This window comes from Cryptomeria japonica, chromosome 6 (genome assembly GCF_030272615.1).
Source record: "Cryptomeria japonica chromosome 6, Sugi_1.0, whole genome shotgun sequence".
Lineage (NCBI taxonomy): Eukaryota > Viridiplantae > Streptophyta > Pinopsida > Cupressales > Cupressaceae > Cryptomeria > Cryptomeria japonica.
The window spans coordinates 427427680-427571858 of NC_081410.1; the positions used below are offsets into that span (position 1 = coordinate 427427680).

Genomic DNA, 144179 nt, shown 5'->3' on the forward strand with positions numbered 1-144179 from the left:
TTATCCAATTCTAGCTTTATTTCTCATTTAAATAAATGCATTTATTTATTTAAATTATCCTTTTCCTAAATTAAATAAATATCTTATTTATTTAATTGATCCCACTTCTTTTATTAATTAAATAAATCTTTATTTATTTAATTAATTCATTAGCCTTTTCTACCTATGACACATGTCATTCATCTCTTAATTCCTACACTACCTACCCCTTTCATTATTTTATTATTTTCTTTACCTGCCCTCTAATCATAGCCAACCTCTTTTACACCTCTCAATCTTATCCTTCCATTTCTTATAGTGTCTTCTATATAAGGAGATGCTTCCTTCATTATCAAACCCCCGATGATTACTCGACTACACTGCGCTTTCAAACTTGCATATGCAATCAAGCCTACTTGCAACCACATTTCCATTCTTTGTTGAGTTCTTGTGCACATATAAAATCTGAGAGCAAATATATCAAGCAAGATCAATGGAGATAGGAAGAATGGAGATCAAAACCCTATTGGACATGTGATGGTATAATCTTTGTGATTTCATTTGATTGGCATTGTCTTAGGTAATCTTCATATGTTATGGTGGATCTTTGTTGTTGTTAGGCTAGGGTTTTTGTGGTTGAATTCATTTGGTCTTTCAATATTGTTGTTATCCATTTTCACCATATACAATCCTAACTCGTTTGCAAGATATAAGTTCATTCTTACCGCAACGGATTACTGCACCCGATGGACGGAAGCTATTGCATGTTGAAATGCTACTGCAGAGGTAGTCTTGAAATTCATTGAAGAACACATCGTCACCAAGTTTGGTATGTCGTTCGCTCTGGTATGTGACAATGGCCCTGCTTTTACTTCCGCACAATTGATGCAATGGTCATACGAATATAAGGTGATACTAAAATTCCCATCCAACTACTATCCGCAAGGTAACGAAGTAGCCGAATCTACGAATAAGAACATCCTAGATGTTATTAAAAAGCTACTCGAGAAGAATCCCAGGGACTGGCATAATCAATTAAGATACGCTTTATGAGCTGATCGAACCAGAGTAAAAGTCGCCTTGGGAACTTCTTTGTATTACCTTGTTTATGGCCAAACTCCTATCTTCCTGATCAATTTACAAATACATGTCCTCCAGTTAATGAAAGAACTTGAAATTGAGGAGCAGGTAGAGGTTCACCTCCTAAATTTGTTAAAAGTTGATGAAAAAAGGATTAATACCCTACAACACTTTGCCAAGCACCAAGCCGTTGTTAAGCGATGGTTTGACAAAAGAGCGAAGGTGAAAGCCTTTCGGATCTCTGACCTAGTTCTGTTATGGGATAAGACCAAGGAGAAGAAAGGTAATCACCACAAGTTTGAAAGGTTGTGGTTAGGTCCTTACCAAATTGCCGAAATTTTAGGAGAAAACACCTTTAGGTTAAGTTCTTTGACTGGAGAACTTGTACCATTGCATGTCAATGGTCAGTTCCTCAAGCACTACTTCGATTAATCCCCAGTGAAGCTTGACCTGTTGTATATAGTAGATTAGTGTTTTTTATAGTTTAGTTGTTTTTGTTTTGTTTGCTTTATTTCTTGTTTGGGTTTTGCATGTTTGTTATGTTTTCACTTTGTCGCATGCCTGTTTCCCTTTCATTTTTTTGGTTTTGTTGCGTTTCGTTCATTTTTGTTTTGTTGTGTCGGGATATATATTTATTCTCAAAGATTCTAAAAGGAAGGTGTCTTTTGCATAACAAGTTGCCAAATTTCGAGAGACTTCGACTCTTTTCTATTTACAAATTTATTGTCATTTGGTTAATTTTGAAATCTTTGTCTACACTCGTTCAAGATGGTATATAACGGTTTAAATATGATTTAAGTTTTTGACCCTCAATTGGAAAAGACTAGCTTGATAACTCAGCACTACCATCACATTAAGATACATCAGAACATTTTGTGAGATATCAGATGAACTTGTTTCCAAGTGAAAAATCATAAGTCACGATGTTTCACATTATCCACCATGGTTCCCAACCCCGTAATCAAACTTCAATGTTTGAAAGTTGCTTAAAAGGTTACTAGAGAAATAGTCCTTCTATATCCCATGATGTTTTCAAAAAAGAAAAAGGAAAAGAAAAGAAATGATCCTCTTAAAGAAACTAAACTTGGGTGTTTCAAATAACCTCCATCGAGGCTATGGACGCTTGACTGGCAACGGAGCACTGCTTGATGGGAACTAGAGGTACCTCTATCGGGGCTATGAATGTCTGGCTGGCAACAGAACTATGCCCAGGATGACCTTGCACAAAACACATTGGTTGACTTCACCTACGTAGCTTGGGCCCAGTTTCCTCTATTTATCTTCATTATTAAAAATGATGGAGTAATAAATCATGCACACACACTTAAGAGTTAATCCTATTCAGTTATAGACTTGGTTGTTTGTTCATTGATTCACTCATCTTTTGCTCTTATACATCATTTTGAATGATAGTAGCCTTAGGCATAGGGTTAAGCAGAGATTCTAAAGTTCTAAATTGCCTAGAGTCATTTTTTCCAGATAGTCGCCATTTGTTATGCCCTGCATACCTAACCCCCATTAGTTTCCTTGTATTGAAAATATGGGTCCCTCTTTTGCTTTATGTTGCTTTGTTTTTAGTTTTGCTTGGCGACCTCGAAACCCCAGATTCCCGAGGTCTCCTTTGCTTGTTTTTGCTTTGACCTACCCCGAAACCTTAGAGGCCCGGACTCCCGAGGTTGGTCTCCTTTGTTTGTTTGTTGGTGCACAACCCCGGAACCCTGGATCCCCGAAGTTCCAAAGTTGTGTCTTGTCTTTTCCTTTTTTGTTGAAGCCTCGGAACTTTGGAGTCCCGAAGTCCCGAGTTCTTCGCGTGGTGTTTTGTCTTCTCGGAACTTCGGAGTCCCAAGGTTGTCTTAGTTAAAGACCCTAGAACCCCGGAACTCCGGAGCCCCGAGGTCCCTATTGTCTTCTACCTCGGAACCCCGAAGTCCCGATGTCTCTTTCTCTTTTTGTTGTTTTTTGCCTGTTTTTGTGATTCACCCTGGAACCCCGAAGTTCCAAGGTGGGTTTTTCGGTCATTGTTTTGCTTTGACCCTGGAACTCTGGAACCCGGAGTCTCGAGGTCCTGTTTAAGGTGTTCGTACGAACGAGGTTCAGGGGGTTATAAATAGAGAATGATTTTTTCAAAGCTCATTTGTGCATTCAACTTTCCAAAGCTCGTGCCTTCGACCTCCCGACTTCGTGCCTTCATCCTACCATGTTTTCTTCCATGTTCTTGGGCGTTTTTCCTCACCAAGTTGGTGATTTTCTTGCTTTTCTTGCTGATTTCTAGTTTAGATCTTCTTGTTTTGTGAATTTTCTTTTTTTTTCTTTTTTCATTTTTGTCTTGTTTTTGGTTCTCCACGTGCCCTAGTTTTTCACCCCGGATCCCCAGAGTTCCGGGGTAGGTTGTTCTTCCCATCAACCTCGGAACCTCAGAACTCCGGAGTCCCGAGGTCGATCTTGTTCCTTATGCATGTTGAACTCGGAACCCTGGAAACCCGGAGTTCCGGATTGGCTTTCTAAAGAGCAATACCCCAGAACCCCGGAATTCTGAGGTCCGTCTTTTTGAGTTCACTTTGTTTACAACCCGGAACATCGGATCCCCAGAGTTCCGGAGTATCTTTTGGGTGTCCTAGTGATCTATCCCAAGACCCCGGAACCCTGGAGTCCCAAAGTTAGCCTCATATCTAAAACCCAGAACCCCGGAGTTCCAGACCCTTTTGCACTATATCAAGCCCAGAACCTCGGAACCCCGGAGTTCCGGACTTCATCCAGTTTACCCATCCTAGAACCTCGAAACCCCAAAGTTTCAGACTTTATGTTTTAAAGCCTAGCTACCCTGGAACCCCGAAGTTTCCAGGTCATTTGTCTAAAAGGAGTTATTTACCCCAGAACCCCAAAGTCCCAAGGTGGATGAATTTTTTAATATTATTATACAGTGGATTAATTCTTGGTTCTTTCTTGCAGATTGAAGTGATTAGATGGACCCAACTTCCAGCAAGAGAGGCAAAGAGATAGACAAACTTCCTATAACAATGAAGTACCAGTACTAGGGGCAAGTCTATGTATCAAAACTAGATGATTAGATCAATGTGTCACGGACACTGAGGTAGGCCACATTGAAATTGAGGATATCAAAGCGCAATTAGAGAAGCCAAGACTAGAGGCCCCATTGAGAAGAATTAAAAGATCAGGCCTAGTGGAGGCTACTATATTCCCACAGTTAGTATAGGCCCCTAAATTTATCATGACAATTGCTTAGTTTTATGACCCTGATATGAGGAAATGCATAGATGCACAGGGTAAGATAGTAATCGATTTGTCTCTGGACATGTTAGGATTTGTGTTTGGGATCCCCACAAGAGATGAAATATTCCTTTCTACCGAAGAAGAAGCCCTGGGAGAATGGAACAGTAATGTGGCCTCAAACAAGAGGCACATGAATGAAAATTGGCTAGAAGAAGAGAGGAAAATAGGCTTAAAGGCCATAGATATATTGAGGGCAGATTTCAAAGAGCCATAGAGGGATTTAATCATCATGTTGAGCAAGGTCTTTGGCAAGCCTAACTGTAAGCACTTTCATACCTGGATGTTCCAGTTTATGACTACCATACTCATAGGCAAGCAATATTTTGATTGGGCACAAATCCTCTCAGATAATATATGAAAACAAATGAAGGAGGGCCACCAAACAAAGAAGTTCTTTTTCACCTCCTATGTCATTTGGGTGGTTGCCCGAGCAGGTAAGTTTCTAGGCTTACAAGTGGAGGGTCAACTTGGGGATGAAGAAGGCCAGAAGAAAGTTTGGGAATATTATTCCAACTCCCTCTAAATAACGCAAAGGCACACTTTAAAAGAATCAATGATGCCTTCCTCTTCCCTGTAATTATTAAACTAACAGGTGATACATGGTACAGAATAAGCCCCGAAGCCATGGCAATCATTCAAGAATGGGCATGTTGGTTCATTCAAAACCAGTGCTCCACATACATAAGGGTCAGTGGGTTCACAGGGAACCTAATGCTATTGTCAAGGTATTGTAATGATCACGTCATTTTGTTGGAGTATGTCAGACAGTTGCTTGGATTTCAATCCCTCATGTCATCAAAACATAAGGCAGGAATAGATTTTTCAGTTTCTATTAGGTATTTTTCTTGTTCAAAAATCCAGGTGGCGAAGACGGCGGAGCAGGAACTCCAAGATTTGAACTTAAAGGAATTTGATTATGCTAGGGAGTATTATGATCCCTATGGAAAACTCAAGATGACCATGTCGAAGGCATACAAGGGGCACAAGCCTGGATTGGAGGATTTTTGGGCGAACCTCCAAGACAGTTTTGAGGTAAGGGAAAAAATTTATAAGAGACTGTTTGTACCCCAAATTAGGGAATTTGAAATAGAGACTAATCTCCCTAAAGACTTGAGGGACGATGGAGATTTACTGGACCCTGGATACAAAGAGCAGGAAATTAATAAAAGGGCCCTCTCCCCTATAAGATGGTTCGTGCATGAAGATCTGAATATAGACAAAGTCTCCCAAGTAGTCACCAATAGGACCAAACAGTGGCTCAGTTTAAGGGTTAGGCCGAGTGCTTCAAAGGGGAAGCAAAAAGAGTCCACCTCAAGGGTACCCCAGTCAAGGGGTTATAAGGAATATGCTCGTAAGACGAGATCGAGTTCCAAGAAGAATACATCCACCTATCCAGATGAAGCACCATACCCTGAAGAAAGTACTAAGGAGTTAATGAAAAATCTTCATAAGTAGATGAGAAGGTCAGAATTGTTAAAAAAAAGTTGTTGTTGTGGGGTAATAGATGGACTAGGAGTTGTGTCACTCGCTGAAGTTCTTCCACCAAGGACAGCTATAGGACATACTGCGGGGGAAGGTGCTCAAGAGGAAGAAGAAGAAACAGAAATAGGTGAAGATGTGCCCACGCAACCTCCTCCAATAGTTGCAGCACAAGTCCTAGTTACCAATGCCCCTATGCCACCACCAATTGATACAACCACAATGTCACCTAGGACATAGGCATTTAGGCCTACCACCGAGAATGTAATTATCAGAAATATTTAATCGGACTCTGACCAGGAAGAGGAACAGCCTAGGGAACAACAATCACTTAAGGGACCAAGAAGAACTCCTTAAGGATATAGTTGTCAGGCAAGGTATGACAAAAACAGATAAGGAGGGGAGGACATTCGGAGAAGAGGTCAGTGATAAGTTGGGAGAGTTGCACAAGCAATAGCAGCTGAATGTTAACATTTCTCTCCAAACTAATTTGGCCCGCCAAGTTGCTTCTCCTCAAGATCCTAAACATACAGAAGCAGAAGAGAAGGATGAAGCGGAAGAACAGGTAGATGTCCATATTGTAACTGCTGACATAGTGTCACATGAAGGTGACAAGGATAAAGATGTACCACAATGGCTCAAATTCACTTTCAAGAAGAAGAGAAAAGTAGTGTTGCCTAAGGTTACACTGTAACAGAAAATCACGGAGGAACCAAGGAAGGTCAAGAAGCCTAAGACTGTGCATCATTTGTCGAGAATAGGTTCCGATGAAATGGTTGTGGATGTGGCAGTTTCACTTCACACAGAGGGTCAAACCTCCCTAAAAAACCAAGTATCTCAAGTAAAATTGGGCAAGCAAACAAAGTGGGGAGAGTTGGATACTTTGGAACTAGTCACCACTGTCGTTAGGGGACGAATAGAGAAAGAACATACCTCTCATGTTGAGTTAAAGGCACAACTAGAGCAATACAAACAACTACTGATAGAGATGGGCAAGCCATTAGATACTTGTAGGAATGATAATCTACCATCAACCTCATCACTCCCAGAGGGAGAGGTAAAAGCATTAATGGAGGTAAGATAGGTAGTTGCTACAGAAAAGTCGTGGGCCCAAATAAATGCCTCGAAAATTAGATTGTTTTTGCAAAATACTATGAAGGAGTATAAGGAGGCAGTACAGGTGGGAGGAGCATTAGCTTCTTCTTCTCAGCAATGGGAGCGAAAGCTCAAAATGTTTAGTAAACAGTTCCGGATATTAAGTAAAGTTTTGCACCTAGGAGAGGAGGTAATAATAGAGGAAGACCTCTTGGGTGGTGATAGTTGTAAGAACTTGCAATCCTACGCATACATTTTGGAACTGAAGATCGAGATGCTTCAGCAGTATGTGAAGGATGTGGTAGACATCCAAGTTCCTCTCCTCAAGGTAGTTTTGAAATATGAGGATTTTGTAAAGCATCTACTCGGAGTTTTTGGATTAGGGATAACTGATACAGGGGTTATGGAGGAAGAGAAAGTACTAAGTCAGTGGGATGCATATGAGGCCTAGCATTTGGGACCTCAAGATTAGTTTGATGTCACATTGATTGATAGATATACTTACTTAATTACACAATGTCAAGAGGCAGTAGAAACAATAGGGGAATTGGAGAAGAAAAGAGAGAAGGCAGAGGAAATTTTGAAAAAGTATAAATTTAGAATCAAGTATGTTGTTGATCCTCCCACTGAAGAAGTTGCTTGCATCATTAATAATTATAAATCTTATAAAAAGAAGTAGAAGGTGAACCTATAGACTAAAGATAGGACTTGTGAAAAGAGATTTTGCATGACTTCTTCACTGCTACTCCGACTGCAGCTCCAACTCATGTTCCAGTTTTGAACAAAATTTTGCATGACTACAAAAGCCTGGCTCATACAGCATGCTCTTTGTAGTGCTCACCGAACCTCTATTTCGTAGTAGTTAACTGGAGTATAGAGGCAGAAACTTGCAGGTTAACTGCGACTCCTAGTTTTGAGTTCTTAATTTAGATTAGGTTTATTTCCTAGAAAGTAGGGTAGAAAACTCTATAAATTGAGAAGTTTGATTCATTTGTAAGGGCCCACAAATTGATGATTTGAGGCCCACTTAGAAATGTTTAGATTATTTTGCAGACTGTTATGAACTTGAGTTATTTTTGTTACACATTCTTAGAAATTAATACAAGAAGCAGCTTATAGATTGTCTGATCTATGCATTTGTTCTACGAGTTTGTTCTTTATAATCCATTAATGTTTATTATCTGAAATTAGCAACGTGTTCTAATCTTCTGTTTATTGCTTTATGACTCGTGTTGTGCACGTAAGTGGTGTATGAAAATTACCGTGATAGATAATTATTGTGGTGATATTATTTCCATAGGTTTGTGAGGTTACTGACTTTGCAGGTTTACTGGAGGCCCGTTGTTGGATGTTGATTTGGATAATATTTGATGATCTTTTGGGTTGCAGGGTACTAATTGAGTAGTTCATTATGTTGTCATTGAATTAGTTTCATTGTTATTTTCTTGTTTCCTTATCTCTTTCAGTGTATTTCTAGAAGAATCTTAAAACCATAAAATACAAAAAAATAAGGGAAGTGAAGTCATTAACGATTAGTGGGATTTAGTTTTAACCAGTAGGCCTCTTAACAGGTACAAATACATCAACCATTGAGTTGCCCATCACCATCGAGACCCAACTATAGAGACCTTGGAGTGATTAGTTCCCTAGAACTTATTACTTTTCAAGAGAGGTGGTGAGTGTTCACATTGGCTACCTGACTGTTGGCGAGTGTGTCAAAATAGTCTTCAACACTACCAAGCACAAGGACAACTTCCTAATGACCAGTCACTGAAGATGTCACCTACCTCTAATAAGCCGAGTTACTGTTTCCCACATCAAGATATGCCAAAACTAGATTAGATAACATTTGGACCAGTCTCTTACTCACCTATTCGTCATTAGAACTATAGTTTTCATGTAGCCCATCAAATAGCTAAACATAAATAAAGTATAATCAAGACAAAGTACATAGAGAAGTGATGTAAATTTATTTAAGAGGGAAGGTAATAACAAACTCTATAAAGGATGAAAAATTGCATACATAAAAAAAGCACCTCCATAGAAAATGCTTCCCCATCCATAGGATAGAAAGACATGAGAGCATCAAGGATGAGAGGATCAAATGCAACAAAGCATAGGAACACATCAAAATCAACAAGGCATATATGGATAGAGGCTAAAGGGAAAGATCTATGGTAATCCATGGTAAATAGTGTATCAATAAGGGCAAAGGGTGAGTGAGTAGGGATCTAGCAAGCAATAAAAATCCAAAATATAATCAAAACAATGCTATTAAATACAGCTGAGACTAAATTCAAACCCTAATTAGATATGAAATAAGAGGAAAGCAATCATAAATATAAAATTTAAAACTTTAATGTTGAACTTCGACGCATAAGATGAAAAATGATATAATATGAATTAGGGCACACTCACTATTCATGAAATTAAGTTTATAGCTACAAATGTTTTTTATTCATGAAAACAACATTTACTTGCATAAATGATTGTGTTGCATGAATTTAGTCTGGTTGTCTCAAAACTTCATAAATAAGAGGAAAGCAATCATAAATATAAAATATAAAACTTTAATATTGAACTTGGATGCATAAGATGCAAAATGATATAATATGAATTAGGGCACTCTCACAGTTCATGAAATTAAGTTTACAATTACAAATATTTTGTATTCATGAAAACAACATTTGATTGCATAAATGATCTTGTTGCATGAATTTAATCTAGTTGTCTCTTCGCAATTGAACCAACAATATAATTTGACAATGTTGATGGACAGCTTTGAGAGCCCATTATGCAAGGATCTTCTCCTTAGTCAAGTCACTAGATCTTATTCAATGGTGTTGTAAAAAAATTGGAAGACGTGTTAAGCAATCGAGCTATGTGTCTTAATTGTTGTAGATATTGATGTTATGCTAATGTAATGTTTCTCTAATGATGTTTCAATGTTTAATGAAGCTCTCTTGATGAGTCTTAAATTATTCAACTACATTAGGTTTTATCCTTTAATACAACACCATAAGGCACAATTTGAATACTTATGTGCTGAAGTTGGCAAATGATGGGTATTAGAAAATGAGTTGGCTTAGACCCACAATTAAAATTAAATTCAAACTTTACGGGTCAACTCTGCAATAAAAAATTGAACTAAATTCATTTTTTGCACCTCCAAAATCAATCTCAATTAATAGATGGCCAAATTGTAAATCAAGTTCAAACCCTTTAAATGATTAAAATGTATCAAGGCTTGGGTTATTTGTCAACTTTTACATGAAAATAAGCCACTTGTACATTAGTTATTGTACTTAAATGTGGCAAAGTGAATTGAAAACAAAGGGGAAAAGTGATTTTCGCCCTTATGCATTGGTTCAATGGATAACACAAAGCCACAATCCCATTAACCTTTCTATCAAATGAAAAGGAGAGCATTTGAATGATTTCTTGCATTCAATCAAATGATTCAAACAAAGCAATGTTATACTTTTGATAAATGAGTTATCATGAGTCATTCCCATTTCCTCAATCCTTTACATGAGAAAAGCATGTCCTACTAGTGACAAGAATTTGTATTCAATTTCCAAAATTAAAGATCATGTTCCAAATTTTCAATTGAACCTCGCCATGTCAATGTATAATGAATAATGTCAATTGAGGTGCATATCGAATAATGTCAATTGAGGTGCATATGTTTTTGGAAAAATGTATTTAGTTCAAATTCATGTAGTATTAAGTATTGCTTTTCCTAAATTTAGGTGCCTTGCAAATTCTCTTATATACTAAGATAAAAAAATAGTGGTTGTGTACTCTTGAGTCCCTTGTTTATATACATGGGAATAAGATCATTGAAATACTATTCATACAAAATAACACTATAGCAATGATATGAATACAAAATACACCATTGAAAAAAATAAACAAAACCTACTATTGGAACGCTAAAAGCAAATTCAATGTAGACCTTACAAGTGGAAAACTAAGGTGCCTTTGATGATATGCAAAAGGCAAATTGGAGAAGTAGAAAAAGTTCATTACAACATAATTGAGTACACCAATATAGCTATATGGAATGGTGCAACTTTCAAGATCAACTTCTAAGCAATATTAGAAGCATCAACTAGATTATCAATAGATCAACTTCTAAGCAATATTAGAAGCATCAACTAGATTATCAATCTAGGGAATCAGATACTTGAGTCGTGCCCTCCCCCTCATAGTATTTCCCTTTTCTTGCCACGAGTACAAATGATGAAATATCTTGGCCTTGTCATAGTGAAGATAATTGCCACTCTATAAATCGTCCAAAAACAGGGTATTTGATGATAGTATAGTAGGGTAAGCAATATGTGTCCGTGTCGTCCTAGTAATATCTCAACCATGTATAGAATGTTCTCCATGTTTCATAACAAACTGCAACGAAGAGTGAGTGGGGCAAAGTAATCATGAAAAATTGAACTATAATTTTAAGGGCACATCCAAGAGTATTAATCTCCCAAAGCATAGGATGCCAAAACATTTGTTATCAATTCAACAAAATGCTCCAGTCTCCACAACATGACATAACATGCAAATCCTATCTTAATATGGGGTATGACGCTGAATCTAAGTTCAAAATGGGTGGTATCATGACTCATTTGGCTTAGCCTACTTCCCCATACAAGTCAGGCATATTAGCATACAAACATTTCCTTTTGACCATGTAGACAAACGAAAGATTTAATCACATGACTAATGTTTCATACAATCTTCGATGACACTTTGTTTCCATCGAAGCACACTGATCATGTCCATGGCTTATAGATACTAAAATTACAGGTCATTTTGTGAAGGTGTTTGGCATGACTACAAACCAATTCTATGCATTTTAAGTGGTGCACCATAACATGACACAATTACTAAGCAATTGTTCAACACTGAATCACAATTCTTTCACTGACTTCATCTGTTCAATTCAAGAATGGTGCATTTCGAGTACAATGGCTTAGCCCTCACCAAAATGATAATGGTGGCCTTGGCCGTACCCTGCACCAAAAGATTAATAATTCAAATAGCAGGACATTCTTTGCTCAAAGTAATTACATTTCAACCAAAAATAAATTAAATTACTGGTGAACATATCGAAATCAGCTCAATTTTTTGAGGTGGGGCTATGCCTTATTTAGAGCTATGCCAATAATTCATCCTAAAACAGTTGCTGTAAACCTCCATGTATTACATGTTGAAATTCCATTTTTTTAAATATATGTGCCTCTAAAATTGCTAAAACCATAAAAATCAGAGTCCGTTAAGTTTAAAGTTTCTTCTTTTATTTAGTAGAAAAACATGTGTGTAATAATTACACAATCAATCTTTACTTTTTATATGCGTTTATAAGTGCATAGCACAGCCACATACAAACATCTAGAATGTAAGGAATCCAAGAATTTCCAAACAAGCAATTCTTTTATGGTGAAACAAAAATCTTACAACAGTTAAAGTTGCTATTTAATACAGTTAAAATTCCTGCATTACTGTTATGTATGTATGAACATTCCCGGTATGTCAAAAGATTAGGCCATTAGGGCTTTCAACCTATTGGTTCTAAATCAATGGTCAGTATGTATTTATGCCTCAAAAGGTTTCTAAGTTCCAAAACAATGCATGACTATGGTGCACTGAATTCCATCAGCACCCTACAGTTGAGCACCGTCAAGCAGAGGTAGTACTGGGATAGGTGACCTCTTGGAAGGCATCATGTTGTAACTTTTCTGATTACAAGTTACAGCCTTGCTTTGCAGCATCCTTTTTATTGTTTGACATTAACCATTTCTCATCTTCCAGAGTAAATCTGGGCCTCTTTCTTGTAGAATGGACAGACTTCTACATCTTTTAAAAACAATTTATAATTTTTTTGGGCCAAATAACATATGATATACTTATAGGACTACATAGTATATTGCTCGATTTAGTGAAGATTGTACCAAACCACGATAACAGGGATGGCTATAATTTGGATGAAGGGAACTTATAATGCGAAGATTATAAAAAAATATGTTAATAGACACTCTTTGCATTGAATATAAAATATAAATGTTTTGAATTTTATATCCACGAACATTTCAATCATCATAAAAGAAGTGTGGAAAGGCTTGGAATCTGCAGCGGCCACAATCATGTTGCAGGCTGATTTATAATTATTGATATGAAAGATGACATATAAGGTATTTTACATTTAAAAATTTAATTGCAACTTGGCATATTTTTACAGACCTTTTGGCCATCTCCACAGTGACAAGACCCAAGTTCTCAATAGAGAGGTCTGCAGATAATTTTTAAAAGTTGCATCAATCCCTATAGTCATCAATCCTTCCCTCAGAGTTACCTGGATGTAAGGTGGTAAGCAATTGCTTATAATTCAATGGATCAATCATGTTCAATCTCAAGCAACAGAGAACTTGTTCTGGCAATTCTTCAGGTTTGTTCCCCTGTTTCACAATTTTAAGGATTAGCATGATAATTTTAACTAATAAATTATGCAAAGTTGATAATAAGCACATTCATATGAAATCTCAGCTGCAAATCACCTCTTTGGAAACCTAAGTTTCCAAAGAGGTTAAAATGGAAGTAAAATTAAAAACCCTAATGGTCACAAGGTTATTGTTTCCCCGTGCTTAGAACAGCATAATCATGTGCACAGCACCCTTTTTTTTTCCATGGCATGCAGAAAGGGAAAAACAGTGTACCTCCAAAATGTAAAAATTATGAATAATTCTCAGTGAAATAAAGTAAAATAAATCTCTCCCTTTTCTCTCCTCAAATACCTGAATTGTCAGACCAATATCCAAGATGCCAAATTTCATTTGATTCTGAAATGCTTCAATCCCCTTTCTTGCAATATAACTAAATCGATGTACATCCAAATCAATCTCAAAATAATTCGGACCCTGACACATGGATGTTGAGAGTATTAGTATTAGTAAGTTCCCATCTGTGAAAGGAACAAGGAAAATTCAAATTTGTATGTATTTGTCAACATATAATGCTAGAAACTAGTTGCTAAAGTTTCCATACAGTATAAAGGCTAGAAAAATGTGATAAAGGCAATAGAATGTTTGAAATAAAAAAAATGATTTTTTTTTCTCAAGGCCATGTAATTGTCCAATCTGCAACACCTCAAATCATAGAAATGTAACATATTCTATACAAGTGAACATAGACTTTAAATTCGTGTACCCACCAAAATACAGTGTGTTAAGTCCCCAAACACACCTTCACTTAACCATGTCGTCACACACAATATCTTCAAAGTGATGGAATACAATATGAGAGCACAGACCACACAGAACATTCAACTCAATAGACAAGAAACAAATGAAATTATCATTTGCTCTTATTTTAAGAATAAGTAACAGGTAGGAATCAAAATCAAAGATAAGTCAATTTGGGCCAAACCCTAGAGTCATCCACTATATCTTCAAAGTGATGAATGCCACTATCACAGTGCAGACCGAGGAGAACATTCTACTGGGGAGATAGAAAAAGACAATGGCATCATCTTTTGTACCTATTTTAACCATAATTGTACAAAGACACCATTTAAGTGAAAGATGAGCCAAACCTTGGTTCATTTGTCTTTTAGATGGCCTACAATATATAGTCATAAACTATGACTTGCCAACCAGAATTACATCATCTTATTCAACTTGCATTAATCATTGGTTAACTGAAAAGCAGCCCTCATAGAGAATACTCATTCTTGAAATGTTGAAACTACCCAGCTATGGCATGATTTTTAGTAAAATATTTTATTTTTAATGGAATCTGTATCATATAAGATTTATTTGATAGCAAATTTGTTAACTCCTCTAAATGTGTAGTAAATGTGTTACATAGGCATGCAAATGCCATGTCAATTTCTACCAACTTTTTGCATGTTATGGAAGTGCTTGATGCACTGTTTTATCCGGGTCCCAAATGAAATCTCTATGGGGAATTCTCCGGAGTAATATCATCCACACTAGAGATGGGTGGAGAGTAACTCCCTAACTGAGCAGAATTTTATGTTGATCACTTAGCATTAGTATGACAGTGAGTTATGACTGTCACATTAATGTTATCCAGGTCCCAAATGAAACCTATGTAGGGAATTTCTCCGGAGTAATACCAGCCACACTAGAGATGGGTGGAGAGTAACTCCCTAACTGAGCAGAATTTTATGTTGATCACTTAGCATTAATATGACAGTGAGTTATGACTGTCACATTAATGTTATCCAGGTCCCAAATGAAACCTCTGTAGGAAATTTCTCTGGAGTAATATCAGCCACACTAGAGATGGGTGGAGAGTAACTCCCTAACTGAGCATAATTTTATGAAAGTCACATTAATGATGCACTGTTATCCAGGTCCCAAATGAAATCTCTATGGGGAATTTCTCCGGAGTAAATCAGCCACACTAGATATGGGTGGAGAGTAACTCCCTAACTGAGCAGAATTTTATGTTGGTCGCTTAGCATTAATGTGACAGTGAATTAATTGTATAAGAATTATTTGATAATAAATTTGTTAACTCCTCTAAAACTGCAGTAAATGTGTTACCTTACAGTGCAAATGCTATGTCAAGCTAACAAAGTTCCAATGATGCTTGAGAATTTTCACCAACTCCTTGCACATTCTGGGCAGCGCATGATGCACTGTTATCCAGGTCCCAAATGAAATCTCTGTGGTGAATTTCTCCAGAGTAATATCTGCCACACTAGAGATGGGTGGAGAGTAACTCCTTAACTGAGCAGATTTTTAAGTTGATCAGTTAGCATTAATGTGACAGTGATTTATGACTGCTAATACTTGGCTATTGCTAACAGCCTAACACCTACCCTTAGCACTAAAAAATTCCTTCTATATTTTCCTTCTCATACAAAAGTACAAGCTTAAAGATATTTACAAAGAGACAATGTTTAAAAGGAGAAAACAAGAACATCATATCAGTACATCACGTCCATCACAAAACCTAAATAACTAGCCACATAACTCACTTGTTATCATTGAAGACAAAATTGCATGGCTGCTCTTCTTCAATATAAAAATTTGTATTTGTTGCTTTCCTTCTATCATAAAAGAGGAACCTCATAGGTGGTCCATCAAGCTGGCATCATCTCAGTAGAGCTGGAATGCTCCATCAAGTTCCCATTATTCTAATAAAGGTCACGTTTTGTGGAGTCCTTAAATTCTCTAGCAGGATAGTAAAGCTAAGCAACATCCTACATTCTCAAATTTCTTAAGGACATAACTTACATGTTATATTTTCAGACAATTTCAACTAGGCAGCATAATCATACATGTCACATTAATTTGTACTCTTGAGAATTTTCCAAATGGAAAGACAAAGCAGAGCAGAGCCAGCCATAGCCCTCCAATATTGCACTTTCAACCTTTAATATTTGAGTATTTTCATTTTTTTTTCTCTTTTTTTCTGATTCACACTTGACTTGGTTGAGTCTCAATGATAGGACTATGGCTTGTGCAAAGTGGAATCCATTGCTTAAAATGCTTAAAATGCTTGCATCTGGCTTGTGCAAAGTGGAATCCATAACACAAACTTATCTCAGATGATGAGAACACAAAAGTGGAATTAGTCCAACCATTTAGAGATCTACTTTCTATGCCCAAAATAAACAGATATAAAGCATCAAAGAAATGCTCATGAGCAATACTCTAAACTATTACCTAAGATCAAAATTTAGAACATAGCTCTACATCCACCAATCAATATGAATAATGCTCTAATCTATTGCTGAAGGCTGTAGAGGAATCTAGAAAGCTGAAGAAGCACAGGGAGCCTTTAGATTCATTTTTAATGCCTAATGCCTAATGCCTACTTTACAAGAAAAGATGGCAAATATGTAAGCTGCTTTAAACTAATGTTCCTATACAACTTCGGATGTAATTTTATTTCCACATTTATTTTGAAGACTCAAAAGATCAAACTTTCACTCATAATTGACCAAAAAGGATTATTTGTGTGGGAAAGACAATAATTAACAATTTGGCTAACACGTTATATCCATTTCATAAATGTACCCAAATAGAACATATGTTCAGAAAAATAGAAATGCAAGTGCATTTGATACACTAGAGTTTCCTTAAAGCATGTTGTAGTGAAATTTTCACTACCTTGAAATTAATGCTTAATTTCTCCAGTTTCAAATTTTTTCTGCCTTCAGCTTTTCCCTCAGAGGAAAATTTTTTATTTTTGCATTGAGGCATGTTGAATTGAAAGCTGAATATTTTTCCTTTGTGCTATTGTAATGTTTATTTTATGCTCACTTATGTAAGCATTGAGAGATAGCACCTCTAATTAAAAAGGAAGCGCAGAAAAAAATGTAAAAAGCTAAGCAGCATAAGCTAGGAAGAGGATTATTTCAGAAGCAAAAAGTAAAAGCTAAGAGATTATTCCTAATGAAGAAATGCATGAGAATATTCTGTTGTGGATAAACCGGTTAAAGCCAATGACTGAAAATACATAGTGAAGCTCTGGCTTTAGTATTTTGGCTCCTGTAGGCCTTTTGTTCTAGAAAAGGGTATTTCTGGTGAGCATATGTTAATAAGGAGGATTATTAGATGAGATTTTGACAGCCCTTTCAACAACCCAGATTGTGTGTGATTTATCTAAATAGGCAAAGCATCTCAGTTTTGCACAGGTTTATTGACTTTATTCCATTGTGAATCTTCCTCGCCTAGCTAACTGTTTTTATTTTTATTCAGCAATCTTTCTAACCTTTAAAGAGCTGCACTACTGTGTATTTTTAGAAGCGTTTAATAAAAAACTGTACTTTTGTCATTTTGCCCTCAGTCTTGAATTTTATGTGGATGGTTTGGCCTCATTAGAGTGTTAAATTTGATACCGATAACATTAGTTATTTGAGTTTGCTTTACTATTAAATGCACATGTTTTCAACTATTTGTGCACATCTCATTACTTTGAGAAAGAAGGAAAGCAATTATTTTAGTGTAAATAGGTGACCAAAAGTAGGTCAATAGAACTCTGGAGTACATCAAGGAAGAGAAAATCCTAGAGAGGCTCCAAAAAGGAGCAAAAACAAAAATAAGATACAGATGTGGACCACTAACACATGATCAAGAAACCAATAGTAATTCATATCTTTCGCTTCTGGATTTAACTGTGTAGAACTTTTTTTTGCATCAATGTTTCAAATCACACTCCATGACTCATCATCAAGATGAGAGCTGTAGGAGAAAAAATGGTTAAAATTGTAGACCTAGACAGTTTAAAAAGGATGTGAGGGAAGAAGGGGTGGCACAATGTCCCAAGGAAAAGACAGAAACAAAGAGAGGAAGAAAAAAAAAAAAAAACTAAAAATAAGAAAAAGAAAGAAAAACAACCTATAGATCAAATGAACAGATTAATTAGACATTACAATATAAATGAAAACAAAGAGAGAAAGAAATAGATAAACTAAAAAGTACAAATAAAAAGAAGAAACACAAGATATTTTATATAAAAACACCCTATCCTATATAACACAGGAGATGAGTGAAAAAAGCCAAGGAAAATATATAAAGAAACAACAAAAAACAAAACAGAAAAGGAACAAGATATATAAAGAAAAGAAATAACAAAAACCAATTTAATAAACATGAAATCTATACAATCAAAAACTAAAAGAATGAAACACAGAAACTAATCGGCATAAAAAATAATAAAAACAAAAGAATTAAAGGAATAAAAAAAAATTCAAAATAAACAGGATTAAAGAAAGACTAAACAAAAAAAGAAATCTAAACAAAGAGGTAAAATAAATAAATGAAAGCTATATAGGGAACAAGAAAGAATGAAAAAGCCAAAATAAAATAACCAAGAGAAAAAGGAGAAATAAATCAAAGGGGAGACAAGGAAACAAATATTAAAAGAAACAAAAATGGGATCATAAAGAACCAAAAAGGAAGAAACTAGAACTTGAAAGACCCATCAATATAAATATATGTACATATGAATGTGTTACATATATATAAACAAACTAAAATACGAAAAAATAATTTGAACAGAACAAAAAGGAAACAAAAAAAGAAAGAACCAAAGAAAGCAAAAAAAAGAAAAACATAAAAACTAATAAAAAGGGGGGAAATTATAATTATAAAAATAAAAAAGGAAAAAAACGAAAGAAATAGAATCATAATCATATCTTCACGGAAAGGAATCAAGTAAAAAACTAATCAACATGAAAAGAACCCATAAAATAAAAAGAAAAAGAAAATAAAGATAAAAAGAAAAGAAAAAATGAAAATGAAAATGAATATAAGAATATGAAAGCAAGGGAAAGGACGACCTAAACCAAGCTAGAGACAACAAGACAAGACGACAAAGGAAAGAGGGAACCAAAAAGAAAAAGAAACTAGAAAGAAGAGGAGAGGGTATAGAGAGAAAGATGGCAAGGCAAAGGAGGGGAAGCAAAAGAAGAGGAAACCAAGGGCTGCAAGGGAGGAGAAGGGCTACGGTGGGGGAAGCCGGGGGTTTCTGAGGTTGGATAAAAGAGGATGCGAAGAGGAGCTCAAAGTCCACCCTTCACCACGATTAAGGTTGGAGGGATGGTTATACATTTCTATGGCTTCCTTCAACTTCCTTTTGAAAAAGTTATCTTCTTTGGAAAGGAATTGAGTCCTTTCTAGGCAGATACGGTGTTTGGTGAGGAGGAATGATCAGCTAGGGCTGACTTGAGAACGCATTCATGTTTGATGTCTGCACCATGTTCTTTGATTCTGGTTTTAAAGGAATGGCCAGTTTCACCTATGTAAGGGATGCCGCACAAACAAACATCTTTGTAGACACCAAAATCGGTAAAACAGTCCCTACGTTTTTGAAGAGACTAGATACAGTTTCCCAAGGTTGAAATAGGAAACAAGATCCTAAAAGAGCATAACCGAACAAGTATTTGAGAGATAGGAGACATGTCTCATCAAATTTATTTGCCTATTCTTAATAAAGAGCAGTCATCGGTGCCTTTCTCAATCAATGTGAAAGGACTAAAAGAAGATTTGATAGTGCGTCAAAGGCCACAACGACCAAGCTAGAGGATTTTAAGAGTAAGCAAGGCACTCCCTCTAGAATCAAAAGCTAACATCCAAGTTTGATGTAACTCTGGTAATAACGAGGAAGCTCATTATATGCATCTACCCCCATGGTTGGGAGCTACCCAAAGAGAAGCTGATCTATGTCATCAAGGAGTAGTCAAGTTGAATTGCCTAAATAAAGCAAGACCGCATCGAGGGGCAACATGCTAGAGCATTTGAGTAGAAGTGATAAGTTGTGAGAAATGCCACCTCATAGGTCTATCCCCGTTTATGTGTAAGTAGTGGTATCCAAAGGCCATTTAGAGTTGTCAATCTCCTAGATGGGCTAGGAGATGATCAAGTTGGGGGCTCTAGGATCCCTAGAGAACCCCAACAAAGATCTACACTAAAGGGTGACACCTTCTCATAGATAAAGGGGCAAGCATCACTAGTTCGAATATCTAAAGAAAGTAGAGAGAGTTTTGCCTAAGTCCTTATAGGGGAAATAGTATTTGAAGATGAAGTACTCCCCAATCTTCACCTCCGAGAGAGAGAAAAGATGATATAGATCTGGTCTTAGCAAAGAAAATGATGACCCATCTCAACTCATTGCTGGTGAAAACACGCCCTCAACTAGCCAAGGATAAAACCTTAAACCGTGTGACCATTGACATTAGATATAAGGATGACATAAGATACCATCTTCCACCTATAAGAAATGCCCTACTTAAAAAGAAAGCTTCAAGTTAAGTGGTAAAGGACGGGACATCTAAATGACCTAGATGTATTGTCTATAAATGTCCTCTCTAGCAACTCTTGTGGGGTCTCCTTCGAAGGAGTCGAGTAGGAGCATCTAAGGAAACATGAGAGGAGATAGCATATCGATAGAAATCCAGATAGACAGGAGCAAGCTAGTCTTCGAGTAACAGAAATGTTGGCATCTATTGTAGCCCAATGAAGCAATCAACTTAGAGAGATGAACTGCTAAGTATTAATACCTCCACGACCAAAAGTTGAATCCTCCATGAATCTCAGTCTATGGATGTCAAAAGTAAGCCAAGAGATAGTCTTGCGAAATAGCAGTTGGGCACTAAACCCGGCCTAGACAATGCTCTAAGGAACAACAATGGATCATGTACTACAACATGAGAGGATGGACCCACTCAATACAGACCAAATTAACAAATCCCAAACTACCCCCAAACCTCAAACCCACTTCAAATTGTAAACTTGATGATTGTATCAAAGAGATGTATCATTGAAGGAATATCTTGTAAGTGGGTATAGAAACACCAATGCTCCAAGATAGAGGCATAAACCTTGCAAGGATCTGATTGAGAGGCAAGCTTCATGCTAAAAGATGGACTAGAAAATCAGACTCCCAAGTATGCACGAGTCAATATGATCTCCAAAGCTGCACATTCAAGAACTAGAATCTAGAAAGAGAACATTTGGAGATATTAAAAATCATGACCATGTTTCCTAAGATTGACCACAAGCTAGCAAGTTAACAAAAATGACCAAGGACATCAAGTTCCCATTGCAAAACCTTTTCACAAAATAAGAGAAAGCATCATCAGCAAAAATATTATGGCTATAAACATCTCATGTAAAATACAACCATCATCCATATGAGTATGCTATAGAAGTTCCTCCAACTAAATGCTCAAGAGGGTTGGTGAGAGGACACCGTTGTTTGATCCCAATGGTGCTCTTCACAAAGTGAGAAAGACCATGAAAAGTACAAAACTATCCAAAAACTATCTCATAGACCATCTAAGCTGCCATAATGAGAAAATCAAGAATACCAACACCATGCATCCTCTAGAAAAAAAAGTGTCTCAAAACTAAGTCAAAGGACTTTTGAAGTTTTTACAACAAAAAAGGACTATAGAAGACCAATGATGAACCTTCTCAATATACCCCACAATGTAAACGCCTGGTTAACAGTCTGTTAATCTCTCCTGAACTCAATCTACTCCCGAACTTTTAAGATTATATCTCTCCAACTGTTTAAAAAATGCATGTCTGACATCGTGGCATAACTTTGGGAAATTTATGCCTAATCATGATGGTGCTACAATTGCCAAGGTTGAAGAGATATTCAAATTTATGAATAGGATGAATTATGTATTGGGATGAAGGCTTTCTAAGAGAATCCTTAACAAATTACCTCATTAAAAAGCTTTGCCAAAGGGAAGGCAATACCATATTTGATGAATTTTGGAGGCCTTCACAGTCTACTACTTTGCTGGTACACAAATTTAAAATAGCCCTCCCAACAGTTTACGCAAAGAAAACAGTAGAAAATGGTAGTGGAGTGAGGACCATGACAATAGGTTGGTCAGGCACACATCATAAAGGGAGCTAGCATAGAAAACCCACCCTTAGTGCTAATGTCAAAAGCTATCATTTTTCTTGGGAAAAGAGTGTGCCAAAAGGTTATGAAGGATTGGTGAAGATCTGCAAGGAGGACAAGTCATTGAGAAGCAGGAAACTACTAATTCTTTCATCAATGAAGACAATACTCCCTACAGATGGAGGTACAGAGGGAGGGTCATGGGTTAGAGAGTAAATGCAAGATTCTGGCACATCACCCTTATTTTATTTATGCATTTTCTATATTTTCTTCTCATTTTCCTTTCCCTCCATCCATGCCTCCTCACCACCACCTCCCCTCAAAAGCATCAACTATTAATATTTGGGATTTAATAGTGTATCCGTTTACAAGAGTTGCTACTTGTTTTGACGGATTGCCCTAGAGTCATGATTTTTTTATTTTCCCACTATCTAAAGACTGTAGAGGAATAAGGAAGAGGTGTCTTGTGTCCCGACTTACACATTCTCCTTGCAAGAACATTGAGCAAAAGACTTTAACAGAAAAATGAGGGAAGAAATATCGTAGAATAATATCTGGACAAAATACCACTGAAATTAACCATGCAGAAATTGACAGCAATTCACTCATGATGATCAAGGACAATAAGGGCAATCTGTGAATCAATAAACAATTTACTGTTGTCCTCAGAAAATGAAATCAGTCCTTAAAAAGCTTAAATATTCTAAAATTAAACTGGAAAGCAATATGTTTCAAGACAAGCTCTAAGTCAGTTTTTACAATTAAAAATAGCTACTTATTGCAATAACTTAATGAAGTGGTCTTGTTTGCATAGTCAAGAAAAATCAAAAAAGTCAACACATGGATAGAAATTGGTTGTGCCATGTGAGCACCACTCATGGAAGCAACCTTCTGTGCCATCCATATTTACTGTGATATTCCATGACCATCCTAAAGGTAAATTTAGATTAATTGAATAAATCTCTACATTATCTACAAAAGAGGTAAAAACAAGAAGAAAATTGGATTAATTGAATGGGACCACCATGCATGCAAGCCTAGATTTAAGGGAAACCATGAGTATGAAATCTACATATAGCGTACACATAATATGCAAAATCTCTAAGCATTAAACTAGCCACATGATTAGATACCTATTTCAAGAGCTCTTGCAAAGCCTTGGCTTAAAAAAATAGCATCCAGGGTTGTTCCTTGAAAAGTTTTTGTTAAAAAAGGTTTTCCAAATCAAACTCACAGAACATTTAGAATTTGATTAAAGCATGGGAACAAACCATCTGAAACCTTGATAATGGGCATATGCATTCACACATGCCTCTTTGCAGATTTCTTCAACATAAGCAATAATCAACTTGTTAGATGTTGCTACACAAATTTCTTGAACTACTCAATAAAAACATGAAGCACCCTGGCTATTATATTTATACATGTTGCTTTATATGAGTACCAAGAATTGGCAAAGAAATATAGCAGAGATGATCAAATCTTTCATTCTGAATGTACAAAACCAATTTCTGAGTACATTTTTCTTGGTGTCTGATAAAACAACTGCAATCTACAAGCCTTTGCTAATAAATAAATCAAGAGAAAGACGAGATCATCCTGAAAATAATCAATTAGAAGAAGAAAAGCTTGCAAAGAAAAATTACCTTGTAAAAACTGTGTTGAGGACGTGAAAGAACAGGTTTTTCATTATACGCATGAATAAGCTTCTTTTCGGCAGCACTTACATGAAGATCATCTAGATTTGCCACCCGTCCTAAGATTTTCAATCTTTCTCTAAAAGGGACAAAAGAATCTAAAGCAAAACCTTTTACTTTTTCAATTTCGTCATCCATCAATTTCTGTGCCACAACAATAGAAAGGTCATCTGCATCAGATATTTAAATAGATGCTGTATAATATAATAACACAGATAGTATAATAAATGAAATACTTTAACATCTATTAAATGAAATTAGGCATGCACTCAAGCAAATGCACCATTTATGGGCAATATCATTTCCTGTATATATTAGTTCCATATGAAATAATCCATACTTCAAATGCACTTGTCCTGTTCCAATGCTCTAATAATCTTAGGAATTTACTATCAGTGCCAGTCCGTAAGTACTTAGGCCCATTTTGTAGTTACCGATTGGTAAGCACTAAATGAAATAAGAAACAGATCAATAGGATATGCATATTTGTGTATAACAAGGATTCAGAACCAACACAAACTTTTTAGTTAAAGCCATCTCCTTAGCAGTCAAAATGCAATGAATAAACAGCAAGTTTATCCACAAAAACCAAAAGAAACAATACAAATTTCTAAAATAGCATATGACAAAGTAAAGAACCTCAAACCTAGACAATAAATTGAACGTTTCAAGAATTAAGGACCATGCAGCCAGGTTCTGCTGTCCATAGTCCAATGTCCAGACCAGGTCCACACCAACGCCAAGCTTGGGCCAGTTTGTGTACTGTTGACGTGTATTTTGTACACAGCCAAACACATAATAAAATACCTAAAGGTACCTTATCCTCTCTTGAATAAAGTCTCTGAATGCTGGAGATATCGCAAAAAGGATCAATCAGGATGACTTCAAGGTTCTTCGTTGTAGGATCTCTACGTGTGGATAAGCTCTTTGTGGTATGATGTGATTTGCTGGAATCACAAGGGGACTTACACTTGATGACTTGAACGTCTGATTTGCTGGAATCACAGGATTTTACTAGCTTTGATTTGAAAAAAGGAAAAAGATGAGGGTGAGGAAAGGATCTAATTCTGATACTAAGAATGTAGGAGTAATGAATGATCTTTGTTGAAATTCTAACTAAGTCTTGTTTTGACATCACAGGACCATCTCCACAAGGTTAGTGCGATCTTCGAAGGAAAGCTTTATGATGTTCAAATCATCACTACAGGCATAGACACCATCAGGCTGATGCATATCAATGAAGAAGCGACAATTGAAGTTAAGCTTAAGCTGAATGATTCCACTTGACTACACAAGGCAAGTTTGCAATCAACAAATTGCTAGTAGTATGGATATACGAATTTCACCATCAATCAAGCACATTTCTTCCACTCATCTAATAACATGAAATCAAATATGAGAAGTATAGAGACCATGCAAATTGTCGAATCGACCCATAAATTTCACCATTTCTTCAATGAAGTTTTACAAGTCTTTTACAACAACATCTTGGCAACAATCTTTGCCTTCTCTCTCTACTCTACTCTAATTGCTATTCTATCAACTGATTATTCACCTTCTAACTACTCCCCTCTAACTGCTTTCTAACTGCCTTTACAAAATGAAGAGTCGGGGCTTATATAGTGCCCACAATACAATTCGATGGCTCAGATCAATTTTAGATCAATGGCCAAGATTCAATAATGAAAACCCTAATTAGGGTTTGTTACAACCATTACATAACATTTAATGCTTGACCAATGATAAAATTACATCTTTAGGACACATGTCTTCTCTGGAAAAATCGACCAATAGATAGCTGGGGTAGGTACATAGAAGTTTGTACCACCTCCCATGAGTTAGGTACATTGAATCTGGACACGTTGAGGTGGACCAATCCGACTGGAGAAGTGATGACTAGGATGCCACCTCGTCCGACACTTGGTTGATGCCAATTTGATGTTGCTGAGAAGCTAGCTTTAATTAACTCTTCTGAAACTATCTGCTTCTTCAACGAACCCTTGCTTTAACTTCTTTTGTCTTTGATGTGCAGGATGATTGATGTACCTTGCCTTGGAATGCTGGATTGGAAGAAGTCATTCCTGATGATACTTGACCGAAGAAGGCCGTCTTGTCGATGCTAGACTGGAGGAGGTCGCCCTTATCCTTGCTTGATCTTCTTTGATGAGAACCTGCCGACTTGTAGATCCTCCGGGCTTTGGAGTCGCCATCTTGATACCTACACAACATTTCACAATTAGTAATATATCTTGAAGTCTAGAAATTAAACTTAAAAGGAAGATTTAAGATTTTAATTAGGAAACTTCATGATAAATCTTGAGTTATCATTTCCTAATTAACCATGCAATACTTAGATTTTCCAAAACAAATGTCCAAAAATCAAACCTTGAACAAGAGTGTCAAGATGATTTTGCCATACCTCCTCTTGAGTATTAAACTCTAAGAAATGATGCAAAAAATGGATTTTGCTAGGCAAAATGTAGATCAAAGTTCTCCCTTGGATAAAATACGCCTCCTTTAGCCTTCAAAAGAATCAACTCCACTCTCTTTGATCTCCAACACTTAGTAGAAATAAATTCGCTCCAAGCAAACCAGATTTCGCACCTTAATTAGCCTTCCAAATTCGCACTTGAAGCAATGATTGAATGATTTGAATTGTGAAAAAACACCTCCAATATATAGAGCGCTCACCCCTTTGCTCCCTCTAGGCCGACTTGGCAAAAAGAGGTTAAAAAATAAAAAAAATTCCCAAAAAGGGGGGCCAACTTGGCAAAATAAATGAAAATAAGGCTTTAAGCGCTTTATATTTAATTTTAATTTAATAAAAATTAATTTTAAATGCCTCCAAGATATAAGTTCGATTTTTTAAGGCTTAAAATTAATTTATTAAATGCCAAAATGTCTTTTATTTAATGCCAATTTAATTTTAATTTTTTCAAATGCCTCAAAATTAGCAATTTTGGCGATCTAATGCAATTTGGAGAATATTAATTTTTAAAACAAGGCTTAATGAAACTTCCTGAGGATTTCGCCTTGGACCCTCTCTGAGGGTCAGGAGCGATTTTTCATTTCTTGCTCAAATTTAGCACTTTTCTACCTCCAAAATTTCTTCAAGACATTTCAACTAGGTCCTTTCACTGAATTGCAAACTTAGCTCAATCCAATTTTGGAGAAAAGGCGTGATTTTGAAGTTTCTCGCTGTGGGCCCTCTCTGAGGGTCCGTAGCGATTTTTGCAATTTAGGCTTGATTCTTCATCATTTTTCATTAAAACTTCATTCATCATTTGGCAATGCCTTCCCTTAATCCACTCCAACCAAATTCACTTTGTTGTTGTAAGGTAAAATGAGGATTTTCAACAATATCGCTATGGGCCCTCTCTGAGGGTCCGGAGCGATTTTTCGCTGTGGGCCTTCACTGAGGGTCAGGAGCGATTTTTCATTTTTTGACCAAAATCCTCAAGTTTCGAAGGCAAAATAATATTCATCCTGCTCTTAGAGGTCTTTTCTCCTTGTCCAAACCTTGCCTTAGCACCATTTTGAAGAAAACATACATTTTTTGAAAATCTCGTTGTGGGCCTTCTCTGAGGGTCCGTAGCGATTTTTTGGTTCTAGGCAAATTCCTTCATCTTTTAATCTTCAAATCACCTCCAAGGCATAACACATCACGTTCTCCTCCTGTCCAAGCAAGATTTTATCTCAATTCTTCAAACCCAGGAGAGAAAACTGGAAAATCGCTATGGGCCCTCTCTGAGGGTCCGTAGCGATTTTTGTAATTGCCTTCAAAATATTGATTCTCAACGATTTCTTTTCACTTCAAGGCTTTTCAAACATCGTTTCAAACCCATGCCTAACCTTAGCTTTCCTCAAACTTGGATGAAAAATTCCCATTTTAGGTTTCTCGCTGTGGGCCCTCTCTGAGGGTCAGGAGCGATTTTTCTGTTTTCAACAAGGTCCTTCATCATTTCAAGTCAAAACTTCTTCAGGCGGGTGGAGAAAGTTATTCATTTCCCCTTCATGATCAAAACTTGGTCTCTTTTCATTGCAAAATGAAGTAAATCAAAATCTCACCCTGGGCCCTCTCTGAGGGTCAGGAGCGATTTTTCGTTGTGGACCTTCTTTGAGGGTCAGGAGCAATTTTTTTACCTTTTGAACTCTCTGTCAGGATAATTTTATGGAATATAACATTTAAGTATAAGATACTTTAAGTTATATTCCATATATACTTTTAGGATGTTTGAGAGTGGTTTCAGACCTCCAGGAGTTATATTGCAAAATCTAGTTTTTGGAGGTTTTTCAGTTTCCAGACTTAGTCAAATTTCAGGATCAGGACTTTCAGACTTAGCCAAATTTCAGGATCAGGACCTCACTCAAGCAGAACCTGCTATCCAGGTGATCCCCTTGGCGACACTCAAAATGCAAAGGTTAACAGACAAAACCCTAAAAGACCTAAAAAGACAAACCCTAAAAAGCAAAAAGTAGGGGTCCCCATTTGCAATGGGGCAATGTGTGAAATGGTCACAACATGTACCTAGATGACCCAAGTCCACTTTGAATAAGGGGTGATGCCCAGGTCCATCCAAGATTTGCCTTAGATGCACCCAGTCAGGGAACCCCTGTGCCCTGGCCCTACCTGGGGCAAATGCAAAGCCCATGGCCAGCTTTTATTTGCTTTTAAATCATAATGAAAGCACACCAAAATTTAAAAATGCAATAATTTGTCATAACCTTAAAGTAACTACACTAACAAAATATAATCAGTTGTGTGTTTTGCCGATAATTTTGTAGGTCTTTGTACAAATTATTGCTTTTTTTTTATATTTTGAATATTTTATGTGTATGGATACTCAAGCCATATTGAAGCCAGATTAACAAGGCAATGAACCACCATACTAAGCCTGGATTAAAAATCGGCAAACCCCAAACCTTTGCGTGAACCAGCAACTTATAAAGTAAAATGTAATAACAACAATAACAAAACTAGTGAAAAATACTTCAGAAGCAACAACATTGATTCTAGAAATGAACTACCAAGAATAACCAAAGTGCTTTTCAAAGAACAAAGTTCAATGGAATTGCACCACAGTTTTTTAGCAAGAAACATGTTCGTTCCCCATACCTACAAAAACAAAATGGAAGCAAGTATAAGAATAACAAGTTTATTATTGGACGGATGATAGAAAAGGTTCCTGTCAAACCCATGGCCATACTCAAGCTGTACCAAAGCAAGGTTAGCAAATCAATGAACCACCACACCAAACCTGGATAAAAAAAAATCAGCAAACTTCAAACCTAAACCTGAACCGGCAACTTATAAAGTAAATATAACAAAACTAGAGAAAGATACTTGAGAAGCAACAACACAAGTTCTAGAAATGAACTACCAAAAATAACTGAAGTGCTTTGCAAAGAACAAGTTCAATAGGCTTGCACCACAGCTTTTTACCAAGAAACAAATTACAGGTCGGATTCCCCACACCTACTAAAACAAAGTGCAAGCAAGTATAAGAATAACAAGTTATTACTCAATGGATGATAGAAAAGGTTCCTGCCAAGACCCATGAGGATTTAGTATGGAGTGTGACCAACACCAAACCCATCCATAGGTAAGTCTCCTTTGACTTTCTTTGGGACCCATGATAATTGGTATGGAACTCTAATTGCTTTCTCACCTCTGAATACCCTTCTTCATAGAAACATGATGAACAGAACAATACTGCAATACCTAGATCCATGCATGTATGACCTTGATCTAAGTCAAAACTTAATTGCTTAGATAGCACCACAAATACATTTACTGATATTATAATAATAATAAAAACTTCCGAAGAAACAACATTGCAAGCACTACTCTTCATGAAATATATGATGGGAATTGTACCCTATGGAAACAGAAACTCAGGGCAATTCCCAAGCAAAGAAAGGGAAAATGAAAAGATCAGAAAAGTGTGCAAGAGTTTATGGTTGAATCCTTTCATCCATGAACAAAATGGTCCAAGGTCAATATGTAAAATTTAACTGGGAAACAAGGATTCCTTGTTATTTATTAGCCCTTAAATGCTACAGTGATGTTCAAACCAAGTCGGAGGCTGGAAAGAAACCTATAGACACATTGGAAAACATTCAGATCTTTATGGACAAAATTTGTTCTCAAAGTGACATTTTACAAGCATTTAGACAATGGCTAGTGCTTAGGCAAACTTAGATGCAAATACTACCGTGAAACAAGAGCAAACTTAATTGCAATACTGCCCAACTCCTAAGATGGGCCAAGGCACAAAAAACTGAGATCTATAAGTAAAACCATAAATCCAAATCTCTGTAATAACAAACCCAGAAAACATGGTCGAGCCATATTCTTAACCCTAAACATTGAAGAGTTCGAACAGAACTTCAAACCTTCATATATGAATAAAAGAATAACAAAAATTACAAAGACACCAAATCTTAATAAATCATCCAGTGAGGAGAACACTTAAAACATCATTAATCATCTAGAGGGCATTATCATCTAGAGTGCCTGGCTAGAAGGCAAAGGCAGAATTATGTTACTAAGAAGAAAATGGTTCAAGCCCCAAAAAAGCTATCTTCCTGCATACAAGCAGACCCAAAGTTAATTGGGATCAAAAATTTGGAGGACAAGATACCAAACCAAAAATCTGCACACACCAACGATATGCAAAATCTAACAATATAAGAATCACCAAAATTCTGATACAAGGAATATGAATAGCTAACATTTTTTAACAGACAAAATATATTGAATTATATTTTGTAATAGATTTATGTACAGTAGAAATCTGGATAGCTGGGTTGTTGATCAGATTTTCAAGAAATGAAAGCATGACATCTAGTTTATTTAGACAACCTATATATATTATAGATATTAGACTTTTGGTAATTTTTCTCAACATAGGAAGAATAAAATCAAGAAGACAAAATTAAAATTATTAAGTTCCTGTTTACCAAACACCTAATTGTAATGTTCAGTTCTTCAGGGCTTAGCTAGTCATGATCCACTCTTCAATGCTTTGCGTCTGAACTTTGCATTGAATCGTTGCTCTGAACTTTGATTTGAATTGTTGCTCAGCTCTATTACAGCCTAAGCTCACTATTGAATCCCAGCTGACTAGGCTGTCTAGAGATGGTAATTCTTATGAGTATAAATGCTCCAAATTGTGACAGCACGCATCTACATAATACATCAAATATTCCAGAACCTATGAGGAGCCCCCATTTCATTAAGCAATCATAATCTCCCTTTAGGACTCAGCAGACACTCATGAAACAAGCAAATGGTCCGAGTCTCAAGATAAATTTTTCATTTTTGGTATTTTACTCAATTGGGAGACAATGTGAGGCCATGACAAGTTCACAGAAAAATTATAACTCTTCTTCCCTCTCATGCTTAGCTGATACTTGTTGATACCAAACTGGAGTCTACCAAGGATAACACTATGAGACCCAGCTAAACTTTATAGCATAGAGATAAAATTGAATTATTTACAACTTGGAGATCGATTTATTCCATCTCAGACTTCAGTTTTTAAAACACAGAAATCCAGATATATGTAGAAAAGATACATTTAAGCCTTCACCATAATAATTATCGACCTAAAAAGGCCACACGATGTTAAAAAGTAAATTCCAATTGACTTAGTACAAGATTCTTTTTCCTTCTACAGATAAAGATCAAGATTGGCAATCAAAGCATCTTCTTGAAAAATACAAAAAAAATGCAGAAGGCATGGTCAGGAATATCCCACCTGGATACTTTCTTGAAAATGAGCAGTGGTCTCTTTTGCATAGCTATCAGAGAGCTTAAAATAGAACACAATACTTATCCCTTCGCCATCACTTTCTCCCAGGAAAATTGCAGCCGGATAAGATGGAATCTACAGAAATCCAAAAGGAAAATTATTAATCATTACAACAAGTTTGGTTGAATTGATGGGCAGCAAAAAAAATATCCATTGGATGATCATTTTGAACGTTGCAACTAAGATCAGAACAGTTATCAGAATTTCAAACAGAAATTGAATATGTTGCATTAAATGTGAACAAAACCTACTTTCACCAGTTCCTTGCATCACATTAAATGCACATTCAAGTTTGCATATTTTTAACAGTTCAAATTGATTTGCTCAGTGAAAATACCTGGATATTTACAATTAATATGGGTGGCATTTTGCCACTTGAATCAAAATCAGGAAGTTCCACATGTCGTGCAATATGATCAATTTTTCTGTGACATTGAAATACATCTACACCAAATGGGTAGTATGCGGCATAATTTGGTGCAATCTCTTTTTTCTTGTCCCTGCAATGTTATCTAAATATTTTAGCATACAAATTGACATGAAAGGAAAGAAAGATGCATGCTATTACATTGGTTTGAAATATTATCTCAAATTCAGCATTTACATATTGTGAAGTTGCTGCTAATATTTCATTTCATACTGCAGAGTTATTCCCACAAGCAGGAAAGAAATTAAAAACTCTTAAAATTGAAAATGAAGTCTCCTGACTAATGCTTCACTAATGCTTCAATTGAAACAAAACGTAAATTTATTTATATACTTTAAATAATTTTCACCACGAAGCTTGAACGAAGAAGGTTCAATTTGTGACCAGGATCCTGGCATTGCTTTTTCTGCTGAACAAAATGGAACCTGTGATCCTGCTTTAGGCCTCTCTAGAAATTTTATTGAAGAAACTGCATAAAGTCAAATATTAGTCCCACTTACAAATTTAAACAAGCCCAAAAGGGATATGTAATAGAGCTTCATAATCATATCATCTACACATCTATGTTAATAATAGAAACTTTATTCTTTCATGAAAACTGCCCGCAATCACAAATAAGCATTTAAACAGTGAATCTAGATACCTTACTGTTTATCCATATGTGCTCCCATATCTTGTTACAAAATTATTGAAGAAAAGTTAAATTGTAAAAAGCAATGTTCTAGCATGTCTGTAACCATCAAAATTGAAGAAACATTTGTAAAAGTTAAAGGCAGTTAAAACAAGATTTCATTAAAAGTGAGAGTTTCTCTGTGTATAAGAATTTATAAATGATGAAAACATACATTGAGAGCTCAAACCAAAGTTTTAAAACTCGAACTCGCCACGGACTCAGCAAACCAAAAAATTGGACTCGGACTCGGACTCGTGAAAGACTAGGCAAGGACTCGGCAAAAAAAAAAACCATCGTTTTACAAAAAAAAACACAAAGAAATTAATGCATTTACAGAACATAAGAGCTATAATTGAAACATTACACATGTCATATGATGTCCAAACACTCAATATTTGAAATTTCATCATTCGTACTCATAGTTTCAAACTTTAAAATGTATAATAGCAGCATAAGTTTATAAATGTTTACAAAATTACATATAATGATAGGTCTAGATCTTGGGGGAGAGAGGAGAGACTGAGATAGAGAGTGGTAGAGAGAGGGGATAAAGGAAGAGTGATAGGGAGATAGACAGGTCCAAAATTCGGGGCAGATAAAGTGAGTGAGATAGAGAGAGCGAGAGAATGCTAATAGGAGCCTACTGATTACTGAAATTTGACTATCTGAAAATTTAAAAGATCTTCTAAAACCTAGAATTTGCATTTTAACTCCTAGAGATCTGAAACCACTCTCAAACATCCTGCCAATATATACATGAAATATAACTTAAAGTGTCCTTTCTTATACTTAAATGTTATATTTCATGTATATATTCTGATGAAGATAATGAGACTGACTTGAAACCCTACAAACCTATTTTCACCAAGAAACAATGCCAAATGAATGAAAAAAGTAAATAAAAACACTTTAATAGCTTACTAGGCATGTTTTCTGGGTTGCGCGAGTCCAGGCGAAAGACTCACGAGTCCAAGTGAAAGACTCGCACGAGTCCAGGTGAAAGACCAAGGACTCGCCAGGACTTGTCTCGCGAGTCCTTGGCGAGTCGACTGGGCCCGCCAATGGACTTGCGAGTGCGTGGCGAGTCCACGAGTTTTAAAACTATGGCTCAAACAGAGGTAATATAATAGAAAAATTTTAAAATAGAAAAGAGAATAGAAAACTCAACATGCAACCAATGGCATGAGAAAGAGAAAAACATCATTTCTATATTTGCTACAAGGATAAATTACTAACAAAACAAACTGCCCAAGATGAGATCACAACCTAATTGTCAGGTGATTTGTTGCCAAGATATCACCTAACAAAGGAAGTGGAGTCAGTGTAAGCTTAGGCCATACTACATTTTCCTGGAATGTACTTGAAGTAAAATAGACAGCAGCTAACCACAAACATGAGAATGATTCAAAACTACAATGGGAAACAAGCAGAAAATGCATTGGTCTTACAAATTGGTTATTTTTGAGAAACTGTAAGCAAAAGAATATCAACTTGTCCTCAAAATTATTAGCAGAACATAAACAGGTAAAAGACACGAATAAACAAAGAACCAAACTGTACGTAAAAACAGTTGAAATATTTGATAAGAATACATTAAAAGATCCAACTTGGCTACAACCTACATCACTCTACCGAAGACAAAGGATATTGCAAGCCTACAAATGGAGAACCAACTCAATAAGACATGGAAGTATTCCAAGAAAACAATATATCAACACTATGGTGAGCCCAATCTCAACCATTGGAAAAAAAAAAAATTTAAAAATCAAAGTTTTATTGACGACGTAATCAAGTCCCCATATATTACTGTAATACCCAAAAAGTCATATGGGCAACAAGTGCTCACATGGATGAAAATACTGGACTGACTCTTTTCCAACAAATTTGAGAACTGTCACCATAATCTAGCACATGAAATTTAAAAATCACCATTTTCAAAGTTGGAATGACTTATTGAAAACTTGCGTTAAAATATTTTAAATTACATGGAGATTAGAGTTCTAAACTTCCCTAGTTTGTAATTTTTATGACCAGTTATTTTCTGGAAAAACTGCTTAAATTTTTTTGACAAACATCATTACATGTTTACTGGTACTAGAAAGAAAGTGTGTCACAAGGAGATATCGATACATAGCATTTTTCACAAGGCATCCAAGAAATCAAGCTGAAGCAAAGATGCTATTTGATAATTGAACTGCAAGCATGGTGAAGTTTTTGCATGAGCAGATCATCACCCAAGTTTGTATCCCTTGACAATCATAACGTGTGACAAAAGTGCCTATTTTATTTATGAAATAATTCATTAGCTAACTAGTGAGTAAGAATTTTTCGTTCATAACGCACTATTGCCCACAGGCTGATTGGAAGATTGAGGTCATGAATAAATTCCTAAGCTGTTACCTAAATTAATGTGGCATGGAGAAGAATGATTTGAGGGAGATAATGGAATCTGTTCTCAGCCAATGTGACAACATAAACACCCCCATTGGCCATACCCCCTTCCAGCTTAACTAAGGGAAAGAGGCAATCCTACCCATGGAACTTGTATAGAAGCTAAGGTTTACAATTGAGGAAAATCTTGATGACCCCAAGAGTTTGCAAGAGTGCCCTATAGAACTCACCAAGATGATTGAGAAGAGATCGCTTCATTAGTTTATACTCTTAACACTCTTAATGATATTTGCCAATGGCTCTCATGTTCCTTGTGATGTTAACTGAAGTGACCATTCTAAAAAAGTTGAAAATCGGCCAGAAAATCAATAATGAACAAATTTTCCTAAAATAGTCCAATATCACCTACTAGAAAATGAAGCCACCACAAATCCCACCACACAAGATGAAAATTTCATAGAAGATTTAAGAGACAAAATTGCATGGCATGATTTTTTTTTAAAGCCTCCAAAAGAAAAACCTTGGTGATCATAATATTCTCAATTTTTAAATCACAACAAGAAGAGTTAGTAATATCCTTAGTTAATATGGCTTTCAGTCTTGCTCACTAAAAGAGAGAGCATGAACAATGCATTAATAAGGAGGTATTTTCCACACTGTGTCAAATTATAATATTTATATCAGGGCTCAACTTTGTAATTTTTCAGTGAAACTCATTAACCATTTTCATGAATAATTGTTCCCATGAACCCATCTCTTATCAAATAGAATGGTCCACTTAGTATTCGTCGCATCTAGGTAATGCTAAAGAGGCTCTATAATGTTTCATGACACACAATACTTGCTGAAGGTTTTGCAAAAGGGGTAGCAAGCTAAGTGGGCTTCATCTTAGGAAAAATTACATAGTTAAGTGTACTTGAGTCAAAGTACTACTAAGATGGGTGACCTCCTAAGAAGTCCTAATGCTTCATCCCTATGAGCATCACCTAAATGAAATGAGTGTTAAGTGGACCATTCATTCCCATGTGAGGTGGACTCATGTGAACCACTACTCATATTTAAAAAAAGGGTCAATGAGTTTCCTTCAAAAAATATGTAGTTGAATACTTATATAATATCATAAGACTAATGCATCCATATAAAAGACCTTGATGTTCATCGTTGAAATGGCAATAAAGTGTTACATACCTTCTTATTCAAACCACTTCCAAACCAAAGTATACAAGGTGTCAAAAAAAGTATCATAGGAAACTCGAAGAAACAATATCCCCATTATGAGGTGAATTTACTTTGAGATGGAGATTCAAGTTTTTTTCATAGCCTCGTGAACTAAGCAAGAAAGATAATTTATTCTCATTGTGGTGTTTACATCTACATTATTATTTGGCGAACTTGAATGCTCTTTGTTTTCACCCACCTTAACCAGCTAGTACTTATATCACTCAAATCACATTGTAGTTAGATTTGAGCCACTCAACATGCTTGCTAGTTCTCCTTACCATCAAAAGTTATACATCTTTTTGATATTAAGTTTGATTGGTTGTAAGCTTCAACCACTGGAATTTGAAAACCCCAACACAACACCCCATGCCATCCCAATATGGTGTCTACTTGCTTGTTAGGAAAAGATATATGTGCACCCAATTTGTAATCACAAACAACAAGACCATGTAGCAAATGTAAGTTGAGCTTCTAATCAATCATGTTCAAAAGAACCAACAAGACCATGTAGCAAAAGATATCTTTGCACCCTATTTGTAATCACAAGAAACAAGACCATGTAGCAAATGTGAGTTGATCTTTTAATTAATAATATTCAACTTTTAAAATCATGTTCAAAAGAACCAACATTATAAGTTTTATTTAAACCAACCAATATGCAATATTATGGGACCTATATAGCTAAAAGGGAATACAATCCACCTATTTTATTGTGTTTTTCTTTTGAACATGTCAGGAAAGGAAAATGGACTATTGTAGAAAAATGGCAATGGATGCCATCAACATAGGATTCATGTTGTGCCAATTTTAGAAGCCACTTGGGTAAATTCTAGTTCATTGTTAGTCATTTGAATACCATCGCGTCTAAAAGGCTAAACCAATAACCAAGTATTAAAGACTCAAACACAGTGGCATATCACCTTTCTCAATACAAGAAAATTTGGGCATAAATTATAGAAGCTAAAAAAGTTTGCACACAGCCCGCACGGGTAGGTGAGTTGGCTTGGGCGGTGGGTTTGCTCCCCATCGATCTCGAGTTCGACTCCCTCCCGGATTTAAGAGGGAGGACTAGTTGCGGGCTTCAGATTCTCCCCCTAGGGGACTAGTCTCACCTTAGTTCGCCCCTTCCTAACCCCAACTTGGCAATAAAGTAAGCCCAAGGTAAGGCAGGTTGGGCTGCTGGACTGGGTCGCAGGGATACCCCTAGCATAATGTTGGTGTATGTTTTATCATCTACCAAACATTAGAATAAAGTACCCAAAGATAATTTATCCTCTCTTAAAAAATCACCGCGTATGCTAAGATTGCTAGAAGATCATATGGTGATTCCAAGGTTTCTTTAGTCAAGTCTTGATGTGTGGATAAGCTCAATGGGCATTGTGATATGCTGGTAATACACAAAGGGACTTATGCTTGGATTGTTCAATTCACAATGAAGGTTTAAACAATGAAGCTCTACCATTTGGGACTTGGATCATGAAAAAACTGAAAAGGAGACAAGGGTTTAGAAATCCTAATCTATTCCTAGGAATTCAAGAGACAGTATTGATTCGGTGAACTCAATAAACCACACTTTTGTTCCACCTCACTTAAGACAACTTACACAAAGTGGATGCAATCTTCAAGGGATGTGCTTATGATCGGAAGTTAAGCATACACAAAGAAAAGCTCAAACTAACTTTGCACAATGAATGAAAATCATCCATTCACCAAAAGTATGAGCGGAGAAACACCATAAGCCAATACTTATCAGATCTTTCATTCATTTAACATACATGAAATAAAATCTAAACTATTTGGTGGAAGAAATTGAAAACCTTGCTTAATCACTCAAACAATAAGGATTACAAAGCCTTAAGAGAAAGCACACAAGTAATGTATTATCTGGAAATGACCTTCTTGCACCAATATTTCAAAAAAAACCTAACACTCTCCAAATGAGAGGAGGCAACCTTATATAGTAGTCAATAAATTATGAAAGGCCGAGATCGAACAATGATCAAGGGCTCAGATTAAAAGTTCAAAACCCTAATTAGGGTTTCCCAAAACTAACTACCCCTCGACCAATGAGAAAATTACATTTGGGGACACTTGTCCTTCTTGCTAAATATGAACCAATAATAAAAATAGAAGGTTGTTGCATTGTGAAGTGTGCCCTCTAGAAGCTTTTGTGGATAAGTCAAGTTCATTGAATTTGGATATGTTGACTTGGAACAATCTGATTGGTTGGAAGATGACGAGGCGCCATCTCAGCGTGTTGGATGTCCTCCTTGAATTCTCCAATTTGTGTGAAGAAACTGTCTAAATATGGAAATTTGTTTCTTCTTGTCACCATCTAATTCTGATTGGGAGCTTGTCTTTAATCTTTCAAGAGATGAAATCCTTCAAGTCGTCGAAAATCCTTAAGTCCGAGGACTTTTCTTTCTTGATGCCTTGAGATTCTTTCAAGTGCCTTGAATTTGGAGAAGAATTCCTTTGTAAAGTATTTCTCATACTTAGTAAAATTTTGGCCATCTCTATGCTCGGATGAACCTTGCTTGTAGACTTGTCTTTAATTTTGAATTTGGCTTGAAACTCTATTTGTGTTTTCTACGATGATCTCGCCTTAGCTCTCATCCAAAACCTGCAAAACCAAAAGAAATTAAGTTAGAATCCTCATTTTGAGCGTGAATTTTGAATTTGGTGGCTAAGTATATCATGATTTTAACTCTTTCTCCAATACTTAGCCTTAAAATGGGGTTTCTCAACACTTGGATATTCTGGAAATCTCAAGAGAAACTGCTGAAAATAACCAAACTCAGGGAGCTGCATGTCTGATTTCAATCGAGAATCAGAACTAAGTCCAAGACAACTTGATTGGGATCATACTGACTTGTTCACAAGGCAGAAAATGAGAAAGAAAAGAAGGAAAATCTGTTGGATTCATTCTTTCTCCTTGAAAACTTTGAAGAAAAACCAGGTTGAGAACCCAATACTCTGCCCATAAAATCCATTTTCACCTTTGGAAGATTGAGGAAGAAGGGAAAAGAAGCTGCCAAGGAGGTAAAATCAGAAGTTTAACTCGGAAAATTATTGAATTTGCCCTCCAATCAATCAAGGTTCTTCCAAAATCTGTGTGCAAACTCGTGGAAAATGGTTGAAAACTCAGGACTTATACTTGAAATTCTCTTGAAATCTTCTTTCAACCTACAAAACTCTTAAAAATTCTCTCAAAATGTCCTTCACCTGCATAAAACTTCTTAAAAACTCTCTCCACTTGCTACCCAAAATTCGAACTCCATGTGAGAAAATGAAAGAATGAATTGTATTTGTATTGGAGTTCGAATTCTTCATTTAGAAACATAGAAGATCTTCTAAAATTTGTTTCTAATTTGTCCTTTATATATCGAACTTGGACATTCAGTTAATGAGCTCAATTTGAATCACTTAAGAAAGTTATGATTTCTAAAATGGAAGTTTCTATTTTGGATTTCAGTCCATGATTTGAACTTAATCTTTAATTTTCCCACTTCAAAAACTTTCTAAATTTGCCTTAGTTCGAACTTAATCAAGATCTTTGCTGATAGTATGAGGGAATATTCTTTTACTCCAAATTTAGCATGTTTCTTTGAGGGCTGACTTTGTCTATTTTGTTTCCCTTTGCAAAATGTTGCTGTCTCCACACACTTCAAGGCGGACTTGAATTGCTTCTCTCCCTCTTCTCCTTGCACATGGCGGACTTTGTGAGTTTCTTTCTCCATCATGGGGTGGACTTCATCAAATTTAGGAACTTTGGAGGGCGGACTTCATGGAGCTTGTGCACCTTCTCCATTGCTTTAGGGAAGACCTTATCAACTTGTTGTACTTCAGCTTGTAGGGGAAGGGCGGACTTTGCTGAAGTTAGGCACCATAGACCTGCAGGTTAGGCGGACTTGATTGATGTCATGCACCTTGATTTGAAGGAGGGCGGACTTTGAGATACTTAGGCACCAAATGATATCCTCTTGAGCGGACTTTGCTTGATCCATGCACCATTACTTATCACCTTGGGCGGACTTCCATGAGTTTGTGTACCATCATGTTAACTTTGCAACCATTCCTAGGGAAGACTTTGAGAAGGTCATGACCATGCTTCCCTTCCATGAGGGCGGACTTTGTTCTTTTCATGCACCACTCAATGCATAGTGGGCGGACTGCACCAAAACTCATGGCGGACTTTGTTTATCTTATGCACCTTAGGAGGGCGGACTTTATCATCTTTGTGCACTTTCCCCATCATCTATGGGGCGGACTTGGCCTGATGTATGACCCTTTGGAGGATGGTCTTCAACATCTGCCTGCACTTTCAACTTCATGGTAGGGTGGACTTCGTCAATCTCATGACCCACCTCACCTTTCCCAAGGTGGACTTTGCTAACTTTGTGCACCAACACCAAGGCAGACTTGGTGGATCTCATGAACCACAACCTTGACTAAGGGCGGACTTTCTTGATTGTCAGGAACCACATGATCAAAACTCGAAATTTCCATAACTTGTGCAATTTTTACCGGATCGCCTTGAAATTTGAAAACTGTGCTTCAATCATTCACTGAATTCCTTGAGATTCCTAAAATTTAGGAGATTAGCTTTTTGGGTCAAAACTTGGATTTTGGAGGAATTTGACGATTATTTTCAGTGCATCTTGGAGCCAATAATGCAAACCCTAGATCCACTTTCTAAAAATAGAAAAAGCAAGGTTCCCTAAAAAATAGGAAAAAACTTTTTAAAAATAGCCATTTCGGGGATCGTTCTCAAAATGCCAAAAACGAAACTTCCTAAAAAATAGGAAAAAGCAAAAAAGCAAAACTTTCTAAAAATAGAAAGTTGTCCAAATTAGCTCAAATCAATTGCAATCTTCGTCCTTTGGGCTTTCTAGACACAATGATGACGTTTAGGCTCTGTTCTAACCATGTCTTGCGCACACTGACTCATAATGTTCAAAACTCAGGTCGCTCAAAACAAACAAACTTTGGCAATACCAATGCAGGAAGGTCACAAGGCCCTAACAAAGACCCTAGAAAGCAGGAAAAAAGGAGTGTCCCCATTTGCAATGGGGCGATGTGTGAAAAAGGTCAAACACGTAACAAAAGAAAAAAAGTTTGCACACATATAGTACTATGCTTCTATTATTTTATTTCATTCAATACATTTGCATATTTATAAGAGTTTTTATCTCCTAAGTCATAGGAGAACTAGTATAACCTCCCATGACCATTTCTTACTATAGACAAGTTATTCTAACAACTTGCATATTACAATCTCGCACAATAATTCTTCACACATCATATTCTAATATTTAAACTAACAAACTATAACAAAAATTCCTAAGAATATAATATTCCTAACATCCATAATAAATATGTGAGTGCTACTACAACTCACTTTACCTCATGAACTAGAAACAGAATTGTATGGTTATGCATACTGCTATCTAAATCTTGTTGCACATGATCACCTACATATGAGAACCTATTGCGCTTTCACTTTCAGTGAACTTATCATTGGTCAATCACAGTTCCAAGAATTTTAGCAATCAAAATATCTTTGTTCAACTGCTCTCTTATAAAACTATTTGCAATATCAATGATGTCCAGATTCTTCTCTTTTCAAACTTTAGCAAGGAAATGTTTAATGTTCTCAATTGTAGCCATTGTTGTTGAGCATTGCCACTTGATCTTTAATAGCATAGGAAACTGCCACTGCCACTAGAAGTTACTCTTGACTTTATTCAATTTGACACATAGTTTTGTCACTAATACAGTTTCATGACCCCATCACTAGTGACTGATGAGAAGTCGCTAAATATATAACCTCTTGTGCCTCTACATGCAATTGGTTTGCTACTTAGCAAATTTTACTTTAAAGCTCAACTTTAGAATGCCCCCCCCCTCGACCCCGCCCCACAACAAGATGCATGCCACATATAAGTGATAGTGTGTCCAATTACAATCTAGGCAATTTTTATTTGTTATATATGTTTTTTGACACTTTTATATTTTGACGCAACATACTTTTGATGACTTGACAATTAATGACTCATGAAAATAAACCTTGTTCTAAACAAAAAGAATACATCTTAATTTTGACTTGCTTTGCCAACATACAATATTTTAAGACACTAAACTAACAATGACTAAACAATAAATTATAATGATAGTTTAACTTTAATCTAAAAGATATCATTAGGCACTTAATCTACAAACATAAGACTTTACAAATCTCAATCGAAATAATTCTATGGTCTATTGTTGCATTGCATGAGAGAATGATGTACATTATGCTCAAATCTTCCTTCTACTAGAATAGTAATTTTCACTGCAAAGTTATCTTTATACAATGCAACCTGGAGCATATAATTTGTGTATATCTACAAGCATTTTTTTCTTCTAGTATACACGTCTCTCATGCATCTTGCACAAAATAAACAAGGCAAACAAGTGAAAAGGGATTTGAAAATATCTTCTAAAGGAATAGTAGTCTTTAGTAAGAAATCATGCTTCCTCTTCTCAATACCACCCAGCAGGTCATCATTTCTTACCACAATAAAATCCAAACATGCAGCAACAAATTCTTCTTCAATGTACCAAAAATCTTCATAGAAATTACCTTCAATATAAGATCTTGATAATCATGCTTCAAGCACAATACCTTGAGCCAACACTTCCATGCCAATATCAGCAAGAATATTTGCTATTATTATTTAATTGCTGCACCTTGAGATTACAATCACATCCCTCATTTTCTATGCAAAACTGCTCTCTCGTGATGCAAAATATATCCAAAAAGTTTTTGGGTTTTGTTTTTGAATTTTCATTTGTCGTTAAGTATTGAGAAAGAAATCAAATTTACTGAACTGACAATAAAAGAGATTTTTGAACACCCAACTCTGATACCATATAAGAAAAATTGGGCATAAATTATAAAAGCTGAAAAATCTTGCAGACATATAATAGTATGCTTATATTATTTTATTTCATTGAATACATTTGCATATTTATAGGATTTTTATCTCCTAAATCATACTTGTATATTACAATCCTATACAATAATTCTTCACACATGATATTCTAATATTTAAAATAAAAAACCATACCAAAGATTCCTAATAATATAATATTCCTAGCTGTTGTTTTTTGTAGCTAGGTCGGATCCCTTCTAGGGGCCGACCTACTACACAAATGTCAAGTGGCCTGTCGGCCTTGACATTTAGATATCTCAGTAGCTTATATCCAATATAGGGCAGGCCCTATCTGAGCGTACTATTCATGTAATTGTAAATTGCAAATAGGGCATGACCTATTTAATGTAACTTGTAAATTAAATTTGTATCTTGGCGCCAAATATGTTTTAGGCCGACCAAGACAGTTAAGTGTATGAGGCATATAAATTAAAGGTGACTTGAAGTCACAACACATCATCTCATCAAGCGATCATATCTCTGCCATATGTGAATTATCAACAGTGATCTGCACAAGACAAGTTATCCTTAGCAGCGAATCTGATCATATTGGTGAAGTGTATCCCCTATGCAATGAGCGAACTTATCTCAGGCAAATCACATTGCAAGCCTGTCAAGACTGCCGAATCTGCTTTTCTCAGTCAGTGAATATCATCAGGGATTAGCAAATTATATTCTGGAAATTCGTCCAAGTTCAGATCAGAACTGAGTTGCAGATAAGTGTGTACTTTGATGATTATATGTTGTGCCCTAGCTGGGCTAATTTGTAATCTGTTCCTGCCCTTGAAATATATTGGATCTGATATATTGTTGCTGGGTTTTTCACCTCCAAGAGGGAGGTTTTCCCAGGGTATCACTGTGTTATGTGTGCATTTTGTGTTTTCTGTTTCTAACTGTCAATCTGATTGCTAAAATTAACACTAACACTCATTATAAATGAGTTGTTACAACTCACTTTACCCCATTCATTCACACATTATTATTCTAATCCATGTGAACACCAACATAGAGAGCTGATCTAGACACACAGTTAAGGGAGGGAATCAAAACAAAATTCAATCCTTCTTCTACCATGAGTCCTTATCCATATGAAACTAACAACAATGAATCACAAATAACATTAGTAAACACCATAGAGAAACTCATATATAGCCAAATGTTTGTATATATTATATCTATGTCAATGGTGATACATGTATAGCTCAATGGCTTAAAATGAGAGCAAACAACTCTATACTCGATCCAACATCTCCCCTATGATGTATTCTAACTCCCTCTCTAATAAGGTCTTTCCACATACATATATATATATATATATATATATATATATATATATATATATATATATATTGTAATGTCCCCTTTTTAGCAAACATGGAATTCTGGATGACTAGCCTATCATTCCTGACCCTCGTAGGCTAATGAGGATGGTTAGAGGGTCTTTTGAGGATTGTTTCATCTCCAACATTCAAAAATTTATGGATTTGGCCTTCATTCGATATCATTTGGACTCCGTTTGCCATACTTTACTATTTATAGTAAGTCAAAAGCAATAGAGATGGACCCTTTCTATTTTTAGGAAGTGTATCTGGTCACATGGGGAATTATGAGGAGAGACTCCTATTTCAGATGGCATGATAAAATGTTGTGTAATTAGGGAGATATTAATATTTTTGTGGCCTGAATAATATTAAATCATTAAATGATTAATAATAAAGTTATAAATTAACTTTATAATAAATCACTGAAGTGAGGGTCTTGGCATCATGAAGAAGGGGACCAAATATTAATTAATGTGAGAGCTCATTTTCCAAAGTTGGAGCCCATTATTATTAATTGAAAAGTTATATCAATTTTAATGTTATTAAATGCTTTTATGGGGAAATTCGAACTAGATGAAGAAGATATAAAAGGGCTTCATGGAGAGAAAACGATTCATTCTTTGGCATTTTTGATAAACTTCTTTCTGAGAGCATTGAGACGAGGGTTTTTGCGTTTCAGCTTGATTAGCCATTGGAGAACGGACAATCTTCAGTGTGCGACCATTTGAGGGAGTGAAATATCTTCTGAATTTGGTCTACAGGAGGGCTTCACATCAGGAGTCCATTTGGAGCTTACAGGTGAAGAATCAACATAGGGTTTTGAAGCAATTTGAAGGTATATCTATTGCAGACCTATGTTTTCATCATTGGCAGCCATTATCAATCAGATTCCAAGCTTTATTTGCTGCTACAGTACCCGTGAATAGTGATGCTACAGTAACCGTGAACAGTAATTGCTACAGTACCTTCCTCTTGGCGAGGGTTTTAGAGAATACTTATTTGCAGATCATAAGTTTGAAGATTATTGTTGAAGAATATTTGAGTGTTGGATGTGCATCATTCTTCTTCAGCACGTGGGGTTCTATAGTTGCTTCCAGAGGTATTTGACTTCAGTCATCCGGGTACGAAGATTAAAAAAATTTCAATCTTTGTTTGTAGAGCTGAAGTAAATATATTGAAATATTGCATGTTAATGTAATCTAAAACAAAGTGTATCAGATCTGATATAATGGTAATAAAAATTCATTTGAAGGGTTGAATTTTTATTATTTGTTTGTGCAAGTTATCGGTTATCATTTCTATGTATTGGTATATGTTTTGGAATTGCAAATCATTGAAATACAAACGAAACAAACACATATACACTCAGAAATCAGAACTTAAGCATTGCAGGCCAACAATTTGACGAAATGTCAAAAGGTCAAAACTGAGTTTTTGGAGCAGAACTGGTAAGGGTTCTGTTGTGACGTTTTCACACATCGCCCCATTGCAAATGGGGACCCATGTTTTTTGTTTTTTGCTCGTTTTCGCTTTGCTTTTTCTAGGGTTTTGTTAGTTTGTTAGTTGTCTGGATTTAGGGTCAAGCCTTAGGGTTTTAATTACCGTCTTTTCGGACCAAAATCCAGTCATTTTTGAGGGCTTTTGAGTTTCCTTTTCTAGAATGCAAATTTTGAATGAAATGAATTCGCCAGAATGGTCTAATTTTCAATTGGAATGTTGATGTAGAGCTTAAATTTGTCTAAGTGTTGAAGATGAAATGTGAATTTTTGTCCAATTGAATATTTTTGACCAAATTTTGACTTTTTTGAATTTTGATCCTAGGCATTTCAAATGATTTGTTTTTGCCTTGTGAAGTGATAAAATGTGTAAAATCATGTTATTTTGGCCTGTAGGAGCAAAATCGCTCCTGTCCCTCAGTGAAGGACGGGAGCTCGTTTTCAAATATTTTACTATTCCTGCAGGGTCAAGATGAATTACGAATTGGAAGTGATGGAGAAAGGCGAGATCTTTCCATTGAATATAAATTGAAGATTTTCATGAGCACAGAAATGCCTCCAGGGGAAAGATCGCTCCTGTCCCTCAGTGAAGGACCGGAGCTACAAATTCAATTTCGCCTTGTCCTTGCAAGATTTTAACGTCTTGACGATGTGAGAAGGTCCAAAGAGGTACATTTTATCAAATGAATATAACTTGAAGCGCTGTCGGGGAAATCAATAGGGTGGCAAGTCCGGCTTGAGTGAGGCCCTGATCCTGAAATTTGGCTAAGTCTGGAATGTCCTGATCCTGGAATTTGACTAAGTCTGGAAACTGAAAAAACCTCCAAAAACTAGATTTTGCAATATAACTCCTGGAGGTCTGAAACCACTCTCAAACATCCTGAAAGTATATATGGAATATAACTTAAAGTATAAGAAAGAAGAAACATAGAAGGAAATGTCACTTATACTTAAATGTTATATTCCATTAAAATTGTCCTGATCGAGAGTGCGAAAAGTCAAATTTCGCTCGTGTCCTCTCCAAGGGACCAAGGCGAATCGCTCGTGTCCCTCACCAAGGGACCAGAGCGAAAATGCTTAGTTAGGCCATTCCTGACCTTGTTTGGACGAATCGAGACATCAAAGGCATGGTGAAGGACGAAATGAGCATGATAGAGCATCCAGACTTGATCAAAAACAATAAGATGATGAAGTTTTGCCTAGAGGGTCAAATTCGCTCCTGTCCCTCACTGAAGGACTAGACCGAAATTCTTCATAAGGTACGATCTAGGCAAAGATCAAGCAAATTTTATGTTCGAAGGCAAGAAAGGAGCTCAATCGAACCCGTTGAAGACAAATTGAAGATTATCAAACGTCAACAAAGGACCAAAATGCTTAAGTTCGCTCCTGTCCCTCAGGAAGGGACCAGAGCGATTTTTGTTGTAGATGATTTTCTCGCCAAATTTCAACCGATCTCAAGGCATGAATGAATGAAAGGGGGCATTGCGAATCCGTTGAATATAATTTTCGAAGGTGATGAAGTGAAATGAGGCCCACAAGAGCAAAATCGCTCCTGTCCCTCTCCAAGGGACCAGGGCGAGGTACCTTGTAGCTCTCGTCCCTCTCCCAGGGACCAAAGCGATTTCCTTCATTAGACAGAATCCAGGCAAATGTCAAGACAAGTGTACGTTCAAAAGCAAGGAAGAACATGAGATGGACGCATTGAATACAAAATGAAGATTTTTTGGACGTCCACAAAGGTCCTAAATGTCTAGTTCGCTCCTGTCCCTCAGGAAGGGACCAGAGCGATTTTTGATATAATTGATTTTCTTGCAAAGTTACAAACAATGTCAAGGCATGAACGAATGGAGTGAAGAAAGACGAATCCGTTGAATATAGACTTGGAACCTGACAAAGTGAGATAAAGGCTACAAAAGGAGGATCGCTCCTGTCCCTCTCCAAGGGACCAGGGCGATACAATGGAGATGTTACTTCCTATGCAAGTTCAAGGTCGATCCAAGTCAAGACGAGGTGGCGAGGGACATTTCAAGGCGTCTTTAGCAAGCACAAACATTAAAAGGTCGTCACAATGATGAAATTCGCATCCTAGGACATAGATCGCTCCTGTCCCTCTCCAAGGGACCAGGGCGATGTTAGATGCATTGGTCATTTTGTGCAAGATTTACGTAAGAACAAGATTTCATAAGGTAATGCAAGGTCTAAGGCATCGTTTGAAGATAACATACAAGAGTTTTGAACGTCCAAACATTGCTAATCAAGGTAAAAAGCTCACATCGCTCCTGTCCTTTGGACAAGGACCAGGGCGATCCTATCAAGAGCACTCATGTTCCGTCAAAACCAAGACAAGGCAAAGATAGGCATGGTCAAGGACGTCCTTTGGAAGACAATGAATGAAGAACAAAGATCAAAAGTTTGCAAATTTGAGCCAAGACACTAGGATCGCTCCTGTCCCTCAGGAAGGGACCAGGGCGATATTACATCCAAAGGCACTCATTCACACATGCAAGTCAATCTAACTCAAAGGACCCAGCTAAAATGGCGATTTGGACGTAAGGATGAAGACCTTGGACGTAAAAATTGCAAGAATCATGACCAAATTGATGGATCGCTCCTGTCCCTCAGTCAGGGACCAGGGCGATGAGGTACGTATCTTCTCACCTTTTCATTTTTGCGCTTAAAACACATTTTTTAAATTTATTTAAATGCTAGAAAAAAAAAATCGATATTTAATTAAAAGCATTTAAATAGCGCATGGTATGTATTTATTAATTATTTTTTGCCTTTGTAAAAAATCGAAATTTATTAATTAAAAATAAAGGCATTTAATAATTAATTATTAATTTAATAAAAAAAACAAAAGGAGCGCTAAGGTTATGAGGTCGGCCTTGTTATTGATGTAAAAATCGTTTTAATTGCTTAATTTTTCCAAAGTCGGCCTAAGCAAATTAAGGTGTGAGCGCTATAAAAGGAGAGTGGAAGATTTCATTTTCACATCATCATTTTATCCTTCTACATGCGAATTAAGGAAGACAAGGGAGAAGTGCGATTTGGAGTTTACTAATAAAGGTGGTGCGATATCTTGGAGAAGGCAAAAGAGGAGCGAATTTCATACAAAGGAAGGGCGAAATTATCATTCAAGAAGAGGAGCGAATTCAATCAAAGGTGGTGCGAAACTACTATCCAAAGGAGAGGCGAACTTGAAGTTTCCATTTGAGCGAAGTTGCCTAGGACGTCAAAGACATATCAAAGATGGCGAAATTGCTAACTTGAAGAGGAAATCACGTCCAAGACTTGAAGGGTGGCGAAGTTGATAAGAGGAACGTTCTTTTGAAGATCACATCAAGACTATCGAATTTCAAATTTTGCCTAGGCGAATTCCTTTATTTTGCATTTTAGAGTTAAGCTCTCAAAGAGGTATGACGATATGGATTTATTGTCTTGATTTTGAATTGTTCATCGTCATTTCCTTAATTTTGAATTTTGGAATTTTGTTTTGCCTTAGCTCAATCTTTTTTAGGAAATGATTAATAAAGGACTTATCATTAAGTTTCCTAAAATTTGCTCTCTAATTTATGTTATGTATTGCAAAATCATGTTACTAATTTTGAAATGTTGTGTAGGCGTCAAATGGAGGTCTCTTCAAGGAAAATCAAGCCGGATCAAGGACGGTCTTCGCCAGGACGATCAAGCCAAGACATGGGCGACCTCTTTCAATCCAGCGTTCCAAGGCGAGGTACATCGTCATCCTGCACATCAAGGACAAAAGGAGTTAGAACAAGAGTTAATTAAAGATAGCCCCTCAACGACATCAAATTGAATATCTAGCAAGCTTCAAGTGTCAGATGAGGTGGCGTCCTAGTCATCATTTCTCCAATCAGTGAAGTCCATCTCAGCATGTCCAGATTCAATGTACTTAACTCATGGAAGGTGGCACAAACTCCGATGTACCTACCCCGGCTATCCATTGGTCGATTTTTCTAAAAGGGACATGTGTCCAAGCAATACAATTATTTCATTGGTTAAGCATTAAATGTTATGTAATGGTTGTAACAAACCCTAATTAGGGTTTTCATTGTAAAATCTTGGCCATTGATCTTGAGTTGATCTAAGCCATCAAATTGTATTGTGGGCACTATATAAGCCCAGGCATTTCATTTTGTAAAGGCTAATAATTGAAGAGAATTAGAGAGAGATAGTATAGAAATAGTTGAAAGTAGTTAGTAGATAGAGAGTAGAATAGGAGGACAAGGCAAGAAATTGTTGCCATTGATTGTACACAAACTCCATTTTCATTGAAGTAATGGTGAAATATGTCGTTTTCTTGCAATTTGCATGGTTTCTTGTTAAGTCTTCAATCTTAGATGGTAGATGATTAGATGAATGGAGGAAATGTGATTAATTGATGATGGAATTCGTATATCCATACTACTAGCAGTTTGTTGATTGCAGACTTGCCTTGCGTAGTCAACTGGATCATTCAGCCTAAGCTCAATTTCAAATTGTTGCCTCTTCATTGATATGCATCAACTTGGATGGTATCTATGCCTGCGGTGATGATTTGAACATCATAAAGCTTCCTTAGAAGATCGCACTAGCCTTGTGTAGATGTTCCATTGATGTCAAAACAAGACCTAGTTAGAGTTTCATCAAAAATCAAATCATTGCTCCTACATTCTTAGTATTAGGATTAGATCCTCTCTTCGCCCTTATCCTTTTTCCATTTTTTTTATCTAAGTTAGTAAGAGCCTGTGTCCAGCAAAGCAGATCGGAAGTTCAATGTAAGTCCCCTTGTGATTCCAGCAAATCACATCATACCACTGGAGCTTGTCCACACGTAGAGACCCTACATCAAAGAACCTTGGAGTCTACCTAACTGATCCTTTATGCGAATCTTCAGCAGTTAGAGACTATTTTCTCAAGAGAGGATAAGATGCCTATTGGTATTTTATTCTGTGTATGATTGTGTACAAAATACACGTCAATAGGTTCCTACATATATAGTGTAAAGAATTATATCAGCTTCCAGAAGATTGGCTACAAATCTGCCACATATCTCATGTAAATAAACATGTGTACCATGTAAAAACAGACAAATGTCCTTGTCTCCATGATTTGAGGCATGTTCAGCAGTCCATCTGTCCTCCTGATGCATGGTCTATTTTGACATTCCACTCAACTACATTTTGCAGCCCTTTGCTCCTCTTACAATAACTCACTGATCACTGGCATTGTGCAAACTTCACCTTCTTTTAGATTATCATCGATTTTTTAATGTCCTCTATTGGCACTCTTCCAAAAAGGTGAAAAGGTGAAGTAGTGTCAACATGCTTACAAAGAAATTCAATTTAAAGGGGTGCAAATGGATGGATTATAAAAAGGTTTCTCCAAACTTACATGATTAATGGCAACCAATTACATCTTAAAATTTTATGTTATTCCAAACAGATTGTGAAATTGACAAAGAATACCTCAAGTAAACAACGGCTCAAAAGCCTAACTATTCAATATCACCTTGCCACTAGCATATGGAAGAGGAGATCTTGGGCAAGGGGTCAACAAAAGAAATGTAATTGATGGGTTAAACCAAGCACTAATGTTAATTTGCTTAGTAACTAGCCTTGCCTCAAATTTGTTTGATGAAAAATTTGGGATCCTTTTCATATAGTTCCCATAGTTGCAAAATACTCATTCCCTTAACCCATATTGAACAAATGGTTATGACAATTCTTTAAGCTTGCCTCTTGCATCTATGACTACTATTCATTGCATTGACTAACTAATGTTGAATATAGTGGTTATGGCTACTAGATGATGTTGTCCATTTTTTAATTGCTCTCATCTGTTTATTGCATTTACGAGGAATATGACCAGGAAATTGTAGTATTGATACCAGGAAGCGGTACTCAATAGACTCATCAAATTTCAAGAATTAAATTTGCTATATGTAAGGGCAAGTATTCAGAAGTCTTTTCAAATTTCATTGTTTCGGCATAATGTTTAGAATTAGATGTAACTTGCTCCATGATATTAAGTTAAAACTGTTCTATTTGCAGTCATAACAAATACTTTTTCAAATGCTACAAAGGAAAACAAATGTTATCACTAATTATACCCGAATGCTAAGAAACTTTATGTTACCATTGAGGGTGGCAAATATAATCGATGGCCTGAACCATTACTTTGCATAACCATAGGACAGATGCATATATTAGATGGCCTGAACCACCATTTTACACTAATGCCTTCAACCAGTATATGTGAGTACCAAAGTGACTTTACTACAAAATTAACTGCTAAAAAAATGACATGAATGAATTTTCATGAAATATGCCTATAGTTATCTTGATCAAATAAGGAATGGACATCTCCTATAGTAATAGCGTTGAATTGTCTCAAATGAAATTGGTACATATGCTTGTGTGCCCTTGCATATTGGCACAGTAGGGAGCTACTTTTTCATAAAAAGAGATATTATAAGATCAATACACTAAGGAAAAACTAGCATATTCCATTTGTTCAAATTGAAATCACAAATGCCAGTCTAGAGGAGGATTCCATAACCAAAATAGGTAGGGATAGTTGCAATTTTCCTTACACTGATTTATCAAATAACATAACTATTTTCTGCAAGTGAATGGGTGCCAACCTACTTAAGCATCCATATAGAATATGAACCTTGAAATATTAACTATAGATAAATCTAATATGTGCATAGATATTCAATAGAACAGAAAGAAAATCGGTCATTTTCTGAACGGAAATTGTTAACTGCTTTGTTGACGTAAGCTACCTTTGACAGAAATCAAAAACATTCGAAGGACAGTACACTTTTTTAAGTAATTATTCATAATATTTATTGGGAAAAGCAGAATGTGTGGCAAACATGGTCAGGTTAATAGAAATACAAACCATTTTGAGTTATGCAGAGATGCATAGAGATGACAGTAATTTAACTGAAATAGACGTTCTAATTCAGAAGCCCATAATGAGATGTATGCAACTAAAAACAACTCACAAGCATATGAATGTTTTTATTTTAATCAAATTAAAAGTTATAACATGACCAGAGCTCAGTGCTTCATACATAAACACTTAAAATCATCGCCATGGGTATTTCCAGACAGTTAATTGTTTTTCCACAAATGGATAATGTTTTATAAAATGCTTGCAGAACAATGCCAGTTAATGCTTTTACTTATGTAATGTACAGCAACCAAGTACATTGCTGATTTTCGCATATACTTAGAATACAATTTTTCCTAATCACACTTAACATATAAAATTAAATAAGAATAGTGCACTTACAGACATTGTTGTTCTCATGCCCATCTGCTGATCGACGTTTGAAGGATAGTTTTAATAATGAAGCCTTTTTCTTGGAGGATGGTGGACCAGGACTTAATGATCTTTTCTTTTCAATTAAGCCCACATTGGGAATCAAGCATGGCAAGCAAGATGCATTTAATTGAACACCACAATAGTCAACTACTTTTTCTTCCTCGCATTCTGAACCAACTGTGAATTCTGTCAATACATGGGAATTTCCTTCAGAAAATCCTAAAACTTTGTTCTTTCCATTTTTTATTTCTTTTGGTATAGTAAGATCGCTATTGGTATTTTGCCTTTCATCAACATCATTTTGTCCATGAAAATCGCTTGCTTCATCAACTGCATTAACCTCTTGACATGGCAAATTTTCACTCAATAGCTCACCCAATTTTAGTCCTTTTTCACCAGAGGTCAAAATTATGTGGTTATCACATAGACTATGTCGAGGAGTTACATTGGCGCTGTTTGGGTGACTCAAATTGTTGCACGTTGAAGACAAAAAGTCTGCATACCATACAGGCAAAAAACTTTATAATAATTTTTTTTTAATAAAACCAACATGTACACAAGGAACGTAAGATATTTTCAAATTTGCATAATGTATGAAGTTATAGTCAGCCAAACTAAATATTATTGTAATGTGTATGATATGGACCTATCTGTAACTGTAAAACACAGTAAACTGACAGGTGGTAATAAAGTATATATAGTATATATTACCTCCATGGCAACTTAAGAAGTCTTCATCACAGTCTGACTCTAAGTGTGTTGCAGGATCAAACCATGTTTCTTCCTTTATTTCAACTTCACGAATTAAAAAAATGCACGAAGGTTGGTTAGAAAATGTGCATATGCTTGAGACTAATCAGTTACTATATGTACACTATATCAAATACGAAAATACAGGAAGTCAATGTTAACCATTCCGATACTCCCCACTGAACACTAAACATTTCTTAAGTCTATTTCATTTAAAAAACTAACATGTAGATATGAAAGAAAAGAATTGAAGGATGAAGGCATCCACAAATTCAAATTGGCCTATAGAAAAAGTATGTTTCTGCAAGCATGACTTGTGAAAAGAATATATATATCTAATCTAAAGGGAGAACTATGCAAGTTAGAGAATCTATACAAATTTCAGCAATATAATGGCACATAACACAAAAGATTGGAAACCCTTACAAGAAAAATCCAACAAACGATAGCAGCACATTGATTATATTAGCTAACAAAGTTTGGAATACAATAAGAATGAATTCGTGCTACAGGAGAACTTTAACCCTATAAGCAACCAGCAACATGTACCTGTCATACAAAAAACCATAACAAAAAAAATGGGCTCAATCGCATGCTCAGATCAGAAGTTATGGCCCTTGGAAGTTGGACTATTTTTTGGCACGAGTATTTTGCTCTAGGGTGCCAAAGAGCTATTTACGACCATTTTTTGAGCATCATTTATTAGTGGTAAAGGGGAAGGTGGTAAGTCATGCAAAAGGAGGGAAAGCAAAATTTAAAGGAAGATTTGGAGAGATAGAAGACAGAAGGCTACAAAAACTAGTGGAAAGAAGTTGCAATGTGTTTCAGCCTATGAGGAAGCTGTAATGTATTATGGAAACAATATTTTCCTATGAGAAATTTGTGTTTTGTGTGTTGTGTGATTCACCCCTATATCAGGTGCTATCAAAGCAGAAGTTCCTGAGTGTGTAAGCAAATCACCAAACACTAGTCAATTTGCACAAGGACTTGTGGTTGTGAGTTTGTGGGAAAAGTGATCAAAATGCTTCCATGAAGAAACCGAGGTGGTGGAAGAAATATTGTTGTACTAGAAGAGGGTTTGAGAGCCCTAGAAGAACAAGTTCAGATACTACAAGAGAAGCTACATAAAGGGTTTGAGCCAAGAAGAAGAGATGAAAGTGAAGACTAAGTTGAAGAAACGCATTTTCAAGAAGAACAAGATGTGGTAGAAGATCCTAAACAAGTCAAATTGTTTAAGCCAACCTCCAAGGTTGGAAAAAGGCCAAACATTGAAGTTTATACATTTTTTGGAAGTCTTCACCTAGAAGAGTTGATCAATTGGATAAATGATATGAAGAAATACTAAACATTGCTCATTGAGGCAAGGCTCTATGGCCCTTTGGCAACCATGCAATCTAATATGAATGTGGATGTTTCCTTTCCAAGTACTTGCAGTACTAAGACTGAAGAAGGATGGAGAATGGAGAATGTGTACTAACTCTTGAGCCATCAACAAGATTATGATCAAGTATGGATTTCCATTGCCAAGAAGGGATGACATAATGAATTGCTTGAGTGGAGCCAAGTACTTCAGAAAGATAGATTTGAAGAGTGGATATCATCAGATCCAAATCAAAGGTGAGAAGTGGAAGACAACCTTCAAAACCAAGGAGGGACTGTATGAATAGTTAGTCATGCCATTTGGGCTAACCAATGCACTGAACACATTCATGAAACGCATGAACAAGGTATTGAAAGAATTTTTGGATGAAATTGCCATTATATATTTGGATGACATTTTAATTTTAAGGACTTCGTAGGAGCACTTGGTGCATATTCGAAAAGTTTTTGAGAAGCTAAGAAAGAAGTCATTGATTAACTTAAAGAAATGCAATTTTGTGAAGGAGTTGATATATACTTGGATTTGTTGTCTCAATTGAGAGTCTTAAGATAGATCCAGAGAAACTGAGGGCTATCATTGAATGTTATACACCAAGGAGTGTTATAAAGGTAAGATAATTTCATGGTCTAGCAAGTTTTTACAAAAATTTATTAAGAATTTTAGTATTATTTGTACACCCCTAACTAAAACAATGAGCGGGGATAGAAAAGAGTTTAAGTGGACAATGAAAGTAGCCAAAAGTTTTGGTATGTTAAAGAAAAAAGTCACAAAGCAACTTGTTTTAGCACTTCCCAATTTTAATATGGTCTTTCAGGTAGATTGTGATGCTAGTGGTAGTGCCATAGGAGCTGTTTTATATAATTATCATTAGGCATCTTAATAGTCAAGGAAAGTTAAATCAAAGGCATTTAATATGGGTTGTTTTTTGCAGAGCTATACTTTTGTTTTGAAGTGCAAGAGTGGAAGGTCAAACAAAGTTGCAAATGCCTTAAGTAGAAAGCACAATTTGTTTACACACATGAAGATAGAAGTCGTTAGGTTTGATAAACTCGAGAGTTTGTATCCTAAAGATCCAAACTTTGCAAAGGCTTGGAGAGTTTTCTTGGAACCTGTTACTTTGGTTGGGACAAAAAGGTTGGATTTTTTAAATCAATATGAAATGTTTAGAGTGTTGAGTTTTATACTTTCAAATTAATGTAAAACTCAGAAATTAGAATTTATTTTCTAATTAGTTGTTTGTTGTAGAATTTAGAGATTTCTAGAATTAGGCATAACATAGAAATGAACAAATAAGAACAAAACACAATTACCCTGGGAAAACCTCCTAGGAGGAAAAACCCAGCCAGAAAAGATCCTCAGATCTGATTATGGATTAGATTCAATATTCTGATTACAATACTTATCTCAAGTGCTTGTCGAGGTCTGAGATGTTCACTCTTGGGGCTGATGAAATCTTCAACAAGTCTGCATTTTCACAAGCATTAGATCTGCTCCTTTAGCACACCAATCAGCAATCAGATTCATAGACTGGATCTGCACTTTTAGTGCATCTTAGGTCTGCACTTATGCTTGAAACTGATCAGTAACCCTAGCGCTTTAATTCAAGAACAGTTCACACTCCTTTATGACAGTATGTACTTGATATTGGCACCTTCAATGGCAGGTATGATTCGCATAAGTTCCTTCTTCAGCCTTCGCATTAAGCAGATGTATATTTCGCATCATTAGGCAGATGTATATTTCACAAGGAGGATATTTGTCGATTGTGTAGAATGAGGTGAAGATGCCCTTTATTTATATGGAGTGCAAATGCCAAAGACTAATTGAGTCGGCCTTTACTTAATTGGTGGCTTTTAATTATTAACATTTCTTTTTACCAAAATGCCTTATTAGAATAGGGTCGGCCCTATTTATGGGAGCACGCTATCTTGAGTGTGGCGTGAAGATTTAGGAAGTGCCGTGAGAGAGGGCCCAGCCCTACACACTGAAGGAGGGGCCAGACCTTTGGGCAGATTCCAATGTTGCCTAAGGCAATTGGAATCCGCCATTCCTACCTAATTATAATCAACACTCCCTCTTAATTAGGGAGGAGAAAACGTAATCATAATCTTCCATCTTGCACACAAGCAAAGAATGGATTACATAATCAGAATATTGTAGTCTTCCATCTTGCGCACAAGCATATAATGGAACTACATAATATAATCTTCCAGCTCGCACACAAGCATAGACTAGATCCACCTTACATTGCCCGCAGAGGGTGGAGAGGACCTTTTCTACTATCTTACATTGCCCACAGAGGATGGTTAACAATTACTCTTCTCCCTGAGAAGAATACAATACCACCTTACATTGCCCGCAGAAGGTGATTTGATACAACACAATGTATCATTGAGGTTGAGACTCCCTCTCAATCAGGGTTTCATTTTCCAAAACACCGAGTCTATCTCTGAAGTACACAAACTTCACTTTGGACAGAGGCTTGGTAAGAATATCTGCAACTTGCTCATCGGTGCTGACATACTTCAGCTGAATGGTGCCTCTTTGCACAATATCTCGAATGAAGTGATAATGAGTTTCCACATGTTTTGACCTGTCATGAAACACTTAATTGATAGACTTTTGATACAACTCTGATTATCACAACGAATAACTGTAGGATCCCAAGGCTGACCAAACAGCCCAGCAAGAAGCTTACGAAGCCAGACTGCTTCTCTAGAAGCTACGCTTGCTGCAATATACTCAACTTCAGCAGTACTTAGTGCAATTGAGGATTGTTTTCTACAAGCCCAAGAGATCACTGCGGATCCTAAGCTAAAGCAAATGCCGGAAGTATTTTTCCTATCTTTGACACTTCCAGCCCAATTTGCATCTGAATAACCTTCCAAGGTTATTGAAGTGTTAAGTGGATACTTCAGCCCATAACCAACTGTGCCTTGCAAGTATCTTAGGATGTGCTTGGTTGCAACAAGATGAACATGTTTGGGCATGCTCATGAACTAGCTGAGAGCATTCACTGCAAAGCATATGTCTGGTCTAGTATTAACTAGATACATCAGTGATCCAATCAACTGCTTGTACTCCGATGGATCTGCAAAATCAGAATTAGCTGCAGAAACACTTAACTTCTTTAAGTTAGATTCCATAGGAGTAGACATAGGTTTACAATCCATCATTCTAAATCTTTTCAAAATATCAATAGTATACTTTCTTTGACTTAGAAAAATTTCGTTAGATCTTTGCCATACTTCTAGACCTAGAAAATAATGCATTAGACCTAAGTCCTTCATTTCAAATTCTGAAGCTAGTTCTTTCTTACATCTAATGATAAGTTCATCTTTACCAGTAAGAAATAAATCATCCACATATAGAACTAGAATTAGCATTTCATCATTGGATAACTTAAAGTAGATGTTAGAATCAGCATCATTTTTACAAAATCATAAACTTAACAAGTATTTATCAATTCTTTCATACCAAGCACGAGGGGCCTGTTTGAGACCATACAGGGCTTTCTTCAATCTGAACACATGAGTTACTCTATCCTGAATCTCATAACCCTCAGGTTGTTCAATATAGACTTCTTCGTCAATGACACCATTAAGGAAGGCAATCTTAACATCCATTTGATGTAACTTCCAACCTCTAGCAGCAGTAATAGCTATTATAGTTCTAATAAAGGTATATCTAGAAACATGAGCAAATGTTTCTTCATAATCTATGCCTTCCTTTTGGAAAAACCACGAGCTACAAATCTAGCCTTATATTTTTCAATACTACCATTAGCATTATGTTTAATTTTAAATAACCATTTAGAGGAAACAACAGATTTACCTTTGGGTCTGGGCACAATGTCCCAAACATCATTCTTGATGACTGACTGATATTCTTCATCCATAGCAAGCTTCCAGGCATGATGGTTCAAGGCTTCTTCAACATTGCAAGGTTCAAATTCAATGAGATTGCACATCAATGCAACGTAGTTGGAGAATACTTGAGATCTCTTGGTTTCTCGGAAGGTGCCACTGGGAGCAGCAAATCTTTTGGCTTCTTGAATGGTGCTTCTTACCCAAAGTGGCCTCTTTTTGGTAACAACAATGTCACTAGGTATGTCAGTGGGATTCATAGGCTCTGGTGGATCATTATGTTCTTCTTGAGGTGGAGGTTCAACAGGCTCCCTCTGAATCTTAGGGTTAGTATCAACATTCATATCTTGATTGTCATTAGCGTCATCAATAACGGAAGAACCTTTTGATTTCTTAAAAAGAAATCTCTTCTTCAAAAGTAACATCCCTACTTACCTCAACATACCTTTGACCAGGAATATAGATCCTAAAGGCCTTGGAGGATTCACTGTATCCGACTAGCATGCCTTTCTTCCCAACGGGCTCCAACTTGGTTCGCTTTTCCTGGGGCATATGAACATAAACAGGACTTCCAAAAATTCTGAGGTGACTGATGTCCGGTTTGGATCCTATGAAGGCTTCTTCAGGAGTCATGTTCTTTAGAACACGGTGAGGACATCTATTCTAAATATATACCGCTATTCTAGAAGCCTCAGCCCATAGAAAGGTTTGCAAATCTTGATCATGAATCATAGCCTTTGTAGCCTCAACAATAGTTCTATTCTTTCTTTCAGCAACTCCGTTTTGCTGAGGATTGTATGGAACACAAAACTCCCTTTTAATTCCTGACTCAACACAAAAATCATAAAAGCTACCAAAGGTATACTCATCTCCATTGTCAGATCTTAAACATTTAATTCTTTTACCAGAGGAGTTTTCAGCCAATGCCTTCAACTTTTTAAATTTACTTAAGACTTCATCAGATTCTTTAGATTTCAGGAAGTAGATCCAAGTTTTCCTAGAGAAATCATCTATGAAGATTACGTAATAAAGAAATCCACTAGGAGATGCTATAGACATAGGACCACATAAATCAGAGTGAACAAGTTCTAGTTTATCTTTAGCTCTATTTTCACTTTTATGAAAAGGGCTTTTAACGTTTTTACCTATAGCACAACCTTTGCAAGTATTATTATGAATTTAACTGAGTTTAGGCATACCTTTGACTAACTTTTCAAAAGAGGGAAGTGTTTGATAGTGTAAGTGTCCAAGTCTTCTATGTCATAGCTCACAGGATTCGGGAGCCTCATTAATGAGGGCTTGAACAGGGTTAGTGGAGAGCTTATATAAACTATCATATCTATTACCAATTACATGAGCAAATTTAAAACTAGATTTCTTAGGCCAAGCAAGTACTTTTCCCTCAGAAAATGCAATTTGATAACCTTTATCTTCTAGAGCAGAAATGGAGATTAAATTTCTTTTAATTCCAAGAACAAATAATATGTCACTAAGGTGAAGTGAAATACCAGAGTCTAAATTTAAAGTAGTGCCAGAACCTCTAACCGAATATCGAGCATCATCACCAATTACCACATGAAGACTGGTATCCTTTTCTACTAAGTCTGAAAGATGATCACGGTAGCCTGTGATGTGTTTGGAAGCATCACTATCAATCAGCCATGTATTACTGTTTGTGGGTATGCTGCTTGATAGGGCAGAGATGAATAAGAAGTCATCATTTTGTTCTGAGACTTCATTTAGGTTGGCTTCTCTTTGAGTAGGATCATTCTGACGATTTTTAGCATAGTGACCAAATTTGTCACATCTGAAACATCGAACACGAGAGATATCTCTTGGTTTCTTCCAAGAATGCTAAGAACTAGGTGGTTTGAATTCTCTATTTCTCTTTGGATAATGTTTCTTCCAATTTCCACCTTTCTTGCATTGGGCTGCAAGCATGTGTTGATCATCTACATGAGGACTTTTGGATTGCCCTCTTGTGATAAGGCGTGACTCTTCTTGAATGCAATCATTCTTAAGGCGATCAAGGGTGGGTAACTCAGTTCTACCACTTATGGTTTGAATAAAGGACTCCCATGAGTGTGGTAAACCATTTAGGGCAATCATAACAAGGTCTTTGTCTTCCATGTTATGTCCAATTGTACCTAGCTGATTCTTTAGTTCTGAAATTCTCATAAAATAAGAAATAACAAAATCTTCTTTGCCCTACTGAGATTGTTAATTTCATAGGTACCTTGTAGATGACTGAACATTTCCCTTGCAGTAGTGAATGAGGCAATGGAGGTGACTAGGTGGTCTTTAACTGAATCAATGAGAAGTTTTCTGGCTTTGACAGCATCCCTTTTGAATTGTTTTAGCTTAGCTAGATCTGTAGGTTCAGTTAGCTCTTTCGCTTCTATGAAGTGAAGAAGATCTTCTTCCTCTAGAGCCAACATGATTCGAACCTTCCATGCAGCAAAATTGAGATTTCCATCAAGCCTATCTTCAACTTTCAGCCCCATTGACCTGACCTGTGAATGAGACAACAATCTGAAAATAAAGGAGTACTAAATTCTAAAATCTGAAAGTTGATCTAGCCTATAGCTTTGATACCATGTTGAGTTTTATACCTTCAGATTAATGTAAAACTCAGAAATCAGAATTTAGTTTCTAATTAGTTGTTTGTTGTAGAATTTAGAGATTTCTAGAATTAAGCATAACATAGAAATGAACAAATAAGAACAAAACACAATTACCCTAGGAGAACCTCCTAGGAGGAAAAACCCAGCCAGAAAAGATCCTCAGATCTGATTATGGATTAGATTCAATATTCTGATTACAATACTTATCTCAAGTGCTTGTAGAGGTCTGAGATGTTCACTCTCAGGGCTGATGAAATCTTCAACAAGTCTGCATTTTCACAAGCATTAGATCTGCTCCTTTACTACACCAATCAGCAATCAGATTCATACAATGGATCTGCACTTTTAGTGCATCTTAGGTCTGCACTTATGCTTGAAACTGATCGGTAACCCTAGCGCTTTAATTCAAGAACAGTTTGCACTCCTTTATGATAGTATGTACTTGATATTGGCACCTTAAATGGCAGGTATGATTCGCATAAGTTCCTTCTTCAGCCTTCGCATTAGGCAGATGTATATTTCACATGGAGGATATTTGTTGATTGTGTAGAATGAGATGAAGATGCCCTTTATTTATATGGAGTGCAAAGACTAATTGAGTCGGCCTTTACTTAATTGGTGGCTTTTAATCATTAACATTTCTTTTTACCAAAATGCCTTATTAGAATAGGGTCGGCCCTATTTATGGGAGCACGCTATCTTGAGTGTGGCGTGAAGATTTAGGAAGTGCCATGAGAGAGGGCCCAGCCCTACACGCTGAAGGAGGGGCCAGACCTTTGGGCGGATTACAATGTTGCCTAAGGCAATTGGAATCCGCCATTCCTACCTAATTATAATCAACATAGAGGAAGCCAATTGCGCATTCCAAGTAGTTCTATGAGACAGAACCTAATCAAAGAGAAGCATATTGGAGGACTTGTTGGACACTTGGGTCGAGATAAGACCATTGCTCTTGTTAGCGAGAATTAATACTAACCACAGTTGCAGCAAGATGTGAAGAAGTCTGTACTAAGTTGTAGAGTATGCCAAATAGTCAAAGTAGTGAGTCATAAAATTGGACTATATCAGCCATTACCTATACTAGAGAGACCATGGGAAGATGTCAACATGGATTTTGTTACTTGGTATACTGTTGACGTGTATTTTATACACAATCATACACAGAATAAAATACCTAAAGGCATCTTATCCTCTCTTGAGAAAATAGTCTCTAACTGCTGAAGATTCGCATAAAGGATCAGTTAGGTAGACTCCAAGGTTCTTTGATGTAGGGTCTCTACGTGTGGACAAGCTCCAGTGGTATGATGTGATTTGCTGGAATCACAAGGGGACTTACATTGAACTTCCGATCTGCTTTGCTGGACACAGGCTCTTACTAACTTAGATTAAAAAAAATGGAAAAAGGATAAGGGCGAAGAGAGGATCTAATCCTAATACTAAGAATGTAGGAGCAATGATTGATTTTTGATGAAACTCTAACTAGGTCTTGTTTTGACATCAATGGAACATCTACACAAGGCTAGTGCGATCTTCTAAGGAAGCTTTATGATGTTCAAATCATCACCGCAGGCATAGATACCATCCAAGTTGATGCATATCAATGAAGAGGCGACAAATTGAAATTGAGCTTAAGCTGAATGATTCCAGTCGACTACACAAGGCAAATTTGCAATCAACAAACTGCTAGTAGTATGGATGTACGAATTCCACCATCAATCAATCACATTTCCTCCATTCATCTAATTATCTACCATCTAAGATTGAAGACTTCAACAAGAAACCATGCAAATTGCAAGAAAAACGACATATTTCACCATTACTTCAATGAAAATGGAGTTTGTTTACAATCAATGGCAACAATTTCTTGCCTTGTCCTCCTATTCTACTCTAATTGCTATTCTATCAACTATATTCTAACTCTTCCAACTATTTACAACTCTCTCTAATCATCTAAAAAAATCCTCTTACAAAATGAAATGCCTGGGCTTATATAGTGCCCACAATACAATTTGATGGCTTAGATCAATTCAAGATCAATGGCCAAGATTTTACAATGAAAACCCTAATTAGGGTTTGTTACAACCATTACATAACATTTAATGCTTGACCAATGATAAAATTGTATTGCTTGGACACATGTCCCTTCTAGAAAAATCGACCAATGGATAGCCGGGGTAGGTACATCGAAGTTTGTGCCACCTCCCATGAGTTAAGTACATTGAATCTGGACATGCTGAGATGGACTTCACTGATTGGAGAAATGATGACTAGGACGCCACCTCATTTGACACTTGGAACTTGGTAGATATTCAACTTGATGTTGTTGAGAAGCTTGCTTTAATTAATTCATCTGGAACTATTTTGCTTCTTCAACGAGCCCTTGTTCTAACTCCTTGCGTCCTTGATGTGCAGGATGATGTACCTCGCCTTGGAACGCTAGATTGAAAGAGGTCGCCCTTGTCCTGGCTAAGACCGTCCCGGCGAAGACCGTCCTGGCGAAGACCGTCCTGGATCCGGCTTGATTTTCCTTGAAGAGATCTCCATTTGATGCCTACACAACATTTCAAAATTAGTAACATGATTTTGCAATACATAACATAAATTAGAGAGCAATTTTTTTAGGAAACTTAATGATAAGTCCTTTATTAATCATTTCCTAAAAAAGACTGAGCTAAGGCAAAACAAAATTTCAAAATCCAAAATTAAGGAAATGACGATCAACGTTCAAAATCAAAACAATAAATCCATATCGTCATACCTCTTTGAGAGCTTAACTCTAAAATGCAAAATAAAGGAATTCGCCTAGGCAAAATTTGAAATTCGATAGTCTTGATGTGATCTTCAAAAGAACGTTCCTCTTCTTGGATGATAATTTCGCCCTTCCTTCAAGTCTTGGACGTGATCTCCTCTTCAAGTTAGCAATTTCGCCATCTTTGATATGTCTTTGACGTCCTAGGCAACTTCGCTCAAATAGAAACTTCAAGTTCGCCTCTCCTTTGGATAGTAGTTTCGCACCACCTTTGATTGAATTCGCTCCTCTTCTTGAATGATAATTTCGCCCTTCCTTTGTATGAAATTCGCTCCTCTTTTGCCTTCTCCAAGTTGCATATGAGAGATGATAAATGATGATGTGAAAATGAAATAAACACCTTCCTTTATAGGCGCTCACCTTCATATTGACCTTAGGCCGACTTTTTGCAAAATATAGCAATTAAAACGATTTTTAAATAAATAATAAAGGCCGACCTTGACAAAATAAACCCAAGCGCTCCCTTTTGATTTTTATTAAATTAATAATTAATTATTAAATGCCTTTATTTTTAATTAATAAATTTTGATTTTTTTACAAAGGCAAAAAATAATTAATAAATACATACCATGCGCTATTTAAATGCTTTTAATTAAATATCGATTTTTTCTAGCATTTAAATAAATTTAAAAAATGTGTTTTAAGCACCAAAATGAAAAAGTGAGAAGATACGTACCTCATCGCTCTGGTCCCTTGGAGAGGGACAGGAGCGATTTTGCTCTTATGGGCCTCATTTCACTTCATCACCTTCGAAAATTATATTCAACGGATTCGCAATGCCTCCTTTCATTCAATCATGCCTTGAGATCGGTTGAAATTTGGTGAGAAAATCATCTACAACAAAAATCGCTCTGGTCCCTTCCTGAGGGACAGGAGCGAACTTAAGCATTTTGGTCCTTTGTTGACGTTTGATAATCTTCAATTTGTCTTCAACGGGTTCGATTGACCTCCTTTCTTGCCTTCGAACATAAAATTTGCTTGATCTTTGCCCAGATCGTACCTTATGAAGAACTTCGCTCTGGTCCTTCAGTGAGGGACAGGAGCGAATTTGACCCTCTAGGCAAAACTTCATCATTTCATTGTTTTTTGATCAAGTCTGGATGTTCTATCATGCTCATTTCGTCCTTCACCATGCCTTTGATGTCTCGATTCGTCCAAACAAGGTCAGGAATGGCTCAACTAAGCATTTTCGCTCTGGTCCCTTGGTGAGGGACACGAGCGATTCGCCTTGGTCCCTTGGAGAGGGACAGGAGCGCATTTCGCTCTGGACCCTTGGCGAAGGATACGAGCGAAATTTGACTTTTCGCACTCTCGATCAGGACAATTTTAATGGAATATAACATTTAAGTATAAGTGACATTTCCTTCTATGTTTCTTCTTTCTTATACTTTAAGTTATATTCCATATATACTTTCAGGATGTTTGAGAGTGGTTTCAAACCTCCAGGAGTTATATTGCAAAATCTAGTTTTTGGAGGTTTTTCAGTTTCCAGACTTAGTCAAATTTCAGGATCAGGACATTCCAAACTTAGCCAAATTTCAGGATCAGGACCTCACTCAAGCCGGACTTGCTACCCTGTTGATCTCCCCGACAGCACTTCAAGTTATATTCATTTGATAAAATGTACCTCTTTGGACCTTTTCACATCGTCAAGACGTTAAAATCTTGCAAGGACAAAGCAAAATTGGATTTGTAGCTCCGGTCCTTCACTGAGGGACAGGAGCGATTTAGGCAATTAGCACTGTTATGGACGTCCCAAAAATCTTCAATTTATATTCAACGCATTTATCTCATGTTTTTCCTTGTTTTTGAACGTAAACTTGCCTTGACCTTTGTCTGGATTTTGCATAATGAAGGAAATCGCTCTGGTCCCTGGGAGAGGGACGAGAGCTACAAGGTACCTCGCCCTGGTCCCTTGGAGAGGGACAGGAGCGATTTGGTCAATATAGGTCATTCTCCTTCGTTTTTGCATATCAAATTATATTCATTTGGCAAAGTATCTTCCTTCGGATGTCCTCAAATCATTAAACTTTCAAAATCTTGCAAGGACAAGACGAAATTTGAATTGTAGCTCCGGTCCTTCACTGAGGGACAGGAGCGATTTTCCTCCTGGAGGCATTTTTGTGCTCATGAAAATCTTCAATTTATATTCAATGGAAAGATCTCGCCTTTCTCCATCACTTCAAACGTAAAATTTGTCTGGACTCTGCAAGAATGATGAGATATTTGAGATTGAGCTCCTGTCCTTCACTGAGGGACAGGAGCGATTTTGCTCCTACAGGCCAAAATATCATGATTTTACACATTTTATCACTTCACAAGGCGAAAACAAATCATTTGAAATGCCTAGGATCAAAATTCAAAAAAGTCAAAATTTGGTCAAAAATATTCAATTGGACAAAAATTCACATTTCATCTTCAACACTTAGACAAATTTAAGCTCTGCATCAACATTCCAATTGAAAATTAGACCATTCTGGCGAATTCATTGCATTCAAAATTTGCATTCTAGAAAAGGAAATTCAAAAAGCTCCCAAAACTGACTGGATTTTAGTCCGAAAAGACGGTAATTAAAACCCTAAGGCTTGACCCTAAATCCAGACAACTAATAAACTAACCAAACCCTAAAAAAGCAAAGCGAAAACGAACAAAACGAGCAAAAGAAACATGGGTCCCCATTTGCAATGGGGCGATGTGTGAAAACGTCACAACATATACCAAGGATGCAAAGAGGACATGACCTGATATTTGTGGTAGTTAACAAATTTTATTAGATGACACATTTTATACTGTGTCAAAAGACTAATGATGCAATTCACATTACGAAGTTGTTTTTCAAAGAGGTGGTGATACTATATGGTCTATGAAAGAGTATAGTTTCAGCCAGAGATAACAAATTTGTTGGGTATTTCTGGAGGACCTTATGGAAGAAATTGAAGATTGATTTGAAGATCAATTTTGCACACCATTCATAGCATGCTCGACAAATAGAGGTGGTGAATAAGGGTTTGGGCAACCTGTTCAGATGCTTAAAAGGAGATAAGCCCAAGGGATGGGATTTGATTTTACCACAAGAAAAAAATGCTTACAACAATTCTGTCAACAGGAGTACTAATAAATTCCTATTCCAGGTTGTCTATGGGAGTAATCTAAGAAATGCTTCTAAGTTGAGGAAGATAGACAAGGGAGAAAAAAAAAATGTTGATGCCAAGGACTTTACAAAGCACTTGAAGAACTTGCACGAAGAGGTAAGGAATCATAATAATAAGATGAATGCTCAATGCAAGGCAAAAGCAAACTAGAAGCAAAGGTTTAAAGAATTCAAGGTTGTGAGATGAAGTTATGGTTCACCTAGGAAAAGAAAGATTTCTTGTTGGAACATATAACAAGTTGAAAATGAATAAGTTTGAACCATGCAAGATTTTAATGACATGATTTAGGAAATGCTTCGACCAACAGAAGAATTGTGAAAAATACTATCAACTACTCCAAAGAAGAAATAGAAGAAATCTTGGATAGCCATGTGGGCAGAACTACAAGAAACATGCAGTATAAAGAATATCTAGTTGAGTGTAAGATAAGGCCTGTTGAAGATTCATTGTAGTTGTCTAAGGTAGAGGTTGACCATCTTGGTTTTCCTCAAACACGAGAAATGTGACAAGGTCACTTATCAGATTACCCTGAGTGTTTAATGCAAGTGCATCCAGGGTGTAAGGGCAATCATGAATCCCCAAAAGAATGCTTTATTTTGATTTCTATAATGCTTTACTTTGATTTCTATAAGGTTTGTCAAATACCCATGAAGCTTGTTTCCATTAAAAAGTCCTGAAGAGCGATTTAGAACTTTAAAAATTTTCAAAACAGCTAAATTTAGCAAGGCCTCTATTTTTAGTAAGTTTTCATATGAGCACATAGGGGCTTGGAACTTCCCCAAAGATTTGGAATTGACTTTTGTACATTATGGATGAGTTTCGAGTCAAGATCAAGTCTTGGTGGGAAGATAATAAAGATTTAAGTTTTAAAATTTCCCAAAAGATTCTTTAAAATGGGATTTTAAGGCTTCAAACGAAATTTTGAGGCCCAAAAAATAAGGGAAAATGAATAAATTATTTTATTTGGCATGTAGAGCACTTTGAGATCTTTAGTTTAAAAAAAAGAGCTTAATCGAGTGACCGAATCAAATGTTATGGCTCTAGGAAATTAGACTATTTTTGGGCATGCGTTATACATTTCAAAATTTAGCTTGAAGGTGCCAAGGAGCTATATGACCATTTTGAGAGAATTTTTGAGTAGTAGAGGAGGAGAAGGTGGTCAATCATGCAAAAGGAGGAAAAGTAGAATTTGAAGACAGATTTGGAGAGGCAGAAGGCAGAAGGCTCCAAAAACTAGCGAAAAGAAACTGTAATGTGTTGCAGCCTATGAGGATTCATCCTCTATTTTATCATATCATTTCTAAAACATAATTTTTGTTTATTTCAATGAAATAATATTCATATTCCTATGAGAAATTTGTGTTTTGTGTGTTGTGCAATTTGCCCCTCCATCAAAAGGTTAAGGACACTAAACGTGAAATGTGAATATTTGTATTTGTAAATATTAATGGTCCTATGGTAATACAATCAATCAACCTTATGAACTTGGAAATGCTTTGCAATACAAATGTGAACCCCAAAAGCAAGATAATAGAAAAACAAACAACCATGATGAATGTTCCTTGTCTTTTATGTTAGAATTCGTAAAATGCGAATCCCACAAGCCTAGTGATCTTCTGCAAGAATACATGTCACACAATAGGAGAGAATTGAACAACAAATAGAATTGAAGACAATTAACAATAATTGAATGTATTTCTTTGAAATTGCTTAATTGCAATGAAGGATGTGAAATCCTTATAAAGAAATCTAACTCTAAAGATAAAAACCCTAAATGGTGAAGTCTACAAGATAGACTAAGAGTTAAAATAGAATGCATGAATCAGTCATGTATGCACAAAAAGCATAATAGACTAATTAATGCATGAAACTCTCAAAAAACTAAACATAGTTTGTTTTTTCCTAGTTTGCATTATGCATGGAGATAAATATTAATTAATTAATTAACTAAATAATAAATTATTTAGTGAATTAATGCAATTAAGTGAATAATTAATGTATGAATTATTTACTCCAACACCTCCCTTGAATGCACAACTGGGAGAGAGGCAAAGATATAGGAAAAAACATGCAAAGATGAATGCATGATGGGTCCCGGCCTAAAGCCTAATGAGGTACCCATGAACAAACATGCAAGTTTCTCAGAAACGGAGCAAAGGAGAAAACCCAGTGGGAACAAAACTCCTCTCCAAAAGAGAAACAAAAAAGAAAGTACAAAATCAATGTCTCGAGAGACTCTCTCAAGAACATATGTACTACTAACCCCCCCATGAGAGAGGATCGAAGCTCCAAAGCCCCCCAGAATAATAGAACCCCTGTGCCGATGATCAAACCAATGTGGCTCCAATGTGGAGGAAACAAAGTCAATGGGCAAAGAAGAGGAAAAACCTGTATGTAAGGCAAAACTGGAAGGCCTGGATGTTGATCAAAGGAGAACGCATGATGATCCTATAAAGGAAGCTCCAATGATGGTGGGATAACAGATGTGCTGAATCTATCATCTGAGAGGGAATGAACATCCTCTGATATGTCCTCAACAACTGCAGTAGTGGGAGCAATGCATGGAGCTACAATGTCTGGCGGTGTTGAAGAGGAATCCTGTTGAACATATGCAAACTCAACAGAAGGTGGAGGTGTAGAAGTCACAACACTGGTCTCAAGAACAACACATAAGTTCAAGTGACCTGACTTCACCTCAACATGCTCTCTTGAGAAAAGAGAGGAATTCTCAGACAATGGAGAAGATGGACCAAAATGAGAAAAGGAGTACAATCAAGAAGAATGATCAACTATCCTTGTAGCAACAATGTCTCCAGTCGTGCTATCTTTGATGTGCACTGAATCTCGTGTGAACTCAACTGTCTTCCTTGTCCCACTGTGAGCAATCTGATAAATAGAGAAAGGTTAGAAGACAAAGATGGTACACAAAGTACATCATTGAAAGTACCGTCATCAATGTCGATAGAACCCTTCCCACATACTGTCATAACATTGTTGTTGCCCATCAAGATGTGTGGTGTAGGAGAAGCCTGAAAAGATGAGAAAATATCTTGAGAAGATGTCATATGGTGTGAAGCACCTGAATCCAGTAGCCATCGAGAAGAGGGTGAACAAGTGGTTGCACATAATGCATGACCCTTTCCATTGGACTGTCCATCTGTTTGGAATGAAGGAGAAGAAGAAGACCTATCAGAAGAAGAAGAAGGAATATTGCTCTTTGCAAGAAGAGCAGTCAAATCTGAAATCTGTTTCTCATATCCATCAAACTTCTTCTGATGACAATATGTCTCATTATGCCCTTCCTTTTTACAATAAGCACAAATAGGTCTTTCTCTCTTTGATGATTCTCCCTTAGGAGAAGGTGAACCAAAGGTGTTCTGTGAAGTGAAATCACAAAAGCAAGAGAAAAGAAAACCAAACAACCATGATGAATGTTCCTCATCCTTGAAAAAAATTCAACAAATCCCATCTTTCATATATTTCTCCTCAATTATTTGTCACAATAGAAATAGAAATGATCTATTCAATGATTAATTGGCCAAGCAAGATACAAAGTTTTCAAATCTCTGTTTAAATGAGGGGATTTCCATTGGACTATAAGACCAAACAAAAGAGAAGGATGTCCATCTCATAGTTTTAAAACTCGTGGACTCGCAAGTCCATTGGCGAGCCGAGTCGACTCGCCAAGGACTTGCGAGCCGAGTCATCCCAAGGACTCACGAGTCTTTCACTTGGACTCGCGCGAATCTTTCACCTGGACTCGCGCGAGTCTTTCGCTTGGATTCGGGCGTCGACTCGCCAAGGACTTGCGAGCCGAGTCATCCCAAGGACTCACGAGTCTTTCACTTGGACTCGCGCGAATCTTTCACCTGGACTCGCGCGAGTCTTTCGCTTGGATTCGGGCGTCCCAGAAAACACGCCCAGCAAGCTATTAAAGTGTTTTTTTTTTACTTCTTTCATTCATTTGGCATTGTTTTTTGGTGAAAATAGGTTTGTAGGGTTTCAAGTCAGTCTCATTCTCTTCATCAGAATATATACATGAAATATAACATTTAAGTTCTTATACTTTAAGTTATATTTCATGTATATATTGGCAAGATGTTTGAGAGTGGTTTCAGATCTCTAGAAGTTATAATGCAAATCCTAGGTTTTAGAAGATCTTTTAAACTTTCAGACTTAGTCAAATTTCAGTAATCAGTAGGCTCCTATTCGCATTCTCTCGCTCTCTCTATCTCACTCACTTTATCTGCCCCGAATTTTAGACCTATCTATCTCCCTATCACTCTTCCTTTATCCCCTCTCTCTACCACTCTCTATCTCAATCTCTCCTCTCTCCCCCAAGATCTAGACCTATCATTATATGTAATTTTGTAAACATTTATAAAATTATGCTGCTATTATACATTTTAAAGTTTGAAACTATGAGTATGAATGATGAAATTTCAAATATAAAGTGTTTGGACTTTGGAGATCATATGACATGTGTAATGTTTCAATTATAGCTCTTATGTTCTCTAAATGCATTAATTTCTTTATGTTTTTTTGTAAAACTACGGTTTGTTTGTTTTTTGTTGAGTCTTTCGCGAGTCTTTCACAAGTCCGAGTCCGAGTCCAATTTTTTGGTTTGCCGAGTCCGTGGCGAGTCCGAGTTTTAAAACTTTGGTCCATCTATAGGCAACTAATTGTTAAATATTAAATTTATGGAACCTTATAAGCCTTTTCAAAATTGAAACCCAGTAAAAATTAGCGAACAGAAAACATCACCCATTGTCCTTCATTTATCATAAGGAAAAAAATTGATAATCACAATTAGCAATGAATGCAAACGGATTATTGAAATTCTCGTAACACAGAATGCCTGGTTATGTCTAAAATTTTAAAAAACAATATGCACACATGAGAACCATGATGCCATTAAACACCCTTGCAACAACTAAAATTCAGCCCTGCCTTCATGTTACCATGCAAACCTGTGTAGGTAGGTTGCCAGTAAACCATGTCACATATAATATTTTGGCACTAAACTTAGTTTTACAGTACACAGATACACCCTTATCTGACCCTGAGCAAACAACCTAAATAAATACAAACAAATGCTAAATGATTTGTATCTGAAATAGAAGTGGTGATTTTACCTCTACTCTTTGCACCTGAAATGGGAGTAACAGATGTCCCACAACTCTTTCCACCTGAAACAGGAGTAACACTTTTCCCTCGATTCCTTTTACGTTTTGAAAGGTGAATTTTTGCACATGTTTTGGGCTTCTTGCTCCAAGTTGAAACGCAACATCCCATCTTCTGCAATATTTCCTTCTTTATCTTTTGGTAATTGTTTCATTATATAGTAGAACCAATTCCTTCCTTCCAAGAATCCATGTCATACTTCTTCAAAAGCTTCAGTATCTGCATTCCAGTATAATTAAAATTCATTCAATTAGAACTTGTTCATTTGGTTCAGATTTAGGTCAAAACTGACATCACTATTTAATTGCTAGTAGAGTTCAAATGCAATTAAATAACTTAAAACATTACTTAACTTCAAGCAAATAAAGAAAAGGTGCATATAAGATGCTTATAATATTTTTACTTGAAATAAACTTTAATTGGTGGTCAAATTTCAGCAAATTCTGAAGGATTTATTTCATATGATCATAAATATTTTCACTTTATAACTTCTTCAGAAGTCACCTCCTTTATCAAGGCCTACATGTACATGTAAACTCTACATAACAGGAAGATAGTCCATGAGATTACAATAATTAGACCATTGGCTACTTGTATTTACTTATAGATTTCAGATTTATACAGGTACACATAATATAATTTATCTGGATACAAAGAGATACTAGAATTTGTGTTTCCATAGGATCCCACTACTTAGACAGTTGAACAAATTGTATCTAGGTAGTGATCATATTAACCAGAAATCTTAGTAAAAAACTCGATGCCTCGATTACGTGATGCACTTCTGTTGAGGTAACATGACTTCACCTATGTCTTGGCTAGATAATCATCAGTACATACAATGCAATCACAATATGTTTCGAACTACATTGACAATTGAATTATCCATTTTGCTTCCACCACATTATTAATGTTACTGGTTTCTTAATTGCTTCAGATTTGGCGTCGATTAACTGAAACTCAAAATTGAGTTTAGTTTATAAATCATCTCAAGGTTCTAAACTGTAAATCTTTAAGTTTTTCGAATTGGAACAACTATATTAAGTTAACCCAGGCACACTGTCATGCACACTCGATTAGAGATAAGCTAAGGTCATCCAAGTCCTTTCACTGGTAACAATGGGTGTGCAAGCAACAGAAAATGGGTGCAAGGAAGGAGAAAAATTAGTTGGTAGGGAGAAGATGTAGGAAGGCATGATTGGCAAGGATTGTGATTAAGGATAGGTTGCAATGGTATTGTGACTGAAACTGCAAATTGAAATAAACTGTTGCTGCAAAAGACACCCCAGCTACAACACTATCTTTTAATGCAGAAAGCCATCTTTAAAAGAGCTGTTGAATAGCTAAATATGGAAAACCTTAAACATAAACAAGTTTTACTGAACATGGAAATAGAGAAATAAAAAGTAAAATTGCCAAAAGCCAAATCGCTACCTCTAAAGGGGAATATACCAAACAACCTTACAAATCTAGCTTCACACTAAATAACCAGAGTAGAAAAGGAACCCATGTAATGGAAAGATATTAATGCTTATTTGATTTATGTGATAAATCATAAAGGTTACATATAATAGAGTAATCAACTATTGTTAAGGATTGGGTGCTTAATAAACCAACCTCTTACTTTACATTGTACTTCCAACGTTCCCATGAGCCAATTTTGGCTTTCCATGGACATTTACTATATTTACTAACCAACACCCCACAATATATAAGCATCGTACAAGTGCACATTTGATATAAATCGATTTCGATTTAGTTTTTCTTCTTCCCTTCAGTTCTTTCATGTAGCATGAATACCTACATTGATATAAAAGTGTAAAGATCCTAAGCAATAGGCAAAAGATGTGGGCACCTTCACAGGCACTAGATCAGGTATCAAGACCAAAATCAGAATATTAGGACCAAGATAAAGAAAATTAAGAAAGTGACTTAGAAAAGGCATTCTTGTTAATGGAAAAGTTTTAAAATCAAATGCATAAATCAAAAGTAAAAGCTATAGGAGTAGTTTAATGGTGCACATTACACAACAAAGTTTTATTTTTGCAAAGCGTCAAGTATATCCTAAAACTTAAGATCCAAAATTTGTGTTTCTTAAATTTCTTTTCTTGAACCTATTTTAGTATTTACAAAAATCAAAAATAGTGAATTTATACCTACTACTAGGACTATAGACACAACAATACTCTCTTTTTGAATTTTCCCTAACTTGCAATATTGGAACTTCTATGGTTCAAAACAGTACACATTGACCTCTCTCATCCCCTTTATTTTGCTCAAAGTCTTCTTGATTCTCAATTGGGACTTCACTCCTTTCCTGTCTAGCAAAAAATTCTTCTTGAATGTCTTAAATCTTACCAAGTCAAAATGTCTCTACTCTCCAGGTTCGACCACCAACTAAAAGTTTACTCATTAAGAGAACACGATAGAGCAACTTTTATTTTTTGCCTAAGAATAAATAATAACTTCAAAAGATCACATATTCAGGGTCATACCCTGACTAATGAAAAAAATTATTATGACCACTTTCTAGTATTGGTATCGAGATTTCCTTCAAATTGCACAGTTGCAAACTCAATCTATGGCCTTAGTAGAGAGGAGATTGCATGACAAGGCAGTGCTCCGGTTCAAGTGGCATGCGTCCTAGGGCAGCTAGGGATAGGGATCATTAGAGCGCAGTACAAGATTGTGGCCTTGTTTAGTGTATCCAGAAGTAATAATATAACCAACCAAGATAGTTTCAATTTTAGCAAGGTTCCTGTTGGTTGATCTGTCCTCGTCAGTCAACAAGAAGCCCAGTCATCATGCATTGCATTTCCCAGTAACAGGAATTATTGTATCATTTAACCATTAATAATAACTTACTTTTATTCATCCAAAAGAAATTACAGTCAAGGAAACTTCAACCTGACGCCTAAACCTAGTTTCGTCCATTCAGAATATCATACTTAACAGGCATTTAATCAGAGGAGATTGTAAGTTACGGACTGAAACATGCACTTAGTTTCATTACATTACACAGTAAATATATGAAGTCCCCTTCCATATCACCTCCATCTGGTTTATCTGTTAGTGTAAAAGACAATGTCTACACACGTAAGGTGAGGTCACGAGGTTGAAACTTAAGAAGGTAGGGTGGAAGTGTTGCCGTGTGCTGGGGTAGTCTGATATTCATATATATGCTCGTAGATCTAAAAATTGTATATACTGTGTGATATAAAATACCGAAAAATGGCTTTTGCCTTGAATATGCAATAAACACATTCGAGACGTTCAGGTTATTCAAGACAATTCCAGACTTAACCAAAAAATATTGAATTTTCAAGAAAAATGAACTTATGCGCATTCATTGCTTTCAGATTCTGATTCAAGCTCGTCTGATCTTTATATTTAATATGTCATTTGGCTTGAAAGCACGGCCAGTTCACAAAGATTTAAAAGCAGAAGTTACTTCACAGAAAGAACTTTATGATTCTCCTCCGATCGAAACCAAAAGCAAAAGCGAGCCCGCTCAAAACCATTGCCCTAAAAGAGAACTAAAATCCAGAAATTAGCATTGCAAATGAAATTACGTATCCCTCTACGTGCACAACTTTCAGATCCCCATTTGCTTTCTCCAATTTATTTTATCCAATAATAAAAGGCAAAGCAAACGATCGGCAATTTTACGAAAAACGGAAAGGGATTCAAACTTCCAACTTACTCCCTGTTGTTAATTTTCTAAAAGAGAAACTGCAAAGCGTCCAAGCCAGAGCCAATTCGAACAAGCTCACAAAAAATAACTGCAAATGAAGCAAATAATATATGATACTTCAAAGTCACGGAATCTTTTAGAAGATTCGAATTATCCATCTATAATCTCCATTTTGCCCTAATTTGCAGAAACTCTGCCAAACTTTCTTGATTTCGCATTGACGATGTAAAGAAGGATAATACCTTTGCCTCTTTCTCGCATAAATTGGCGATTCCACTGCTATATGACGCGGGAAAATGCACAAAGATCCCGGAAAACGTGAAAAGTGAGGCAACAAAATTCAGAAAATTCATAAGAATTTTCCTCCTCACTCTTAAAATTCAGACATCGAAATTCCACCGCATTACCTGAATTATATATTGTCTAAAGCCTTCACAGTTCAATTTTACGTGTTATATACAATCAATTTCAGTGACCGAGTGACGACAATTCCAATACAATAAGCAACCAAAACAGTCACAATAACTTAAGCCCGCATTTGAAGGATTCTCTCGTTTTCCCACAACCAGGTGGGAAGAAAGAAAATGCCTACCTGCCCAACGGGCCCCGGCGCAACCGGTCATCCGTCATTTTCCCGACGCCGGACGAGATCTTTCACGGCGGCCGACAGATCGTCTTTCTATTCCGAGAACTTACACATTTACGCGTCATACGCAAATCTCCGACGTGGCAATAAAAAATTTGGTTATTGCATAGTCTGCACCAATAAAAATTAAACAAGTACACAAGTAATGACACGTCTCTTTGCCACGTGTACATTTCATGCAGAAAATCTGAGAGTTCTGATCGGGTATAAAAATTTCACACGCGGATTCGACGGGCTCTAGCTCCAATTTTTATTCCTGTCAAAATACCGTACTGGACGGTGTACGCGCATTCCAAGCTCTCTGGAGTGAATCTGCACCTTACAATTTCGAGAAGCTGCGCCATTGTAGACTAAAAGAAATTTCCCCTCCGTGCGATTAGGTCATCTAATTGCCTTAAAAAAAGGAAGCTGACAGAGACCCAGAAAGTTGGTGTACCGAACGGCGTAGATTTATTGCAGGAAACTTCGAATAGCTCTGTACCGTCGATGCACTGAACAAATTTAATGCACTGAAAATAGAGCCGCTTACAGCATCATCAATAATGGTGCCTGAGAAGCATATGAATGCGCAGAGCATTTTAAACTCAGTCAACTCATCATAATAACCACTGACAAGTGTGACGTAAGATACTATTTACTGATGCGACTTTTTTCAATATCCATGACCTACTTCATTAGAGTTTTCATATCCATTTCCTCCTGCATTGCCGTGGAAGCTCATGAACCGCTTCCCAAGGTTTGAATACTTGTCTCAATCAGGAATATAATGAGTTTTTTAGCATCATCAGTGGTGCTTGCCATGATTTACAGTAAAATCGTCCCTATCGGAGCAAAATTTCCCACTTTAAAAAAAGACTTTTGAGGTCGGTGAATTCCTGCGATTGACAAGTTCATTCATGGATGACTCGTGTTTTGGGTAGATATTAAAAAAAGATATTTTCGTTTGACAAATCAAACCCGTGACTGTAATTTATAATCAAGAAAAATTAAGTTATGGTAAATGTGATCGCTACTACACTAAAAGATTATAATAAATATAATGAGACGGACAATTTCTTATTGCAACTTTGTATATGAAAGTTGCAATAAAATATATAAATATAAAACAAATATAATATATAATACAGAGATTATCTTTTATATATCATATATAATTAATTATATATTTTAAGTAATCTGAAAGGTATGATAAAATATATATTTTGTAAAAGGTTTTATATCATTTACAAAAAGTTATTGATATGGAAGTGATATCTTTTATATTTAACTATTGTATACTTTAAACAATTAAAAAAGTATAATAAATTATAGATTTTGTGGAAGATTTTATAGTATTTAGTTATTTGATATAGAAGTGGAAATCTATTAGCAAGACTTGATCCTTAGTGGGCTCTTTCATAAAAGTTCAACTTTGCCAACTAACCAAAGGCCCATACAATACTAGTATGTATTTTAAAACTAGCATACCTATATTTTCAAAAATCTATATAAAATACATTATCTAGTTAAAATGTAACCCTAATCCTAAAAATATATGTTTTGTACCCTAATTGAATGGTAACATTAATTGTAATTATATCTAAAACCTAACTTGATTCTAATTTTAACAAGACTTGATCCTTAGTGGGTTCATTCATAACCATTCAACTTCACCAGCAGAACAAGGGCCCATAGACTATTAGTATGTATTTTGAAATAATAGAGAATAAAATTATTCATACTATATTACAATAAATAGATATTATTATTTTAAAATTAAATTATTTGATAATTTTAGTATTTGTTACTCTATAATGAAATATCTAATTTAATTTTGATACCTATCACTAAACAAAAGTAACCTTAATAATATTAAAGAATCGATTTAATTTGAAAGTTAGGTATATATTTTTTGGTTTTATTTGATTTTAAATGTGACTGTATATATTTTTAAGTTTTAATAAAGTTGGGTGGAATCAATTGTTTGTCAAAGCCATAGTTACATAAAATTTATGGAGTGACTCTAGTACAAGAACCATACATCACATGTATATGATAACTTTTGGTGAACTTTTGATGGCCTATAGTGAGGAATGGTTGTTTTCTTTAAGTATTTTGTGAAATGAAGGAATGAATTTGATATCATGTGTTCCCTTTCTTATTATGGAATGGATTTTGAGTAGTTTATAAAATTGCAATATAGTAAAAGACGTGTTCTCTTAGGAAGCTATAAAGAAAAAGAGATCAAATGACTTCCTTCATGATCTTGAACAGTTACTCTTGTAGCCACATGAAATCATCATGTACTCTGCTTAGTATAAACTTAACCCATTGGGGTTTGAACACACGGGGACAGACTAGGGCTTCAGTTAATCCCTTGATTCTGATATGTTCAAATTTACTATCCAGTTTGCCGTCAATGCACAGTTCATCATATGTGTTACTAATCTCTACATGACCGAGTTCCTCAACACGGCACTTGGTAAAGAATCTGACATCTTCTACCAATAAGACTCGATCCGGGATGAGTGAAAATGTCATTTTATCATCCGGTTCTGAGGCGACTTTAGGAATTAGGGAATACTTCAGAGATGGCTTCTCCACATTTTGGACAACTATAGGGTCTTGGATCTTGGGCGCCATGGTAGATCTCGAGTAAAAATTCGACAGGTTATCCTTAGGGTTTACAAGTAGCTTACTCTTCACACTCGATAGACACTAGCAATTTGACTAGATTAGAGACCAGCTAAACAGTGTGAATAGATTGATATAATACCTTGAAAATTCACTCTAAATGAAATTTGGTCGCTTTGATTCGCTCTACTCTGCTTCTCGAAAACTTGGGTGAATGAAAATGACCACAAAAATACTTTTAAGTACTCAAAAATACCTTATCGGGCTCCGTGCAGGTTAGGTCATGGTATTAAATGCACTCGGTTCACCTTTTACCGATTTACTTCATTTTGTGTTTGCACTGAGTATTCAACTTTTCTTTGATAGCCGACTTGACAGGTTTCCTGTATAGTATACTAACTGACTAATTGTATCTTAACTATGCAGATTTTGAACTCTTATTCATAATAAAATAGGAGCTGTTATGATTTATCTTTTAAAGAATGCAGTCCCTTCATACCTTTTCTTGGCTAATTTGAAATAGGTGCACCTAACTCGGTAGGTAAGGTGCTTTCTTCATCAGACATAATTTCTTTCTTTTTCCAAATCATCTTGAATTTTTCTTTTATCCCCTCAATGTCTCTTCTCGGTTGATCTCTACAATGTCCAGCTAAATGTCCAGTTTTGTGACAATGAAAACATGCCATGCCGGGATTTCTCCATGATCTCCGGTTGTTCATTCCAAACTTTATAAAACAGTTGGCACTTATATGTCCATATCTTCCACAACATTCGCACCATATCCTCGTATTGTAATCCCATGGTACTGCTGCATATTGTCGATGAGAATCTGTGTAAATTCGGTAACCTCCAGTGTTTGCTCGGTGTGGATACTTCATGTTGTTCTTTTGCTTAAACCAGCATCTCTCGATACTATGTCCATATCTATTGCAGTTTTTACAAAACCCTTTGAATTTTGCCTTCTGATGGTTGTTAACAGACTTTGTTCTACATTGATTAGGTATGTGACCATATTTATTGCAATTATAACAATATCCATTGGACTTAGAGATATTCGGTTGCTTACCTTTTCTGATCTGGCATATGTTGGCAGTATGACCTTGATTTCCACAGTAGTAGCAAATAGGCTTCTTCCTTTTGATGTTATTTCTTTTTTCAGCTTGTTTCGATGATTCTCCTTTCTCGGTAGTATTATTTCCTTTATAACCGAGTCCTCCATCTTTGTAGAGTCTACTTGTATTCAGTTGCTCATCCAACATCTTTGATGCTTCATAACTCCTCTCCAATGATTCTTTGGATTTCTTCTATGTTTCAAGTTCATCAGTCAACCTTGATACTTCAAGTTTCAATGATTGATTTTCATCATTCTTCAGAATTGCTTCATGATGTGCATAACCTAGTTGATGTGTCATATTTTGTTGAATACCAATTAACCTTATGATTTCATCATCCTTACCAGATACTAGTGCTTCAAGTTGTTGTTTCTCTCTTTGTAGATCTCTTGCTTTATCCTCTATTCTCCTTAATGCATCTAGATTTTCAGTCATTTGTGTACTGAAATGTTCATGTTCTCTTTTCATTGCTTTTAGTTGATCAGCCAATGCTTTGTTCTTTTCTTTCAACATTCCAATCATTTCTTCAGTTTCTTCAGATATACTGTTCTCAGATGATGTCTCGATTTGTTCCACTAGCTCTTGAGAATCCTGCAAGTCATCAGATAATTTTCTCCTTACTTTCAGAGATTTTTGTATTTGCCTCTACATGTCTGCAATCACTTGATTTGCATTATCCAGCTCTTCTTGAAGATGCACAATCCTCCGAGATTGTTTGTAGCCTTCCATTGCTAAGATCTTTCTCTTTAGGTGGTTAAACCCTTTTCCAAGATTCAAGCTCTGATACCAATTGTTAGGCCCAATATAGAAAGCTAATGTACTGAGAGGGGAGGGGTGAATCAGTACTCCAAAAAATTTCTTTTGTAATAACCTTACTGTTATGCATAAACAGAATAGTGTAGTAATATAAAACAAAACTATAATCAACAGATAACATTCATACATGATTCACTCCATAACACATATATTTTGGTCACGCATAAACTCTTAGTTAGAGAGAAAAATTGCGGTGGGGATGGCACCCACAACTTCACTACTGTAATAATAAAGAATGCTCGGTTAGAGCTACATTTAGCTATTTCTGATAGCTTACCCTGTTAGGAGTATTAAGATCAGTTAGATCTACCTTACGAAAGGATTTATACAACACTATATAAGTGTAGCACCTGGTTAAAGGATTTACAATTTATAGACTTGGTTAGAGTCTTTTACCCTGTTAAAGGTTTCTCTTACAACTTCAAAATATTACAATATAATCATTACAAATATTTGCAACTTTGCATCTGAAATGCTAAAGCAGATTCTATGTGCTCTGAATAAGATTACCTAGCTTGTAGCATACCTCAGTAACCCATAATGAAACTCGATAAATCCTTCTGTTTACTCTATTCTTCGACTGTTCACTGATAACCTTCTCGGTGACCTCTCTGTGTCTCTGTAACAGTCTTCCTTCATGCACACACACTGTTATCTCATTGCATCTCTTATCACATCATATCATGCCATATATCTAACCCTAGAATCATGTTGTATATATAGATCTCTTACAGCAGTGATCTGATTTATTGCTTTGATCTTACAAAAAGATTCTTCAATTAAACAAAATATCTCATAGGTTAGATTGATCTTGTAATCATACACAATCTCCTAGTGCAATTTCCAACACAAAAACGGTTAGATGTGCCTCGATCTTGTAACACATTTTCATGTGCATGTCCAGGTTCAATGTATCGAGTAAGACGTTTTACTCGGTGAATATCAACTTGGTGAGTTAATTATGCCACTTGGTAGCCATGAACCTTTACTCAATAAACAGCTTGGTGAATACTGTGTTCTGTGACTGCTTTCTTCAGTAACCGACTAGACTGTCCATACCGACTTCTCTGTGTGTACCGACTGCATGATTCGGTAATACTAACCGACTAGAATATAGTATGACTTTGGATATGAAACTATGACAATTTGATAAGTAGTAACATATATATGTGTGTGTATATGTGTGTGTGTGTGTGTGTGTGTGTGTATGTGTGTGTGTGTGTGTGTATGTGTGTGTGTGTGTGTGTATGTGTGTGTGTGTGTGTGTGTGTATATATATATATATATATATATATATATATATGTATATATATATATATGTATATATATATGTGTATATATATATGTATATATATATATGTGTATATATATATATATGTGTGTGTGTGTGTGTGTGTGTGTATGTATGTATGTATGTATGTATGTATGTATGTATGTATGTATATGTGTTAATCCTTAAGGTAGTACATATATGTGTGACTCTACTACATGTGATAATCTTTTACATTCCCCCTTCCACTATGATGATGGTGCATACATGTCCTATGCACTATGAGTAGTATTGTGAGTGAATAAATAAATTTTCAAAAAAAAAGGTTTAATTTAATAATAAAAATTTATCAATTATAACTTTAATTTTAACATATTATCATCAATCTATAATGTGGCCATTAATGATCTCTTGTAGTAATATATTCATCACTTTTGTCCATGTAAGTTTTATTTTATATATAATATTAAGCCACTAAATATAGGTGTAAGCTCAAAATTTGAATGTGTGTAAACTATCAACAAATCAACCACAAACCCTCAAATCTACACAATATTCTAATCTAAACAATATGTAAGACAGATGCATGAATTCAAATAAATACAAAGCAAAGTATACCTTTACACATTCATCTTAATTATGTCTATTGCTCTATGTAGCTTTCCTCAATGGTAGTAAAGTTGCTCTTAAATTTGTATGTAGCACTATTCGCAACATGATCACACAAAAGCTCAAAAATTTTGGTTGTAGAATGATGATTATATAGAAAATTATGATATTGATCAATGGATATCGTATGAGAGAGATTTGAAGATCAATGGATGAGAATGAAATAGATGAATTGAAGGCTATAATTAGGAGTTAATTGATCACATGATGGAGAGAACTAAATATATGATTTTAAGGATGTGGATTGATTGATTAGAAGACTTGGAGTGAGTGGTAGTTAAGTAATGAAGATAGAGATATAACTATTTTCATGTGCATGAGGGAATAAAATAAATAAAATATTAATTTTATTTATTTTTAGAATAACTTTATTGGAAAAGTGAATAATTAAATAAACTAGAAGAAGTGAATTAATTAAATAATTTTAATTATTTAATTAATTTACAAAGTGGAAAATGAATAAATTAATTAAATAATTAATTTTAATTAATTAATATTAGAAGAAAAGGAATAATTGGTAGAATAAATATATAATTAAAAACTATTTATTCATGTGCAATAGAAATGAATTATAAAAGGAATTATATAAATTAATTATTTAATTCTTGTTCATGAGAAAATAATTAGGAAATAAATTAATTATTTAATTCAGCCCATGAACAGGTTTAGTTGGGTGGATCCGATTCATGATAGTAGTCCAAAGGAAGAATGGTGTAAACTAGAGGAAGGATGGGTAAAAATAAGTTTTGATGGAGCCTCTAAAGGTAATTTGGGGCCATCAAGGATTGGATTTGTTGCTCAGGATTGGCAAGGAGATATTTTGGCTCTTGGGGCTCAAAGAATTGAGAATGGAACTAATAACTCTGCAAAAGGAATGGCAGCATTAATGGCAATCTTCTTTGCAAAATCCTTGGGCTTATCCAAAATTCATATTGAAGGTGACTCTTTGATAATCGTTAATGCTATTATTGTTGGTGAATGTCATGCATGACACTTGAGTAAGTTAATCTCTATAATTAGGGATGAGTTGGCAGATGTTTAATGCTTCCGAGTTGGTCATGTCTGTAGGTCAGCAAATGACGTGGCTAACACTCTGTCAAAATGGGCAATTGGGTTTAACGAAATCAATGAAGCTCGTGTGGAAGATTTTTGTATCGTGTTTTTCGAGGATTTCTAAATTGGCATTCTTTCTCATTATGATGCATTTATGAAATGGTAGGGAATTGTGCTTGAGTGATGAGACAACACATGTGGGACGATCAATAAACCAATGATTGGTGGATATTGTGGCACTCATTTTCATTCCTTCTCTCAACAACAATTTGAGGTGGTTGGCGAATTTCCCTCTTTATATTGACAGGTCATAGGCTGCCTTTTTCGGCCTTGTCTCGTCACTTAGAATGAAGTGTTTATTCAAGGTTAAGGATGATGAGTTCATCCACATTATGGAGTCACTGTTTGGGGAGGTGTTTTTGGAGGCGAAAAACAATTTTTGTTCAAATATGGACGTGGTGACTATGGTGGTGGTGCGGGGGCTAGAATTGGGTGACTCCACAAAGACTATGGAATGGGTAGTGTGGGCTATATTGGACGATGAGTGGTTGGTGGGTCTAAACTTGATTCTGGAATGGGCTATTCTAGGAGCAGTTTTTGATGTTAGTGAGTTTTTTGCAAACCAAAGGTTGGTGGACCTTCATGAAATGGTCCCCTTCATGTGGTGGTCGACTGGCTTCAATTGAGCTGAACAAAAGGTGGAGGCGATGCTTGTGTGGGACTCTTTGAAGAACCTTCTACAACAGAGGATGGTTGTGGGTGGTGGTGTGATGGTTCTGGTGGTAAATGTAGGTGGTAGGAACGCAAATGGTGGTCGTGGTAAAGCTTGGTGTCGGCGCAGGCATGCATGAGGGCAGTAATTGGCCTTAGTGTTCGGGTGGTGGTAGGATTTTGTTCTTGCGTCGACTCTCTATGGAAAAAAATGAAAATCTCTTTCTTTTTTGGTACAAATTTTGTAAATTCAGTTACGACATTGCTTATTTCTTCGTGAATAGGGAAAGTTTCCTTGCAAATGTGTAAAACTGTCACTGTGATTATGGGGTAGGGTTTATTTTTTGGGCTAGTGGTCTAGGGTTTTCCAGTTTTTTGTGTGGAAATCTAAACATTGGGATGTATGAGCATTAATATGAATTTTCTTATAGCAATAGACATAGTGTAGTACTGTAATTTGGTATTGGGAATTGGCATGACAGTCGAATTTTGGTTTTCTTGCCGGTTATGGGAGAACAACGATTTTGATGGATATGAGGGTTTGGTGAATATCTGGTATTCAGTCTTCGTTTTTTTTCCTCATAAAGTCAGTGATGGGTGTAATGAAGCAATGAAATAGTTTACTTTTATAAATAATAAATAAAATAGGATTTCACCAATAAAAAAAAATTAATTATTTAATTCATGTGCATGTGGGAAATAAATAAAATAATAATTTTATTTATTATTAGAAGAAATATTTTAAAGAAATGAATAATTAAATAGATTAAAACAAATTATTTAATTATAGAGGAGAATGTAGTAGGTACATTAATTAGGTGTGGAAGGTTAATTACATAAAATTTTGATTTATTTTTACATATATTTGTGTAGTACATAAGGTCAATTGGTTAGCGTGATGCTTTTGCAATAAAGGTATCAATAGAGAAGTGATAGCTTCAAATCAATAGGGATCCAAATGTAATTGAAACAAAACCTTTGAATCAAGAGGATAATTAAGCTTCATTTTCGGCATGCTCATGTTATGTTTGTAATGGAGAGAGAGAGGAAATGATATATAAAGAGGTAGAAAGGGAGAGATATATGGTAGAAAGAGATGAAAGGAAAATGCACAAAGTTGTAATACCAAAAAGGTGTCACACTTCAAAAAATATAAAAACTTCACATAAGGCGCTCACCCTATAGGCTTGGCATGCCAAGCCAATAAGGTGCGCACCAAAAGCCCAAAACAAACATTAAAAAGTTGATTTTCAGTTTTTTCATTCCTCATTTATGCCTACTCGCGTTTTGGGCGATTTTTTGCTCCCTTGTCTTGTACTCGCCAAAAGAAGAAGGAAGATCTTGTCTTTGAAGTTGTCCATTCTTCATCAAAATGTTGCCATGACAATGAAGAGATTGAAGAGGTATACATTTTTTAATTAAGTTGTAGATTAAACTAGGTTTCTTAATTTATTTATTTTTTTAATTGCCAAGAATTGAGATTCCACAAGAAAATGTTGAAAACACTCAATCACCTGCTCATGAAGACCCTCTTGAAGAATAAGAACATCAAGAACCTCTTGCAATTCCTAGACATTCCATAGGTAGATAATAAAACCTATTAGGGCAAATAGAAATAGCTTGAAATTTTGATCAAAAGGCTAAAAGATCCCACTGGAAAAAACTCTCATAGGACAAGCCTTGCTAATCCTCTACAATCTATCATATCTCATATACAATATGACTCATTAGGCATCAAAGGGCCTATATATGTAGAAAATATGAGTGCATCGGAGCTTATGGAGATTGCAACTATGATGCAATCCAGGGCTCAGAAGAAGAGACTTAAGGAACAAATGAAGGAAGCAGAAACAATCCAAATTGTTGTGGAGATTTTGTCCAGTCTTCTACCAGAGACTGCTATAGGGAACTTGTCAACTCCTATTGGCAAGCTTGGCCAGTTGGTTGCTGATGCCTCTGACCAACTCAAGTCCCTTGAGGAAGTAGCTCAAACTTTAGCTGAGCAAAATTACAGGAAGAAAAGAGGAGAACACATAATGAAAGATATTGATACATGGAAGATTGCTTTATCCCTAAACAAAGATCTTTTGAGAAAAGCTATTGAAACAAGAGATAGGATACTAGCCTATACATCTAATGTTTCATTTTTCTATATTGATTTAATTAAGGGGCGTGTAGAGACAGAATAGGAACTAGAAAAGATATGTACTGCGTACATACCTTTACAGGATTCAGTCTTAGCTCTTGGCAAATCGGTTGATGATTTGCAAAATCGGTTAGATATGTATGATTTTGAACAGACAAAGAGACTCTAATCCCTGAAAGAGCTTAAGAACTTATTGAGACCTAAAGTGGACATCCTGCAATGAGCTTATAAGAATGCAAAAGTGGTTCCAGCTACTCTAGAGATGAGTATAGTTGATGCAATGGAAGAATTTTCTGCATAGATTATGACCACCATTGAGATCACTAAAACCTTACTGGAAACATGGGAGAATGATTTTTCTCAAATGAAGATCATGTTCAGTAATATTTTCTTAAAAATTGAAGTGAACACTCCTTGATAAAGACTCTTACATTTTTGTATGTAAAATTTTGATGCAAATTTTGCTATATATATATATATATATATATATATATATATATATATATTACTTTTCAATTGGCATTGTTGTCAAAGGGGGAGTAGAAATATGCATGTTTGTTGTGAAAATTTTGTATGTATTGTTAAGGGGGAGTAGAAATAATATGTTTGTAGTACATTTTTTTTTTTTTTTAGCACACTTAGTTGTAAAGTTGTAAAATTTTCCAAGTGTTGTCATCAATGCCAAAGGGGGAGATTGTTGGCTTGATGATGATTGTAATGGATGTGTTGTCATTGATGGAACATGTACACGCACACATATGTTCACATTATCATTGTAATCTTAGACAAACCGGTATTACTTCTAAAGTTACTTTTATTGCAACTGTTATTGGATGTTTAGTTTGTGATGGTTTAGAGAGTGTCAAAACGGTATATGTAGACACCCGGTGTATGCAAGAATGACTTGACACCAACTTGGAGATTCAGTGGAAATCATCAGAGAAGAAATAGAGGACAATCATTTTATGTGTTGAATGTGGTTAACTCTTAACCAATATCGGTGCTCTAACCAATATTCATTGATTGTGTGATGAGTTATCCCTAACCGAAAAACTTGGCAGTAATTTGTGATGAGTTATGTTTGATTGTCCAGATACACTGCTCTTAGGAAATTGTGATATGATTCCTAAGTTGACATGAAATTTAATGTCTATATAATGATATTATGATGAACTATTTTGAGAGATGATATGATGCGAGATAGAAGTGTTAAGTTGTTGAAGGCATTGCAAAATATGTTGGTGATGCAGTTTTAAGTGAGTAGAAGAGGATCTATTGAAGCAAGTTGTGCTACTTATAGATCACACCACCTGTTGTTTTCTAATCACTACAATAGTGAAAACCCCTAACCGGGTAACCTCTAACAAGCTTCATTGTACAAATCCTCTAACAAGGTGATCCATTAGTTTGGATTCTGAAATCCTCTACTAAGGTTACTCCTAACAAGGTACTACCTTTAACAGGGTATAGCTCCTAACAGAGCTTTGGGATCTTTAACAGGATTCGGTCCTAGTAGAGCACTTTTATAAACCTTAACCAGCTAGTTACCTATTACTGCAGATAGTTAACTTGTGAGTCCCATCTCACTATGGTTTTTCCCATTTGGGTTTTCCATGTATAAACACTTGTGTTATGGTGGTTGTTTTACTTATTGTGGATGCTTTAATATCATTTTGGATTGCATGCATAGTGTTTAATAAAGTTATTAAGTATCTCTATCGGTCATTGGTTAAAGTAGTATTGTTTTTGCGACCACTGATTCAGCCCCCCTCTCAGTTCTTTATAAGTCTATCACTATATACTATTGAAGATGATGCCACAAATGAAGAAAATGCCTTAGAAAATTACTGTTTTGAGGATGAAAGAGAAACCAATCTCTTTATATGGCACTACATGAATCGGTTGATGAAGATAATGAAAATGAAGACTTTGAAGCTGAAGTGGAAATAGAAGGTGAGCTCATAAGTGTTGTTGAGGAGTTGAGTAAAACAAGAAGAGTTCTCAAGAAGGTTAAGTGTGTTGTTGCTGAAGAACAAAACCGTTTGAAGCAATCCCTAGATGAGTCCAAGAACACAGTTTTTGATTTGACACTCCAATTGGAAGAGGCCAAGAGGATATGTGAAGTTACATCCTTCGATTTGATAAAGAAAGAGGAGTATCAAAATTTGAAGAAGAAATTGTAAGGTTCAGAAAGGAGCTTGATAAGAGAAAAGATGAATTGAAGATGAGAAGCAATTATGAGGGCAACACTGAAGCATTGGACAAAATGTTGAGTAATTAGAAGCACTCAAAAGATACCGAAGGTTTAGGTTTTGAAGAAGGACAAATTTCAAATAGAAAAGACACATCTGACAAGGAGATACAATTTACTTCTTCAAGTGAGAGTAAAGATAAACAAACCTTTACTGCCAACAAAGTGTAATAACCCACTATACTTAACCCAACAAAATTTGACCACTTTTTTTGTGTGTTTACTTTAATCATTTGTGTTTGAATCAATCACATACTCTGGGCATCCATCCATTAGGATTAGGCATTCATCCATCCGGGATGAGCATCTAACCATACGGGTTAGGCATTTGTCCATACGGAGCAGGGGATTTCATCTATCCAATATGGGATAGGCATCTATCCATACGGGGCAGGCATCTATCCAATTGGGATAGGAGGTGCTCTGGCTAGAGACTTAGACTCATCGCAATCATTCGGGTCCTAAGTCACTCACTAAGTACTACACTCTTCTAATAGGAGTGCACCGAGGTTGCCATCCTTAGGAGAAATTAAAATAACATAATACAAGCTTGAATTTTGCCTCGGAATTTGGCTTAAAGCCTCGGGAAGTCAAGCGAATCCATACGGGATTCCTTCCAAGTATGCATTGAATTACCTTTTTCCTTTTTATTATACTTATCTTTCAAATTAGGATTATACTCAATCCTCCTTCTTACCAACCCTAGACCCCACCCACGAACGCCTAAGTACTAGGGACAACTCCGTCCCAAGACTGCCTACATACTCGTTTCGGCACGGGATCAAGGCGTAAAGTATGTAGTTCTATTTTCTACTCTATGGCTTGATGTAAACTGATTAGTGGGTACGCAATCCTTTCTAGGGTCAATGTCCCATGCAGTTTCTCTGTGGTTGCTACCCATGGTGGTAGCGCTTAAGAAAAGACTCAAGATGGCCTATTGCTTGTGGCCTAAAACAACTAGATCTTAATACCTATCATAAGCGTCACCCTTGACCAAATTGTCAATCATCAACAACTCTTCAAGATTAAATCAATTTCATAAAAGCATTTCACTTAATCAACCCTAAAGGGGGTTTACTATGGTTTAACTCAATGGATGTAAAATCATTTAAGGATTATCTTATTAGATTATCGATCCAAGGGGGATTACCTGCCCCTTGGATTTTAACTTCCAAGTGTCCCTTATTACTCCCTGACGATTTATAGGGATGATGCCACAAACGTCGTTGATGCAACTTTATTAGGCATTAAGTGCAGTAGTTCAACACGACGACATTACCTGTAAGCGTGACCCAGAGGCACTGTATATACCAAACGCTGCTAGGTTTTGGTTTTCTGACTTCCTTTGTTTAGTTTTCTTAACTAAGAAGCTATGAAAAACATCATGCTTGAAAACAATTATGAATTGAACGTGCATAATTAGACATTGCAAAGCTTAACTAATTGAAGAAAAACTACTTGATGAACCACGTGGAATAAAACCATAACTAAATTATTTAATATTCAAAATTTGAAGTATAACTTGCATAATAATGACAATTATGAAACTCGCATATTAATAATTAAACATGTAACTTGCATGAAGATGAAAAAGTAACTTTGTCATCAATAAATGTAAATAATGTAAAGTAATTCGCATGATGCAAGAATCGTGTAGGTTACATGCAAGGTTAAGCAATGTTTTATTTCTACCATGAGAAAAATCACTTATAGAGTCACTGGTCCGAAAAATAGCAATTAGCTTAGACATTTGGTTTGAATCATATTAATATGAATTAATTGCTAAAATGCCAACTAAGTGCCCCAATAGATTTGAATAATTCTAACTATAAGATTGATATAATTTAATTAACAATTATAAAATTTCCTAAAGATAAATTAATTGTAAATTTACTAAAGATAGATTAATTATGAATTTACCTAATTTTAATTTTATTAAACTAAGATTAAAATTAAAAAAAGAATTAACAATCCAATTGCCATTAATTAAAATTTTTAGTGGTTTTTAAAACCAAGTGGGAGTGGGGGCCCACGGGTCCCATCACCACTGCGGGTCTGCGGGTATAGGCCCACAGTGGTGAGGGGACAGTCGTGGTCCCCTCCACTCCCTCTGCGGCCACTGCCATAATAGTGACCGCAGGGGTAGTGGAGGGTACCACTCCCTGGCAGTGCAATAACTGTGCCCCCCCCCCCTGCGTTGACCGATATTTCATGCAAAAATATATATTTTTCTCTTCGAATCACTATGTATTAATTTATATGTATTTCTTTTGCATAAGTTTAATATTACGAATATATATATATATATATATATATATATATATATATATATATATATATATATATATATATATATATATATATATTGAGGCAAGCAATACAACAAGAGGAGATTTTTATAAAATTTCTCTCATGACAGAAAGGAAAAAATAAGGAATGGATTTACTCTCAGGATTTAAATAAGTTTGGGTACATATGAACAAATATAAAATCAAAGTAAGAGATTTCCATTTGAATGATTTTCACCTAAAGAACTCAAGATTCTTACAGTAAGTTTTATTCACAGGAAAACATGATAATTTTAATTTATTTATTTTTATTCGCAGTAAGATTTATTCCCAGGAAAGAAAAGAAACAAGAAAACAAGATCTGTAATTAATCTTTCTTCCCAATAAGTTTCATTCAGAGGAAAACAAAATTTCTTACTAGAGAAATTAATTCATTTATTCTTGTTCACGGCAAGATTTACTCACAGGAAAAAAAAGAATTAAAACAGGAAATGAGATTTGAAATTAATCTTTATTCCTAATAAGTTTCATTCACAGAGAAGTTAATTTATTCATACATGAGAAATCAATTTATTCACAACAATATTTACTCATAGGAAAGAAATGAATAAAACAAAATAACAAGATTTGAAATAAATCTTTATTCTCATTTAGTTTCATTCACAGGAAAACAGATTTTCATACATGAGAAATTAATTCATTCACAGCAAGATTTGCTCATAGGAAAGAAATGAATAAAACAAAATAACAAGATTTGAAATAAATCTTTATTCCCATTTAGTTTCATTCACAGGAAATCATATTTTCATACATGAGAAATTAATTCATTCACAACAAGATTTGCTCATAGGAAAGAAATGAATAACACAAGAAACACGATTCAATAAAAAGAGGAGAACTTGGATACTTGAAGCTTGATGTAGAATCCTCTCCAAATCTTCAAGCCTAGCCTTCCTTGATCCTTCCTTTCAAGCTTGGAAAAATTCTTCAAAACAAACTTAACTATTCTCCAGAAATGAAAAAATATGACTACTAAAAAAAAAAAAAACTATTTGAGAAAACTTTCTTCAAGGCATAACCAACTCCTTCCTTTGAAAACTTGCATACAATATATAGGAAAAATCCCTTAATTCCACTATCTAGAGAAATTAATTAAGAATGAGATTCTTTTCCAATATTGGACTCATGCAAAATTGATTAAAATCCTAGTGGGGGAGTTACATGCAAGGTATTGAAGATTCCTCTAGAAGCTTCTAATTCATCCTACAACATGTGTCATAATTGGGAATAAAAATAAATAATGCCTTTTGAATTATATTCCCCAAGTGTGTGTGTGGGTCCATTATTTATTCTTTTATAATATTTATTCAATCATTTTCAATAGTTCAACCAAAAATATAATAGAATTGTATCAAATCAAAAAGTGATAAAGGAGGGTTGTGACACAAAGCTACTGAGAAGAAGACCTATGTTGAAGCTACAAGAAATCTACCTATGAACCGGAATACTTAGAACCGGAAGACTCACTCTCTATACCGGAATGGAAACCATAAAGGTAAGTTCAAGATTGATGAAGAGGGGTTCACTAAAGTCAATAGCATGAGAGGAAAACATCTGATGAGACAAAGGCTTTCCGGTCCAATGCATCAAGATTGGTATGTACCCGAATTCCATGGTTACTGTTATCGGTGTAAAAAGTTTGGTCATAGAATTGCTAATTATAGTTTATTGCGTAAGCCCCCTACTAGTTTTAAAAGTAGAAATTCATTTGCTACACTCTAAGAGATGAATGCCACTTGTTATCAATGTAATGGTTTTGATCATAAGAGTTATTAATGTAGGAGAAGTCAGTCGGTATCCTCCAATAGTTTTTCAAATTCATCATTTAATTTCAATGTGAAATGCTATCATTATCAAAATGTTGGCCACATTGCAAAGCATTGCAAACTCATGACTTCTAAGAAAAAGAAGTTAGTACCGGATCAAAAACTGGAAGCAAAACCAAAGAAGAAAATTGCAACTAACAAGAAGAAGGAAGCCAACCCGGTTTGGGTTGAGAAGGATAAGAATAAAGAAGAATCAATTTTGATTGTGCAGACTGCCCTACATGCAAAATGAAAAAATCTATGGGTTGTAGACAGTGGTGTTCCAATCACATGACCAGAGACAAAAAGAATTTTATCAAGTTTGATGATTGGAATGGAGGTTCAGTGAGGTTCTAAGACAACTCTTCCACCAAGATAAAAGGAAAAGGTACTTTGAACACAAATGTTAAATTAAAAGCACATGATGTATACTATGTGGAAGGACTAAATAATAATTTGCTAAGTGTGAGTCAAATGTGTGATAAAGGATACAAATTCACATACTGATTGTCAGATAAGGAATGATAGTACCAGATAGATTGTTGCAAAAGGAAAAAGGACAGAGGGAAATGTGTACAATCTGGAGGAATGCTTTGAATCCCAATGTATGATGGGACAAGTAGATGAGAGGTAGTTGTGGCACAAAAGATTAGGCCATATAAAATTTGATAATCTAGTTAAGGTGAGCAAGAAAGGTTATGTGAGACATATACCACCAACTATTAAACCAACAAGTACTTTTTGTGATGAATGTCTAAGAGGCAAGAAAACTAAGGTAACTTTCAAGATCAAAGAACATAATACCTCAAGGCCCTTAGAACTTGTGCATATAGATCAGTGTGGTCCAACCAGGACAAGAGCTTTAGCCGGTGAGAGATACTTCATGTTGTTCATAGATGATTTCCAAATAATGACATGGGTCACTTTCCTACATGATAAATCACAAGCATGTTAGAGGTTCAAAATATTCCAGAAGATGGTTGAGAAGGAAAGTGTATGCCAATTGAAGTATCTAAGATCAGACTGGGGTGGTGAGTTCACATCAAATGAGTTTGTAGACTATTGTGAGAGGCATGGAATTAGAAGACAGAGTTCAACTCCAAGAACACCACAATAAAATGGTGTTGTAGAAAGGAAAAACTGGACAGTCAAGGAGATGGCAAGAACTATGCTGAATGAGGTAAACATATCGAATATGTACTAGAAGGAAGTAGTACATACTGTTGTATATACATTGAACCAGGTTCAACTAAGAACAAATAGCAGAATGACACCTTATGAATTGTGGTATGACCAGAAGCCATCAGTTAAATATTTCAAAGTGTTTGGAAGTAAATGCTCCATCAAGACAAATGAAGATAGTTTAGGTGGTTTTGATTATAGGAGTGATGAAGGCATCTTCTTGGGTTACTCTACTCACAACAAAGCATACAAGTGCTACAATAAAATACTTAGAAGAGTCATTGAAAGTGTGCATGTAAGAGTTGATGAAGATTTGCATAAAGGCAAACAAGCACATGTAAACTAGTATGATGATTCATGTGATGAAGATGAAGTTTAGTCAAAAAATGAACCGAGAGAAGAATCCAACAAGACCCCATATAAATGTGCAGAAATATCACCCACAAGAGCATATTATAGGAAATAAAAGTGACGGTGTACGGACAAGAAGAAGACTTGCTCGAAACAATGAACAAGTGAATTTATGCCTCATGACTAAAATGGAACCCAAAAAATTCAATGAGGCCAACAAAAGTGAGAAATGTATGGATGTAATGGAAGAAGAGCTACAATAGATTGAAAAGAACAAGACTTGGGAATTAGTTCCTAGACCAGCAGATAAGAATGCCATAGGTACTAAATGGGTCTATCGGAAAAAGATGAATGAAGAAGGTAATAATGTCAAGCATAAAGCAAGGTTAGTGTGCCAAGGGTTTTCTCAAGTAGAAGGAATTGATTTTGAAGAAACATTTGCACTGGTTGCCAAAATTGAGGCTATTAGAATGTTCTTAGCATTCTTTGCCTTCAAAGGATATAAGGTATATCAAATGGATGTTAAGTCTGCTTTCTTGAATGTTAATTTGAAAGAAGAGGTCTATATAGAACAACTAGAAGATTTTCTGTTGCATGATGATGAAACTTTTGTATGCCGGTTGAAGAAAGCATTGTATGGTTTAAAGGAGGCTCCAAGAGCATGGTATTCAAGGTTGGATAAGTATCTTAAGGAGCAAGGTTTCAGAAAGGGAAGTGCATATAGTAATATGTACATAAAAGAAGATGGAAATCACTTGATTATTGTTTTTGTATATGTGGATGATATAATATTTGGAGGCAACAAGGATATCTTGTGTAAAGAGTTTGTTGATAAGATGCAATCAGAATTTGAGATGTCAATGCTTGGAGAGCTGTCATATTTTCTTGGTTTGCAAATTTCACAACAAGATAAAGGAATATTTATCTCTCAAACCAAGTATGCCAAAGATATGTTGAAGAAGTTTCAGATGGAAGATATCAAATCGATAAGTAACCCCATGGTGACTGGATGCAAGTTGAGCAAGGTTGATGAGTCACTAGAAGTAGATCAGACCTTGTATTGATCCATGATTGGTAGTCTATTATACCTTACTTCCTCAAGACCAAATATTGTGTAGATAGTATGTATGGTGGCAAGATTTCAAGCTGCACCTAAATAGTCACATGAGAATTTAGAAGAATCTTTGGGTACCTATAAGGAATACTTACTTATGGCTTATGGTATCCAAGAAAAGGAGATTTCACTTTACAAGCGTACACTGATGCTGATTGGACAGACTGTATTGATGATCGATGTAATATGGTGAAAAGGGGTGATGAAGAAGTCAAGAGGAAAGCTTTTCTCTTCTCAAGGAAAGGAGTGAAAGTTTCACAAAATATTCTTGTCAACCTCTCACACACATTACATTTAAAAGAGGGGGGAGAATTCACTAGATCCAATCTCAAGAGGTTGAATGCTAAGTGAATTGACAATGAATTTAGAAAGTGAAAGTAATCCCTCTTTTAGAATGCAATAGGTTTAATTATGCGATTTAAGACTAAGTGTAAAAGTGACAAAGAAAAGATTATAAGTTGAGATAGAAGTGTGGGATGAAGTTATGCACTTGGAATTAGTATTAAAATGTCGAGATGAAACTCCCCTACAAATTTGGGTGAAAGTTGGCGGGACTGTGTTGAAAGTGCACATAGTCCTCCTAAACATCTGTGTGCCGAAAAGGGTTTTTCCAACTTTGAGAATGGAGTCTAAATCTGCAAATACAGTTGCGCGCCTATAACGTACACACATAAAAGAAAGGAAATATTGTTGGGATTGGGGGTTTTCCTTCAGGTCAAACCCCAGTTTTGGAATTAACCAAATGATGAAAATTACTTGCAAGTAATGAAATTAAATGACCAAAATGGAATTCACCTCAATAGAGGATGCAATTGAAATGTTGATAGAGTTATTTGAAAGACTATGTATAATTGTATGTCACAAGAGATCTCCTCTTCAATGGTTGAATCCTTGACTTGAATGCAACAACTAGCCTTGAAATGAGACTTGAGAATACTCAATGCTTGAATGCTTGATAATTCTTGTTCACCTTGCTTTCGCTTTTTGAACTTATGCAAATAGGAGAGAAGAATGCATCTTATATATCTGTCAATCAGGAATAATTGACTGATTTTTTGTCACAGGTCGACATAGGGAAACTTTTCCCGCTTCTAAAATGCAAAGCCCAATGCAAAGTTTGATCGGGAGGGGCCCAAAATAGGGCAAGGACAGAGGCTCCATGCCCCTATCCTACCCTAATTTAGGACAAGAAGCAGCAAAGGAGAGTGCGGGGTACGAGGAAATGCAGGCTCTAGGTAGTGTGAGCATGTATCAGGTCTCCAATCAGGCTTAGGGATTTGTTTCGCCAATGTGAAGACCCATATGTGGTTGAAAATTGCAAGGTCACAATTTTATGATGCTACATTTAGCCCCCACTTTAGCGGGAGTATAAGCGTATGCCAATACTTCCGGTAAAGTAAAAGGAAACAAGATTGAAATACTTTCACCACGTCAAGGAGGCAAGATACACCAAGCCCCTAATGGACTAAGGATCTTATGACATCGATTGATAAAGTAAAAGGGAATATCAAAAAGGAGGAACCATGACTACAAGTAGTAAGGTTTCCCTCACTATGAGTCATGAAAAGAATGGATACCAAAAATTACAAAGTAAAGCAAAGTTCACTAAGTAACTTTGAGTATCAATAAGGAAACTATGAGCAGAGTGTATGCCCCCATGTTAAAGTGATCTCACATGCCTTATCAGGAGTGACTGCTTTAAGGTAGGATACATCCAAGAGAGAGAAAGAAAGAGAGAGTACGTTATCACAAGGATTTAGCCCCTGTTTGAGGAATAAACCCAAGGATAATAAACACAAACATAAATCATGAGGTAGTTTCTCTTTCCTCAAGGTCAGTATGCTATATGATAACTAATGTATATCATATATATATGAATAGAATAGTCGTCATTCTGAAAAGAAAAGAACTACCTTGGAAGAAAGGGAATAGAAGGTGTCTTTTGAGTCAGCATGAAAGAGACTAAAAGAGATCTTAATGCTTTGCATCATCCTCAAGTAGACATTACTAGGGAACATCGAAGAATAGGGATACACATAGAGGAATGGTCACAAAAGAGCAAGAAAAGAGAGAGCGGTAGAAGATCTACGGTGCTAATGTAGCTAGTCTAGCATGAAATCCACCTCCCGATCTTGCTGATCACTATTTCATGAAGGCAAGAAACACACCAAAGGAGTGACATCGAGCACAACAGATGGAGCTATCACAATATCCAAACAAGGACTATGCTCATGTGCTAAGTCACTTTGTTCATTTCTAGGAGCTAGGATTAAGGCTTTTGAAAACTCTGCAGATAAATGTTTGTCCACATAAACATATTCATAGTCACCATCAAAAGCATTAGGAGTTGTATTGCCACTATGAATAATATTATTACCTATTTCTTCATCAAGATTTATAGAAAGAGGAGCGCGAACACGAATGGGAGTAAAAGCATCACATGTTTTTTGCAACTTATGATTTGGAGATCTAGTTTCAACATCTTGTTTAGGAGAAAAGGGAATCATGTCAATTGTTGGTGTTTTAGGAGATTGAATATTTTGAGGAACAACTTCACAAGATCGAGCATGACGCTTTCATCGATGGTTTTTCGCACAACGATTCTGCTGAGTCTTAGCAGAAGGCTAAGAAGAAGGAGGAATATTTATAAAAGAAGGAATATTTGTTGAAGGAAGAATATTCTCATCTTTAGTAATTGAAGGTTTAGGTTGAGGTCTCTTAGGTTGAACAAGAGGAGAGGTAGGTCTCTTCTCTCTATAAGAGCAAGGAGGCAGAACTACACCATATAAAGGAGGAATGTTAGGTGTAGGAAGGAGACCGAGTCCATCATGAGGAGGAGGTACAGATCTAACCTTAGGATGAATATTATTGTTCTTTGTAGGAGAAGGCATAGTTTCATCCATAGGAATAGGTTGGGAATATTCCTTAGGAGGAAGATTAGTTCTATCCATCAAGGGAAGAACCCCATCTTCAAGAAGGATGGGAATATCAAGTTTTGGATTTCTAGGTTGGCTTAAGGATAGGATCAGATCTTTCTTCCACTTTCGATAAGATGGAAAGAGAGCATCACTTCTCGGTGGAAGAGATTGAAATTGTTTAGGCCAAAAGAAATCAATAGGAACACCTAGGCTTCTTTCAGCTAGTCAAAATAAGCTATGGTTAATAGTTATGATTTATCCATTGTGGGGAAATTTCAAACATTTATGGATTGGAGAAGAAATAACCTTCATGGAAGATAGCTAAGGATAGCTCAACTTCACATGGAATTTTTTAGAGGAAGGAATGATAACGAAGTTGACATCCATAGATGTAGTGTGAACCTCAATAGGAAGTGTGATAGAACCAATGGTAGGACAAGATAACCCATCAAATAACTTAACGTCCACATTAGTGTCATCATAGATTGGTTTATGCAAACATAAAGTGAAAAGATACTCCTTAGTGGTGGCATTAACCATGCAAGAGGGATCGATAAGCACACCACGACAAGACATTTCTTGAATCTTTGCAACTATGTATAAATGCCCATCAGGAAAATTGAATAATGCAAAATTCAAGGAATTTATGATTATTCAATTTGAACTTTGTTGAAAAGAGAAATTACACAATTTCCAAAAGAATTTAAGAAAATGAGTTTTAAAATTAGGGCAAATTGAATACCACTTAATTTCAAAATTAATTTTGTTAAAATTTAATTTTTTAAAACTCAGGCCAGATTAGAATTAACCACTTAATTTCAAATTTTTCCTTGAAAGTTGTGATATTGAAATTGGGAATTATTTTTTATTTTAGAGAGAGAAAAATTCAAGAGACAGCCAATTTTTTAGATTTAAGCAATTAAATACAGTCATAACAATCTCCCGAAATTTCAAGAAAAAAGCTAGGCACCACGATGAAAGTGCACACAGTTCTCCCAACTTTTTTGGAAATTTTTAGGGATGAAAGTTGCAATGATTTTAAAGCTAACCCCCCAAAATTGGTTGATTTTATGAAGTTTAGATAGGTGAAATTAAGGTTTGAATGTGAAAATAGGACCCTAATAGGGTTTTGAAAAAGACAAGAAGTTGAATTGCAAATTTGAAAAAGGTCAAACCTAATAGATAGGGCCACCTTGAGGAATGTTTAGAAAACTGAAATTGATTGAAATTGATTCAAAGTTGCACAAAATCCAATTAATTTTGAAAATTAGGGCTTTAGGATCTAACCACTTAATTTTAAAATTTTGAATTTTGAAAAAGGGAGGGAAATTGAAAATTTGAATTTTTGGCAAGAAGACAAATCTGAAAATATTCCTAAATCTGAAAATTAAATGTAAATTCAAGTTTTTGCACAAGTTCAAATTGATTTTTAAAAATTAGGGTTTCGACAATTAGCCTCTTAATTTTATGAATTTGATTTGCAATTTGAATACAACAATGATGAAATTGAATTTTACAAGCAAAGAAATTTTCAGATCTAAAACAATAGATAGCAATTTTTACAAGACACAAGTTTAATTCCAATTTTTTTGAAAACTAGGTTTTTGATTGAATTAACCACTAAGTTATATAGTTTTGCAAGAAAATCAAACTTGTAAATGAAAAATATGCAATGATTTGAAATGTCAAGCATGTGAGACGTCGGGTTCACCAAAATGTAATATGGTGAAAAGGGGTGATGGAGAAGTCAAGAGGAAATCTTTTCTCTCCTCAAGGAAAGGAGTGAAAGTTTCGCAAAAGATTCTCTTCAACCTCTCACACACATTACATTTAAAAGAGGGGGGAGAATTCACTAGATCTAATCTCAAGAGGTTGAATGCTAAGTGAATTGATAATGAATTTAGAAAGTGAAAGTAACCCCACTTTTATAATGCAATAGGTTGAATTATGCAATTTAAGACTGTATTCGGGAAAAGTGGGCTGATAAAACTCAATATGTGAAAATATTGTTAAAAACTTGTCCACACACACACACACAGGACTTCTTGATGCAAGCTATGGAGTAATAACGTATTACTCAGCTTACCAAGGAGGGTCCCATGGTTCTCTATCTCACAATGTCCCTCAAACCAATGTTTTTGCTCTCAGATCACTGAGCAAAATGGTTTAGGGATGGCAAATGCAAGAACGAGGGATGCCTTGATAGTTTTTAATATGAAAGGTATGCTAAGCTATGCCTGATCTTAGAAATGCAATAAACTAAATGATAAGATGACAAGATTAGTATAAATACTATCCTAACATGATATATTAGTCTATGATTGAGCTAAATGATAAAGAAATTATTCTAAATATGCATACTTAGACTAATTCCTGATTCAAAGAGGCTAAAATGATGAGCATAAAAATGATATGAAAGCTTGAATGTATTTGAGCATAAGTGTGATACTACAAATTTGGATGATGATTGTTGAAAATGGAGGAATGAGAGCTCTATTTATAGCAAAAATAGGGCAATGGATGGTCAAGATTGAAAGAGTTGATCAAGGGTTGAGTTTGAAAGTTGGGGATCCATGTTTGTAATTGGCAACAATGAAATGGTAACAAGTGTCAACATAGGGTTGGGTTGAGAGAAGGTGTTGGAGGCATTAAAGGCCTAAGAAGACCTCATGGTTATCTAGAGGGTAAGGGTCAAGTCTAAGTTAAGATTACCCACTGGATTAAGAGTTAATCCAAGGATAAACCTTTGTGCAAATGATTAAGAGATAATCATGGTCAAAGCATTAAAGGCCTGATGAGACCCTTGGGTTGGGTGAAGGTTGAGTTAAAACAAATGTTTTAACCATGTAAGAGGGTTTGAGTTAACCATTAATGGTTATTGGAGACTTTGGGGGATTTAGTGGTTGAAGGTTGGAAGCCTTTAATGGCTATCAAAGACTTTGAGGAATTAAGTGGTTGAAGGTTGAAAAACCTTTAATGGTTATCAAAGACTTTGAGGGTTTGAGAAGTGACTTCCCTTTGCTTAGGGATGTGACAAAGTTTAGGATGATGGGTTAGGCTTATTAGAAGCGATTAGAAGAGTCTAGAAGGGATTAGAAATAGGTTTAGGATTTTGCAAGTGGATGGAGGGATAATAGGATTTAATTGAAATAAAGTAATTTAATTCAATTTGGTTGCCATTTGGAGAAATTAAATAAATTAGATTTATTCAATTTAGGATAACTATTTAATTAAATTTGAATTTAATTAAGAGTGGATAGGGGAGATTTAATTGAATAAAATGATTTATTCATTAAATGGGTATAGTGAATTTAATTTAAATAAATTGAGTAATTTACTTAATCAAATAGAGAAATGTGGATAATTTAATTAAATTGGATTTAATCAAATAGAGAAATGAACATAAAATATTCATTTAGGAATATGGTCATTTTTATACGTCTACAATGACTAATTGTAAAAGCGACAGAGAAATTATTATAAGTTGAGATAGAAGTGTGGGATGAAGTTGTGCACCTGGAATTAGCATTGAAATGTCAAGACGAAGCTCCCTTGCAAATTTGGGTGAAAGTTGTTGGGACAATGTTGAAAGTGCACATGGTCCTCCAAAAAATCCGTGCGTCGAAAAGGGTTTTCCGCCTCTGAGAATGGAGTCTGAATATGCAAATACAGTTCCGCACCTACAATCTACACACATAAAGAAAGGCAATGTTGTTGGGATTGGGGGTTTGCCTTCAGGTCAAACCCTGGTTTTGGAATTAACCAAATGATGAAAAGTACTTGCAAGTAATGAAAGTAAATGATTGAAATGGAATTCACCTCAAGAGAGGAAGCAATTGAAATGTTGATAGATTTATTTGAAAGGATATGTAGAATTGTATGTCACAAGAGATCTTCTCTCCAATGGTTGAATCCTTGACTTGAATGCAACACCTAGCCTTGAAAGGAGACTTGATAATGCTCAATGCTTGAATGCTTGATAATGCTTGTTCACCTTAATTTCGCTTATTGAACTTATGAAAATAGGAGATAAGAATACATCTTATATATTCATTGATCAGGGTTAATTGACTGAATTTTTGTCACAAGCCAACATAAGGAAACTTTTCCCGCTTCCAAAATGCAAATCCCAATGCAAAGTTTGATTGGAAGGGGCCCAAAATAGGGAAAGAACAGAGGTGCCACACCCTTGTCTTGCCCTAATTTAGGATAGGAAGCAATAAAGGAGAGTGCGAGGTGTGAGGAAATGCAAGCTTTGGGCAGTGTGAGCATGTCTCGGGTCTCCAATCAGGCTTAGGGATTCGTTTCGCCAATGTGAAGACCCAAATGTGTTTAAAAATTGCAAGGTCACAATTTTATGACGCTACAACCGGAAAAGCACAAGTGGTGGTGCATTAGTTTTAGGTGACTAGTTAGTTTCATGGCACACCAAGAAGCATGATTTAGTCTCCTTATCTACTACCGAGGTAGAATATATTGCTACTGCTACATGTTGTTCTCAAGTGTTATGGATGAAGAAGACTCTCAAGGACATTTGGTTAGAAATATCTGACCCTATTTCAATCCGTTGTGATAACTCAAGTGCAATCAACATTTCAAAGAATCCAGTTATGCAATCAAGGACAAAGAAAATTGCTATCAAATACCACTTTCTTAGAGAGAAGGTTGCAAAGCAAGAAGTGAAGGTAGAATATGTTCCTATAGGTGAACAAGCTACTAATATCTTCACAAAACCTCTACCAATAAACATATTTGAATATATAAGACACAATTTAGGAGTTTTCTCACCAGCTTCATGCACTTAAATGTGTATGGAGATTTATGGTTTAGGGGGAGTTGATAGCCATTCATTTTTTACTCTTGGATCATATGTTGTACTCAGGGGGAGAGTACGCATCCCCAACTTTTTTGTGATTTTCTTAGTTGTGTCAATTGTCTCTTCAATTCACAAGACTGGTAGAATTTTTAGTATCAAAGAGGAAATAAAGTTTGGGACTTTGGCATGTTCTCTATTCAATTTGTCTATCTACCAAAGTCACAATCAACTTGACCAGGAGAGTAACTTCATAGGGGGAGAGTGTGCTCCTCAGTCCGTGTTTGTGGTTGTTTTTTAGTGTCTATTTAATTTGTACTTAATAAAAATCACAAATCAGACCACAGGGTGAAAGGGAAAAGTAGTCTAGCCTACTGGGAGATAAAGTATAGTAGTTCATGAATAACCTGCAAAGGGGGAGACCTCAGAAAGTTGTCCTGGCCCTTTGTCATTGTTGTCAAAGGGGGAGAAAGTTAGCAGTGGTTAAAGTTAACAGGGGAGAAAGTTAACAAGTGGAGAAAGAAACATAGTTGGAGATAGTGTCTATTGCAAGCCCAGGTTGTGGAGATTAACCCAATAATATGGGTGTTGCCATCAATGCCACATGGGGAAAAAGTTAACAGCTAGAGAAAGAACCACAGTTGGAGATAGTGCATATTGGAAGCCCAAGTTCTGGAGATTAACTTGATAATATGGATGTTGCCATCAATACCAAAGGGGGAGATTGTTGGCATTGTATTGTCATTGATGTCAACTGGTAAGTATGTCAACTGGTATGCAAGATATTCTTTTCTGACATTGAAGATTGTTGGTATGTTGATGTCAACCGGTAAGTCTGTCAAGAGGTAAGAAAGCAAACCGAGCAAGTACAGTCTGATATAACATGACCTAACTGACACAATAGTGAAGTGCATGATATGAAGGTTAACTGATTAGTGTATACCGGTAGCATGTTTGGTCGGTGAGAAAAGTTGAACCGACACAATCAAGTGAGCTAGATGCTAATAGAGATGTCAGGTGGACTCCAGGTGGCGAACGTGTGGTGGTTGGAGAATGGTGTATTGGTAAGGTAGTTTCCGAATAAGTCCATATTAAATGTCAACTGCGAAAATCACATATTAGTTGCAGAGGATTATGGCTCAAAGCAGATCGAAGGGCAGAGATTTGATTCTTTGACATCATGATCAACTAGGATATTTGATCATCTAGTTGATGTGGAGAAAGAAACTAGTAAATCATTTATTGATCGGCAAAATTAAGATTGATGAATAGAGGCACATTTTCTAAATATAGTAAACGTTCATAGGAAGAATAAAAAGAGGACAACACATTTTTACTGTACTATTGCAAGTTTTCAATTCAAGAAAGATGAGATCCAATTTGATTTGGATCAAGGTCAATGAAGAAAACCTTAAGCGTGTGAAGTTTGAGTTTTTTGTTTTGGCGAGAAAGCATATATATAAATATGCAGATAAAAAATTGAAGTGTGAGTGAGAGAGTATGCTTGATGAGAGGTTTATGATACAATGAATCTCTATGAGGAATGAGTTGATCAGTTTGATTAAGAGAGAAAATACTAAAGTGACTGAGTGTTGGAGAAGAACTGGTACAAAAGTTTTAACTGGCAAGGGTTAAGGTAACCGGTAAACTGTTACAGAGTATAACAGTTTGTTAAACCGATAGTGTCTAAACTGGTAAGAGATCATTATAGTGAATAGTTTCTAGGAGTTACAAAACTCATTTGTAATCAGGTGTTTATCATAGTATTGATTTATATCTCATTGTATTTCACTGAGTTGGTGCTTGATGAGGGGTTGGTTCTCCTTGAGTTGGTGCTCAAAATAGAATAGGGGTTGGTGCTCCTTTGGGTAGGTGACCATAAATTTCTAGGCATTGGTGCTCCTTGGGTTGGTTTCCTAAACATTATACAGCTGTTATTTCACTGTGAAACTGGATTGGAGCAATAGATCTCCAACAACTTTTCTCACCGAGGTTTTTCCCACATTGGGTTTTCCTTGTATATCCGGTGTTATGTGATGTGCTCTTCTGTGTGATTTCTTGTTATTGCTTTCATTATCCTACAATTGGTATCAGTGATATCTTTTATTCTACAATTGGTATCAGAGCCTTAGATTCCTTGTTTCTCAAAGCTTTCTCTAGCTTGAGTAGATTTTGGTTTAAGAACACAATGGCAAGGAGTGCATCCTCCTCCTCCAAAGCTCCCATGTTTGATGGTACCAACTATGTCTTCTAGAGCAGAAGAATGGAAACCTATCTATCCTCCCTAGGTTTTGATGTTTGGATGTCTGTGCATAATGGGTATGTTGTCCCTAATAATTCTCCTACAGATCCAGATGCTAAGAAGGAGTACAAAAACAATGCCAAGGCCAAGCATGTTATTCTCAATGGACTATCTAATAATGAGTTTGTTAAGGTCATGCACTGATCATCTGCCAAGGAATCTTGGGATAAGTTGAAAATATTGTTTGAAGGAAATGTCAAGGTCAAAGAGGCTAAACTGCAAACATTAAGGGGTCAACTTGAAGGATTGAAGATAAAAGATTAAGAGAAGATTGTTGATTATCTTCACAAAATTGATGAAATGGTGAACACTATTAGAGGACTTGGAGAAGATATAACTGATGAAGTGATTGTCAAAAAGGTACTTATATCACTCACATCTAAGTATGACACAAAGGTCTCTGCAATAAAAGAAGCCAAGGATCTAAAACCCTTTTCAATGGATGAGTTATTTGGGTCCCTAACTACTTATGAGATGAGAACAATCAATGAAGGAACTTCATAGAAAAAGGTTGCTTTCAACTCCATCAAAAGGGCAAGGAAGAAATTACTCATGGATAATCTAGTGAAGACTTGGACAGAGTGGTAGAAAACTTTGTAAGGAAGCTTAAAAGAGGATCTGGTAAGTATAAAGGAAAATTACCTCTCAAATGTTTTAATTGTGGTAAAATAGGACACTTTTCTTCAAAATGTCTCAATAGTGAGAATGTTGGAGAGGAGCAACAAAGCACCAACAAACCTTCGGGTAAGGATAAAAACAAGAATGATTACCGACAAGATAGAAGAAGCCACCATAAGAAGAACAACGTGTATACTATTGAAGATGATGCCATAGATGAACAAAGTGCCTCAAAAAATGACTGTTGTGAGGATGAAAGAGAAACCAATCTCTTTATGGCATTAAATGAATTGGTTGATGAAGATAATGAAGATGAAGATATTGAAGCTGAAGTGGACCTGGAAGGTGAGGTCAAAAGTGCTCTTGAGGAGTTGAGTAAAACAAGAAGAGATCTCAAGAAGGTTAAGTCTCTTGTTGCTAAAGAACAAGACCGTTTGAAGCAATCCCTAGATGAGTCCAAGAAAACAATTTCTGATTTGACACTCCAGTTGGAAGAGGCCAAGAGGATGTGCGAAGTTACATCCTCCAATTTGATAAAGAAAGAGGAGTATCAAAATCTAAAAGAAGAAATTGTAAGGCTCAGAAAGGAGCTTGAAAAGAGCAAATATGAATTGAAGATGAGAAGCAAGTATGAGGGAAACATTGAAGCATTGGAAAAATGATGAGTAATTAGAAGCACTCAAAAGATATTGGAGGTTTAGGTTTTGAAGAAGGACAAAGTTAAAATAGAAAATACACATCCGACAAGGAGATACAATTTACTTCTTCAAGTGAGAGTAAAGAAAAACAAACCTTTACTATCAACAAAGCTACTGAGAAGAAGACCTATGCTGAAGCTACAAGAAATCTGCATGTGAACCAAAATACTCAGAACCAGAGACTCACTCTCTGTACCGGAATGGAAACCATAAAGACAAGTCAAATATTGATGAAGAGGGGTTCAATAAAGTCAATATCATGAGAGAAAACATCTGATGAGACAAAGGTTTGCCGATCCAATGCATCAAGATTGGTATGTACCCGAATTCCATGGTTACTGTTACCGGTCTAATAAGTTTTTTCATAGAATTGTTGATTGTAGTTTATTGCGTAAGCCCCCTACTAGTTTTGAAAGTAGAAATTCATTTGCTGCATTTTGGGAGATGAATGTCACTTGTTATAAATGTCGCGCGTGTGAAGTAGGGTACCTGTGGCTGCAACACAAACACTCAATAGATCATTACAAGCATGGTTAGCAAATTATAAGAAAATGAAAGATAAACCATGACAAAGCGACAGATCGCCTCCTAAGAGATGCGAGTATGGATTTGCTCTCAGATCTGGATTAGCAATCCTAGTGACTTGACTACACCTAGATGGAGGAGGATTTGAAATGATGATATGCAAGCTAGATGAGATTGATTATGCTAGATTGATCCAAGAGTCTAATTAAGATAATGATATGCATGATTAAGCTATGATGAAGATGCAATTAAGCTAGAACGGAGATTGATTAAGCTACATGATTCAACAATTATGCTAGAAATTGATCAAATTAAACTAGATATAAGATGCAATTGCCTATAATAACAATGCTCAAATGATATTATAGAATGGATATGCCTATAGTAACAATTCCTAAATTGATATGAGATGGAACCTTTATGCTCCAAAGTGGGGAATATGTATAGGATTTTCAAGGCCAGGGGTGAGGTGGCAGGAATCAACGGTCAAGATTGAGTATGAAGATATAAAGGGTGAAATTGGAGGAGGTTGGTGAAGAGGTTGGAGGAAGGAAACTTGTCATCTTTGTGGTGACAAGTGTCAAGGAGCCTTGCTCATGAGAGGGCAAGTGTCCAAGGGAGGAGACATGTGGCAAAAGTTCCATGTGTCTCAAGGGGAGAATATCCACACCATAGGAGGTTAGGATAAAGAGGTTAGCATGTGCAAGATATGATAGGGCTAGTTAAACCCAAGGTTAGGTGGAATGGTTGAGGTTAGGGGATGGCTAGGTTAGGTGGTTAGAAGCTAGGAGGCATGTGGAGAGTTTTAATTTAAAAATTCAAATAATAGGAAAAGGCTAATTAACTTTCAACAACTCATAAATTGATTTGTTTTAATTAACTAGGGGATTAGAAGAAATGAATTAAATGGGGGGAGGGATTAATTAACCAAAGGGAACTATTGAGATGAACCTATTAAATAAATCCTTAGATCTATTAATAAGTAGATGAATGGGAGAATTTAATCAAATTGTTAATGAATTCAATTAAATTGGGAAGGGGGATTAATTAAATAATTGCTTAATTAATTAATTATCTTCAGACCATTTTTAGGTGTATACAATAAATGTAATGGTTTTGGTCATAAGAGTTATGAGTGTAGGAGAAGTCAGTTGGTATCCTACAATAGTTTTTTAAATTCATCATTTAATGTCAATGTGAAATCCTATCATTGTCAAAATGTTGGCCACATTGCAAACTTGGGACTTCTAAGCTAAAGAAGTCAGTACCGGATCAGAAACTAGAAGCAAAACTAGAGAAGAAAATTGCAACTACCAAGAAGAAGGAAGCCAATCTAGTTTGGGTAGAGAAGGATAAGAATAAAGTAGAATCAAGTCTGTTTGTGCAAACTGCCCTGCATGTAGAAAGAAGAAATTTATGAGTTGTAGATAGTGGATGTTCCAATCAAATGACTGAAGACAAAAAGAAGTTCATCGAGTTTGATGATTGGAATGGAGGTTCGGTGAGGTTCAGAGACAACTCTTCAATCAAGATAAAAGGAAAGGGTACTCTAAACATCGATGGCAAATTAAAATCACATGATGTATACTACGTGGAAGGACTAAAGCATAATTTTCTAAGTGTGAGTCAAATGTGTGATAAAGGATACAAATTCACATTTAACTCTACCGATTGCTAGATAAGGAAGGATAGTACCAGATAGATTGTTGGAGAAGGAAAAAGGATAGATGGAAATCTATACAATCTGAAGGAATGTTTTGAGTCGCAATACATGATGGGACAAGTAGATGAGAGCTAGTTGTAGCACAAAAGATTAGGCTATATAAACTTTGATACTCTGGTTAAGGTAAGCAAGAAAGGTTATTTGAGACATATACCACCAATTATCAAACCGGCAAGTACTTTATGTGATGAATGTCTAAGAGGCAAGTAGACTAAGGTGAATTTCAAGATCAAAGAACATAATACCTCAGGGCCCTTAAAACTTGTGCATACAGATCTGTGTGGTCCAACTAGGATAAGAGCTTTAGCGAGTGAGAGATACTTCATGTTGTTCATAGATGATTTCTCAAGGATGACATGGGTCACTTTCCTACATGATAAATCACAAGCATATGAGAGGCTCAAAATATTTCGAAAGATGGTTGAGAAGGAAAATGAATTCTAGTTGAAGTGTCCGAGATCAGACCGAGGTGGTGTGTTCACATCAAATGAGTTTGTAGACTACTATGAGAAGCATGGAATCAGAAGATAGTATTTAGCTCCAAGAACACCACAACAAAATGGTGTTGTAGAAAGGAAAAAATGGACAATCAAGGAGATAGTAAGAACTATGTTGAATGAGGCAAACATATCGGATATGTACTGGAAGGAAGCAGTACATACTGTTGTATATACATTGAACTGGGTTCAACTAAGAACAAATAGCAAAATGACACCTTATAAACTCTGGTATGACCAGAAGCCATCAGTTAAATATTTAAAAGAGTTTGGAAGTAAATACTCCATCAAGAGAGATGATGATTTGCATGTAAGAGTTGATGAAGATTTGCATTATGGAAAACAAGCACATGTAAACCGGTATGATGATTCATGTGATGAAGATGAAGTTCAGTTAGAAAATAAACCAAGAGAAGCATCCAACAAGACCCCAAATAGATATGTGAAAAAAATCACCCGGAAGAGCAGATTATAGGAAATAAAAGTGACGGTGTACAAACAAGAAGAAGACTTGCCCAGAACAATGAGCAAGTGAATTTATGCCTCGTGACTAAAATAGAACCCAAAACATTCAATGAGGCTAGAAAAAGTGAGAAATGGATGGATGCAATTGAAGAAGAGCTGCGACAGATTGAAAAGAATAAGACTTGGGAATTAGTTCCTAGACTAGCAAATAAGGATGTCATAGGTACTAAATGGGTCTACTATAACAAGATGAATGAAGAAGGTAAGATTGTCAGGCATAAAGCAAGGTTAGTATGCAAAGGGTTTTTCTCAAGTAGAAGGAATTGATTTGGAAGAAACATTTGCACCAGTTGCCAGATTTGAGGCTATTAGAAAGTTCTTAGCATTCTCTACCTTGAAAGGATATAAGGTATATCAAATGGATGTTAAGTCTGATTTCTTGAATGGTAATTTGGAAGAAGAAGTCTATATAGAATAACTGGAAGATTTTTTGCTGGAAGATGATGAAAATTTTGTATGTCGGTTGAAGAAAGCATTGTATGGTTTAAAACAAGCTCCAAGAGCATGGTATTCAAGGTTGGATAAGTATCTTAAGGAGCAAGGTTTTAGAAAGGGAAGTGCAAATACTAATCTATACATAAAAGCAGATGGAAATCACTTTATTTTATTTTTTTGTATATGTGGATGATATAATATTTGGAGGCAACAAGGATATCTTGTGTAAAGAGTTTGTTGATCAAATGCAATCAGAGTTTGATATGTCAATGCTTGGAGAGATATCACATTTTCTTGGTTTGCAAATTTCACAAAAAGATAAAGGAATATTTATCTCTCAAACCAAGTATGCCAAAGATATGTTGAAGAAGTTTTAGATGGAAGACAAAAAATCGGTAAGTACCCCCATGGTTACCGGATGCAAGTTGAGCAAGGTTGATGAGTCACCTGAAGTAGATCAGACTTGTTATAGATTGGGACCAACAATGACCTTTATAACTTGACACATTTGAAAATTATTATGCATTCATTGATTAGCTTGGCATACGAGATGATCTTCCACTTGAGGACCATAAAGTAGGATACATCATAGAACTCGATAGCGTGACATATTTTGGAGAGGGTGCCAAACCTTCCGATCACAAAAGTATAAAAATATAAACAAATCATGGGTCCTATGGTGAAAACCACATTGTGACACTGTCTGACCCTAAAAAAGTAAAAAGAAAGGATGCATCTGATGGTGAAAACCTCTCTGAGGATGGAAGGTTTGACACACTCCCCATGACATCATATGAAGAGAAATCATCAATGTTGGTGGAGGAAACTATCAAGACAAATATTGGCACAAAGGAGGTATGACACAATATCTTCTTGGCATAGTTTTTGATAGAAAATGAAAGATCAAAGTTTATCCATGGGTGCTTCGTTGGCTAGGCAATATTATATCACTTGCATTTATATTGGGGGGTTAAATATACTAAAAATTGAAGACAATATATTGCCTATTTGGTGAAAATAGGGGGCTTTTTAATTTGAGCTTTGAAAAAATACAATATTTGGTGAAAATAGGGGGGAGTTTAATTCAAGCTATGTATTGGGAGGGGGTGAGAAAAAAGGAGTTTAGGGCAATATTTTTTGAAAATAGGGGGATTATTTAGTATGCCATGAACACACATGATATAACCCAAGTTCACTAAGTGAATTCCTCGTGATTTTATCACATTCTTTAAAAAGCGATAAATTAATTTTTCATGGTCATACAGTGATATGCTAGGATTGGATCCTAACCTAGTTATGCACCATTTGACAATCACTGCAGGAGCTAAACCAGTAAAACACAAATTAAGAAAGATGCATCCACAGGTGGCACTGTTAGTCAAAGTGGAACTAGAGAAATTATTGGATGTTGGATTCATGAGATTGATTGACTACCCCAAGTGGATTTCTAATTTGGTACCTGTTAGCAAACTAGATTGCATCATCAAAATATGTAAAGACTTTAGAGACATAAATAGGACCTATCCTAAAGATGACTTTCCATTGCCAAACATTGACTTGATAGTAGATCTTACAACTAGTCATGCAATGTTATCTTTAATGGATGGATTCTTCGGGTATAATCAAATAAAAATAGCACTTGAAGATCAACATAAAACAAAATTTACATGTCCTTAGGGTAACTTTTGTTGTAATGTTATGCCCTTCGGATTAAAGAATGTGGGTGATACATATCAAAGAGAAAAGACAACTATTTTTCATGATCTCATGCATGTAACTGTGGAAGACTATGTTGATGATCTCCTGGGAAAGTTAGTAACAAGGGAAACACATCTTGATATCCTATCAGTGATTTTTGAACGTTTAGAAAAGTAAAAAGTAAGATTAAATCCCAAGAAATGTGTCTTTGGGGTAACCTTTGGGAAACTCCTTGGAAACATTGTTTCACAAATGGAAATTGAAGAAGATCCAGCAAAAGTCTGGGCTATATTAGAAATACCGCACCAAAGAATATTAGTCAACTTCGGTCTCTACAAGGAAGACTTCAATCAATACAAAGATTTATTGTGCAACTTATAGATAAATGTCATCATTTTCGATATCTACTTCACAAAAATATCAAGTTCAAATGGGATGATAAGTGTTAACAGGCCTTTGAAATTCTCAAAGATTCTCTTAAATCCACCATTATTGATGCCACCTATCCAAGTAAAACCCCTATTACTTTACATATCAGCCACACAAACAACACTAGGGTCACTTTTGGTGCAACATGACCATGATGGCAAAGAAAGAGCTATATATTACGCCAGTCAAACATTGGTTGGATATGAGCTTAATTACACTCCAATTGAGTGGGCATGTCTAGATGTGGCTTTTTATTCACTTAAATTGCATCGTTACATGCTAACTCACAAAACAAATCTCATTGCAAGAATAGATCCACTTAAGTACCTTCTCAATAAGGCGACACTCATAGGTAGATTAGCTAAATGGGATATGATCTTGAGCGAGTTTGAAATGGAATATGCTGACATAAAATTAATCAAAGGACAAGCCATCATTGATCAGCTAGTAGATGCACCTATGATTGATGACACTCCCATTGTCTCAGAATTCCCAAATGAATCTATATTCATGTTATCACAATTAAATCTTAGACAATTATATTTTGACGATTCATACATGCAACATGGTGCAGGAACTAGTGTCCTCTTTATCACACCTCAAGTGGACTCCATTCCTAAGTCATATCGGCTATCATTCCCTTGCACAAACAATATAGTAAAATATGAAGTATTAACAATAGGTCTACAAATTTTAGTTCAGTGGAAGATCCAAGAGCTTCATGTTTTTGGGGATTCCCAACTTGTGATTCGTCAAGCAAATGATGATTATCAGACTAAAGATGAAAATTTAATGCCATACAAGAAAATGGTGGAGGATTTCAAGCAATATTTCACACAGATAATCTTTGAACAAATTCCAAGGGATAATAATCAAGTTGTAGGTGCCATGGCTACCATTGCTTCTATTATTGTGTTGCCCCCATATTTGGCATACCTAAAATTTGAACTTCAAATTGGTCCCAATGTTGAATGAAGGCTCACATATGTGTCTATGCGTAATAAGTGAGCATGTGATCCAAGGTTATTGCCAGTCAAAATATGAAAAATGGATGAATTTTGGAAATTACCAAGAATTGAGGAAAATAATTTGATAGACATGTTCTTAGCATCATTTTGTGTTGTGTGGCTAATTTTTGCCTAAACCCAGTTCATAGTTTATCATTTATTAAACTTTCAAATTTTGATGTCCCTCGCCCGAAAATTATTAAAATCTCTTATCCTAGGTATCTTCATGAGGAATAAATGATGATGTTGTCTCGTTTCCCTACCATCAACATGTCTTTTGAATTTCAGAGTTTAATTCCTTACCATTTGAAAATTATGGCCATTTTTCCTAAGTTTGGGCATTAAATTGAAAATATTTAAATTATTTTTCAAAAAATAATTTAATATTTTAAATTATTTTAATATTGTGGTCATCTATGGGAAAAAGTTGTCTAAAAACGTCATTTTCATTTCTCCTTTATTCTCCTCCATGGTCGATGGTTTCTAAAGGTCAAGGTCATTGTCTTTGAAAGAAATGGTTAAAGATGCTCCGTTTTCGAGCATTTTTAACCCATATTCATAACCTCAAAAAGAAAAAAAGGTTAAGAATGCTCCAAAATGGAGCATCTCTAACCTTATTTCCTAACCTTGTGTGGTCCCTCTTTATCAAGAAGGTTAGAAATGCTCCATTTTGGAACATTCTTAACCTCCTCCATAAGAGTTATTTAAAAAAAAAAATGCTTCAAACAACAGTATGGAAATTCATCAAGGCATTAAAGAATAGAGGGAGTTAATTGTAGTTGCAAAGGAGACATGCATGCTAACAGTGGAAACAAGACTACATCGCAAATGTACATGAAAAGTGTGGAACCATACTCAAGGCACGCGAACCATTTGAAGAATGCCTCAAGGAGACGTCATCTCAAAGAATGAAGTGAAATGATTTTAGTCTACACAGAAATGAATTTGTTGAGAATACTTTAGCAACTTTCAAACATGTGCAATTGATAGTTGTAAAGCCGAATTCAATAACCTTTGTCATTATCCTCTCTACACAAAGTTGGGGAAAATTGGTTAGAGGACATATCACAGGTTAAGGTGTGCAAATTGTTTAACAGATTGCTTTGATGAAATATCATCATATGAAATGTGATTATTGCTCAGATAGCATACAAAATGGATATATTGAAAAGAGCTTTAGAGACCTTGAGCAAAGACAATTCAACACAAGAAGAATATGGATGAATTATAGCTGCAAACTCATTGGCATAATGTCTTAAAAAAATGAGGCTTCATGAAATGAAATGAATGGAAATATATAAGATAAAACACAGTAAGTGAACTATTTGGCAAGTTCCCTCAATGTACCAAATTTGTGGCCTTGGGAGGATATACAAAACAACTGATTTGTTTGATAGAATACCTCACAAATATATGCCTCCATGGTATGTTGTGACTACAAGATGTACAAAAAAAAATTGGATTTGTTGAATCCCGTTTAGACAATTTAAAGCAAATGCAAGTGATGGGTAAAGCCGAATTCTACAATCTTTGACATAATTCTTCAAATAGGTGCTATCTCATGGTGTGCAAACAAATGCCAAAATACAAAAAAAATGGTTTGTTGAAAGGGCAATATAAACTGACAGGTGAAATATTGGTTGTTGCAACCTTTTTCAGCATCTTCAATATGCACACGGTGATGGAATTTTCGGAATATGATATGACACTCATCAATACATAAATATATAGGATTCTCAATGCAAGTGCACTGGTACACATACATGCATCAAGGAAATATGATCATATGCAAAGTTTATGGAAATGCATACTTAGCAGATGTAACATTGAGATTCATCAACACCTTACCATTATTCCTTGCCCACGTGACAATAAAAGTCATAGAACGTGTGGACAATCACCACAAATTTAAGCTATAGATATTTTTATGTAGATATGATAGTTGGAAACACCGTGGCAAGCATGTAGGCAAAATGCACAAGCAAATAAGTGACAGACAGACTATTTGACATAAGCATGCATGCAAAATGTTACACACAACAATGGCATGTTAGTTGTTTGACAAAATGACTTAAAGGGATGTCATCAGAAAGAATGAAAGGAAATGACTGTAGAATGTGCACAATATGTGTTTTGTTAGGAAGATGTCAAAATTTTAATTAATGAAGCACTTTGGAATATATCCTAACAATGTAAGCTACGGATCCAATCACCTTTGTTGTGCATGGGGAGAGATGTGTATCCATTATTTGTTGACATAGATCCTGGAAGCAGAATAGAAGAAGTTTGTGTCAAATTTAATAATTTGAGATGTCTTTGTTCATATGTATACAAAGTGTAAGAATGTAGAGGACACACCGTATATGTCATTGAGTTGCATGCAATGACTTTAGAGGGCCATGTTTACAACTATATGTGTCCGAGTCTTTAATTCAACTTATTTGTTGTGTCACAGAGTTTGAATGGAAATTGAAGAGTTGATAATGGTTTACCGAAAATGCTAACAAAGATTATGAATTATGAAGAACTTTCTAAATGTTGATGAAAGGAAAATCATGAAGCACTATCTCGAAGGAGTTGTAAATGACACTTAAAGTACCAATTAAAATATAATGGCTATGGTTTTAGACAAGTAGGAATCTATGTTAGTCAACAAATGACTCACAAACTAATGTACAAAGGATGAGGAGATTCTACAATTCAAAGCTTGAAAAAGGGAATGATTATCAATTTTCATGGAGGAAAAGATGTGCTGAGAAAATGCAGTCAAAATGCATGATTTATGGATTGAAAGAAGACATAATAGTCATTTTGATAGAACCATTATTTTATCTTTCCTTTAGAATCGTGGGTTTTCAATTACCTTTGTGTAAAAGTGACTTGTGTTATTTATTAGTAATAAAGTTAGAAAATAAGCTTTATTTGTGCAAAAGTCAAGAAAAGTCAAAAGTAAAATAAAGTTTATTTTATTTTCTCATATTTGAAAAGGTAGTTATTAGGTGATAAGAAAGTAGTTACAAATTAGTTATCAAGGAAAGGCCTTTAAATACAAGCTATTTGTAATAAGAGGGGGACTTCTTTTTTTATAGAGGGGGAAACTCTGCTGAAATTCTAGGAGAACTTGTAATGACATTTTTATTTGCACTATGTATAGAAAGGATTTTGGACTAGTGTATTTCTAAAAGGATAATGAAGAATACATCTTATTTCATGTGTTATCATTTCTGATTTATCGTATGTCAAATTGGTAGACTTTTTATGCATATGTGATTTGTACAATTGATGTGATGATACACAAGCAACCTTTGGTATCTTAGTTTGAATGTGTTGAAGTATCTTATCTCTACATATGTTGAAGTCTATCATTTTTCTTTACCATCACCTCACGGATAAGCATATGATGATATAAAATCCCCTATGTAATTTGTTGCAAATGTTGAGAAATCTCAGTCAATGTTCGTATGTCTATTGTTGGGGTTTCTATCTTTATTTATTTTTGTAGCATCGGAAATAGGAATCATCACAAGACAAGATATTGAAACACTAGACATGATAACTCAATCATGAGAGAACTTATTGCAAATGAACCTAATCCTAAGCACACTCAATAGAGATATGAAAACAAAGCATTCAAAATGAAAGATTATGCAAACCAAATGCAGAATTGAATGTTCCTTCCATGCGGCTCCATTGTTCTTCTTTCCTCTTCAATGGATTTGTGGATCTCACCTACAAGTGCACATACAATTGAAAGCAAGATTGATGAAAAGCTCAAGACTACTAGAAGCGTAAGTTCGATAGTTTGATTAAGAATTCGGGATTAAGAATCAAGGGTTATTAGCCAAGATTGAAGAAATTCATCCAATTTATAGAAGAATTGGAGAGATGACAAGATTAGCATGATAGAGATTCGAATGGAAATTCAAATCAAGAATAGCAAAATTATGACATGTTTATGACAAATTGCTATGCAAGGGTTTATGACAATTTATGACAAATTCTATGTCAAGAATTTATGACAATTTATGACAAATTCTATGACAAATTTCTATGTCAAGAATTGATTGATTGTCAATTATGACAAATTATGACAAATTTCTATGTCATTCCCATGAATTTAGGAGAGAAATAGGAGGAATTTGAAATTTAGAATTAAGAAATTAGAAAAATTAGAAAATAGGAGGAATTAGGAAAATTAGGAATTAATAAATGATGAAATTAGAAATTAGTGAATTAATCAATAATTTTTCATTTATTAATTAATTCACTCACAAAGAGGAATAATTAGCCAATTAAATGAATATTTACTTGTAATGAGAAAACTTAGGATAAATAAGTAATTTATTAATCCTAAAGGAAGAAATGACGCACAAGGTTAAATGATTAAATCATGAAACCCTAGAAGGTGAATTAACAATGAGAATGACAATTAGGTCTTGATTGAAGATAATTAATGTCGATCATGATTTTGGATTGATAAATGACCAATGCGATAAACAATTTGATTGAGAAATGCGCCAATTGACGAGGAACAATGACAAATTGATCCAAATTGACATAATTGAGATAGACAACGATCGATGACAAATCGATCGCAAAATGACAAGATTGACAAAAAAGACAAGAACCAATGACAAAATAGATTGCAAGACGACAAGATTGAAAATGACCACGATCAATGACAAATTGATCGCAAAATGACAAGATCGAACAATGACAACGATCGATGACAAATCGATCGCATGATGACAAGATTGAAAAGAGGACAAAACCCTAATTAGGATTGACGATGTCCAAAATGACAAGATTAAAGAGAGGAAAAAACCCTAATTAGGATTGATGATGTCCAAAATGATGACAAATTAGCATGCACATTGATGCAATAGGATAAAATCGATCAAAATCATGATTGGATAGTGTTGTCGACAAGACCAAATTTGGGGACGAGATGATTGAAGAATATAGAAGAATGACTCGATGCTCGCAAATGATAAAAATCAAGTGCGTGACATAGGAGAAATGTTAATGCGACGCAAAAACCTAAAATGAGGCAATGCACAAATGTTAAAGTATGACTTCGCAAGCGTTGACCATTTTTGGGTGTCTACATTTTGCCCCTCTTTGAGACAATGCGATTTTAAGCATTGTTTCAAAGAACAATAACTAAAATGCCCCAGACAATAATAATGACATATGCATGCCCCCTCGAGGAATTGGCTGGAAACATGCGGAAAAGAGGCCAATTGATCGATAAAAATGATAGGATCAAACGGACTGACAATCGGAGATCGGACACATGAAGGACAAGCAATGTAAGGTGCACAAGATCGTGACCAACATAAGATGGAGAGGACGCATGTCCATCTATGCAATGACAAAGAGCTATAAATGAGACCAAGAGGGTGAAAATTGCTCATTTGCACTAGCCAAAGAGGAGAATTTGTTGCTCTGGACAAGGACACTTGCAGACAGATGGCGAACATTCCAATGGCGAATCACCTTGGGGAACGTGTACGCACATTCAGACGACCAGAGGACGCAGGAGCAGCGGTATGTATCTTGAAAACCCATGTGTTGAATTTCATGAATTTGACTCATTTGCGGGACATTGCGGGGCCCACAGGGGGTGCAAAAGATGACTTATGCGCTTGTGTGGTCTAATTATGTGCTTGTGTCAGGTGTTCTACACTTGTGTAGGAAGACACAAGCGCAATTTACCTAACACAAGCACAGTTTCTCTGACACAGGCGCAAGAGTCCATAAATGACTCACTTTTGATTCGAAACTGCATGCAAATGACCTGACAAGGGGGGAGAAGGGTAGGATAGGCCAATGTAGATGAAAAACACCCTGAGTTGGACATGAGAATGAGGAAATGCAACCCGTAGGAGCAAACCCTAAAACTAACAAAATGTGCCCCAATTGTGATGCAGAGTCGACAGTATCCATTGATCACACGGGAGAACCGACCTGACTGCTTCATGTTACGACATAGACTTAGAAGCACAGACAGAGATACATTAGCAGGACTTGAGACATGGTAGGGATGAGGAGGATAGAGGGAGAACCCAGTGACAGAGGCACGTGCTCCTTATGACAGACAGTGGACATTATGTAGTTTGACATTATATAGTCAGCCTGCGGGCCATACTTAGGACAGATAGTCCAATTTTGTACTCCGATATGATTATGATATGTGATATGATATGCATCGATATGATGGGATGCAATATGTTATGATTTGTAGGTATTTTCCATGTATGGATGACTTATGTACTTGTTTATGAACATGTATGGATGTATTTTTATGTATTTTTGATGTATTTATGAAATGAAATGGATAAAATGCTTGATGTAATATGTGATGGAATGCAAATGTACTAACCAATGAATGCAGGATGCAGCATATGTGTTTGGATATCGGAGCACTAGACCGAACTGGCTATCCGGACTGACGGAAGAAATGTTAGTAAGAAGAAATAAGACAGAGGACAATTAGAGATGATGAAAAACTTGCTTTCAGTAATGCACTTTGTAGGTGAGAACCTTTATTTTTATGTAGCAAAATGGATGCGAAGCATCATGGCATTGAAGGCCAGAGCTGAAATGCAACCCTTTTTGCAAAAGACAGACATAGCACAAACAAACGACAAGCACAATCAAAAGAAGAAAGGGACCATGAGCCATCCCGGTCACTCTAAATCACTCAGTGACATCATCGAGCAACATAGGAACATGAGCGAAGCCAAAGATAAATCAATAAAAAGATAAGACACACAAATTCAAGCAAATCAGACAAACATCTTGATCTTCATTGTCAAAAGTTGAAAGTGCTGATAGGACGATCATGCTGTCCGGTTTCAGGAAATGTGATACCCCGTCTAAGACAGGACATAGTCTGGTTTCAAGTATACCACACCCTGTATAAGACCCATGATAATAGGAACAAGGACAAATGATTTTGATACTGATATGCGATTGATATGACAGTTTGGATCAGTTTGAATGTTTGGTTTTGATTGAAAAAGTTCATCTGGTTAAAGCATGATTTTATTAAAGCACAGTGTTTGATTGCGAGTGGTTGGATGTATACTTAGTGAGCTATCTATGCACAGAGGGGATATTTATGCAAAATGCGTGATGCCAAAGAAATTGCTGTTTTTGGATTTTGATGTTTTGAAAAAAAAATTTGTTCATTTTTCAGGACATTTTTTTGACTGTTTAGGGATTTTTTTCAGGACATTTTTCAATTTTTTTGGATTATTTCAGGACATTTTTCAATTTTTTTGAATTATTTCAGGACATTTTTCAATTTTTTTGAGATTTTTTCAGGACATTTTAAAATTTTTTTTTGGAGATTTTTTTCAGGACATTTTTCAATTTTTTATGATTTATTATGATTTTGCCCCCAGTGTCTAGCAAGGCAAGGAATATGACAGGTGAATAAATAGGCTTGCTGAAATGATGGTGGATAGAGGGAAGATAAAGGCCTTTTTACCATGGAGACAATACGGATACAATTTTCAAGGGCTATTGCATGATGGGACAAGAGACTTGATATGACAATGTAAAGCAGTGACATGGGATGAGGGACATGTCAAGAGGTTTTTTGAAAAACATGTTTTGCATTTCGCGTCCTTATGATAGATCAAGATCAAGTAATGAAAAAGAGTGTATGGATAGTGATAAGATGTGGATAGGATAACCAAGACCAAGAATGGATACGGGATAGTGACAGAAAGTTGCAATAAGCTAATGAATGTGGATGAAAAGTTATAATAAGCAAATGGATAAATGACCAAAAGCTATGATAGACTAAAAGCTGCAAACAAGATGCATGATGCTCATAAAGATCGTCAGCTTTGTCAAGATCAACGGTGGAAAGAGGAAATGGACTTGAGGGACAATAGGATATGAAGGGTAATGACAGGGGTTTGATAGGATAGTGAAGGGCAATAGGATATGAAGGAGGAAACCTGCCCCCAAGTGTGGTGTGCAAGAAGTTCATAGATTACGCATGATGCCTGTTTGCCAGGTTTTCATCATGGTACTTGCCCAAAGCGCCTGTTTGCTAGGTTTTCACCAGTGGACGAATTATTTTTCTTTACTTTTTTTCTTTTCTCTTTTCTCACTTTTTTTGTTCAATTTTTTTTTTTGTCTTTTTTTTCACTTTTTGACTTTTTCAGAAGAAGATAGACACATGATAGGGGATGGAAGAAGGACTCAAGCATCTTTTTTTTTGGATAGTATCCTTGAAAAGAATGGACCATGACCTTTAAAAAGTATGCTCAAAGACGTTGGTAGGATAAGGACATGGAAAATGAGATGAAACTAAGGCAAGGATTTATGCAAAGGATTGGATCAAAGGGATCGAAGGATGGAAAATATGCATTGGATAATGGATAGGGTACTGGAAGAATTGGGCTTCACTGGATGGAAATGTTGGCAAGATCGACATTGGCACACACCTTGAGGGGTGATGGACTGATGGAGGACAAATGTATTTTGGATATTGAGATTTTGACGAAGGAACGACTATGGATTTTGGGACATAAGGGCCCAAAATGGATGAAGGAGGTGATGGAGGAACAAATTTGAGAGGTTGGGATGGAGGAACGACAATTTTAGATGCCAAGTTTGATGTTTCTCTTTGTGCTTCAAGGAGCTTCTTGGGGATCCACATGGTTTTTGATTTTTCATGCTTTTGTGGTTCCTTGGAGTGCATTGCTTGCACAAGGGATTTAGGAACCCATATATATTTTGACTTTGCTTTATTTTGCTCAGTGGACCTTTGTGGCCTTTTGGATATTTCCTTTTCTTTATAGATCATATTGCTCTTTTTTTTGACATGTCGATTATATTGGACATGTTGATCCTTGAATACATGTGGATTGCTAGACTTATGATGCTTATACTTGGCATCCAAATTGCTTGGAAGAGGGAATGAATGCTGGTGTGGATAGGAATGATATGGAGGCATGTGGGATGGATGGAAGGTTCTCCAAGATGTGTGCCTTTGCTGATGTTGCATAGGAGATGGAGGGATATAGGGACCTAGAATGGATGGAAGCGATGATGGGGAAGGTGGACATTGGGATTTTTACTTTGAAGGGATACCAACGCCTTGAGTGTGAGCTCTGTAGCCATGACCATTAGTATACTCTTTAACATGAAGGGATTCTTTCTTATGAAGGTCTACCCCTTTGCCTTTATCAATATTTTGACTAATAGGATACTCTTTGCTTTGGGAAGAAGACGCGAGTCCATTATGAAGTTGATGTGATATGAGAGAAATAATGAGATCTTGAAGTGGATTGGATTGCACCAAAGTGGAAGAACCCATTATGCATGTCAAGGGTTCATGAACATCTTGCACTGACACATTATAATCATGAGGGAGATTAGGATCATGAGGGGGACTAGGATTGTGTTGTGGACATGGTTCAATGACAGGCTCTTCAAGGGATGGAATGGGAGAAATAATGGGATCATCAAAAGAAATGAGACCTTGGAGTGTATATGGAGCATTAGGACAAGGAGATGGAGGAACAAAAGGATCTTGTGGAGGATTTAAAGGAATAATTTGATCTTGACAAGGAGGAAGATCATTGGAATCCTCTTTAACGTTGCTTTGCTCTTGACTTTTAATGGAATCATCGGAAAGGATGGAAGGAATATCTTTATCTTTCTCAGGAAGTGGAATGTCAATGGGATTTGAAAGGACATTGTGTTCATGAAATGGAAGGGGATCATTTGGGATTGGATGGACTGAGATATCTTGATCTTGCTCAGGGAATGGAGTGTCAATAGGACTTTGGATAGGATGGACAAGAATAGGGGAATCATTGCAAGTGTCTGGGAACATGGAGTCCTGGTCAACAATTGGATGGGATGATAAGGTTTCGAAATCTTGATCTTGATCTATTTTAAGACATGTTTCTTCATGCTCTAAATTATCCTCTTGACATGGGGTTGGACTTTGGATATGCATGGGGGATTTTGGCGAGGTATCAATGTTTTGGCATGAATGAAATGCACTTTGAACATTTGTGAAGGATTCTGGTAAGGAATCAATGCTTGAACATGAGGAAGAGGGACTTGGAATGGAGTCCTCTAAAATAGGTAATGGCAATAAAGTGCATGGTGGCATTGGGTATTGTATTTCTGAAACATGACAAGGATGTGCGTCACGAATTGGATTATCTTGGCAATCAATTATGGATAGCTCTTGGATAATTGCATCCTTGGGTGTATTGTTTGATGAGGACAATATGGAAGATTCTTGTGAAACTTCTAAAGGTGTAGGGATAGATGCCACTGGAGAGTCAATTTGTTTATGGGGGGATGAGACATTGCTAGACATAAGTGTATTATCTTGATCTTCCTCAAAGAACTCACTTGGTCGTTTCCTTAAGAGCATTGCAATAAAGCCACCTTTCTATTGAGGTTTTGACATAGTTGTATTTGGAATTTGAACTTGTTTGGCAAGAATTTGGTTTTGGTTTGATGTCATGTTTTGATTTCGAACTAGATGTTGATCAAATTGGTTTGACATGTTCAAAATTTGGCTTGGTGTGTGCTGCAACCTTTGTTTTTGAATGTTTGATGGTGGTTGTTGACATTGATATGTTGATTGAACTTGTTGATATTCCACCATTGGTTGAACTATTTGTTGACATTGTATAGTTGGTCGGACATATTGTTGAAATTGGACCATTGGTTGCGTTGGTTGAATATGTTGAAATTGTTGAACAATTGGTTGTGTCATTGGTTGTGATGGTTGAAAATATGATTGATAGTAAACACCTTCTTGTTCTTGTTGTGAAGGCACATAATGTTGTTGTCTCTTTTCTTGAAATTGTTTCATCATCTCTATTTGTGAGAGGAGAGCTGGTATGTCTGATCGTTCAAGAAGAGATCTTACATCAATTGGCTCAATATTTGGATTTCGACCTGGAAATTTTTGAAACACTTTAGACATTTGTGATCTATTCTTCACAATGTTTTTCACTCTTTGTTCCAATATCTCATTTTCTTGAGCTAGTTTCTCCTCTAGTTTTTGTATTTGGACATTTACATCATCATGAAAAGTTTGACCAATATTGCTTTGTTGTTGGGTTGGATAGAATTGTGATTGCATTGTCAGTTGATATGTCAAACTTTGTTGCATCATTGGCACTTGGAACCTTGTTTCAATAGACATGTCACTTATGCAAATGCAATATTTTTGGAATTTTTCAAGGATAGTATATGATATGCAACTAAATGCAAACTAAATAAATGAAGATGCAATCTATGGCAGGAATGCAACCTATGTTTTTGTTGTTTTTGAAGCTTTTGACAAACTTTTTGGAATGCAAATCTAAGAGAGAGACTTTTAGGAAATTGGAATGATGTCTAGACCTCAAAGGATAAAAAGGATCAAGTGACAAAGGACAAAGTGACAATGTCTCCCCTATATGCTTGGATACTAAGCTAGGTTTGACGAAATGACATTGATGATAAAAAGACAAAAATTTGATAAGGTCTAGACTTCCTAACAATGACGTAGGGTTTATCAAAGATTTGGATTATTCAAGGATGACAAAAACTAGTTTTGACACTATATGCAAAGGGACAATTAATATGCAAGTGACCCTAATATGATATGATGATGACCTAAGCTTAATGAAGAGACTTAGGGTATGCAAATATGAATGTATGACAATGGTATGACCTTAATGCAAGAAGACATATGCAAATGGATGACCCTTATTGATATGCAAAGGAGTATGACCTAGATGAAACCTAACCTTGGTACTTGACAATGAATTTTACAAAATGCAACCTAGGATGAACCTAAATGCAAGTAACATGCATGTTAAGACAAGATTTTGAGCAATATTTGACAACCATGTTTGAAGGTACGCTTTTGAACTTTGTTGGACTTTTGTTGGATGAAATGTTCTTGGGTTTAATCTTGTTTTGAATCAATTTGGCTTGCTTTTGAAATGTGGATGCAATTCAACTTTTGACAAACAAAGAAGACAAGATATTTCAACTTAGACTCAAGACAATCATGCTCATTCCCACATTTCTTATGGTAGGCAAAGACATTAGGTACTTGAGAGGTAGACTCATTATGAGATTCAAGGAGAATACATAGATGCTTGACCCCACGGGCTCCCCTCCACGACACTCACTTCTCAGGGCAGCCAAGAATCAGTCCCCATGGAATCTCCCCATGGCGAACTTAGTATCTCTTCCAAGTATCCAAATTTGTCCTTCTCAAGCAACTAGAAGGGTTTTTGGCCTCTAAAAACAAGGTATGTAGTAAGGATTTCTGTTAAGCATTACTCCTTGATGTCACGCAAGCGTGATCAAGACATTAAGCCCATCAAGATACCAAACAAATGTAGTCATGCAAGCACGATTTAGACCAAGAGGCCCTACTTAGATGTTGATATGAGAAAGAGTTCAAGGGTCATCACTTCCCAAGTAACTGCAATTCCCACGTAACACTTCCTTCAAAGCTTTCGCTCATCAGGTATTTTTTTTATAGTGAGTTAGAATGCCAAGGAATTCTAGCCGTACTCACTTTGGGTCGTTCCCTTCTCACAATTATCACTTGCTTGCAAAAGCAAAGTGGTCGGGAAGGCAGGCCCTCTAAAGGAGACACACAATCAACAACACAAGCATGGTATCGAAGATCTGGATTTCTGATCACCCTATGAAGGATGAGAGCATACTCTCCTACTCCAATGTCACACTTAACAATCAAAGAAAACAAATGTTCATTCCCACCTATTTATAAATCACTAAGTGCCTAATTAAAAATCTCAAACACACAGTTTGGTTGTTTCTCCAAGGCAACCTGCAAAACCCAAGTTAGAAGTTTGATTTGTTGTCTTTGACCATCGATTCTGCATAACACATGTTAGTAGTTTGATTTGTAGCCTTTTCCATGCGTATGCCAAGATTCTGCACAAATAATTAGTACCAAAATCCAAAGCACAGAAAACAGAATGCAGAAACACCAAAAATTTCAAGTAAAAACTGCATTTTTCACCTCTGTTCTGGACTTTACACAAGCGCAAGATGCATGACACAGGCACAAGATGTATGACACAAGTGCGGAATGTCACCTACACAAGTGCAAGATGCATGACACAAGCGCAAGATGTCTGACACAAGCGCGGAAGTGTCCAGAATACCCTGCACGGCCCTGTTTTTGGTTTTTTTTGACCTGCAAACAACTTGAAAGCACTCAAAAACACAGTAAAGGGGTTAGAAGGTTAGTTTTTCACGTTGGGTTCACCAATTAATGTAGCATCAGAAATAGGAATCATCACAAGACAAGATATTGAAACACTAGACATGATAACTCAATCATGAGAGCACTTATTGCAAATGAACCTAATCCTAAGCACACTCAATAGAGATATGAAAACAAAGCATTCAAAATGAAAGATTATGCAAACCAAATGCAGAATTGAATGCTCCTTCCATGCGGCTCCATTGTTCTTCTTTCCTCTTCAATGGATTTGTGGATCTCACCTACAAGTGCACATACAATTGAAAGCAAGATTGATGAAAAGCTCAAGAGTACTAGAAGCGTAAGTTCGATAGTTTGATTAAGAATTCAAGATTAAGAATCAAGGGTTATTAGCCAAGATTGAAGAAATTCATCCAATTTATAGAAGAATTGGAGAGATGACAAGATTAGCATGATAGAGATTCGAATGGAAATTCAAATCAAGAATAGCAAAATTATGACATGTTTATGACAAATTGCTATGCAAGGGTTTATGACAATTTATGACAAATTCTATGTCAAGAATTTATGACAATTTATGACAAATTCTATGACAAATTTCTATGTCAAGAATTGATTGATTGTCAATTATGACAAATTATGACAAATTTCTATGTCATTCCCATGAATTTAGGAGAGAAATAGGAGGAATTTGAAATTTAGAATTAAGAAATTAGAAAAATTAGAAAATAGGAGGAATTAGGAAAATTAGGAATTAATAAATGATGAAATTAGAAATTAGTGAATTAATCAATAATTTTTCATTTATTAATTAATTCACTCACAAAGAGGAATAATTAGCCAATTAAATGAATATTTAATTGTAATGAGAAAACTTAGGATAAATAAGTAATTTATTAATCCTAAAGGAAGAAATGACGCACAAGGTTAAATGATTAAATCATGAAACTCTAGAAAGTGAATTAACAATGAGAATGACAATTAGGTCCTGATTGAAGATAATTAATGTCGATCATGATTTTGGATTGATAAATGACCAATGCGATAAACAATTTGATTGAGAAATGCGCCAATTGACGAGGAACAATGACAAATTGATCCAAATTGACATAATTGAGACAGACAACGATCGATGACAAATCGATCGCAAAATGACAAGATTGACAAAAAAGACAAGAACCAATGACAAAATAGATTGCAAGACGACAAGATTGAAAATGACCACGATCAATGACAAATTGATCGCAAAATGACAAGATCGAACAATGACAACGATCGATGACAAATCGATCGCATGATGACAAGATTGAAAAGAGGACAAAACCCTAATTAGGATTGACGATGTCCAAAATGACAAGATTAAAGAGAGGACAAAACCCTAATTAGGATTGACGATGTCCAAAATGATGACAAATTAGCATGCACATTGATGCGATAGGATAAAATCGATCAAAATCATGATTGGATAGTGTTGTCGACAAGACCAAATTTGAGGACGAGATGATTGAAGAATATAGAAGAATGAATCGATGCTCACAAATAATAAAAATCAAGTGCGTGACATAGGAGAAATGTTAATGCGACGCAAAAACCTAAAATGAGGCAATGCGCAAATGTTAAAGTATGACTTCGCAAGCGTTGACCATTTTTGGGTGTCTACAATTTTTAGTTTTATGTTTTCTCCTTTATGTAATTTCAGGTTAAAAGTACACAAAAATCCTAAATACCCCTATCATACGAGGGAGCTGCCCCTCTCAAACACAGAGGAAGATTTTGGTTTTACTCCAATCTCTCCAACTGTTGGAACGTTTGTCACTGCTCATCGGGCAAACAGGGTCAGTTTCAGATAAACAACTGCAGTGACAAATCTATTTACCAACAGATTGACACACCTCAAAATGAGACTCGCTACAAGTTATTGGTGGATAATCTTTTGGTCCCCTCATATGAGATCACTCCCATGGAAATGATGTGTTGTTGCTCCCGATTTCCCTTGGTATGGCAACATTTTCATTTATGTTTGCGATAGTATCCTTCCACCTAATCTTTCCAACAATCAATGTCATACCTATATTCATCAATCTTCCCTCTATGTCATTTTATCTGATACCCTTTATCATCGAGGTTTAGATGGTACTCTCCTTATATGTTTACAAAGTGACGAAGCTCAGATTGTGTTACATGAGGTTCACATAGATATATGTGGCACTCATTCTAGTGGTACAAGCTTAGCCAATAAATTGATGAGGATCGAATACTATTGGCCATCAATTTGTCAAAAAGTGTAAGCAGTGTCAGATTCATGGAGACCTTATTCATACACCGACATAGGAACTTTAGCCAATTGCCACTCCATGCTCCTTTTGTCAGTGGGGACTCGACCTCATAGAAAATATTCACCCTCCTTCCAATAGCCATAAATTCATTATCACAACTATAGAGTATTCTACAAAATAGATTGAGTTCGTTCCTCTCACCCAAGTCAATCTTTATCCTTAACTATGTCATTTGTCGATACGATGTCCCTCTTTCTATTATCACAGGTAAGGGCATCCATTAAAGAAATAGGATGTTCATGAGCTTTGTGATCACTTCCATATCCATAATCACTTTTCCACCCCATATTACCCCCAAGGTAATGGTCAAGTTGAGGTGTCTAACAAAACTATCCTAAAAAATCTCAAAAAGATGGTCGATGACGCTAGCCATAACTAGCATATCCAACTCAACCCTGCACTTTGGGCTTATCGCACAATTGTTTGCACACCTACTGGAGATACCCCTTATTCACTTTTCTATAGTGGTAAAGCTATCTTGCCTATTAGGGTTGAGTTACCATCCACACGAGTCTCTTTACATAATTCGATAAATGATGAAGACTACAGGGTCTCCCGCTTACAAGATTTGGAATTACTGAATGAGCGTAGACAAATTGCTTTTAATCATCTCAAGGAATATGAACAATGTATGATTTGCAGTTACAATCAAAAGGTAAAACCTCGCATATTTGAGGTGGGTGACTTAGAGCTCAGAGAGAATCCTAAGAATCAACAAGATAGAGAAAAGAAGGGTAAGTTTGAACCAAATTGGCTTGGCCCTTATGTTATCATGGTAGTATATAGATCATGAGCATATCAACTCTCAACACCAGATGGAAAAACTTTGGAGGATCCTATTAATAGCATGCACCTTCGTAGGTTTTACATAATTTTTTAGAGCATCCTAATCAGAAATACAAAAAAACCAAAAAGATAAAAAATACAAAAAAATATAAAAATAAAAAATTGTCACTATGGTGAAAACCTGGCAAACATGCGCCTTGTGACACAAAAAAAATGAAAAAAATTGAAAAATGTAAAGAGAAATAAATTTGTCCAATGGTGAAAACCACTTCGGTGGCATCCTAGGCAAGTACCATGGTGAAAACCGAGTTACCAACACCATGTGTAGAGACTTTTCTCCTCCCTCTTTCAAGATTCAATCTCACCCTTTCACTTTGCACACACTCACAAGCTACCATCCCATAATTAATCATGGATTGTTATTGATCTATCTAAGATTGGTTCTCCATTCATAATAAACCCCTTTTCACCCTTTCCTTCCATAATAAATCAGGTCCAATTTGTAATTTGGGCAAAATCCTAAATCTAGTGATGGAAGTGGAACCTTGAGCATCACATGTTTTGAGGAGAATTGTCTTTTCATTCCTCCATCTTTGTGCACAGAATTTGCAATAAAAATATCACATGCATCGTCCATATGTAATAAAGTTTCATTCTTCTCTGCAATAAAAGTATTAGTTTCATAGATTCAGTCAGTTTCAAGTGAGACACAATCAACAATGGGATTTCAACAAATCAAATCTTTCAGTAGACTTTGACAACAACATGGTTTTTCAGCATTATTTGTCCTTTATCAAGAAAACAACATTGTCACCAAATCAAACATGTTAACATGTATGATTTGAAACACAAATAACTTGAGGATTTCATTAGATGTTGGTGTCAAGTCTTGGTTTTATTTTGATTTTATTTTTTGGTGACATGTCTTTTAGCATTTTTGGGATGTCTTTGACTAGAAATTCTATCTTTAGGATGTCTTTGACTAGAAAGGAGAAGATGGGGTATGTTCACCTATTTTGCTGACTATGGATTGTCTCTTAGTAATACTAAGGCTTGTCCAAGGATATGAGGACACTGTGAGTATAGTTTGTACTGGGTCATTCCTTGTTTATGACTGTATAATCTCCATGCAAATGGGTACAATTACTTTCTAGGTTGAGTACATACTTGGATGGTCATAACCTATTTTCCATAATAAATCTCAATGATGATAATAGCACACAAATCTATTTCACCTCCATATCTTCTACCTTCCATTCTCCTTTCTCGTTTGTCCTCCTTTGTCCACCTTGAGTCCTGTGTAGTTTGGTATCATATGATCGAGTATAATGACATGCCAAAAATATTTGCATCACATGTATTCTTCACCTACATCAATATATGTTAGTTTGTCTCATTTCATGCATATAGAAATTATAATAACATCACATCCTGCACACACCACTCGTTAGTACATAATATAAGCATTATATTCATGCATCCATTTGCATTATACATAACATTAACATAGAAAATATAAAAAATATAAAGCATCACATCATCTACATAGATTGCATTACATGAAATATTGCATCTCATAATTATCATAATCATGGAATATAAGCATCATAAAGTCATATATGCATCCATAGCATAGATCATCACATAATAATATTGCATCACATGAACATATTTCATAAGCATCATGCACAATAGATACATCTCATGAATCATATAGAACACATACATGTAATGCATCATCTCATCATAAAGCATATAGAAACATCATAACATTACGCATGCATATAATCACCACAAAGGATAGCTCATCATATATATGTGTGTGTACACACACACACACACACACACACATATGCATATATATGTATATATGTATACATATGTATATATATATACATATGTATACATACATATATATATATGCATATATATATGTGTGTGTGTGTGTGTGTGTACACACACACACACGCACACACATGTGTGTGTGTGTATACATACACACACACACACACATGTGTGTGTGTGTATACATACACACACGCACACACACACACATGTGTGTGTGTATACATACACACACGCACACACACACACACATATGTGTGTGTGTATATACGCATATCTATATACATATATATATATGTACGTATAAATATGTGTATATACATATATCTATATACACATATATATGTACATATATATATATGTACATATATATATATGTACATATACATATATATGTACATATACACATATATATGTGTGTATATATATATATCTATGTACATATACATACATATACATATATATACATACATATACATATATATACATATGCATATACATATATATACATATGCATATGCATATATATATATATATACATATATGTACACATATGTATATATATCTATATGTACATATATGTATATATAGATATATCTATATGTACATGTACATATATATGTATATACATATATATACATATGTATATGTATATACATATATACATATTTATACATATATACATATATACATATTTATACATATATATATATACATATTTATACATATATATATATACATATATATATATACACAAATATACATATACATATACATATACATATATATGTATATACATTTATATATATGTATATGTATATATGTATATATATGTGTGTGTGTGTGTGTCAATCATTTCTATCCTCTCTTTCTTATCGATTTATCTTCTTTGAAACAACGTGACAAGCTACATTGTCTCGAAGAGGGGCAAAATGTAGACACTTAAAAGTGTCCTATTTAATTAAATAAATATTTAATTTATTTGATTATTTTATCCTAAGTCTTCTATTAATTAAATAAATTCTTATTTATTTAATTAATTCATTTATACTCATCTAAGCCTTTCCTCATATAAATAAATATTTTTATTATTCTTTCTCTAAATGGAATAAATATTTTATTTATTTAATTGGTCCCACTTCCTCTATTGATTAAATAAATCTTTATACGACCTTACTTGAGCAAGATCTATTCTGAAGGTTGTACAACTTGGTCTACTCATCAACCTCAGACAAACACAAAAAGACCGATAAAAAAAATTAAATAAATCTTTATTTATTTAATTAATTTATTAGCTTTTTCTCTTAATGACACATGTCATTTATCTCTTAATTTTCCTCTACCTACCCCCTTCATATTTTATTATTTCTTTTACCAATTGATGCAGGAGCATCCCCGGTTCATAGCAATCTTGCATCAACCAAAAATATTTTCCTTTCTATTTTGCTTTTTGTTTTGCAGTTTCAACATTTCTTTATGTGTGTCTTGGATTTTGCTCACCGGATCCTATGGAGTTGGATTCTACTTGAAGACTTTATCATCTTCCTTATTCCCAAACTGCGAAGCATTTGGATCTTTTTACAACAAGTTATCACTATCAGTTTCCATGACAATTTCCTGTTATCGGTTGACAATTTCATGTTACCAGTTGCCTGGACTTATTTGCATTGGTGATCTATTGGACCCCTTTTGTAGCTTGTAGAGCCCTGAGAATTGATTATGTTGTTTCTTGGCATGTGGTTGACCTTTTCCCATGATCTACACTTTATCCTTTGGATTTTCTAGAGGAATATCTTGGCAGAGGCCTACCTTGTTGGTTTTACATGTTAGGTCTTGTTCTTCGGGTTTTGATCACATTTTGGGCTGACTGGATCCTCTTCGATCATATAAATAATAGTAATTGAGAATTAGAATGTAATCAAGTAGTTAGACTAAGTGTAGAAGATAGATATTAAGATTGAAGGTCTCGGTTGTGACCTATTCTATACTTTGAGCATGTTTTAGCAGGCCTATGACCTGGTTACTACCGGTTGGTTGTAATCCATTTTCATGAAGTAAAATAATCTGTTCTACATTGCCTCCATCCTATTTTTGTGTTTCCATTGTGTTTACTATTGCTGACCGGTCCAGATTGATCTCTTTGAGGTCCCTCCTAACCGGTGACTTCTTCAAGTGGTATCAGAGTGAGTTTTTGTTCCGGAGGTTGCATGTCCCAATTTTTTTTGTTGTAGGGTGGTGGACTGTGGATCTGACCTGTAACTGCAGAGGACTGGCATAAACGATGGCATGAAGAGGAACTAGGAATGGTGGAGTGCGTGGGAATGCAGACCCTGTTGTGATGTAAATGTTGTGAGGTATAGAATCTCCATTGGAAGTCGTGGAGACAACCCAGAGAAGAGGTTTACACATTGAATATGTAAGTGAAGATGAAGGAGAAGAAGCCCTAACAGAAAAAAGTAAACCCACCGGCGGTTGATCCGGATGAGGAAAGGTTTTTGAGTAGGGCGAATACTAAACCTCATTTACCCCACCAGAATATGATGGAAAGTTGGATTTGGATGAATTGATGGATTGGATCTCGAAGATGGAGAAATATTTTATTTTGAAAACACTGCAGAAGAAAGGAACATGAATTATGCACGTGTCCGATTGAAAGGTCATGCATCTCTTTGGTGGGAGTATTTGTAGGTTGATAGACAAAGAAGAGGTAAAGAGAAGATCAAGACATCGAATCAGATGATTGCTAAGTTGAAATCAAAATTTATGCCAGCTGATTACCAAGTGAATTTGTTCTAGAAATTGCAAATTTTGAGAGAGAAGGAATCTAGTGTGAAGGAATACACCGAAGCATTTTACAAGTTGAATATCAGATCCAATCATGTTAATGATGAAGTTGCAAGATATTTGAATGGATTGCAGGTGACTATACAAGATGAACTTAGTTTGATCAAATTATAGAGTGTTGAAGAGGCTTACCAGTATGCCCTAAAGGTAGAAGAGAAGCTAAACAAAAGACATGAGGAGAGGCAGAGAGGTAGAGGTGGAAGGTTTATCGGAGGAAGATTTCAAGGAGGAAGAGGATATACCAAAGGTAGATGAACCTGTACAGATTAGAACAAGGACAAATAAGTGAACAAAGAAGGCAATTCATACTGAAAAGATGATAGAAATTTCTACCGGAGGAGAGAACTGGATGGCTACCGGAATTAGAATTTTGGAAGACAAGACAAGAGAATATTTAGAGGAACTTTCTATAAGTGTGGAGGAGAAATACATCATGCTTTTGAGTGTAAGAAGATAGAGAATATGGGAAGAGCTGTAGTGGTGGAAGAAAACCCCACCGGATCAGATAATAAACCAGAAGATGGAGAACTATTGATGATGAGGAGAGCTTTGTGTCATACCAGGAGAGATGAAGAACCCTTACAAAGGAAGAATTTGTTCAAGACCAGATGTAAGGTATCGAGTAAGTGTTGTAAAGTTGTTATTGATAGTGGTAGTTCAGATAATCTTGTTTTAGAAGAGATGGTGAATAAGCTAAATTTGGAGAGATTGAAACACCCTAAACCTTATCAGATAGCATGGATTCGGGATGAACATAAGTTGTTAGTAAGTGAGAAATGTTTGGTGAAATTAAAAATTGGCAATTATCATGATGAAGTCTTGTGTGATATTATGTCTATGGATATTTGTCATCTTTTATTGGGTAGACCTTGGTAGTTTGATAGACATGCAATACATGATGGGAGGAAGAATACATACACTATTGTGGCCAATGGGATGAAGCAAACCTTGTTACCCTTGGAGGAACCTCTAAAGAGTGAAGTCTGTACAAATGCTACAATATGTTTGGTAGATGGAAGGAAATTCCTGGATGGATTGAGACATGAGAATGTGTATTTTTCCTTAATTCCTAAGAAGACCGAGAATTCAGAGCATGAAGAGGAACAACCGAAAGAGATAAAAGATTTGATAACAGAATATGAAGACACCATTTTAGATAATGTACCTGATGGATTGCCACCTGTGAGAAGTATCAGTCATTGCATGGACCTAGTTCCCGAAGCTAGTTTTCCTAATAAAGCTTCACATCGGATGATACCAACAGAGAATGAAGAACTAAATAGACAAGTGCAACAACTGTTGAAGGAAGATTTGATTAGGGAAAGTCTGAGCTCTTGTGCAGTACTAGCAATATTAACACCTAAGAAGAGGGTAAGTGCACCAAGATGGTGAAAAAAAGGGGGGTATGAGTGGTTACTTTTATTTTGAAAACACATAAACCTAAACTTCAAAGAGATATTTGAAGGTCACACTCAAAACTAGGAGTTGAGGAAAAAATTAGAATTGTAGTACTCTTAATCTAGTTTCTAAACTACTTAAGATTTTTAAAATTGGATAAGATTAAGAAGGTCAAACCTCTCTCGCACGAAAAACTGTTCCTGATTTTTTCAGAAAAACATAACATAGTTGTTTTTCATGTGCTGCACAAAATATATAGTTAGATTTAGTATTTTGAAAAACCCTTTGGTAGGATGATAGGTAAGATTGAGATCTAGAAGTTGTGTATTTTTTTGTAATTTTTTGTTGAATGTTTTTTTTATGATTTTTTGAAGTGATCGCATCCTGAAAATTTGGTACCTATTCGTGTGTTGGGCATAACTTGCATCAAAATAATCGATTTTTTTTTAAAAAAATTGTATAGAATCTAGTGTAGAACAATAATATGTAATTTATTTTGAATTTGATCAAGTATATCAAAAGTTATTAAAAAATGGTAGATGTATGTTTGTGAGGACTGTCAAGGCACTAGTAAAGAAAATTAAAGTTTACTATGCTAATGTTGTCTAAAAATAGAAAAAATAATATGGTCAGAAAGCTGAGAAGACGTGTGATATTATGGTGGTGATTTTAGAGATACCCACTTGACCATTTGTAAACCTGATGATGATGAAGTCAAGAAATCATGTTGGAAGATGAAAAATGTGTAAAGGGACAAAAATGGAGGGAAAATGGGCTTGCAAGCCTTAGGGTCATTTTCCAACCCTCTTACCAAACCAAAACCCGCATGGGTTCTGATGTGCAAGATAACCCGCTCAGGTTTTGAAAAACAAAAAGTACCATTCACAGTTCTACATAACCTGTACGATTTATGTAGAACTAAAACCATCATTTTGAGTTTCACAAAACCCATACGGGTTATGAAAAACCATAATTTTGAGTTTTAGAAAACCAATACGGATTATGAAAAACATCATTTTGAGTTTCAAAAAACCCATATGGGTTATGAAAACCATTATTTTGAGTTTCACAAAACCAATACAGGTTATGAAAAATATCATTTTGAGTTTCACAAAACTCGTATGGGTTATGAAGACATCAAAATGTATGCTTGTAAACTTTGTTGAACATAGACCACCATTGCGAGGGGGGTGAATCAGTGGTTGCTAACCTTATTGATTTTTCTAAACAACTCCAGAAAGCCCGCTACTAAACAGAGCATCTAAACATTCAAACCGGTAAAACAGGAAGGAGGGTCAAAGAGATCAATCACACAAATGCAACTTACAACAATAGATGTACGAGGAAAACCCGATATGGGAAAAACCTCGATGAGAATAGTTGTTGGAGTCTACTACTCCAATCTAGCATTACAAAAAGACACTGGATTACAAAGATTTAGGGCACCAACCCAAGGAGCACCAACCCCTACACCAAGCTTCAACTTGGTGATGTATATTGAAATACTATTTAAATACAGTTAAGTCTTCTTGTTGTAAATGTGTTCTACAACTCTTTGTTCAAATAACTCATTGTTGGTTGATAGTCTTCACTCCCACTGAATCTCACACTATCAGTTATGAGATTATTGATTCTTGACCACTATTATTACCCTTTCTCTCATAGTCTCATCACACTCTATGTTACTCTTGGATGCTTCCTTTCTCTACTGCACCTTGTCGGTTTGCTTTACTATTAGACTTATAGTTATGTCGCTACTCAATCACTGTCGGCTAAATCCTCTCACCGGTTTGCTTGCTCACTAACTTTGCAACTTTCTTAGAATAAATTGTAAGGCTGAAATCTTCTCAGCACTTAATCTTTCTCCTCTCTTATTCTTCTCTATAGCATCATCTTACTTTGTCTCAAGCTCATTGCTTTATATCATGGTTTCACGCCAAAAACCAATTCACATTTAGAGCGGCTAGGGTTTCCTGTTCCTGACATGATCTGCATGAGATCCAATCCAGTCTGTCTAGGATCGATCACCTGTACTCCAGGGATGCATCTATACACATTTTCATTGTCCAATGGATAGTTACTAAAGATATCAATCACGAACTTGATTTTCAGCCTTGAAATCCGTCGACACATAAAAATGCTTGGCTGTTTCCTTTTCACGATCTTCTTGCAATCAGATTTCCTTTTCATTGATGCAAGCACCAATTTCTCCCTGATCTTCCTCTATTATCCTTTCTTCCTCAAGCCGCAATAGTCAGATACAAACTCGTGACTTGTGGTTGTTTCATTAATGGCAATTATTTGTTTCAATGTCCTTGTCAGTGGGGGCTTCACCGACCACAACATGTTTGTCACCTCAGCTCCACATGGCATCACAATGATCAACATGTGGCTCACCATGATCAATAGTCAGTTTAAAATTGATCATTTAGCAAACTCATACCGGTACATCCCTTTGCTGGTAGCCATCATATCGGTGTCATTGCCCAATCGGTTGACATCAATGAAAACTTAATGCCAAAATGCCAACAATCTCCCCCTTTGGCATTGATGTCAACTTCTCACATGACACTTCATACTGTGTCACATTTCTCCCCCTTTGACACAAAGACAAAGGGTACTGGACACTCCCCCTTTGGTCCATACCAAGCTCCCCCGTGGACCACTATCCACTCCCCTTGAGCCACCTAAAAGATTTTCTAAGTAGATGACACAACTCCCAACTTGTGTCAGAGGTACTCAAAGGTGCTTACCGGTAATGGTTTGGTGAAAATGTCTGCTACTTGTTCTTCGGTAGGGACATAATCCATCCTTACCTCCTGTCCTTCAACCTTCTCTCTGAGAAAGTGATACTTGATAGCAATGTGCTTTGTTCTGGAATGCATCGCCGAATTCTTTGCTATATTGATTGTACTTGAATTATCACACCGGATGAGAATAGGATAGGTAATGTCCACTTGTATGTATTTGAGGATCTTCTTTATCCAAAGTACCTGAGAGCAGCATGTAGCAGCAACAATATATTCAGCTTCAGTTGTAGAAAGAGAGACTGAGTCTTGCTTCTTGCTATGCCATGAGACCAACCGATCACCCAGAAAGAATGCACCACCACTTGTGCTCTTCTGATCATCAATGCAACCTGCCCAATCGACATCAGTATATGCTTCCAAGATGAAGTCTCCTTGTTTAGGATACCATAATCCATAACTGAGTGTTCCTTGTAGGTACCTAAAGATTCTGCTTACAACATTCATATGTGACTGCTTAGGTGCAACTTGGAATCTGGCCACCATGCATACTGCCTGAACTATATTCGGTCTTGAAGTAGTTAGATACAATAGTCTTCCTATCATGGATCTATATAGAGCCTGATCCACCATCGGTGATTCATCATTCTTGCTCAATTTACTAGCGGTCACCATAGGGGTACTTACCGGTTTGCAATCTTCCAATTGGAATTTATTCAACATCTCTTTTGCATACTTGATTTGTGAGATAAAGATTCCTTTATCTTGCTGTAATATCTATAGCCCAAGGAAGTATGTCAATTCACCAAGCATTGACATCTCAAATTTTGATTGCATCTGATCAACAAATTTTTTGTAGAGGGTGTCTTTGTTGCCTCCAAAGATAATGTCATCTACATACACAACTACAATGATCATGTGGTTCCCATCTTTCTTGATGTACAAATTGCTATCAACACTTCCCTTTTTGAATCCATGTTCCTTCAGGTACTGATCTAATATTGAATACCATGCTCTAGGAGCTTGCTTTAGGCCATACAGGGCCTTCTTTACCTGGCACACAAATGTCTCATCATCATGCAGTAGAAACCCTTCCAGTTGCTCCATGTACACTTCTTCCAGTTTTCCATTCAGTAAAGCAGATTTTACATCCATTTGGTATACTTTATAACCCTTGTAGGTAGAAAAGGCTAAAAACATTCTAATTGCTTCTAATCTGGATACTGGTGCAAATGTTTCTTCAAAGTCAATCTCCTCTACCTGAGAGTATCCTTTGCACACAAGTCTAGATTTATGCCTAACAATATTACCTTCTTTATTCATCTTATTCCGGTAGACCCATTTTGTGCCAATGATGTTCTTGTCTTGTGGTCTAGGGACTAATTCCCAGGTCTTGTTCTTCTCAATCTATTACAATTATTCTTCCATGGCATCCATCCATTCTTGTCTTTTGCTAGCTTTGTTGAACATTTTGGGTTCAACTTCAGTCATGAGGCAAAGATTTACTTGTTCCTCATTCTGGGCAAGTCTTCTTCTAGTCTGCACTCCATCACTCTTATTTCCTAAAATTTGCTTTTTCAGGTGATTCAGTTGCACATACCGGTTGGGAGTTTTCTTGGTTGTTTCTTTTGTTTCATTGCCTAATTGAGCTTCATCACTTTCATCACCAGAATCATCATACTGGTTAGCCTATGGTTGACATCCTTTGTGCATGTCCTCATCAACTTTTACATGCACACTTTCAATGACTCTTCTTAGTCTTTTATTGTAGCATTTGTAGGCCTTACTGTTGGATGAGTAACCAAGGAAGATTCTTTCATCATTCCTAGAATCAAAACTTCCTAGACCATCCATATCTTTCTTGATAAAACACTTGCTTCCAAATACTTTAAAGTATTTGACTGATGGCTTTCGGTCATACCACAATTCATAAGGTGTCATTTTGTTGTTAATCCTTAGTTGAACTCGGTTCAAGGTATATGCAGTAGTATGAACAACTTCCTTCCAATAATTTTCTGCCAGATTAGCTTCATTTAACATGGTTCTTGCCATTTCTTTAACTGTTTTGTTCTTCCTTTCTACCACACCATTTTTCTGTGGTGTCCTAGGAGCTGAGTATTGCCTTCTAATTCCATGTTTTTCACAATAACCTTCAAATTCATTTGATGTAAACTCTCCACCCTGGTCTGATCTTAGGCATTTTAACCTACACCCACTTTCTTTCTCCACCATCTTCCTAAAGATATTGAATCTTTCATATGCTTGTGACTTATCTTGAAGGAAGGTGACCCATGTCATTCTTGAGTAGTCATCAATAAAGAGCATAAAGTATCTTTCACTAGCAAGTGCTCTTGTCCTAGTTGGACCGCACAGATCTGTATGCATAATTTCAAGTGGCCTTAAGGTGTTGTGCTCTTTTGTCCTGAAGCTTACCTTAGTTTGCTTGCCCTTCGCACACTCATCACAAAATGTGCTAGCCGGTTTGATAATGGGTGGAATATTCCTCACATACCCTTTTTTTCCTACTACAACTAGGTTACCAAAGTTTATGTGACCTAATCTTTGGTGCCATAGCCAAATTTCATCAACCTGTCCTAACATGCATTGAGACTCATAGAATTCCTATAGATTATAGACATTTCCATCCCTTCTATTTCCTTCTGCTACAACTTGACTGATACTATCTTTCTTTATCTGACACCCAGATGAATTAAAGGTAAATTTATAACCTTTGTCACACATCTGACTCACACTCAGCAGATTGTGCTTCAGGCCTTCCACATAATACACATCATGTGCCTTCAGCTTTCCATCAATACTTAGAGTGCATTTTCCCTTTATTTTGATGGATGAGTTGTCTCCAAATCTTATTGAACCACCATTCCAGTCTTCAAGCTTGATGAATTTCTTTTTATCATCAGTCATTTGGTTGGAGCAACCACTATTTACAACCCATAGTTTTTTCCTTTCAGCATGTAAGGCAGTCTGCACTATGAGACTTGATTCTGCCTTTTCCTTTTCTTTTTCAACCCACACCGGTTTGGTCTCCTTGTTTTTGTTAGCTGCTCTAATGTGCTCAGATTTAGTTTCCGGTTCTTGATCAGGAGTTTTTCTCTTCTGCTTGATCTTCTAGTTCTTACACAACTTTGCTATATGTCCAAATTCTTAATAGATATAGCATTTTACATCTTTATATAAAGGAACATCCTTAACATTATTGTGGGGTACCAGTTTATTCTTCCTACATTCAAAACTCTTATGAACATAACCATTGCACTGATAGAAGACAACATTCATATCATAGAGTGAATTAAATGGATTTCTACTTTCATAACTCACAGAGGGCCTATTGATTAATCTATAGCCAGCCATTCTATGCCCAAATTTGTTACACCGATAACAGTAACCATGAAAATTTGACACATACCGGTAAAGTTGTCTTGGTCCTATATGAGATTTCCTCATTGGGGGGCTTCCCTTCATATTGTTGAATCTGATGAACCCTTCATGATTATCTCTTGTATTTCTCCTTGGATATGTATGTTGAT

The 144179-nt window shown here is 35.9% G+C and overlaps 1 protein-coding gene across 5 annotated transcripts; it reads right to left on the bottom strand.

Moving 5' to 3' along the window:
• Positions 1-12950: 12950 nt before the first annotated feature.
• Positions 12951-77759, bottom strand: LOC131042997 (uncharacterized). Of its 5 annotated transcripts, XM_057976346.2 has the most exons (11): positions 77388-77703; positions 77155-77233; positions 73403-73670; positions 54397-54480; positions 53653-54180; positions 32601-32736; positions 32178-32340; positions 31787-31915; positions 23973-24167; positions 13722-13844; positions 12951-13385 (listed from the first exon to the last, which is right to left on the bottom strand). In XM_057976346.2, exons 3-11 carry the CDS (start codon positions 73560-73562, stop codon positions 13245-13247), a joined length of 1659 nt encoding a protein of 552 aa, XP_057832329.2. In that variant the 5' UTR covers positions 73563-73670; positions 77155-77233; positions 77388-77703; the 3' UTR covers positions 12951-13244. The 5 variants fall into 5 exon arrangements, with proteins under 5 accessions (XP_057832329.2, XP_057832330.2, XP_057832331.2 ...); XM_057976347.2 differs by lacking the exons at positions 77155-77233; positions 77388-77703 and adding an exon at positions 77738-77759; XM_057976348.2 differs by lacking the exon at positions 77155-77233 and having other exon boundaries at positions 73418-73670; positions 77388-77711.
• Between the last annotated feature and the right edge of the window lie 66420 nt (positions 77760-144179).

Coding starts and splice junctions, on each gene's coding strand:
- LOC131042997 (XM_057976347.2), bottom strand. CDS start 73,562: ATGGGATGTTGCGTTTCAACTTGGAGCAAGAAGCCCAAAACATGTGCA. Junction 31,916..32,177: donor TATTAATTGTAAATATCCAG/GTATTTTCACTG, acceptor GGATTTCTGTAG/ATTCCATCTTATCCGGCTGC. Junction 13,386..13,721: donor ATATTGGTCTGACAATTCAG/GTATTTGAGGAG, acceptor ATTGTGAAACAG/GGGAACAAACCTGAAGAATT.